The sequence below is a fragment of the Eumetopias jubatus genome, unplaced genomic scaffold (genome assembly GCF_037043125.1).
Source record: "Eumetopias jubatus isolate StellerSeaLion01/CBP00866 unplaced genomic scaffold, mEumJub1_p1.0 scaffold_9, whole genome shotgun sequence".
NCBI lineage: Eukaryota > Metazoa > Chordata > Mammalia > Carnivora > Otariidae > Eumetopias > Eumetopias jubatus.
This window is the reverse complement of record NW_028274815.1, coordinates 41,758,966-41,903,144: the sequence shown is the minus strand read 5'-3', so window position 1 is coordinate 41,903,144 and position 144,179 is coordinate 41,758,966. Positions and strand designations below refer to the sequence as shown.

At 35.8% G+C, this 144,179-nt stretch overlaps 1 pseudogene; it reads left to right on the top strand.

Annotated features, from left to right (window-relative positions):
- Positions 1-46,278: 46,278 nt before the first annotated feature.
- LOC114223481 (mitochondrial calcium uniporter regulator 1 pseudogene) lies at positions 46,279-47,426 on the top strand (annotated as a pseudogene).
- The last annotated feature ends 96,753 nt before the right edge of the window (positions 47,427-144,179 follow it).

The window sequence follows — 144,179 nt, the reverse complement described above, 5'->3', positions numbered from 1 at the left end:
TTGTTAGAGAAACCCTTTCTGGAGAAATAAAAGAACTAAAATCTAAACAAGTCAAAATCCAAAAGGCTATTAATGAGGTGCAATAAAAAATGGGGGCACTAACTGCTAGGATAAATGAGGCAGAAGAGAGAATCAGCGATACAGAAGACCAAATGATGGAAAATAAAGAGGCTGAGAAAAAGAGAGAGAAACAACTACAGGATCACGAGGGCAGAATTCAAGACATAAGCGATACGATAAGACGAAACAACATTAGAATAATTGGGATCCCAGAAGAAGAAGAACGAGAGAGAGGGGCAGAAGGTATATTAGAGCAAATAAGAGTGGAGAACTTCCCTAATGTGGGGAAGGAAACAGGCATCAAAATCCAGGAGGCACAGAGAACCCCTCTCAAAATCAATAAAAATAGGTCAACACCCCGACATCTAATAGTAAAACTTACGAGTCTCAGAGACAAAGAGAATATCCTGAAAGCAGCTCGGAGAAGAGATATGTAACCTACAATGGTAGAAACATTAGATTGGCAACAGACCTATTCACAGAGACCTGGCAGGCCAGAAAGGACTGGCATGATATCTTCAGAGCACTAAACGAGAAAAATATGCAGCCAAGAATACTATATCCAGCTAGGCTATCATTGAAAATAGAAGGAGAGATAAAAAGCTTCCAAGACAAACAAAAACTAAAGGAATTTGCAAACACAAAACCAGCCCTCCAAGAAATATTGAAAGAGGTCCTCTAAGCAAAGAGAGAGCCTAAAGGAAGCATAGATCAGAAAGGAACACAGACAATATACAGTCACAGTCACCTTACAGGCAATACAATGGCACTAAATTCATACCTTTCAATAATTACCCTGAATGTAAATGAGCTAAATGCCCCAATCAAGAGACACAGGCTCTCAGATTGGATTAAGAAACAAGACCCATCCAAATGCTGTCTGCAAGAGACTCATTTTAGACCCAAAGACACCCCCAGATTGAAAGTGAAGGGGTGGAAAACCATTTACCATGCTAATGGACACCAAAAGAAAGCAGGGGTGGCAATCCTTATATCAGACAAATTAGATTTTAAAACAAAGACTGTAATAAGAGATGAAGAAGGACACTATATCCTACTTAAAGGATCTATCCAACAAGATCTAACAATTGTAAATATCTATGCCCCTAACGTGGGAGCAGCCAATTATATAAGGCAATTAGTAACAAAAGCAAAGAAACACATTGACAACAATACAATAATAGTAGGGGACTTTAACACCCCCCCTAACTGAAATGGACAGATCATCTAAGCAAAAGATCAACAAGGCAATAAAGACTTTAAATGAAACACTGGACCAAATGGACTTCACAGACATATTCAGAACATTCCATCCCAAAGCAACGGAATACACATTCTTCTCGAGTGCCCATGGAACATTCTCCAGAATTGATCACATCCTAGGTCACAAATCAGGTCTCAACTGGTACCAAAAGATTGGGATTATTCCCTGCATATTTTCAGACCACAATGATTTGAAACTAGAACTCAATCACAAGAGGAAAGTTGGAAAGAACTCAAATACATGGAGGCTAAAGAGCATCCTACTAAAGAATGAATGGGTCAACCAGAAAATTAAAGAAGAATTAAAAAAATTCATGGAAACCAATGAAAATGAAAACACAACTGTTCAAAATCTTTGGGATACAGCAAAGGCAGTCCTGAGAGGAAAGTATATAGCAATACAAGCCTTTCTCAAGAAACAAGAAAGGTGTCAAATACACAACCTAACCCTACACCTAACGGAGCTGGAGAAAAAACAGCAAATAAAGCCTAAACCCAGCAGGAGAAGAGAAATAATAAAGATCAGAGCAGAAATCAATGAAATAGAAACCAAAAGAACAGTAGAACCGATCAACGAAACTGGGAGCTGGTTCTTTGGAAGAATTAACAAGATTGAAAAACCCCTGGCCAGACTTATCAAAAAGAAAAGAGAAATGACCCAAATCAACAAAATCATGAAGAAAAGAGAGATCACAACCAACACCAAAGAAATACAAACAATTATAAGAACATATTATGAGCAACTCTATGCCAGCAAATTAGATAACCTGGAAGAAATGGGTGCATTCCTAGAGATGTATCAACTACCAAAATTGAACCAGGAAGAAATAGAAAACCTGAACAGACCTATAACCACTAAGGAATTGAGCAGTCATCAAAAATCTCCCAACAAACAAAAGCCCAGGGCCAGATGGTTTCCCAGGGGAATTCTATCAGACATTTAAAGAGGAATTAATACCTATTCTCCTGAAACTGTTCCAAAAAATAGAAATGGAAGGAAAATTTCCAAACTCATTTTATGAGGCCACCATTACCTTGATCCCAAAACCAGACAAAGACCCCATCAAAAAGGAGAATTACAGACCAAAATCCTTGATGAACATGGATGCAAAAATTCTCACCAAAATACTAGCCAATAGGATCCAACAGTACATTAAAAGGATTATTCACCATGACCAAGTGGGATTTATCCCTGGGCTGCAAGGCTGGTTCAACATCCACAAATCAATCAATGTGATACAATACATTAACAAAAGAAAGAACAAGAATCATATGACCCTCTCAATAGATGGAGAAAAAGCATTTGACAAAGTACAGCATCCTTTCTTGATCAAAACTCTTTGAGTATAGGGATAGAGGGCACATAGCTCAATATCATAAAAGCCATCTATGAAAAACCTACAGCCAATGTCATTTTCATTGACAAAAGCTCTCAGCTTTTCCCCTAAGGTAAGGAACGCGGCAGGGATGTCCACTATCACCACTGCTATTCAACATAGTATTAGAGAAGTCCTAGCCACAGCAATCAGACAACAAAAAGAAATCAAAGGCATCCAAATCGGCAAAGAGGAAGTCAAACTCTCACTCTTTGCAGATGATATGATACTGTATGTGGAAAACCCAAAAGACTCCACCCCAAAACTGCTAGAACTCATACAGGAATTCAGTCAAGTAGCAGGATATAAAATCAATGCACAGAAATCAGTGGCATTCCTATACACCAACAACAAGACAGAAGAGAGACAAATCAAGGAGTCGATCCCATTTACAATTGCACCCAAAACCATAAGATCCCTAGGAATAAATTTAACCAAAGAGGCAAAGGATCTGTACTCAGAAAACTATAAAATACTCATGAAAGAAATTGAAGAAGACACAAAGAAATGGAAAAACGTTCCATGCTCATCAATTAGAAGGACAAACATTGTGAAGATGTCAGTGCTACCTAGAGCAATCTACGCATTCAGTGCAATCCCCATCAAAATACCATCCAGTTTTTTCAAAGAAATGGAACAAATAATCCTAAAATTTGTATGGAACCAGAAGAGACCCCGAATAGCCAGAGGAATATTGAAAAAGAAAAGCAAAGCTGGCGGCATCACAATTCCTGACTTCTAGCTCTATTACAAAGCTGTAATCATCAAGACAGTATGGTACTGGCACAAAAACAGACACATAGATCAATGGAACAGAATCGAGAGCCCAGAAATGGACCCTCAACTCTATGGTCAACTCATCTTTGACAAAGCAGGAAAGAATGTCCAAAGGGAAAAAGACAGTCTCTTCAACAAATGGTGTTGGGAAAATGGGACAGCCACATGCAGAAGAATGAAACTGGACCATTTCCTTGCACCACACACACAAATAGACTCAAAATGGTTGAAAGACCTAAACGTGAGACAGGAGTCCATCAAAATCCTAAAGGAGAACACAGGCAGCAACCTCTTCGACCTCAGCTGCAGCAACTTTTTCCTAGAAACATTGCCAAAGGCAAGGGAAGCCAGGGCAAAAATGAATTACTGGGATTTCATCAAGACAAAAAGCTTTTGCACAGCAAAAGAAACAGTCCACAAAAACCAAAAGACAACCGACAGAATGGGAGAAAATATTTGCAAATGACATATCAGATAAAGGGCTAGGATCCAAAATCTATAAAGAACTTACCAAACTCAACACCCAAAGAACAAATAATCCAATCAAGAAATAGGCAGAAGACATGAACAGACATTTTTCCAAAGAAGACATCCAAATGGCCAACAGACACATGAAAAAGTGCTCTACATCGCTCAGCATCAGGGAAATCCAAATCAAAACCTCAATGAGATACCACCTCACACCCGTCAGAATGGCTAAAATTAACAAGTCAGGGAACGACAGATGTTGGCAGGGATGTGGAGAAAGGGGAACCCTCCTACACTGTTGGTGGGAATGCAAGCTGGTGCAGCCACTCTGGAAAACAGTATGGAGGTTCCTCAAACAGTTGAAAATAGAGCTACCGTACGATCCAGCAATTGCACCACTGGGTATTTACCACAAAGATACAAATGTAGAGATTCGAAGGGGTACGTGCACCCCAATGTTTATAGCAGCAATGTCCACAATAGCCAAACTGTGGAAAGAGCCAAGATGTCCATCGACAGATGAATGGATAAAGAAGATGTGGTGTATATACACAATGGAATATTATGCAGCCATCAAAAGGAATGAGATCTTGCCATTTGCAACGACGTGGACGGAACTGGAGGGTGTTATGCTGAGTGAAGTAAGTTAGTCAGAGAAAGACATGTATCATATGACCTCACTGATATGAGGAATTCTTAATCTCAGGAAACAAACTGAGGGTTGCTGGAGTGGTGGGGGGTGGAAGGGATTGGGTGGCTGGGTGATAGACATTGGGGAGGGTATGTGCTATGATGAGCGCCGTGAATTGTACAAGACTGATGAATCACGGATCTGTACTTCTGAAACAAATAATGCAATATATGTTCAGAAAAAAAAAAGAAGAGGATAGCAGGAGGGGAAGAATGAAGGGGAGTAAAGTCGGAGGGGGAGATGAACCATGAGAGACGATGGACTCTGAAAAACAAACTGAGGGTTCTAGAGGGGAGGGGGGTGGGGGGATGGGTTAGCCTGGTGATGGGTATTAAAGAGGGCACATTCTGCGTGGAGCACTGGGTGTTATTCACAAACAATGAATCATGGAACACTACATCAAAAACTAATGATGTAATGTATGGTGATTAACATAACAATAAAAAATTATTTTAAAAAAACTAAAATTAAAAATGACTGCTCTGTAAAAGACACCGTCAAGAGAACAAAAAGTCATAAACTAGGATAAAATAGTTGTTAAGAGACCATCTGATAAAAGATTGTTATCCAAAACTTACAAAGACCTCTTAAAACTCAAGAATAGGTATATAGACAACCTGATTAAAATGAAAAACCCAATTAAAAATGGGCAAAAGATCTCAACAAATATCTTGCCAAAGAAGATATATGAATCACAAATAAGCATATTAAAAGTTGTTATGCATCATTGTCATTAGGCAATTACAAATCAAAACAACAGTAAGATACCACTACACCTGAATTATCAAAGTTCAAACACTGACAACTCCAAATGCTAGCAAGAGTGCAGAACAAAAGGAACTCCCATTTATTGTTGATAGGAATGCAAAATGTTACACTTTGGAAAAGAGTTTGGCAGTTTCTTGCAAAACTAAACACATTCTTACCATATAATCTAGAGTTGTGCTTCTTGGTATGGGACGCCTGGGTTGCTCAGTCTGCCTTCAGCTCAGGTCATGATCCCAGGGTCCTGGGATCGAGTTCCGCATTGGGCTCCTTGCTCAGTGGGGAGCCTGCTTCTCCCTCTGCCTTCAGATTCCCCTGCTTGTGATCTCTCTCTCTCTGTCTCACAAATAAATAAATAAAATCTTTTTAAAAAATGGATTTCCTACAATATAGAGAGCTTTTTCACTGTGGCTTCTTTTGCTCACATTACTGCATTTGGGATCCATCCATGGTGTTGCTTCTATGAATGCTTTGTTCTTATTGGTGATAGCATTTCAGTGTATAGATGCACCATAAACTTCTCTATTATGTACTGAAGAATCATTTGTGTTGTTTCCTTTTATGTGTTTACAGATTAGTTTCTGTGAGCATTTGTGTACAGATTTTTGTATAAACTTTTCATCTCTCTGTATCATTCTAGTTAAAATGAGTTTCTTGTAAACTACATATAGCTTTGTCTTGCTTTCTTTTTAATCTGATCATAAAATCTCTTTTAATTGGTGTGTTTAGACAAAATTACACTGAATGTAGTTTATTTTGATTTAAGTCTACCATTTATTATTTTCTTATTTGACTTATCTGATTTTTATCCCTCCCCTTTCGATTTTAATTTCCTACTTTCATTATTTGAACATATTTTAGTATTCTAATTTAACTATTGGATTTTTTTTGTCCGTTTGTTTTTTGCTGTATCCCAATATATTATCTCTTTCATGGTTATTCTGACTTTTCTCATTCTACTTAAAGTAGCTATTTTACCAATTCAAGTAAAATATTGAAACATTACAATGATACAGATTTCTTGACTCCTCTTTATATTTTTTCCTTTTATTTATTTTTTATTTAAATCCAGTAGAGTTAACATATAGTGTTATATTAGTTTCAGGTGTCAAACTCCCCTTTATATTTTAGTTATCTTATGAATTACACATATATGTATTTTATATATATATATACACACACACACATATATAAATAAGGATTATACACACACACACACACACACACATATATATAATAAGGTTTAAATGTTTGCATACATGTTTTAAAAAACTTTATAACTTTGGTGGAGAAAATTAATCTGTTCCACTTAACTAGATATTTAGTTTTTACTTCTCTGCTGAGAACTTCTATTTTTCCTTTTATTTCAAGCATATTTACTTTTATCTCATGGAGGATGGTAATAGTAACTGTTTTAAAGTCTTTGATAATTCTAACATCTGGGTCATCTCTGGGTTGGCAAATATTGACTTATCTTTTCCCTTTTGAATTGGTCAGATTTCCTGGTTTGGGGGGTTGTATACTATATAATTTGAATATTATGCTTTGAAATTCTCTTTCTGTTACAATTTTCTGGAAAATGTTGATTTTTTTGTTTGCTTATTTTAAGAAGCAATCAATCTGTTAAATTTCATTCTGTAAATTCTGTCTAATCTACTGTGGATGACAGATTACAATGTCAGTTCAGTTTTCAAATCTTTTGCTATGATCTTTGCATCTGCCTTCTACCCCTTTGTGCCATTTTTGTGTTCATCCTTGGACTTGGATAGCGGCTTATATTGTAATTCAATTATCAGAGCCTTTAGTAAGCTCTTCTGGGTATAAACTGCTCATGCAAAGCTTAGAGGGATTATGTTGTTTCCTCCACAGGGTTAAGAGATTGATTTAGTCAGCTATTTCCTCTCTGTTCCCACGGTTCCTTTCCTGGTTCCTCTGGCTACACTGGTGGGTTGTCTCAGTTTCAGCCACAGACAGAGCTGTACAGTGGCTGGGCTCTCAGGCTAAGATGGCTAGACAAAAGAAAAACAGAAAAAAGGATGGGGATTCTCACACTCTTCATGTAAAAGTTGCTTTTGTTGCTCACCATGACAGCAGTGATTTTGTGTTTCATTTAACTGGAGCAGAGGCATGAAAGAAAAAAAATGGAAAAAAGAAAACACCAAGATAAAATGATGATGCCATACTCTTAAGCTGCAGATGTTCCTTCCCCAGTCCTCTGTCCAGAAAGTTAGACTATTCTTGGAAATTTTAATGTCCATGCTTGCTACACAGTTCCCTAATTCTACCCACTTGAGTCCAAGTTGGGGTAAAAGGAGGAAGAAAAAGAAAATCTCACTATTATTGCATTGGTGGTTTAAGTTTGACTTCCCTCACTCATAGCAGGTGATTGGTGGATCACCTGTTGCTATTTAGTTTTCAGTGTTCTGGTGGCTTATTTGATTTTTTTTAAAGATTTATTTATTTATTTTTGAGAGGGAGAGAGAGAGAGCGTGCATACATGCGGGGCGGGGAGGGGCAGAGGGGGAGAGAGTCTCAAGGAGACTCTGCATTGAGCACTGAGCACAGAGCCTAAGTCAGGGCTTGATCTCATGACCCTGAGATCAAGACCTGAGCCGAAACCAAGAGTTGGTCACTTAGCTGGCTATGCCACTCAGGCACCCTTGGTGGTTTATTTTTTAAATCTGCCCACAGATTTGAATTGCAATTAGAAAAAAACTTGAAAAGAATTTCTCCATCTTGACTGGTTCTTAAATTCTCTAACTTTAACTTTTAATATTCAAAGCAAATGACACTTTTATAAAACACTCACATTTTATTCCCTTCTGATTGAAAAGATTGATGCTAGTGTTGGAAAACTGTAGTACTATCTCTAAGAGGGAAATAAGGACTTTATAAAATTGGATAACACTATATTATATTTCAAAGCATTTTCTACCTCTTGTATAATTTAATACTTGAATTCTTGAAACAAAGTTTCAAGGATCTTGACTATCCAAAATGAGCAGAGGAATAAAAGACATTAACATTAAGGTGGGCTATGCTGGTAAAAATGTAATGGGCAGAGGACTTTGCAGTCATTCTGGTTTCCTATACTTTATTTTGTTCAACTTACTGGTGTTTTTCTCTAGGATACATTTCTTTGAACTTGGCATTCCTTTTAACTTAGATTCATTATAGTATCCTTTATTAATAGAATATAGATAGAGATGTATATTTATACCTTTCTCCTATTTCTTCTGACAGTTGTATGTTATATTTAGAATCTTTTATCAATAATATTTTATGTCATCAAGTAATGGCACCACTGAGATGTGAAAAGTAAAATTGTTTTCCCAGTATGGGTACAAATTGCTATGGTGAATGGAATGGTGATTGAATGTATTTCCTACTTAGAAGGTATTTTGTAATTTGACAAAATAGAATTCAGAAAGATATTTGTTGTTTGCTGGATAACTGAGGGGGTTTTATATTTCAAATGTGTTCATCCCCAGCAGTCTTTGTTTTCCTTAAGATGCTCAAGGGAAATCCAAGAGAATGCATATTATTTGCCCTGAACATGAACACAGAACTAGAGTGTAGTTGCCCTGCAGGGTAACTTCCTTTGCATAGCCTAGGCATCTTTACCTCACCACCTTCCCCAGAGGGCTGAATCCAAATCACATAGTTTACCAATATATTTTTAGGCATAACCAAACCAGAGAAACTTCCACAAGTAGCGAACTTAATAACGTCCAACAAAGAGTTTATCTCAGTCCCTGGAAAGAAGGTTCCTAAGACTGCAGTTGTGAGAAGTGACTCACTGAGCAATTGGGAAAAGAGTATAGAAAATGGGACTGTGCCCAAATGTGCCTTGATGTGTGCCACATTGAACCCTTTACCAACGTTGGTCAAAGGCCTGATCAGTGCCCTTGTATTTGACCGATCTGGATGAATTCTACTGCGTAGAAGTGGGGTATGAAGAAAGGGTAATATCTCTTGGCAAGAAAGAAAAATACAAACATACTCACTCCAGGGAAGAAACACAACTAGGAAGTGCAAAGAAAGAAGTGTCAAATTATGAGGCTAGTTAAAATATGATAATATTTGAGCAATTAAGGATGAAAATAGAGTATATGTTAGACTTTGATGTTTTGGACACCTTAGAAGCTACAAGTTTAATAATTCAGAATCCTGTATCTTCTCCACAGAACCAATCGTCTTAACAGTGACTAAAATTTTTACAGTTACATATTTTAATGAGATTTATAAATATTTTGTGTACTTAATATAGAAAGAAAAAGAAAACTGTATTAAATCACATTCTTATTTTACATCTCAGAAAGTGTACATTAGCTTTAAGTTGATAAATCAAGGACTAGGCATATAAGTATAATATTTGTTATAGTATGGTATTATAAGTGAATAACTGCAAATGAAAGAAAAATGGAAATACATTTCCCTTCTTTGCCAACTTCAGATAGTGTGACTAAAATTTGAAGAAACTGTGCCATTTCACTTCATTTTCTTGTACTTATTTAAAATGTCTTGCCCTGTTCATGTATTCTTTTTCTTACAATGAACAAAATAAATATACATGCATGTTTCCACAAAAAAGTAGTAATAAAGAGCTGTGTAACAGAAGGATAAAAATATTTTCCTTTTTGTTATTTTTCCTGGGTATCTATGAGAACGATTAGCAAAACATCTTATAACAAAAAGCAGTCATCTTTTAATCATGTTTTGAATAATTAAATTACTTTTTCAAGTTTTATATAAGTTTTGAGGGAAATGACTTATATGAAACTTTTGTAAGATAACTTAAGTACGTGACCATTTAAGATTAATCAACTCAAGATTTATTAAATTCCTAAAAAAGCCAATCATTATACCAGTTAATAGAAACACAAGGATGGAAGAAGCCACAGTCTTTGCACTTGACAAGTATTCAAACAGCAAGAGGAGAATAATAGCTGACTTTTTCGAAATGTGAAATTTTATTCTAGAGAAAAAAATAATGTGCTATGTTGCCACAAAGGAACTGATAATTGGAGCAGGGATAGATGATGGCTTGAAAAGGAGGCCCTTGAAGGATAAGTAGGATCTCAAAATATCAAGGACAGTCTAGGGGGTGGGTAACAAAGTTCAAGTATTGGCGTTGTATGTGGACTATTGGATGAGATGAAAATAGTGAAATAAGCAGAGGTTGGTCAGTTCACGAGAAAATATTTCAATCCAAAAAACAGGTTTGGCTTTATCCTATTTACACTAAGTATTTATTAAATTATTTTAGTCATAGAATTAATGTACTCCAAATACCATTTTAGAAGGATTATTTGCAAAGCCATATGGAGGATGATTAAGGGAGAGACCAGAGGCAGAGGAGAAAGTTATTAAGGTATTATATCACTTTAGGGCCTGCAATTTGTGGTTTACCGGGGAGATGAAGAAGAGTGGATGGAATCTTAGAAAACAAAGAAATTAAAGTCAGCAATTTTGCTTGTTTAGCTGCTTACTTCGTTTTTGTTTTTATCTCCGTCTTATATAGGGAGCGAAATGACCTTGTTCAATGAAGAACAGTGGTATATCTTTTCATAAGCAAAAACTAATGAGTATATCATTGTGTTTATTGCTTATTTTGGTCAATATCACTGATAGTCGAATCCCCACCAACATCTACAAAATTTTTAACAGTAATTTAATTTAAAATATCAGATTTTGGGTTCTGTGATTTTTTTTCAAAAACTTTATCCAAACATTACAAAAGGTAACCCTACTTTTCTAAATAAATCATGTTAATAAAAACTTGTTTAAATATCAACCTTAACATCAAAATATCTCAATTAGGTAGATCTTTCAATAATAAAAAATGTTAGGGCAATAAAACCAATAGAACATGTGTTTGTTGTACATTATTTTAAAAGTAAGTAACAGTGTTATCGTCAACGTGCAGTGTGTGTCATAATACTGCATGCTGTTTATGGCAGGTGATAGACCAGCCTCTGCCTTTTTTTCTTCTGCTAGTTGAGAACCTTCAAAATCAGGCACAGAAGATAGAGAATTTCCATGTATTAAGGTCATTTGACTGATACTGCATCTTGATTAAAGATACTATCATCTTACTTTTGATATTGCTTTTTTTTGAAATCCCAAAACATCCCAATTTCATTCATATTTGGTGCTCCCAAATTTATATATACTGGAGAAAGTTGAAATAAAAAATGAGCCATATGTAGGAGATTTTGATTCTTCGTTTGCTATGTTAATCGTCTACTTCAAATGTCTCGAAAATTAGAAAAGACACTGAATGTGAACCCCCAAAAGCCTCATTTAAAAACAATTTGAATTGCTGTGATTATCATAAATCACTCTAATAGAGTAATTTTCTATCAGTTTTGACACCATCACATTTGAGTTCATTGGGGCTTTTCTAAATAAAACATAACCTTTCATTCTGAGATAATGCCATGTGCCTCTTCTGCATTTTGACTCAAATGGGTATCAACTTATAATTCTAAACTGAATGAATAAAACACTTCATAATTATTTCCTAATTAAGTTCATAGTTAGCTATCAAAATAATCTTCAGCATATTATTAAATCTATCATTATGTTATGACTAATCAGATGTTGTAGCCATGTTATGGTGAGAACTTTAGGGTACCTCTGAGGTAGATTTTATTTCTACGTTAGTTAACCTGGATGGTTACTGAAGCAAGTGCAAAATTAAGATTTCTGGAGATTAAATAGTTTTGCTTCATTTTGCAAGTTAACCACTAAATACATCTTTAAAAGTATCTGCCCTTAAAACAACCCTGTCTTTATTTAACTCAAACTCCTAAACTCAAAAAGGAAGACCCTCCCTAACTGGAGGTCCAAAATCTAGTTAAAATGATAGTACATTCTGAACATAAACACTACCTTCCCATACTTTACCATAAATGGAAAATTAATTCCTTTTAGTTGTTAGCAAAGTGCCAGATAACCTTAAGCGTTTCCGAGACCCTGTAGCTTATCTAGATTCAGAACTGCCTCAGTCCCCATACACACATCTTCCTCAAGCAGTAAGTTCTTATATTTAAAACACTCCTGGAAAGTTCACTTTTACCTCATTTGTACCCCCAGACTATTTATTATTGATAAATAGGAACTGAAGGCAATGCTAGGTAAATGAAAATGAAACGGAACAAAGTAAAACCACGAGTGTGGGGTAGAAAATGTAAATTCTCATTGGAACAATGAGATCCAAGCAAGACAAAGTATTGGCATTAGCTCAGAAAGAGGTGTTTTGGCAAAAATTTATAATGCAACCCCCTATTTCTCTCCTTAGCAGGAACAACCTGGAGGTTGCCCTGTCACTATAAATGACATGCTTCAAATGAACCCTATTAGGATCATGTCCTGTTTCACCTCCCTGTTGGATGATTTGGTGACCTGTTACATTGTCCTTATCACAGGTTTTCTTTGCTAACTTTTGAGGTTACTTAGAGGCATCTAAACCTTGAAGGAATAGGAATTAAGAATGAAATTTAGAAACAATAATATAATCCTCTTTATACTCCTGTATTTTGAGTTTGGATCTGAATGAGAGCCCCAAAGAGTCCTGACTCTCAGGCCAGTGCCTGAATATTCATGAATGGCTTATCCTTACAGGAAGATGATAGAATATTCCAGTATCATCTGAAGGCATCCAAAATGACCCTGAATCCAAAAGCAATCTGAGCACAATTGTTAAAGAGTGTGGGGTGATGATTTTAACTAAGTTCAAATTCCAGTTCAACCATTCAACCATAATTTTGCTACATGGGCTACATAATATTCTCTTAGAGCCTCAGTTTTCCATTTATAGAATGATTATGTTAACAATAATAATAATATAAATTTTATATATAGCAAATGATAGAAAATGTGTGAAATTTCTAACTAGAAAAAGAACTATAATAATATTATCAGTAGTAGTAGTACTGTTAGTAACAAAAATAGGAAGAAAGAAATTCAAGATTTTTGTTCTGAAAGGAGGCTATTCAAAGCTAAGTTTTGTTTAACCTAGTATTGTCAGTTCAATGCCTCTTGCTCTAATTTCACCTAGGATTTACATCATTTTAATTACTTCTGCTCCTCCCATGGACATCCAGTGGACATGATCCTTTTAACTGGATCTTCTTTGCCCAGTGGCTCCATCTTTGCACTGATGCCTTTCTGTTCTAGTTTTACTTCTGGGAGGTTTGCCTCTTCTCCACACAACTGATAGGACTAGCCTAAATCCTGCATTTTGCAGAATTACTAAATAGCTCTCCTTGTCTTTCTATCTAAAATTGCAAAAGTCATTTTAGTATTTTCTTCAGTCTCATTCTCTGTATCCAATCTTTTGACAGCTTTCATTTCTAACTCAGAAAGTCTATTTCCTCTATCTCTTACCAGTGCTTGAGTTCCTTCTCATGTCAACCCCTGGATTACTAAGCCAGTTTTATTAAGTAATGCTGTTGCTCCTTCTCACCTCTCTACTTCATATTCCTCAATTCCAAAATATTTGTTTTTAAAATGCAAATTTAGGGGCACCTGGGTGGCTCAAGTCATGATCTCAGAGTCCTGGGATTGAGTCCTGCATTAGGCTCCCTGCTCAGCAGGGAGTCTGCTTGTTCCTCTCCCTCTGGCCCTCCCCCTCGCTCACTTGTGCCCTCATGCTCTCTCTCTCTTTCTCTCAAAATAAATGAAATCTTAAAAAAATAAAATGCAAATTTAATGACAGCCTTTGTTTGATTTTTTTTGGTTGAGTATACACTTGCTTCAGAATATATTTTTGAATGCCTTTAGTTTTGCTGTTACTGTTATTATTATTGTAAATTCCAATCAAGCCACTTAAATGCATAAAACACTAAAGTAAAAGCCAAGGGAAAAGTCCTCCTCACAATTTGCATTACTGATCAAACTCCTTAAAGGTAATCACTCTTAAGAGTTTTCCATGAATCTCTCTAAAGAGATTCTAAGCATTAGTTGGTCAAGTGAAACTCACTAGAATCAGATATCTTATCCAGTATAAAACATTTCAAATAATTTCAAAATGCTGGTAATTCTGAGGCACAAGTGAAGCCTAAAGAAGCTAGGACTGCCAAAGTTGCTCCAAATCGGGTTTTTATACCACATTTTCTGTGGTCTAGTTCCTTTATAATATATGTAGACACATTACCCAAAAGGCAACTGTTTTAGTTATGAAGCATCACCAGTTTATTCTCTGACAGTTATATAACTTATTGCATTTTTCAGTGTTAATACACAATACATGCTATTTTCCAATTTGCATTTTAATTAAAATTACTATACATGTCTTATTTGTATCTAATTATTATTTATGCATTCCCAATATTTTTAAAAGAACATACTCTAATTTGTTTCTCTTCCAACACTGATGGATTTTTAGTTGTGTTTTGATACTACAATAATACTTAAATTTGTTGGACTTTGACATACTTTTTCACATTTATAAAAATACATCTGAAGAAATATTCTTTTTTTGAAGAAATAATTTTTAAGAGGATTGTTACATTTTAATTTTGACAGGTACAGTAAAATTCAAATTGAAAACATATATTTCAAATTATTCTGTCATTGTGTGAGTGCATATTTCACTTTAACAGTTGACATTATTATTTTTAATCTTTGTTAATTCTGAGTAAAAAGCACTATTTTTTAATTAAAGTATAATTCATATACAATGTTATATTAGTTTCAAGGTTCGATATGATTCAGTAATTCTGTACATTTCTCAGTGCTCATCAAGACAAGTGTACTCTTAATTCCCTTACACCTAGTTCACTCATCCCCCACTCACCTCCCCTCTGGCAACCACCAGGTTGTTCTCTGTATTTAAGGGTCTGGGTTTTTTTTTTCTTTTTTCTTAATTCATTCATTAACTTTTTAAAATTTTTTTATTGTTATGTTAATCAGCATACATTACATCATTAGTTTTTGATGTAGTGTTCCATGATTCATTGTTTGTGCATAACACCCAGTGCTCCATGCAGAATGTGCCGTCTTTAATACCCATCACCAGGCTAACCCATCCCCCCACCCTCCTCCCCTCTAGAACCCTCAGTTTGTTTTTCAGAGTCCATCGTCTCTCATGGTTCGTCTCCCCCTCCGACTTTACTCCCCTTCATTCTTCCCCTCCTGCTATCTTCTTCTTTTTCTTTTTTCTTAACATATGTTGTATTATTTGTTTCAGAAGTACAGATCTGTGATTCAACAGTCTTGCACAATTCACAGCACTCACCATAGCACATACCCTACCCAATGTCTATCACCCAGCCACCCCATCCCTCCCACCCCCCAAGGGTCTGATTTTTTGTCTCTTTTTTAATTTGCTTGTTCATTTGTTTTGTTTCTTAAATTCCACTTATGAGTGAAATCATATGGTATTTGCCTTTCTCTGACTGACTTATTTCACTCAGCATTATGCCCTCTAGATCTATCCATGTTGTTGCAGATAGCAAGATTCCATTTTCTGATGGCTGAGTAATATTACATTGTGTGTGTGTATGTGTGTGTGTGTACTACTTCTTCTTTATCCATTTGGTATGGGTGGACACTTCGGTTTTTTCCATATCTTGGCTATTGTAAATAATGCTGCAATAAACATATGGGTGCATATATCTTTTTAAATTAGTGTTTTCATTTTCTTTGGGTAAATACCCCATAGCAGAATTACTGGATCATAAGGTAATTCTACTGTTAATTTTTTGAGGAACGTCCACTCTGTCTGCACCAGTTTGCATTCCCACCAACAGTGCACAAAGTTTCCTTTTTCTTCACACCCTCGCCAACACTTGTTATGTCTTGTGTTTTTAATTTTAGCCATTCTGACAGGCATATAGTGATATCTCATTGTGATTTTAATTTGTGTTTCCCTGATGATGAGTGATGTAGAGCATCTTTTCATGGGTCTATTAGCTATCTGTATGTTGTCTTTGGAAAAATGACTACTCATGTCATCTGCTCATTTTTTAATCAGATTATTTGTTTTAAAGTATTATTTCATAATTTCTATATGTGTTTTATTCATTCAACAAACATTTTTGGAGTACTTAAAAGTTGCTAGGCATCATTTTTGTGGTTGTGGTACAGTGGTAATCAAAATATTAAATCCTATTGAAGACAATAAATAAATACAATGAAATAGAATGGAAACTAGTGATAAGTTCTCTATAAATGTTCCAAAGGGAAAAATAAAGCAGTTTAGATGGAAAGAAGGTTGTGGCATGGTACTTTCAAATGGATTGAGGAGAACCTCTCTGAGCAGGTAATATTTAAGCAAAAACCTTAAAAGTTTTAATCTTGAGGTATATTTGAATGACCACTAAGATTTTGCATTGCTTTAATTATGTTTAGGATTTAGTACATTTCAACACATTTCTTCACATTTGGTTTTCTGTGAAATGCTTGTTCATAACATTGATTATTCTTCTGTTGAGTGATATATTTTATTATAGATTTTATTACTCTTTTATCAGAATTCACTACGTCATTTTATATAGTCTAAAAGGTATATAAAGATCTTTGAATCCCCAGATTTTGTCTCATTCCTGCCAAACTCTGTCATGTGTATTATACAAAAATTACATGGAACTTCTAACTCTATACTTCTGTCATTTTTTCTCCATATATAGCACACATAGACATCCCTTAACACATAGTCTATTTATCTCCTCAGCTACGAGGCCATCCTTAACTTGGCAAGACAGGGATGGCTCCCTTCCCCTCTGATCTCTCAGTATCTTATCCTTATCTCTATTGTATTTATCACACTAAATTGTAATCCTGTGCTCATTTCTAGATAAAAACTCTCTTGTGACTTCCTATTCATTTTCTTGCCAAGATCTATCACAATGTCCAATGCTTAGTAGGTTTTCAGTAAATATATTTTAAAAGAATAGATAAGTAACTGAATAAATGCAGCATTTATCTCTAGAAGGCAGAGCAACCATAGCTAAAATATTCACTTGAAGCATGTAAATTCATCACTTTGTGTCTTCCACATATAAGAAACACACTATAGTCAGATGCAGGGAACTGCTTTTAGTCCTCTTCAATTTGTACTGGCCTCTAAGCTACTAAACAAAATCATTCACATTTATCTGATTGTGTTGATCTGACGCATTTATTACTATGTCAGTTTTGTTCCTTATTCCACCTTTTAATTCCTTCTCTTTCTCTTGTGTTCTGTTATTTGCTGGAAATTTAATTAGCATTATTTCTACTACCTTTGTACATTGTTTCTGAATGCAGTAAAAGAAAGAGAAGTTGGAAAAAGTCCCTGGGGTTTTTGTCTAGATAACATTTCTAGATTAGCTCCTACACATTTCCTAATTATTCCACTGTTTGTGCTCTTGAGTTATGTCTAAAGATGCTATCCTTGGTATGCTTTCAATCCGAGATGATAGACTTGCAGCATCAGCATAATGAGAGCTGCTGCTTGCAAGCATGCTTTGAGGTGACCACCTTCCATAGACGTGTGCCCTAGAGTTAGAAGCTGATTTGAATCTCAACCAAACTCTTTAAGTTTGGACGTGAAAGCATCAGAGGGCCTCCAGCCATCTCGGACCAGGAAAGTTGGGTCTTTTAAGTGCTCAGGACTGAATTTCAGTCACTGACAGAAAGCTTGTCATACAAATACTAGTTTGTAGAAAGCTGGTTAGGAAATCACCATATACTTTGTGCATCATTTGTAATGATAGGCATTAGCCTATTCCAAACATATTTTTGGTTCACAGAGATTTTCCACAGATAGTCGTTTAGTAAACAAATGACTGGATACATGGAGGATAGAAGCAAATCAGGGTATCTGACAGATTGAGGCAGTAAGACGACATGAAGTAGACAAGTTGGTAATCATAGTGAGACTTCAGTGAGATGGAGATTGCAAAACCAGACTAAATGACTAGGATATTCAAAGGTCCAACTAAAAAGAGATTAGTATGTATGTAACTGCTGTTATACTTACAGTCAACAAACTACAGTTACAACTCACCAGATGTCTGATCTTTGGATGAGAATACAAGTGTGTAGCCATCAAAAAACCAGCAAAATGAGATTGTATTGGGGACAGGGACAAACAGCCTTTAGCTAGCAAGATATCCTGGTAGAAATGGGCAAATAGTTTGTATAAAGCAGTCAAATGGAGTGTCAGTAGTAGTATAATACCTAAGAGAGGTACAAGGTCTCCAACAAACACTCTTCCTAATATGCTGTTCTGCGCAGGAAAGTTCTTTGAGATGTCTCCCGTTTTCAGAAATGTTGAAACTGGGCCAAAGTATGTTATTAAATATTTAAACTTCAAACCATTTCAGAGTGCTTTGCAATTCATATCAATCAGTAAATCTCTCAGTCAGATTGAATGTGACATATTTGTTGAAGGTTTTCAGGCTTTTTATTGCGAAAGGTGACCATTCACTTATTTAGGATCACCTCCCACTCCTCTGTTTTTGGAATGTGTAATATATACAGGAAAATTTATGCAAATTTATTGAAGTTCTCCATGTTGAAAGAAAAATTCATTTAGATAATGTAAAGTAAGATGCAGATGGTGGCTGTGGATGTAAGTCAGTTGTTCATTTAAAAGGTTATTGCTAATAAAGTTAATAGTAATTGCCATGTAATTTATTATTTAATAAGGGTTTGGCATAGTACTTAAGGCCAGAAATAAGGAAATAAAATATCATAAATTTTTTAAAGGAAGATCTTTACATTTATGTCTTCAGGGTTAGATCAGTTTCTAAATACATTGCATGTCAAATCATTAATTTATATACCATTCTGCTTTAAACAATCTTGTCTGAAAATCCACACTGATAAAAGAAGGGAAAGGATCCATCTATAAAGAATTCATTTCAAAATGACTTATTCATTTTAAAGAAGATTCAGTGTGTTACTGCCCTCAGCATAAATTCTGGAGAATGGGAGAGGCTGGTCATTATCAAGTTCTTTAAATGGGAGAAAATATGGAGTGAGGTATATTGTTGCACCAAAGAAAAGGACCCAATCTATAACATACAGCAAAATTTAACAAGGTGGAAAATTTACCAATGTTATACTGTAAGACAAGACATTTTGGATATTGTTATTCTGGAATGTGAAAGAATTAGTACAGCCTAAGACTTATATCCCTGTGTTTTAAAGTATTATTTTAAAATCTAAGTTTTTTCTTAAGTATTAAGATTTGTAGAGGTAGGCATTTAAGGGTTGAGAGATTTGGGTTGATTTTCCCTCTCTTTTTCTCCATCATTTGATTTAGGTTATAGCTTTTACATTACATTAAAAAATAATAAAGCATTGAGGTGTTTCAGAGATTAGAATGAGGTCAAGTTGTGGGTATAGAGAATATGTTCATATGGCTGCCTCCAAGATCCGGGTGTAGAAGAGAGGTAGATAAGGAGAACACACATTTTTTATTTCCTTAGATTTCTTCCTCAAGTCTAGCAAAGGGACAAAGAAGAAGATTCATGGCAAGTTCTTAAAGAATAAAGACAGTAATTTTTGGCTACATCTTCCTTCGGACACAGATCTTCTCAGCAACCTGAATGTGGTGAGTAAAAAAATAGGTAAAATGCAAATGGTGAGGGAATCCAAAATTTAAAATATATCTTTAAAAATGTTGACCCCCAAATCTCTTTTAAATATGATTTATTGTTTTGAGCTTTATTTTAAACACAACTTTTGGTGTATCAGAGATTGATTACGAGTGTCATTGGCATGTCGTTGCTCCTTAATATCAAGGGAATCACAAGTCCATCCCACCAAATTGCAATTATTTTGTCGTCATGATGATGATTCCAGAATATTTGGAAAAGGCAGTGGATTGGGGAACCTGGGGCATGCAGTCAGTAAGCATCCAACTCTTGATTTCAGCTCAGATTCTCATCTCAGAGTGGTGAGATTGAGCCCCATGTTGGGCTCCACACTGGGCATGGAGCCTGCTTGGCATTGTCTCTCTTTCTCCCTCTGCCCCGCCCTCTCGTGCATGCATGCTCTCTCACTCTCTCTCTTTCTAAAATAAATAAATCTTAAAGAGAGTGGATAAAAAAACGAAAGCACACTTAAGAGATATACACTCATATTTGCTCCTGGGTGACTCTCACTATCCCTCATTATATTCTTTTCACCTATGAAAGAAACATACCTTTTGAGAAATTTTGAAAACATTTTGGAAAATAAGTTGTCTGTATAAGTGAGGGTATATTTTAATGACTTTCCTCACATACAATCGAAGGGATGAATTATTCTTGGCCTTAAAACCCAGACTACAATTTTTAAAAACTCCTAAACCTGTAGCTTCAAATCCTCTTGAACACTTTCCCTGTGATAAAATATCGGATGCTTCTGGAAAATAATGTTTCACAAAGCACATTTTTACTGGAACCTTATCTGAAGAATCAAAAAGTCTAAAATAAAGCTTAAAAAAAAAGTATAGGTTTAACAACAACAGCTGCTACATACCAAGACATTTAAAGCAGGAGTGCATAGAAAATGAGTCAGACAAGGCTTGACAATTGGAACCCGTATAAAAATAGTTTTAGAGAGCAACAGTTTTTGTTTTATCCTGATTGCTAGAGGCAGAGAATACTTGAGACACTGCAACAGAGAGCTTAGTTCTGTTTACTTTTACTGACTACTTTATTTGAAATTTCTCCAATTTTATTTTTAAAAGTAACATTGAACGCATTGAGCAAGTATGTTCAATAGAACATTTGTTGCTTTATCCTAATTCTGTCTCTCACTTTCTGTTGCAATTACCCTGAGAGAAATTAACGGACTTGAGATTTAGAAGAATTAAAGGTTACTGACAAATTGTCAAAGAAACCTGAAAAGTCATGTTGCAAGATTGATTCTAACTCTTTAAAAATAGGCATTCATCATACAATGACAAGGTTTTCTAGGTCAGAACTTAAATAATTACAAATATTGTTTTGTTGATGGGTTAATAAATATATGTTCATTTTGGACAGTTAATGTTTAATAATTTAATATAGATTAAATAATTGGATATTGGCATGAGGGAGATTTTTCTTGTGTCCAGGTAAAAAGATTTTTTTTTAAAGATTTTATTTATTTGAGAGAGAGAGAGCGAGCACAAGCAGGGGGAGGGGCAAAGGGAGAGGGAGAAGCGGACTCCCCATTGAGCAGAGAACCCCCATGTGGGGCTCAATCCTTGGACCCTGAGACGACTTGAACCTAAGGCAGATGCTTAGCCAGCTGAGCCACCCAGAGGCCCCTAAAGAGATTTTTTGAAAGATTTTATTTATTTGTTTACTTTAGAGAGAGACAGAGAGTGAGAGCAGCGGGAGGGGCAGAAGGCGAGAGAGAGTATCTCAAGCAGACTCCTGGCAGAGCACAGAGCTCAATGCTGGGCTCCACATGGAGCTCGATCTCACAACCCTGAGATCCTGACCTGAGCCAAAACCAAGAGTCAGAGACTCAACAGACTGAGCCACCCAGACACCCCATATAAAGAGATTTTTAAGATCAATATTAAATTCAGGTTCTTTCATGAATTCAAGAGAATTTCCTTATGTAGCGTAAGCCCAGAACTTCTACTTCTGGCACTTTGTCTAAGGAGGTACTATTCTTGATGCTTTGGCAGTTTGCAACTTTTATTCTCTTGAAGTAAACTTCAAAAAATTAAGACAGGACTTTCATTGAATATAGACTAAACATGTGTTGGTGATGTTACTCAACACATTAATTAATGAGGGAACCAGTAAGAGAATATAACTAGCTTAAGGAAACATTTGAGGAATAGAGATTTATATAGTCAGTCACGTAAAGAAATTCTGAAGTGAATTTGCTAATAGATAACAAATTTTTTTTTCCTATTTCATAGGACCAAAAGTCTGTAAACTTTGTAGTTATCTTTTTTATTAGGTAGAAACTTACAGATTAACATGTAACTTTTTACTTTAGGGTTCTAACAGAAAAAATTGAAATGCAGGATCAAAATCACATGTATTTCCTGAATGATTAAGTATTCTTGAGTGATAATGTTAAAAAATGATATTAAAAGAACATGCAGGTATTCTTCTGCTTTGTTTCTAAGTTTTAGATTGCATAAATATCTAAGGTAGTCAAATGGTCATATGGAGATATGAACACACTTCTGTCCACTTTTAAAATCATTTGGACCATGCAAAAGTGACAGTATATAGAAAGTGGAATGGTGCTTTAGAGACAGACGTAACCTTTGTTAGGCAAAGAAATGTCATCAGATGCTGCCAGGCTGGGAAAGAAAAGTTTTCTCAGTCCCTTAAAGATTTTTGGTGGAGTCAGGGGATTTGAGGGGATTAGAAGGAAATTTCATGTATATCCTCCAGTAGTTCAGGAAATTAATGATTAAAACAGAGACCAGGGACAGTGGTTCTCAAAAGTTTCGTGTTTATGACATACTCCAAACCTTGTCTTACAAACTGCCTGATTAAACACTTTTTTTAATGTATACCTAATGAGCTGTCCAAAAAGAAATCTAGTGTTAAATGTTAGTGGTGAACATTTTAATAATACATTTAATAATAGATTAACATGAACACTTTTGAGAACTTTTTAAAATACAGAATCAGAAGATTTAGTGATTAAACATATAGAGAAGTAATGGAGAAATTAGGGATAATTCTGCTGCTGGCTGGATGAGACAGTATCAACTGAAAAGATGGTTTTGTGTATATTTTAGTAATGGTAGATTTTCATTTATAATAAAGCATCCCTGATATGAGTTCCATATCAAAACTTTTCACTGATTATTAAACAAATGAAAATGGCCTTTTTAAACAAACTGCATGCAACGTTTTGTCCATCTGTCTGTCTATTTATTCCAAATGATGTGAAGAAACAAATCAGCTTAATAGAATACAGTGAACTCAACTGAATAATGCATAATAGCGTCATATGTGAATCAGTCCGTCAAACAAACTGAAATAGTGATAACATTTAAAATAACTATACATTCTGAAAGATATAACAAAGTACGGTGAACTATAATTAAATATTTGGTGAAAAATGACAGAATCTACACATCACAAAACCATCAACAAATGTACAAAATTTCATGTGTTAAGTAAAAAAATTTAAAAATCATAACAAAAAGGCTTGCAGGAAAAGGCTTACTCTTGCATATTACACTTACTCTTGGTCTAACAGTAATAACTTAATGTACACCAGACATTGATATATATACCCCTAGGTAACTGGTGGGTGACTCATTTCCTTAAAATTTTTACTCTTATGAAGCAAGAAAAGGCCAATAACACATGTAAAAAAGGCATTTCACAGATTCTAATTACACTACCTCCTTACTTTCTCATTAAAGTCATCCTGAAAAACTTTGAGAAAAATAAATAGATTGAGATATTTTCTTTCAGAAAACTATTTTAATCTTATGTGAAATATTGAGAGATTTGAGGAAAGCTAGTAATCATACACAATTCAGTTCAAGTGCCTGAATTGTTCATGGTCTAAATGGCAAGGCTATTTTTGTAATCAGGCATCTAAAGGAATATTCATGCCATTAGGAATCTTCTTGCATGATGCTTTTTCAAAAATACAATTTTGATCTGGACATTTAGATTGATTTCTAAACAGAGCTTGCTTGCCTGTAGACAAATACCTCTTCTTCAGATTTTTTTCTAATGTTTTAAAAATGCAACCACTGTTGGTATTTTGCTGCAAATCAGCTTCCCACTACAAAACAGCTTTAAAATCTTTCTTGACATAGAAAGAAATTATATGTGGTTTCTGTTTTGTTGGATTCCCCCCAAGTATGAAATGCTTGCAGTTGTTTATTTAACACATGCCAAAAGATAACAGGAGGAAGAAAACATACTAACAGAAGCTTATGGGGAATAGACAGGGATTAGAATAATAGTTATTTTTGAGTTAAAGCTTGACAGTTCCTGAAATGAAGTCAACTTCCTTCTGGAGATACATTCTGTAATTCAAAATAAGTGACGTTTCAAATATTATACTTTATGATGAAATGACTTTAAAATGCCAATATATTGAGAAAAAGTGGGTAATGTATTATATATCTATGCAATTGTTTGTTTGACAGGGGTATCAATAAAATTTATTGTGCTTCTATTTGGTTGAACAGCATTCAGTAAACCATGTCAGTAAACAAGTGTATAAAATAAATAGGTCCCATCTTTATGGATTGATACTGCATGTCAAGACTTTAGTGTTGAAACTAAATTTTAATTTATTCCTTCAAACTATTCAAAAGGTAAAAGTATATTTGAAACTATTCAAAAGGTAAAAGTACATTGAAACAAAAGGTAGAAATATATTTGAAAAGTATATTTCTTTATCCATTCATCCATTGATGGACATTCAAAAAAAGATAAAAGTATATTTGAAACTATAGGTTTGAGAAGCACTGGAAAACTTTTATTTTCTAGTGATACAGAACAACAGCTGAAGGGATTATCTTCAGGCTTTCATTAGTTATTGGGCCCAACTTGGCTCCAACTCATTTTTTTTTAATTATGTTCAGTTAGCCAACATTTAAGTACATCATTAGTTTTTCATGGAGCGTTCAACGATTCATTTTCATTTTTTGCATTTTCTTGCCTGAGCCATAATGCTGATAGATTTTTTTTCTTCCATATCCTCTCCTTGAACAACTGGGAAGGCGATGTTTTATTATTTTTATTTTTTATTTATTTTTCCAGTTTCATTGAGGTATAACTGACAAAAATTTTACACTTAAGACATACAACTTGATGTTTTACACCACAATCAAGCTAATTAATATATCCATGTTAATTATCCACATAGTTACCATTTCCTTTTTTGTTTCTTTTTATTCTGTGTGGTGAGAACTCTTAATATCTACTCTCTTAACAAATTTCAAATATACAGTATAATATTGCTAAGTCTGTCACATTGCTGTACATTACATCTCCAGGATTTATTCAACTTGCATAACTGAAATTTTGTATCCCTTTTAACTAACATATTTGCCCTGTCCCCAGCTACTGGCAACCACCATTCTACCCTCTGCATTTGTGAGTTGGACTATTTTGGATTCCACATATAAATGATAGGAGGCACTATTTGTCTTTGTGTGGCTTATTTCTCTTAGCATAATGTCCTCCAGGTACATTCATATTGTCACAAGTGACAGGATTTCCTTTTTTTAAAGGTTGAATAATATTTCATTGTATATGTGTGTATATCTATCTATACACAAACACACACACATATCACCTTTTCTTTATCCATTCATCCATCGATGGACATTTAGGTTGTTTCCAAATCCTGGCTAGTATGAATGGTAGCCATTTTAATTATATCACAGGTACTTGTTATCAACATGATTTATCACTGTGGATGTTGGCCTTGATCACCTGTCTGGAATGGTATTTGTTAGGTTTATCCACTGTCCTGTACTCTTTGGAAGTAAGTCACTTTGCACAACTCCCACTTAAGCAGTCAGGATTTATGTTCCCCCCTCCTTGAGAACAGACTAGCTACATAAATTATTTGGAATTCTTCTGCATAATATATTTGTCTTGCCTCCCAATTAATTATCTTACTTAATCATTTATTTGTATCAGTATGGACTCATGGATATTTATTTTATACTTTGGGTTATAATCCAATACTATTTTATTTTGACATTCAAATTTGTCAAACTGTGGATACCGAAGGCTCTTACACTTGGCTCCTTTGTCTCTGACATACCACAATGGATGTGTTTGTTTGTTTTACCACTTTCATACTTTCTGGTGCTACAAAATGTAAAGATTTCCCCATCTTAGAATCAGCCATTTTTTAGGAGTCTTAGTTCCATTATTGGAGAATAGTATTAGAAACCAAGACATGGGTTCTAAGTGTGCCCATAAGTACAGGTGTGTAGATGCTTCTAGACCTCCTTAGCTGACAGAGCAAGGGAATATGTGTGTATATACTAACTTCTGTGTGTATACTGTTATCTATAAATATTTCTATATGTAACTGCAAATTAAACATAAGTTCATACCAGTGTCTTTAACACTAATCTATTAACACATGGATCTTTCTAACCTGCTTCCTTTGCTTATCTGTAGCCTCCCACTCCATTTGTAAGAAGTCTAGCTCCCACCAGCTGTCATCTCTTTACCTAAATATTCAGTACCAGTATGTATGTGTAGCAGCATCATAATTATACACTCTGGGAAACAACTTTATCACCTGGATTCAAGTGCTCAGGTGCAGTTTCTTTCACCTTTAATCTTATAGATGTCACTGACTTCCAAAGTTAATTAGATCAACAGCTTTTCCCACTATCTACTTCAGTGAGGTTGTTTTATCTGTAATACAGTTAAATTCTTTTGTCAGAATCTTCATACCATCCTGAGATTCCCAATCTGCTAAATGATGTCGTTTTCACTAGAATACACTAAGGTTCACCCTTTATGCTGCAAATTCTATGGGGTTTTGATAAATGCATAGTGTCATGTATACAACAGAATATCATGCCGAATAGTTTCATTGCCCTTAAAAGTCTCCTATGTTGAGGTGCCTGGGTGGCTCAGTCAATAAAGTGTCCAACTTTTGATTCCAGCTCAGGTCATGATCTCAGTGTGGTGAGATCGAGCCCCACATTGGTCTCTGCACTGGGTGTGGAGCCTTCTTGAGGAGAAAAGAAGTCTCCTGTGTTTTACCTTTTCAATCCTCCTCTCTTCCTCCAAACCCCTGATGATAACTGAAAAATTTACTCTCTCTCCAGTTTTGCCTTTTCCAGAATGCCATATAATTGAAATGATGCAGTATATAGCCTTTTCAGCCTGACTCCTTTCATATAGTGTCTGAGTCTAAATCTAAGGCAGAAGACTGCTATCCCTGCTCAGAGGTAGGCAGAGAGGACAGATTCTCCTTCATTCAGTCTTTCTGCCCTATTCACGTCTTCAGTGGATTAGATGAGGCTCCCCCACACTGGAGAAGACAATCTGCTTTACCCAATCTACCCATCCCATGTCAGTCTCCTCCAGAAACACCCTCATGAGCACACCCAGGATAGTTAAACCAAGTATTCAGGTACCCCGTGGCCCAGTTAAATTGACACATAAAATTAAGCTCCCTGGATCTCTGATTTGTTACTTATCATTAATTGTGAAAAATTCTCAACTGTTATTTTACATGCATATTCTGTTTCATTCCCACTTTTGCTATTTCAATTACATGTATGGAACATCTTTTCAAAATTGTCTCTCAGTACTTCAATGTTCTGTTCTGTTTTTCATACTTTTTTTTCCTCTTTATTTCATTTTGGGAAGTTTCTGTTGACATATTTAAGCTCACTGATTCTTTCCTTGATCAGTCTACTAATGAGCACATCAAAGGCATTCTTTTATTTCTTTTACAACAGTGTTTCTGACTTTTATTATTTCTTTTTGATTCTTAATTTCTGTCTCACTGCTTATATTATCCATGTGTTTTTCTATGCTGTGTTCTTCTCCATTAGAGCTCTTAACATATTAATAGTGTTTATCTTAAATTTCCTGATAGCTCATATTTAAGGGTCCCTAACATTTTATTGCTTCAGCAGTTTCTGTTCCATTTAAGTAGGTCTCCACTGTGATTCTCTGGATTCACCCATCTCCTCTGATTTGGGGTTGGTGGTTTGCAGTGTGAACTCTTCTCTGAAAGTTCAAGAAAAGTCATTAGTTTCTAGTTTGTTCTGTGTGTTTCTTGTTGTAAAGATGAGATTATCAAGTTCTGAACTCTTGTCACACCTAAACCCAGAAGTGTTCTCAGATGTTTGCTGGTTTTTACCCTGTGTTAAAACAACTAACTCAGGATGTTTCTTCAGGGTTCTTACCTAGAGACTTGGTTGAAAATAACACAACATTCTGTATCTCTACTATGGATATCCTTTTTAAGAAAAGCATAACAAATGCCTGCAAGAGATTTTCCCAACAGAATTTCCAAACTTTAATGGTCCTACCTCTACCAAAAAGAGACAAATAAGTCCCCACAATTCTCCTAAGTCATACTACCCATCCAACATTATTTTATACCACTTACCTTCCAGTAATGTCCTATGCACTAAAAAATTAAACAACTCACAGTTCTGTAGACTTGCTGTGAATTTTAACTGCCGCTCGTCTTTGATCATGGTTGCTCAATAGAACATAACTTACCATCCTTTCTTTTTCTTGTCAAAATCCTTCTCTACTATGTTTAGTCTAAATGCTATGTCCTCTCATCTTCCCATTGTTATCACTTTTTCCCCACACTCCAATAGGATCTGTATTTCCTTATGCTTCCAGATGCAAATGCTTGTGTATCCTCTCATTATAATTAGTATCTATGGGGCTTGAGAGCTATACCTGCTGTTTTGTTTAGAAGAATGTTGGGCAAGGCAGGCACTCGGTAAATGCTTATTAAGTGAAGAAATGAACAATATTATATATGAATAAAGAGTGTAATAAAATGAATAATCTGATAGTGGGCAAACACTGCATAAATTTAGATAATTCAGTTACTTGGAGTATGGTGATGTGGGCTAGGTGAAATCCTTCTTCTGGTTCCTAGGGGTATTACCCTTAGAAAGTAAATACCCACACTTTGCAGTGGTAATGCCATTTAATGCTCCTTTCTTCCCTAAACACCTAGATAGAAAAATACTTTAAGCCTAGTATTTATCTTAGGGTACTTGAATCTATCTTTAAAACTATTCTTTTAAAATACTATTTTGAAGGGACAGGTATGGTATCAGTCAGTCTATGCCAGAGTAACATACCCCATACTTAACTGTCTTACGAGAAGCAAGGTCTGTTATTCCTCCCTAATATGGGCCTATTCTGGTGCTGCCTAGAAATTTTGCTCACACATTATCGTCCTCACTCCAGGAATCCTAACTGACAGAGCACCCACTAGCTAGAACATTGTGGTGGCCGAGCGAAAAGAAGATATGGAGAGAGACACACACCAACTCTTAAAGAGTACTGTCTAGAGGCACAAATATCTCTTGTCATTTTGAGACTCAGCCAAGAAAAGTCACATAGTTACCTAATTGGAACTGCGTAGAAGGGAATCAAACATTTTCCCAAAGTAATACAATCTAACATGGGTAAATAAAAAATCGGGGGGGAAATGTACATGCCTTTTATAATAAAAGTAAACCAAATGGATGATTTCCTCAAGAGGGTGTTTCTACATCAAAGGCAAATAAATATAAATGTCTGTATTAAAAAGGCACGACACCTTTTGTCAGTTCTTTATAATAACAAATGAATGCCAACTAGGACATGTTTTTATTTTGTAAAACAGATGATGTTTTGTAAAGTTGCATTCTTATTACACAAATGATAGTTTCTGATAAAAAGACCGTGATTGCTATTAGGACAAGGAATGGAATGCAGAAAAAGAAAGTTTTGCAGTCTTTCCTGGTTTGCCCTATGCAGTGCCAAATCGGTGTAGATAGCAGCATTTTGTTTGCTTTTTCATCTGATTAGTCATAACTGTAAACCTGACTTATAATATAGAACTGTTTATATTTGCCTGTAACACAACAACAACAAAACCCCACATTTTAGTCAATAGAACTCTTAATTGTTAGATTTTAGTGTGTTTACATTATTGATGAAAGAGCTTCTTAAATTGCTTACAGGAGAAAAATAGCTATTGAAGAAAAAGGAAAAACATATTTGAGGACTTGTAGGTTAGAATCTATTTTGCTTATCAAGGCAATCTGAATTATTACCTCATTGCCTTATCTCCAGTATGTTCTTGCTTTTATTTCCTTCTCATACTTCCTTACATGACACAGGAAAATCTACTACATACCATACTTGTTCTACAAATATACAATGGTTTTATACTCTGCCAAGCTGCGGAATTTCAGTCCTGGCTTTATTGTTTGCTGCCAATTGCATGCTCTCTACTACCTATCCATAGCCTTCCAATTCAGTTTGACTAGGTGATATCTAAAGTTCCTGGGAATGAAACATAAAAGTTGGGATTATGTCTTTAAAAAAAAGGTATGTGGAGGGGTGCCTGGGTGGCTCATTCAGTTAAGCGGCTGGCTCCTGATTTTAGCTCAGGTCATGATCTCAGGGTCATGAGATCAAGCACCGCATTGGGCTCCGTGCTCAGCAGGGACTCTGCTTGAGGATTCTCTCTCTCCCTCTCCTTCTGCCCCTCCCCCCACTCTCGCTCTTTCTCTCACTCTCTAAAATAAGTAAATGAATCTTTTTTTTTAAAGTAGGGATTATGTGAGCATCCTCACAATGGTTGAGTGCAACAACTCTGCTTTGATTATATTCTTGGTGCCTCTCACAAAGTAGGCATTTGTCCAAGGTAGCGATTTTCTCTTTGGAAACTCAATTTTTTTATATGTAAGTATACCCATTCTCAGGGACAAAATCCTAATACTCCTTTCATGTTATTGTTATAGGAGGGGATGGAAAAACAAGTAGGGAGCTAATGGAATAAGTAGGGAATGTAGTGAAATGGATCTCCAACTGGGCAACAAATATTTGGAAAACATATCTCCAAAATTGTGTCGTAAGGATGTTTAGGGGAATCTCTAAGTCTTTTTTTTTATTAGAAAAATATCAAATCAAAATAATACAAAATAATCAATATATCAAATATCAAATATCAAATCAAAATAATACACCAAACAAATAGTAAAGGCTTTTATAAACATTTCTGTTGATGGAAGGTTACAAGTGCGTAAGACTAGTGAACTAAGCATGTGTGTATTAGAAACTAATGCCTTTTTCTCCCAGTGATCCATGCTTGTAAATGGTATTTTTTCATGATAAAAAGATAATACTCTTTGTTTTAAAAATACAGATTTTTTTTAAATTCAGGTATGGTGAGGTCAACAGATCAAGAAAGGATTGCCATTAAAAAGATAGGATAGTTTATTACTTACAATTCCCAAGAGGAGAGGGGCACACAAAGACCGGCCATACAAGAGAACACCCAGAGAGATCAAAGGCATAGAGAAGGAGGTGTACTTTAGAAAAGCCATTATTATGGTTTTCACAGGCAGACTATGCAGGTTTAGGATTGGTTAGGAGAAATAATTTTAGTGCTCTCCTATATGTAGGGGTTGCCCTTAGTTGCCTGATGCCTGCCTGGTCCGGCCCATGGTGATGTGGATGGGGAATACTGTTCTGGAGTCTAAGAGTCCAATACAGCAGGCAGACAGGTAGGGGTATGGGCTCTGCATAGGTTAGTTTGCCTGTGAAAGGCTCACTCCTAGGTGAGTCATTTTCTATATGTAAAAATCAGCTAATCCTGGGAGAGACCGTCCCTCCCTAGTCAGCAAGTCCCCAGATTTCAAACATCAGATACAGAAACTAGAAACTATGGTTAATATACTTCTACAAATATGAAATGAACACATATCAGAGATTCTATTCATTGTAGTATTGAAACAGAGAACTAGTAAGATGGTAAAGCTGGTTCCAAGAACATTTTAAGAACAGGGTTTATGTAACCCATCAAAGAAGGCATAAAAATAAGAATATGAGAATGAGAATACTAAGTTAAGTATAAAACTGGCCAATGTTCCAAAAACAATAAAATAAAATCTTGAGAATTATTTATTCTAAAAGGAAGAATTCTACATGTTAATATGGAACTTTATATTGACAAATCAAAGACTATATAGTAAAGTCAAACTCTGTTACATTCCTCCAGATAACTAAAGTATTTTTAGATCACACCAAAAGTGTCAAAGCTTAACTTTGAAGGACACCAAATGTTTTCATTACTTCCAATTTTGAATAAGTTTTCTTACTCCATTTGTTTTATTGACATGCTTACTTAATAGTTTTTAGTGTCCAAGGACAGAAATTATAAAGTCTTTATTGACTCATCTGTTTCTTTCAGACTTTAAACCTACTTATCATTAAATTCTTTGTCATTTATTGTTTTAAAAATGGCTCTCACCCTTTTCTCCACTGTCAGTGTCATTATTCTAGATTAGGCTGTTTTCATTTCAGGGTTTATATTCAGTATAAAGCTACCTTGCTTCTCCTTCCCTCCCATTTCCTCCTGTTTCTATTTTACCGTTTGTATTATTTCCAAACTTAGCATTTTCCTTGAGAGGGTGCATTGATGGAGTATCAGCTGGAAGAAATAATTTAAGATGGCCTTCTATTGTCAACCATTTCAAATCCCATCTTTGCCCTACATCTTTAAATTCCCTGTCACTTATGCATCCTTACTTAACACAAGCGTTTTTTTTTTTATTGTCATCTTTGTTTACTTTTAAGAATGGTGCTTCCTGACAACTGGAAAGTTTTAATTTGTGAAATAAAATAAATAAACAAAAATGCAGACCCTTCCTTCTCAGTGTAACAATTTTGGCATTTTAAAGTCATGTGGTATAGACTTACCACACTTTTTGATACCCCTTCCCTCCAGAGTTGGGTTTAGGTCCCTTCCTCCTTGAATCTAAGAGGGCTTGTGATTGTTTTGACAAATAGAATATGTCAGGAATGAGGCTGAATCAGAACTCTTAACAGGCTCTGCCTTGTTCTCCCGGAATGCTCAGTACCTTGGATGCTTTCTCTTGAGTCATTCTCCCATGAAACCTAATTGATATAGAGAATCCATGTGCATGCACTCTAGCAGAGATTTCTATGAGCCCAATCTATGTGTCACCCCAGCTCAGGTACCAGACATAGGAGTGAAAAAACCTCCAGGTGATTCATACCATTAGCCATTTTAGTTTTCTCAGTTGAGGACTCAGGCATTGTGGAACATAGTCCTGTCCAAAAACCACGAGCAAAAAAAAAATTGTATTGTTTTCACCATCACAAATTTTGGGATGATTTGTTATGTCACAAAAGATCCATGGAACAGTGGGCAACCTAATTGTGTGGTTGAGGCAGTACTTTATAAAAAGGAAAAATTGGGGTTCTGAGGACATTAGAAAGCTAGAAAGATAAAAGGAGCCAGTGATGCTGGTTGAAAGAAAAAGAGCAAAGAAAATGTAACCTCCGTTGATGAAGGGGTCGGCTACAGAGTTTTGCAAGAAAAGTCATATTGAAGATGGTTGCATATAGCTATGTGTTTTGGAGTACATAATATAAAACCAACTTTTATATCTCTTGCAAAATATTCCAATACCCTTTCACTATTTTTTTTTTTTTGGAGACGATGATTTCTGTGAATAGTGAAATGTTGGCTGATTAATAATTAATAATGGCTGTATTTGCTACTTTTTTGAAGAATTAAGATCCTTAAGAATCCTTACCATAACAAAGAGTTGCAGTCATTGGACCTCTTTGTTATTGTTTGATACAAAGGGGTGGTAGAAATGGAATGCTAAGCCATCTTTTTCCAAGACCTGGGAACCACTAACTAATCTTCATCTTGTCGCACACTTTATATTTCTGGCTTTCTTTCCTTTATGTCATAGACGTCTAAAGTACCTGTAACATATAAAGCCTTTGCCAACTACCAAAAAGCAGGACTAGTCTCATCTTCAAACTGAGCTTTCTGCTACTAAATAAAGTTTTTTTAAACCTATTTTCTTGAGGTTTTTACTCTAGATAGAATCAATAATATTTGAGTAGTAAACAATTATCTGCCAATCAAAATAACCCATATTTTTCAACTGCTACAAAATTCTTAATTCCCTGAATGTCCTTTAGTTAATATGAAAAATATGGGAATTTTTTTTGACTGAACTTGTTACCTACCATCACAGTGGGTAGAGCGTGGATGTAATTCAGTGCTTATCAAGATACCTAAATTGTCCAGAAGTTGGTCATGCTGCTAATTACAGATAAAACTCTTGAGAAATCTGTGAAGGAAATGGTACTTTAGTTTTGATGTTTGTTATTGCTGGCTTTCATGGGTATTACAGCCTCTGTCACTTTTTCCCCAAAATCTCTTTGTGGCCTTTGCTATTTTAAGAAAACAGAGATTCCCTTTCCTGTGGCTGCTGAATTGCATTTATTTATAGTCATGTCATGCTCATTTGCCACTTTGTCAACTGCATGCATGATAAAAATTTTAAATTTAAATGAGGAGGAAGGATTTGATGATTGTTATATCTTTCATTTAAGTCTTGAGAATTCCCATAGGATAACTTTATCAAGGAAATGAACAAAGAAAAAACAAAAAGCAAAATGGATATTTAACAAGCCCATTTGAGCTTTATTTCCCAAGTAATGATGTTGCTAAGATAGGCAAGAAACCCTCTCAGGAAGTTTAGTAAATACATATGAGAAAACTTCTATTTCCCCACAAGGAAATGAGACATTTTGCTTGTAAAATCAAAATCGTAATACCTTATAATGAACTATTACACAGGTGTAATTCCTTATGAAAACAAAATTATAATTATAGGCAAACAGCTGGGTGCATTCTGACTTGGCTCATTGTTTTCACCTAAGGAATGTTTTAAGGAATAAAGGGGAAAATATGACTTTCTTTTTTCCTTTAGCATCTTGCGTGTTTTTTTAAATCTCTTTGATTTTGTTTTCATGATCTTCTCTTCCTTTATTCTTTTTTTTAAAACCTATAATACTCAAAAATACATATAACAATGGGCATTTTTGCTAAAAGAAAATTAATTGAACAAGAGAAACTACAAACCAGACTTTATCAAGTAGTAAGGAAAAGAAGAAAAACATAACAACTCACCACCTTGTTTAAAGCCAAATTATCTTATTTTTCAAGTTCAGGAGGAAATATGAGACCGTATTTTATAAAATTATTTTTGAGGCAGAGTAAAAAAATTATTAATTTGATTATCCAACATACTTTTATGACTAAATGGAGACTCTGATTTTCATAAAGAACTTTGTTGGTGCTCTGGACTGAATTTTACCCTTCCCCCCCAAATTCCCATGTGAATTTGAAGCCCTTACCCTCCACATGACTGTACAGGAATTAGAGTCTTTTAGGAGGTGATTGAGGTTAAATGAGGTTATTTAGAGTAGGGTCCTAAGCCGATAGAGGCAGCCTTATAAGAAGAGGAAAAGAGAGGGATCTCTCTCTGTTCATGCACATGCAACTAGGAAAGACCATATGAGGATTGGGTGAGAAGGCAGCTGTCTGCAAGCCAGAAAACAAGCTCTCCCCAGAACCTGACCACCATGGCCCCCTGATCGTGGACTTCTGTCTAGCCTCCAGAACTGTGAGAAAATAAATTTCTATTTTTAAAACCACCCAGTCTGTAGTATTTTTTTAATGGCAGCCCAAGTTGATACAGTGGGATTAATCAAAGTTTATGGGATTATTGAAATACTTGACCTATTTAAATTCCCTGTCAGGTTAATGGATGGATACTGCCTCATTTCTTATCATCTCAGGCCTGATACATACTCTTTTTCCAAGACAAAACTGCCTAAAAATGTTTTTACAATAGCACTTTTCCCACATTGCAAGAAGATGCCATACTATTCTTTCCCCAGAAATCTCACCATGGTCATTTGCCCCAGGATTTAAAAACGTACAGGACTATGAAACCTTTTAAGATTTAGTAAGTGTACTATAATAATTGCTTCACCCACCACAGACTATGTATCAGGCAGGGATACATAGTCTGTGGTGGGTGAAGCAATTTGTGGATTTTTGTAATCTGATAAGAGGTAGAATGAGGTGATAGGAGTGGGTACTGCATTTAGACTCCAGCTAGGGAGACCCTTCTCATAGGTAGTCTTCTTGCTTTAGAGAAGATTTCTTAGATTTGAGTGTGAATACAGATCACCTAGGCATCTTGTTAAAATAGAAATTCTGATTTATTAGATCTGCCCTTAAATTCTACATTTGTATTGAGCTCCCAGGGAAGCAGATGTATCTAGTCTGCGGAGCACACTTTGAACAGAAAGGAATTAGGGTGTTTTGCTTATAACAAGTAGCTAAACATAAAGCACATTTCCCTCTGGGAAATCAGAGAAAGAGTTGCTTTTGTTTAGAGTCATGTGCTCCAAATCACCCAAAGTGGAGATCTAGACAGACCAGCTTCCTCAAACAACTGTACCTTTTTGTTCTTTGATTTGGGTGATATAGATTTGAGAAGTGGTTAAAACTGTGTGGAAATCCTGAGTTACTAAGGTAAGACCTGGAGAAGGGAGCCTACTTGCTCTGGATCCCTGGTAGCTAGATGAGTTAATCCCCATCCTAGGTCTAGAAAGATTCAGTCATGACCCAAGAGTCATGGATGCAAGCCCAGTTTCTGTCCTCTCCTAGAAGATCTCCGCTACTCCTCAGGTAGATCGACTACATGATATTTTAGAGGAAAGCCAGTATGCTTGAATCTCTGGGTCAGGTCAGGAACCCCTGGAAGGAGACTGGGAGATGCTCTATGGGAGGTGGGTGGGTAATGGATGTGGCTCAATTGATAACATTTAACTTTTGAGACAAATGATATATGAGCCTCCATTTCAATTTTTGTTCTAGCCCACACAGATTTTAGGGCCAGGCTCTTGGAGTTTTTGGCTATATACTTCTCCAAAATACCAGAAAATCAGATCTAAGTTTGGTTTATTTATAGCAGTGTGGAAGAACAAAATTCAGGAGAGGACATTTATAAAACTTTAAGGATGATTTTAAGATAGTTCCTGAGAGCAGGGAACTGGTTGTGATTTGGTAGAATTTATGACAGTATAATAATAGCTTTGGATTGGTGGGTGTTGCAAGGCGAGTCTTGGAGTAAGTCTTGTTAAGCAAGCTATTAGTTTTAATAAGTAAATTATGATAGTTGGCCTATAGGAATAGTTCTCAATCAGGGAGTTGCCACTCTGCTGGTGGCTAACCTGGACATCCAGCCTACATCTTGCCAGTCACAAGGCCTTGCAATGTCAGGATGCAAATGATGAGGATGCTCAGAACACAGAAGCAGCCTATCTTTCCAGAACAGTGGTCACATAAAGTGATCAGCTACTGTGTAGGAAGCCACAGTTTACTAAGCCCCTACATTTCCACTATCCAATTCAGTCTTATCAGCTAACATTAGCACACTCTCATTTAATATATGAGCAAAACCTGAGGTCGTGGGAGGTGGTTAAGTTGCCCCAAGTTGCACAGAGGGAGGGAGCAATGACTCAAAGGCCTAAGCTAATGTAGAGCCTATGCTGTTTCTGCCACCTCACTGACTTCCTGGCACAGGGCAAAGCCATTGTGACTTACGGTTCTTGGGCAGATTGGCAGCTCTCCCCAAAGTGTTTGAACTCATGGTCCTAAAGGTGTAGCTCTAGCTTTCCAGGGCATCTGTCTCATCCATAGTCTGCTGCCTTTTCTTTCTGCGCTTGCAGAAGCCTCTAGAGGCAGCCCTGGCTGGTATGGGGAGGAGAGTGGGCCAAAGTCTGGAGAGGCAGCACATAAAGAAACGAAAAGAAGCAAAAGCACAAGAATGAAATGAGGACAAGCAAAATGATTACTCTTCGTGGCTGGTTAGCACATGAGGCCTGAGTCTGGATCTGAGATGGAGTAAACAAGTTACTGTGAGGAGTTTCACACAAAGCTCAGGGCTGAGATGTCCTAGCCAAACCAGCCTAAAGCTGTGTCATGTACAGAGTTTGATCTGCCAGTTGTCACAACTGAGGAAGGGGGTATGATAACCTGTCACTGGCAGAGGTCATGAATGCTGGCAAATATCTGGCCATGAACAGTCTCCACAACAAAGAATAATATAGCCCAAAGGTCAATAGTACTAAGGTTGAGAAACCATGTTCTGCAGTCTTGGCCTGATTATTTGTACTTACTCTCAATATTGTTCATCATGGAGACGGGATTTCAGTATTATTTAGCACAAGGGCAGGAGCATATATTGGCTTCAGTTTTTAGGTCCAGACTAAACCATCCTAAGTGTCAAATTTTTCTCGTTGTTTGTTTGGGCAGAACAGCAGTTGCACAGACTGGATATTACACGTATGAGTGCCACAAGCCACACAAATACTAAGAGAAAGATTATAGTCAAAGTGTATAGTTCACTCTTAAGCTAAAATCCAGAGTAGCCCAAATTAAACCAAGAGACCCAATGTGAAGCATGCACAGAACTAGACATAAGGGTATTAGCCAAATCATCCTAATTTCATGATTTGTTTCCTCTTTATTTCTGGAGCATAAAATGTCCCAGAGAGTTTTGTGGCAACATTTTTCTTCTATGCCAGCAAAAATTCCTCTTTGAGGGTCCAGCATTATATCTAAAGCAAGTCTAGTTTGACTTGAACTAAGACTTGTCCATGTTGTCATGAATCTCTCAGGCAAGAAGTGTCTAAGGCCTTAGTTGTATGGCCTTAGTGTTCCTACTCAGCTAGGAACTAGAACAATTATAGCTCTCCCCACTGTGGGTGTCTCTTCTAAAATATGTAATGAAGAGATATGGGGGTAGAAGAGAACTGTCAAAAATTCTCCTTCAGTTGTAAAAGCTTTTGAACAAATTGAGACAGTTTTCTTCCTCTTAGAATTAACTTTCCCAATGATCCAGTGATCTCTCTATAGGAAAATGATAGGCCAAAATATACCTTAGAAATAAAAGGAACTGTAATGAAGGCAGGCAAAAATTTAGTGAAAGAACAGAACCCTATATAATTTGCCTGTAGTAGTAAATGTAGGCTTTTGTATTTCAAACATATTAGATGTTAGGGGCCACCAAATGATCTAGCTTTTCTTTTTCAGCATTATTGAGATATAATTGACATACGACATTGTGTAAGTTTAAGATGTTCAATGTGATAATTCAACACACATATATCAAAATGTTTATTTACCACAATAAGGTTAAAGACATCCTTTACCTCACTTAATTACCATTTTGTTGTTATGGTAAGAACACTGAAGCTCTACTCTCATAGCAGTTTTAAAGTAATACGGCATTATTAACTATAGTCATCATGCAGTACATTAGATTCCTGGAGCTTATGCATCTTACAACTGAAAGTTTGTATCCTTTCACAAACATCTCTCCAGATCCCTCACTCCTCAGACTCTGGCAACCACTACTCTGCTTTCGATTTCTATGAACTCAGTATTTTTAGATTCCACATATAAGCGAGATCATACAATATTTGTCTTTATTTGTCTGACTTATTTCATTTAGCAAAATAGCCCAAAGGTCCATTCATGTCACAAGTGGGAGTACAGATATCTCTTTGAGATAGTGATTTCATCTTCTGTATGTGTGTGGTGTGTGTGTGTGTGTTTGTGAGTGTGTGTGTCTGTATCCTGCAGTGGGATTGAGTGGGATTGTTGGATTTTATGGTAGTTCTATTTTTAAATTTTTGGGGAGCCTCCATACTACTTTCCATAGTGGCTGCACCAATTTACATTGCCACCAACAGTGTACCAACTTCCTCTTTCTCCACATTCTCACCAACATTTGATAGCTCTTATCTTTTTGATAATAGCCATTCTGACAGGTATGAGATGATATATCTCGTGGTAGTTTTGATTTGAATTTCCCTGATTATTAGTGACATTAATCATTTTTACACATACATATTAGACATGGTTATGTCTTCTTTGGAAAAATGTCTATCCAAATCCTCTCCTCATTTTAAAGTCCGATTTTATTTGTTTTTTTGCTTTTAAGTTGTGTGAATTCATTATATTTTTTGGATATTAGACCCTTCTCAGATGCATAGTTTGAAATAATTTTTGCCTTTCCCTAAGTTGCCTTGTTGCCTTTTTATTTTGGTGATGGTTTCCTTTCTGGTACATCACCTATGAAACCATTCCAGCTCAGGGCTTTGATTTGCCAGGAAGTTTTCATTACGGATTTGATCTCTTTGTTATTTGTCTGGTCAGATTTTCTATTTCTTTATGATTCAGACTTGTGAGGTTGTATGTGTCCAAGAATTTTCTTCATTTATTCTAGGTTGTATGATTTGTTCTGTGTAATTGTTCATAGTAGTCTTTTGTGATTTTTTTGTATTTTTGTGGTACCAGTGATAATGTCTCCCCTTCCATTTTTATTTATTTCAGTCCTTTCTTTTTTTCTGGGTAAGTCTAGCTAACATTTTGTCAACTTTGTTTCTTCTCCTGTTATACATTTGTTGGTATTCTTGACATAGCTTTATAGGTCTCTGAGTCTCTGCTTGTTATTCTTCAATTTGTTTTTCTCTCAATTCTTTCAACTGGTTAATTTCTGTTGGTCTCTGTTAAGATTTATTGATTCTTCACTCATCTTAAATATGCTATTAGGCTGAATATTTTATTTAGTTATTGTATCTTCTAACTAAAAGTTTCCCATTTTTATAGTTTCTTTTTATCTAGTGGAGTCCTCTGTTGGCTGAGTTATTGTCATTATATGTTTGGCAGCCAAACCTGTGAGACTTCTACCCTCTATTGAAAGATGTTTGTATAAGTTTTTGGGACACTTTACCAAACCTCGAATTTTGAGTTAGTCCTCAATTCTTCCTTGCCTTTCATTTTTCACTGGGATGTTTCAACTCTCCCTATTTGACCAGACATATGTTTGTATTTTCCCCCAAACTTTTTCTTTACAGTATCTGTGGGATCTTTATCAAGAGGCCTTTTCTCTGGTGTTTTAATGAACTGGACAGAAGTATCTAATTGTTTTATATTGCTATAAATCCATTAGTTTAGAAGATTTTATTCTGATTTGTTCTAACTCTCATTTAAAGTGTTCATCAAAAATGATGTTTTGTTGTAGTGGGTTGAATTGTGTCCCAATTCAGTATCCAAAAAGATATGTTCAATGCCTAAGTCCCAGCACCTGTGTATGTATGTGAACTTATTCAGGAATAGGATCTTTACAGATATACTCAAGCTAAGACAAGGTCATACTGGATTAGGGTAGGCCCAAAAGCGAATGGCTGGGATTTTTATAAGAAGAGAGCACATAGAGATACATACACTCCAAGGGAAGAAGGCCATGTAAAGATGGAGGAAGATATTGTAGTGATGTAGCTATAAGCCAAGGAATGCCAAGGATTGAAGAGAGCCACCAAAGTCTAGGAAGAACAAGGAAACATCCTCCCTTAGAGCCTTCAGGGGGGGAATATGGCTGTGCCAGCACCTTGATTTAGGGCTTCTTGCTTTCAGAACTGTGAGGGAAGAAATTTCTTTTTTAAGCCACCCAACTTGTTGTACTTTGCTCTGGCAGTTTTAGGAAACAAAAACATCTATCAAGGAGTCTATATCCTATTCCATTTTTTGCTTGTGCATTAAATCCACTTTTTCCGGCTCAAGGCTATACCAAAAAAAGTGAGGAAAGAATTATGGTCAGATCAGATTTGCAATATACTTCAGAATACTGTCTAAAGGTGATAACTAGACTATCTCTGAAGTATCAAATAGACTTTTATTTGACTGTAGAACTGAATTAAAATCTCCACTATTTTTACACAAAATAAATTTAGAAAGAACAAGTCTTCAAAATACTTTGTCCAATATTTACAGCCTTGCTAGTCTCTAGAAATGATTTTTGAGGAAGGAGTGCAGGGTCTCTTAGGGTATTCTCTCATTCTTTTCAAGTGCTCCTTTCCATTCAGTATTTTATATTATGCCATTAAAAAAACAAAATAAAACAAACAATAAAACATGCACATGAGTTAGAGTGAGTACATGTAACAAGCAACAGTCTGTCCTGAAAGGCCGTGGACATAGAGTGAGAAAAAAATGTGAGTATTTTGCAATGGTCAGTCAGCTGTGATACGTCATATCAGTCATGTAATAGTTGGCCTTCTCCAGTGAAAGATCCAACAAATGGAAATTTCCAGAAACAGAAGGTCTAGATTTAGTCCAGAGTTACCACATTATTAGATTTTGCAAGGCTTTTTGTGTAGAATACACCCATATAAAAGCCATGGTATTTTCTCTTAAATAATTTTAAGCCAATTAAAGAACAACCGTTACTAGAATGTCAATATAAGTTATTGTTCAAGATGACAAACTTTAAGAATGAAATGGTGTACTATTAATTACTATTAAAAGGCAATAGTAGACAAAACCAGGACGATGAGTAAGCCAGCAGATATATCCATACAGAGTAAAGGCTCATCCATGGCAGCCTGGTGATCTTGCATGCCTTCAAGTGGCCATTTAAGCACGACTTGACTGCAGTCTTTGAAATACTGGTGAAACACCCTATAGACCTCCCTAGAACATGGCAAGGGAAACAATCTGGTGAAGAGATATTTGAAGGCCTTTTTACATGTCCCTCCATGTCATGTGGGAGGCTGCCATGAATCAGTTTCTCGTCATCTCCCTGGATCTACTGAGGCATGGATCTGTCCATGTCTCCCCATATAGGTACAGCTGCAGACTATAAAACTGTTTGTCCATAGTTTAGAGTTAGCTCTTCCTTGACAGAGCATGTAGCCTATAGCTTGCCATCTGGCTCCTTTGGTTTAGTGTCTTCCTGTAAGACTAGTGCACAGGGTGCTAATACACACTGATTTTTCTTGGTTCTGTATGTGCAAGTAATAAGCTACTTGCATTCATCTGGGGTCATTGTCCTCTTACTGCCTGAATCTGTAGAAGTGTAGCACGCCAAGCTAATAGCTGCCACCAACCTGCTGCTTAGGAAATGTTTGGCCATTTGATAGTATGCATACCCTAATTAGTAGCCACTCAAGAAAACGAAATAATAGTACAAGAAAATGATTAACTAGATACAAAATAAATTATAGAACTATGGATACTATTTTTGAGCTAGAAGGAACAAAGGGTTTGCCTAGAAACAAACAAACAAAAAAGGCCATTAGGAAAAGTGGAGAATTGAACAGTAGTGGGACCAGGAAGGGTTTTAATACCGTGTAGATTTTGAATGACAGAGATTTCCTGGCATTATCTAGATTACATATAGCATGTCTTTCAGTGGAGGGAGTGAACACTGAATAGGAAGGTGGAAAATACAGGATGGATGGTTGAAGAGGCAAGCTTGGATGGAATGTAGGAGACTTGACAACTTGTTGAGGGGACACCTGGGTGGCTCACTCACTTAAACATCTGCCTTCGGCTCAGGTCATAATTTCAGGGTCCTGGGATGGAGTCAGCAGTGAGTCTGCTTCTCCCTCTTTCTCTGAACTTACCCTGCTTGTGCACTCTCTCTCTCTCTCAAATAAATAAATAAAATCTTTAAAAAAAAAAAGAACTTTTTGAAAATATGTTATGGAGAGGAGCCTGAATGTCAGCCTAAGTAGTTTAGGTAAACTACCTAATGTTCAAATACAAAGGTAGCTTCTATAGTGGTGTGCATTTCCTAGGGGTTCTACTCAAATATAGTGGGAAAGACATAGTGAAGGAATCCGTATTGCCACAAATAATGTAAGTATCAAAGCAGGAAATAAATCTGTCATTCTTTACCCTGACTTGTGTATGTATTTTTTTTCTGAATCTAGTTTAAAAGGTTTAATATAAATGTTTGCATGGAAGCTTTTTTGTTTGTTTTACATTAAATTACACTGAAGTTTTTTACTAAAAAATACTTTGTGCCAAAATTAAATATAGTCATTATATGTGACAATTAACAATCTAATTTTATGAGATCTCTTGGGTAAAAATTTTGATCTTGATGAAAACAGATTGTTAATTAAAAATGTGCAAAGTTTTTTTTTTCTTTTAATCCTGGTGACAATTACTTTGATTTCTCATAATTGCATAGACAATTAAAACAAAATTGACTTTATCACCTTCAGGCTGCTTTCTTTTAGTGCTGGAATATAGGAAGGAAAAAAATGGTGACAAAAGGCCCAATGTTCATAGCCTCATGCCAGGAACAAATAAAAATTGCAAATAATTATGAGAATTTGAAAGCATTATACAAATATAAAGGATCATTTTACAGGACTTCTTCTTTGCTTTTATTTAATTAAAGTTATTTAAACCAGTAATACATAATCAATGCATAAGAAAAAATACAGTAATGATGCATTTAAAAATTTAAATCACCTCAAATCATACAAATTATAAATTTATCACCAGGTCACTATTAATGTACTTCTAACATCATTTCCTGTTTCTTAGTTTAAATTATATGACCATACCATATTTTAATAAGACAAATTCCTAGTGTTGGCTGTTTAAGTAATTCAGAATTTCAAGTATTACAAACTACTGTGATCAGTGAAGTTACAATTACCCAAATTTTACAGGATTCCAAACCCTTCAAATATTTGCTTCTTTTGCTGGCACACCTGTTCCTTGTCCAAGTGCCCACCTTTATTAGTCAGGGTTCTCAAGAGAAACAGAACCCACAGGAGGTGTATGTATATGTGTGTGTATGTAGGCTCACATGATTATAGAATCTGGCAAATCCAAAATCTGCAGGGAGGGCCAGCAGATTGGAGACCCAGGAAAAGACCACTCTGCAGTACAAGTCCAAAAGCTGTCTGCTGATAGAATTTTCTCTCATTTGGAGGATATCAGTCTTTTGTTCTATTCAGGCCTTCAGTTGATTGGATGAGGCTCACTCACATTATGGAGGGCAATATACTTTACTCAAAGTCCATCAATTTGCATGTCAATCTTATCCAAAAATCCTCACAGAAAAACATCCAGAACAGTGTTTAACCACATCTGGGCACTGTCGCCCAGCCAAGTTGACACAAAATATTAATCTTGACAAGTCCACACTTTGTCAACTTCACACCCATACATGTCTCTTAAATCATATAATGCAAAATCACATAATTTGCACCTACCACTACTATAAAAAAATTATAATTATGGAGTAACAAGTCAATTAAACAGTACTACTTTACATGTAGATATTCTGCTCACATTGATCTGACACCTTTGTGCTTAAGGTACTTAAATCCACATTTTCTAAGATTACTTTATTGATAACAATGAGAACCATTTCAGAAAGTCTGCCTCTGAGATTTTCGAAAAATGATTATGCTTACAGCTAGGGTTCCTGACAATCTATTATTTTCAGTCTCAAGTAGAGAAAAGATGTGAAATCAAACTTCAGAGTAAGATATGCTTTACATAAGATATGATTGGAATATTCAGTATTGCTGGTGCCAACTCATATGTCTGCAGGGTATATACTGCTTAAGCGCTTTGAAGAATATTGACTTGGGTTATCTTCATTGTCAACAATAGTACATTTGCAGAGGTCATTGAAGAGCTTGTCAATTTTATTGACAGGACCAATCCCATACATTAAGGAGCTACAAAATATTTTAATCACACCATGGGAACCTGCAACTGATCTACCCAGCCTGTTCAAAATTAACTTTATTATTGCCTAATTGTTAAAGACATATGTAGACTGTTAAATTTGATTAAAAGCAAATTGATATCCATGAGTAATTCTCTTCCTAAATTGTATAGTTTGGATTGAAGATATTTTTCTCATTTTTTTTCTCTCCCTTGAAATCAACACACATTTCACAGTCTGGCTAACATACTACATCATGATCAACTGGATTCATACAAAGGCTGCTTAAGACATGACATCCAAAGGCCAGATTTTTTGCTGGCGTACCAACTAGTTTTGTTGTGAGAATCCTAGGTGAGATCAGGGGCTAAGATTATATATAAATTTCTCACTCTATTTTAGAGGATCTAAAACCTTTTTAACCAGTTTGGTTTCTAGTTTGTAGATCAAGGATAGATAATGCTTTGGTGGGAAAGAGGAAGATACAATGGCCATCAAAAATTAATTTCAGTGTCCTTTCCACTGAATGTGTGAATTGTTTTATAGGCTAAATGGAATCAATATTCTGGTAATGGATGACATCACACTTCACTTATTATAAGCCTTTACTCATCATTCAAGAAAATCGTATAACATACTGCATAGATGCCTTGTCCAAACTTCAGGCACTCTCAGAAATGGCTAGAGAAGGCAGACAAATTTGACAAATCTTTAACATATGGATAGTAATGTACTTTTTTAAAATCCTATAGAGGGCGGGCCCGGCGCCACCGCCCACGCTCGCTCCTGTCGTCGGACTCGGGCTGGCGCGGCGCGCGAGCAGCATGAGCGCGCGCTCGGGCCGGTGACCGCCGTGGCGATGGACCGCGGCTTCGTCGCGGGCGGGAGGCTGAAGAGTCCGCCGGGCCGCCGGCGGCTTCTGCTCTTCCTGCCGTCAGGCAGCTGCGGAAGTCCGGGCGGCCGCGGCGTCTCGGCGCGCCACTGCCTGTCAGCGCTGTCCGTGGGTCTCGGGGCGCTGCGGTCTCGTGGTCCGGCGGCCCGCGGCGGCGCGTCACGTGCCTCCCCGCTGCTCCTCCTCCTGCTCGTGCCCTCCCCGCGCCTGGCCGCCGTCGCCCCGCGCCGGCCCCTCGCGGACCCGGAGCGCTCGCGCCCGAGGCCCTGCGTCCCCGCGGCCGGCCGTGGCGGCGCGGGAGGTACCTGCGGGGCCTGGCCCCAGGCATCGCCTGGGCCGCCGGCGCCCTCCACCTGTGCCGCGGCCGAATGGCCGCCCTCACTTCGTCCAGGAGAGAGCTGAGCCTCTCTGCTGGGAGCCTGCAGCTGGAGCGCAGGAGAGATCTGGAGCACAAAAGGAGAGATTTCACCTCTTGTGGGAACAAGAAGCTCTACTTTGACACCCATGCCTTAGTGTGTTTACTGGAAGAAAATGGGTTCTCCACCCAGCAAGCAGAAATCACTGTCTCTGCATTGGTCAAGATCACGGACGCCAACATGGATATTGTCTACAAGGATATGGTCACCAAGATGCAGCAGGAGATCACCGTACAGCAAATAATGTCTCAGATTGCCAATGTGAAAAAAGATATGATTATTTTGGAGAAGAGCGAATTTTCAGCCCTCAGAGCAGAAAATGAGAAGATAAACGTGGAACTACATCGGTTAAAACAACAAATAATGGATGAAGTGGTCAAAGTCCGAACATACCAAGTTAGACTTCAATCTAGAAAAGAGCAGAGTGAAGGAATTGTACTCGTTGAATGAAAGGAAGCTGCTGGAAATGAGGACAGAAATGGTGGCATTGCATGCCCAGCAAGATGGTGCTGTCACCCAGACAGACAGGAAGATAGACACTGAGGTCGCTGGCCTCAAAACCATGCTGGAGTCACACAAGCTCGATAACATTAAATATTTAGCAGGATCTGTATTTATGTGCCTAACAGTAGCTCTGGGATTTTATCGCCTGTGGATATAATAAAGTGTCTATTTAAAGAGAAAAAAGTAAATAAATAAAATAAAATCCTATAAAATGTCAGTATTTCCTGTCCACCCCAGCCTCATGTCTGGCCCTCTCTAAACACCCTGATTGGTTCCACTGGATTGCTGTAGAAACAGATAAATTTTATACTCATGACTCACCTCTAAGAGCTTTCCAAGACATTATGTATTCTCTATATTAGACACCACTTTATTGACTTGCAAAGCCTGCCAAATTTCCAAGCCTCTCTTATGATTCATAGTGAAGGTCCTCATAATTAATCTTCAAGTATATCAGCAAATCAGTCTCACAACTCTCTGGGTAGTTGTAGTCTAAAGGCATCTTAGTTTCTTCGCAATGCCAATTCAATTTTTTTCTCATGTCTCATACCAGTCAGTTGCAAAACAGCTAATTCTAACCCTGGCTCTTGATCCTACTTTGTAACTCAGATTCAGGCACATGAAGATAATAAATACCCCAACTTTATGATGAGTTATCCAAATAGTCAATTTCCCTGCCCTGTAATGCAGAGGCTGCCTGTCTTCCCCAACCTGCTAATTAGGGGACTCTAATCTAGTTTCAAACCTGTCTCTCCCCCTCATGTACCTCCTTTTCTCTGACTATATTTGGCACTAAATACCAGTGTGGTGTGACTGAGCTTCTATGTATTCACTCTTTGGTTTCCCTATCTCCATTGTCTAAGAATCCCTGAGCCTCTAACATGACTACAATCTTTTGTTAATACTCTTCACATGTTCTCTTGTCTTATAAACTGATTATGGGAATTAAAAGCTAATTTTGCACTCATGGTCCCATGCCTGGGATAGAATTTTCAACTCCTAATATAGACCCGATCTCCTAATATATAAACCTAACTTGAAACTTTGCAACACCTAGATTTTTAGTCCTATGAACTGATCCAACACCCATTGCTTACCCATTTTTCTTATCCAGTCTTAATAAATCTGTTGTTTTTAAAGGGGCTCTGCACATTTAAAAGAGTTAACAAAGTTTCAATCATAAAAATGATCTCAATTTCCCACTATTAAAAAATTGCGACAGTACAACTTCATTAAATTGGAAAACCCAAGATGTATTACAAATTCAAATCACTGGATTTAATATCCTTAATTACTCATATCCCTATCAAATGTCTTTCAATTCTCATATCACTTATTGATTTTATCACTCTTATAAAAGTAGTATATATAATTTTCTATTGTTACTCGATGTTGCATATGTCATGTTAGAAGTTACTAACAACTTTTATGCTTATATTATGACTCTCATTTATGATCCCTACCATGTTGTAGAAACATAGGATGTATTCAGTAGATATATATTTAATGCACACCAGTTCTTTTAATTGCTGGACAATGTAAAGAAACTGGAAAAACCAGATAGCTTCTTAAGTATATTAGATTGAATTTCAAGAAATACTTTAAATTATAAAATAGATTAAGCATATTTAAATTATTTCAATCTATGAGCAAAGACATATGCAGCAATTCAAACATTAAGGTTAATTCTCCAAATGAACTCAATCACTAACAATAAACCTATAGCTTCATAAATATATTAAATAACAAAAAATGCAGATTGTATCACAAATTTAATTTTAGTCCAATCTTTACTGAAGTGGTAAAACCTACGATTTGGTATTTGCTATGTAAGTTACATAAGTCTATATAAATAAGAAACTCTCTTGAGTTTCTCTATAACCATTTTACATTTGGGGAGACTATGCATGTTACTAAAATATGGCAGAGACAAAACCATTCCTTTGAAATATGAGATTTTTTTTTGTCTAGTTTATAAATGTTTTGACTATCTGTTGTTCCAGAAACTATGCTGAGCTCTGGTGATAAATTAATTTTAAAAAGTTACAGTATAATCAAAGAGACATATATAAAACCAAATAATCTATAAATAAAATTTGTCAAGTATGACAATAAACATATTTGCAATTCAATACGGACTTAGTAGAAAATGTAACTGATTTTTACTGGATGAATCAAGTTAAGTTCAGACAGATGCTATGAGTTTTGAGTAATAAATAGAAGTCTTCCATGAATAGAATTATTTTAGAATGGACTTTAAAACAGAGGAAAGAGCATGTGCAGAAGCATGGAGTCATGAAAGGGTATGACATTTCAAGAACATTCCTCATGGTGAGAAAACTTACATCCCTAACCTCTTAAATGGTAGGAAGTAAGATTAAGGTGATAGGATGAAATCGAATTGTGAGAAAATTATATATTGAAGCAGTGAGTTCCCCTATCACACTGTTACTCATCGAGAGCCAAATTACAGGTTTAAATAGGGAATGTGGTTCTCAGATTAGTTTTGTGGTGTGTGTGTGAGTGTGTGCTGTGTGTGTGTGATTTAATTTGCACATGTGCAACAGATTTTTACTGAATGAGGGAAATAATTATAGCAGAATAAATGTAGTGGAACATGTCATCGTTTTTTTCCCACTACCATATTGTGGGAAAAGGGGTTGGGGTATTGATCTCATTCCCAGCAATAGGTCAGTCTCTTGTCTGATTCCCTTAGAATCGTCCAATTGCTCATACCTTGGTAATTAGTTTGGTAACTTATTTAAAAATAGCCCACAAAATTCCTTTGATTAAAATGATTGGTTAATGAATTGTCCCATGCTCCCATTTATATTAATAGGCCTGAGATCAGGATTTCTGTGGAATTCTCAGAAGGAAGGTCCTTTGTTCTTCTGAGAGGTCTACCAGAAAATAGCCTCCATTAATGTATATATATAGTTTGTACCTATTGTTCTGCTCTTACACGCTGTGTTTCAATGAATGTACCTGAACTTGGAATATTACTACAAGTATAAAACTATGGGTAAACTTATTTTACTATGTGAAGTGATCTAACAGTTGGTGTTAATTAATTAAATTATTCCAGTCTGTGGTCTAGTGTATAATAACATGATACATTTTATTTAGATTTCTTATTTATCCTTGATCTTTTAATTAAAACTGACTGTAAGGTCAAAGTTAAGAAAAAGACAATGATGGCTAAAATAATTACATTTCTTATGAAAATAACTTATGAGAGACTGAAACGATTGGCAGAAAAAGTTACTCAATACATTCTATTTTTTCAATATTCCTATAAAAATATTCCCTCAAATAGAACATCATTGCTATTAAAAAAAACTGCTAGCTGGGCTCCTGGGTGGTTCAGTTGGTTGAGTGTCTGCCTTGGGCTCGGGTCGTGATCCCAGGGTCCTGGGATCGAGTCCCGCGACAGGCTCCCTGCTCAGCGGAGAGCCTGCTTCTCCTTCTCCCTCAGCCTGCCTCTCTGCCTACTTGTGCTCTCTATCTCTCTGTCAAATAAATAAATAAAATCTTAAAAAAAACCCTGCTAGCTAACTACCAATGATACTTGTTAACATTACTGATACTTTTATTAGAGGCAAAGGCATGATGTGTAATCAATCATTCAGTCCCCCATAAAGATGCTGTTATCCTTAGTCAAATTGGAAATATTGGGAACATAGAATGAAATAATTCCAGAAAGTAGTTTAACAATTCCTTTATGCAATTTCAAATAAAGATTATTTTATTATAATTTTGATATTCAAATGTTATTTAATCATGGACTGAACCAAGTAGGTTTATGCACAAAAAGCATCTGAGTAGATGTCTTTGAAAACAAGAAATCAGTTCTCCTTCTTCTACCTGTTCATGACCCATATGTGAACTTGGCAGTCCTAGAAGCAGATGAGCAGATGGTCCATTCCCAAAGTGCTGAACAGCATTTAATAGAAAATAAACACACTCAAAAACTATTTTGATCAGGATGTTAGGAGGGGGATACACATGAGATTGTGGTAGACAGGAAATATTAATACTTCATAGGACTTAAAATTTTTATGTAACAACACTTAGAAAATATTGGCAGTAAAGAGAATTAGTGGGCAATAAATATCATAACTGCAAAATACACTTTGATAGGGCTTCTTTAAAAATTGGTAGATTCTAGAAAAAAATTGGTAGTCTATATCCCATTTCCAGTATTATGCAAAAAAATCAACAGTGAATAGCAGAAGACAAATATGCAAAAGAGATCATTGGAGAGGCCTCTGAAAGGTTAAATTGGAAAATATTAAGAAATAATAAATATTTCTTAATATTTTCCATAATTAATGTTAATATTTACTTTTCAATGTTCTTTATAGATTGTAACAATGTTCTTAGAGTAGACTACAGCAAAATCAAGGATTTCCACTTAGCTCAATTTCTAATCAAAAGAGGCTAGCAGTGTTGGCCTTGATCTAGTTTTGTTATTCTTTATAGAAGAACTGAGAGAAAGCATTCAAATAATGTGTCAGCAAATTGGAGACATTGACAGTCCATGGAGGAAAAACTTAAAAACTACTACTGCGTTAGTGTGTTAACTTTTTGTCTAGCCTAATCTATTTGCTGATAACCAGTGTCATCTAAATAATTGGCAGGAGCCAGTGCAAAGTGAAAACATGGGACCCCTTGTTCAACAAGCACAAAAAAATGTTTGATTAAAAGTTCTAAAATCTAATGCATTTTCCTTTGTTCCACAGTCTCTTTCTTGGTTTCTAATATTTTTAATTTGCTATTTGATATCATTCTAAGAAAAGTCAAAATAAAAATTTTAATTGTTAGTGAACTTTAATTTCATCTTTATATTGTGCAGTGTTGGATTTCAATGCAAATATGAGCAGATTTGACTCACATGAGGATTCACTAAAATTATATCATTTATATTTCATAGTTTACACATGCATATGTTTTTCATTTTTCCAGAATACTGAAAATGCACACAAAACTAATTCAGTTGTTTTCATTTCACTTCTTGATACACACACATTCTACCAACCCTCTCCACTTTCAGCTGGTTGAGAAGTAAGGATGAACTGAAAGTAGAAGGAAATACGGGTTGCCCTAATTTTCTCTTTCCTTTTATGTCGTCATTCCCTGTATAAGTAGTTGGCTAAAATGGGAAAGTAACAGGTGTTCAAGAGAAGATACATTAGGATTTCTTGATCAATTATTTATCTTAGAATGCCTTGCCTTCTTTATGTGTTTGAATAAGGTTTCAGTTGGAATGGAAAGCATGAAATGTTACATGTTTATCTTGTGCTTGCTCTGAGTCTTACTGAACTTCCATGCATTGTGGGATCCAACAGAATTCTGTGTTAATAGAGCACCATAAATGTCATTGCACCTTGTTTTTTTGTCAGTATGTTGCTTTTGAGATTTATTCTTATAGATATTTATGGGACTAGATCATTAATTTTGAGTGTTATAATTTTGGAATCCTATTACATTAGTGTACTACTGTGTATATTCATTACTATATTATACATAATGGGTTCCATTTCTTTACCTTGCTACTGCTATTAGGGCTTCAATAAAGGGCTTTAAGCATGTTTCCTTTTAGACCCTTCTGTCATAGTTTTGTTAGGTTAAGTATACCTAAAAATGGAATTGCACTGTCATAGGTACAGGTGTTCATTCAATCTAATATATATTGAAAAATTACTTTAGAAATTATAGCAATTTATACTTGAAGGCATGAGAGTTTCCATTTCACATTCTTGCCAAAATATCTATATATCAGATTTTTAATTTTCATTGTCAGCCTGATGATGATCAATGGTAACACAGTTTAATGTGCAGTTCTCTACTTATTAGTTAGGATGGACATTTCTTCAGAGATTTATTGGCCATCTATTTCTTTGAAGGCCCTTCATGTCAGTTATTTAGTTTCCTTTTCAGTTCTTTGCTTTTTATTGATGACATAGAAATTCCATATGTGTTCTAGTTACTAATCCTCCGTCAGTGATGATTGAAGACTTTGACTTATCTTTTATCTTTGTTTACACCATTATCCTACAAAGAGTTTGGTTGTTGTTCATGTAATCAAATCTTCACTCTTTTTTGAAAAATGTGATTAACTTTTTAGTCATTAACTTTTTTACAGTTCAGTCATTCTTAAATTTATTAAAATGTTAACTCATTTCTTATTTCAGCATTGCTTCGGGTATCCCGTTTTTTTTTTTTTCTATATTCAGTAAACTCCCTACTGAAATCTAGGCACTAATGATTTTTTCAATTTGATATTCGAGTACTATAATTCTTAATATTTATTTCTAATTAAAATTGTTCTAATTAATTCCGAAGTTGAATATATTCCTTATTAGCATCTATATTGTTGATGATATACCTGCTGTTCATACAGTTTTAAGCCTATCTAGGTAATCTTTCTCTTTCTTGCTAATTAGATTTCCCTTTGTCTCTGATGCCACATAATTTTTCTGTGATGTCCCTGAATACAAGTTGTTTTATTTTCTTATCTTGCAGTGGAGTCTTTTGGTTTTTCAAGACAAAAAACACATTTTCCTGTTCTATTTCTTATAATAATAGTTTCATCTTTGAATGTTAACTATTTCTCCTTCTCTTTTATTTTCTTCTTTTCTGAAACTCCTTTTAGATTTGTCATGTGTCTTCTCAATCTGAACTCCATATATTTTAAATTCTCTTTCACACTTTATGTCTTTATACAGCTCTGAGTAGAATTCCATGTAATTGCCTGAAATCCATGACCTCTCCTCAGCTGTTCATTCTACTCTTTCCTCCTATATTCAATTATTAATCTTAATGACTTTTTTCTTCATCATACAAATTCAATTAGCTCTTTGAGTAATCTTCCAGTTATTTTCCTAATGATTTACAGTTAGAATAATGCTTCAGGGAAAGAAACCTACAACAGTAACACATTTGAAGTATATTAAATGTATTTGGTGCCCTGCTTACCCTGAGCACGACTCTTCCAATCTCTCCTTAGAGTCTGTGGCCTCTTTCCACTTAGAGAGCTACCATGGACAACACTGTGAAACTCCACCCAAACCCATTTTTTACAAGAAGTTCCCTAAGGTTCTAGGAGAGGCAGAGGGGGAATGGGGAGAAGAAGATGCATCTGAATCACTATAGTAATCAGCATCTCTGGAGTTTAGCATTTGTTTTGCCACTATGTTGATATCTACTTTGGATTTGGTGATCTTGAAGACCTCTCCTATCATTATTAATTCTGTAACAGAAAATTATTATTTCATAGCTCAAATTCTGTCAAATTTCACCTTTCCTATACCCTCATTCTTTCAAGGTGGTTAGCAGGTCCAGATTCATTGGTGTGTAATAAGTGCTGTTGCACCAGGCCCTCTGATCAGAAGGCCCCACATTAGGTTTAACACTATAATTGTATCCTAGAAGTTGTGTTGTTAAATGAAGCCTAGTGGCACAGTGCAGCATGTGCATACAGCAATATGTATGCCCATCATTCTTTGTGATCCAGTCGTATTGGAGGACTGTTTTGTTTGTTTAAAAAATATTTGAAAAGTTAACAGAATAAAATAATTTTAAAATTATCCAAAAATTAACTGGCATCAGACAGACTGGAAATAGAAGAAGTCTTAGGCACTTGAAGAGTGATAGCTAGAGAAAGAAAAAGAAGATTCTGGTGTGCTATAACATTGCCCATAAGCAACAGTCCCATATGAGTGCCACTGAGGAAAGATACTGCATGACAAAAATGCTAAAATTTTTCACTTAAAAAAATGTTATATATTGAAGGTGACCTTTGTAAGACCAAGGGATACATTTTGAAATAAAGCCTGTCTGTGCTGTATAATGAGTAAGGCTGACTGGACTTGTTATTTGCCCAGGCATACTGATGAGTGGGTATTATAAGCCAAATTTCATGGGATGGAAAATACCCTGTTTTTGCAGAATGCTTTTCGTGCCAGGAATTTAACTGAATAAAGAAGAAGAGAAAACTGAAAATTTCCTTCAATTTAAATGTCCATATATCATAGGAAGATCACATGTACATTGTCTACAAAATTCTATGGAAATGAAATGTATGAAAATACGAAGAAAAAAATTAATTCCCCTTAAGCAGCATCCAAGTATAAGAGCAACTATTCTACATCATCCTTTCTTGAAAAATTAACCTTTTCCATAAAATTCAGGAAACTAATAGAATAACTGAAATCGATTTTAAAAGAAAAAAAAAATCCAGGAATGGAGAAGTTATGATAAAATTATTGTTAATGAGAATAAATGTCATATAATTATAGCAACTAGATTCAACAATTTAAGGAATTATGATTAGAAAAGAAAATATAAATGTTCTTTTCTTTAACATTTCTTTATTTATTTTAGAGAGAGATGGAGAGCATGAGCAGGGAGAGGGATAGAAGGAGAGGAAGAGAGAGAGAATCCCAAGGAGACTCTGCACTGAGTGTGCAACCGACATGAGGCTTGATCCCAGGACCCTGAGACCAGGACCTGAGCTGACATCAAGAGTCTGACACTGAACCAACTGAGCCACTCAAAAGCCCCAAAAATATAAACGTTCTAAACCGTGGCCCAGCAAAAATCATAGTATAAAAGTTTGGAATTTTAAGAATTCTAAAAACTTTGCTTATTTAAGAAAAGCAGTCCATTTTGTTTAGCAGTTTGGACAAAAAAATTTTAAATGATGACTTAAAAAGCTTAATGAGGGACGCCTGGGTGGCTCAGTCGTTAAGCGTCTGCCTTCGGCTCAGGTCATGATCCCAGGGTCCTGGGCTCGAGCCCGGCATTGGGCTCCCTGCTCGGCAGGAAGCCTGCTTCTCCCTCTCCCACTGCCCCTGCTTGTGTTCCCTCTCTCGCTGTGTCTCTCTCTGTCAAATAAATAAATAAAATCTTAAAAAAAAATAAATAAAGCTTAATGATTTTCTGAAGCTCTTTTCTTAACTCCAGTGTTTCAGGTAGCATTTCTCTCATCATGAATAAATAGTAATCTGATTTTTTACTAATTCTTCCATTTCTCTTTTAAAACATCCAAACAATAATTAATTTAGTGCCTTTGTTATAAAATTATTTGCTTTAAAAACTCTATCAATACAGCTGTCTATCCATTTTCATTTTTGCAAAAGCTTTGTGAGATTTCTGAAGAGATGTTCAACACAGTGTTTATGTACACAGTGGTGTGCTAGAGGTGGATTATATCAGCTCAAATGAACTAATTGCTAAATTTTCAGGAATTTTGTGAGCTAGTTGTTAAACTATTGAGAACTCGGAAGCAGCCATGTTGGTAGTATCTGTACCACAGAAATTGAAAAACATTACAGAGTAAGTCCTACCTCCCCCAAAACCAGTTTGCTAAGATACCACTGAACAGGATGATAGGGAATGAAGTTATTTGTTATTTCTTTGAACTTGTTTCTTCTGATTGTGTTTACTAATGAGAATATATCATGTTGCTAAAAACGGGAAAGGTATTTCTTAAAGGAAGAAACCAAAACTGTATTTCTAATATTTTGTGAAGACTTTTCTTTTATGAGGCTCACCCATTGTGATTGGTTATCTTTAAGATCACTCAAAACAAGATTCTTTCCTCACATATATGACAGCATTTCTTTGTTTGGAGGAAAAATTTCATCTGCTTACTTAAGCCATTTTATATACTATAATTCCCAGATTTTATAGGAAAAAAAAGGGCAATTCTAATATTCAGAAAATCCAAGTAAAAGAAGTCTTTGAATAAATTACTCATTTCTTAGCTACACTTGAGAAAGAAAAAAAAGACTTCTAAAAGACTGGAGAATATATGTGTGTTGGTGTTGGGGAGGAGATTAACTCTTGGAATATCTAATTTTCCTTAACAAAATAGTAGCACTAATGCATATCTTATACATTCTTCTGTCTTAAACGAGTCTCCTGTGTCTTAACGTGTCTTCATTAACCATAGCAAAATTCTCCAGCACTGTTTTTCTTTACCTGTATTGAATTGTTCTTTATTTTTCAATTCTAATTCCTCCCTGACATTCTTAAATAGATCTACTGGTTTCTAATATCTGTGAAATGTGAACTAGAAGTTCTGTACTTTGAGCTGTCTAAAGTCATTTGTTCTTCTTTTGTTATCAGTTCTTTATAAATTGTTTTATTCACCAAATAGAACTACTTGTTTTGTTCTAATCAATATGTATTTTCTCTGAATGCCTTTCACGTTATTGGATGCAGTCTTCTCAAATTTAATACCACACCAATTTAATAATGTATTCAATATTTGTGACAAACGAAACAAAATTTAGGATTGATTGATTTATACCCTAAGTTCACAAGAACTTCACATGTTAGTACTTTATGGATTTTATCTGACAAAATGGCAAGTAGCATTGTTAAGAGTTTGTAGGGAAAACGTTAAGAAGATATCACACTAGTCCTGCACAAAGAACACGTCAAAGTGCCAAACCAAATTCATTTTTTTTAAAGATTTTATTTATTTATTTGAGACAGAGAGAATGAGGGAGAGCACATGAGAGGGGGGAGGGTCAGAGGGAGAAGCAGACTCCCCGCCGAGCAGGGGGCCCGATGCGGGACTCGATCCCGGGACTCCGGGATCATGACCTGAGCCGGAGGCAGTCGCTTAACCGACTGAGCCACCCAGGCGCCCTCAAATTCATTTTGTGATCCTAGTCTGTGAACTATCCTATCCCCTCCCATAACACCCAATCTCTCTCCTCAAGACAGTGCCACACAGCTGAGACTCAGCTCTTGTTCTCTCGAGTCAACAGGATGCTGCTGTGGGAAGGACAGAGTCTCTTTTGAATGATGACTTTTTAAACCTCTAGGTATTGGTAACCTCGATAATTACTCCAGAAGTGTGTAGATTTCAATTTCCAGATTTGTTGGTGGCCTTTGTGTTCCTTACTGAGAAGGAATTCTCTTTCCTTAAGTACCTGCTATATGGTTGAATACTTGATCTGACCGTAACTTTGCTACAAGCAAGAATTGAAGCACCAAGCTTCACTCAACCACCATGTCCCACCTCCACATGTTCTACCACCTGGCTGATATACTTGAAACTGTTTTACCTTTTTCCCCTCAAAGACAATTTTTTCTGTAAGATTGACTTGGATGACTCTAAAAGCCTAGAGTTACTTTACACAGTTAGCATAATAAATGCTACAAAATAAGACCAAGTGAAAACCGCAGATCACAGTCGTATTAATCATATCATACAATTCCTTTACTCAAAAATGCTTACTGCTCCTTGTATCACATGGGGAATATATAATTCCAGGTCCTCATCAGATCTTATTATATCTATTAGTGCTGCCATTTTATAAGAACACAAGTGTTGAACTTCTGCATGGAAGTGTGGAATCACTATTTTGTACACCTGACAGACACTAATTAAAAAGAAAAAGAGCACAAGTGTTGCCCTTCAAACAAGTTGTTGTAAGGTATAGAAAAATCTTTAAGATGAAATAGGTGGAAAGAGAATAATCTGCACTTTCTCTTCCCCCCTCCCGTGCATATTCTCCTCCCTCTCCAATAATCTTCTCACATCTGTTCTCCATTCAGACAAACCCATAGGACACAGATGCCTGGCGTTGCCTGCATGGCTACTCAGTAAAAACATCCCAGACAGACATGCATCAACTTTAGTTTCAGTAAAGACAACTTCTTACATCTATAATGCACTTCAGTAGGTCAGCACTGCTAAGGTACTTATTCATCATTCTATTGCAGTCTTTTCTTTTTTCCTTTTTTTTTTTTTTTTTTTTACCCTGGATTTGTATCTGACTTTCCAACTTTCTTGTTACCAGATTCCTTTTGGAGGGAAGGTGACCTGGAAATTCTCCTAATCATCAGTTGGTCCCGTGCTTCACTAGCAGCCCGTATCCTCCTACCCAAGTCTGTGGCTCCACTTATCACCCACCCACCTACTTACCCTTAATTGACATCAAGGCAATTTCATTGCTGTCCCCCCTCCCATGACTTTCTTCTCTGCCTGCCTGTAAGCATTTAGAACTATAACATTCTCAGAGTGGGGCATAAGGTCACAGGCAAAACTGTTCAAAAACAGGAGACAAATCCTAAAAAGGAACTAGGCTACTGTATTTGGAACTGAAATTCTCAGGGGGATTTTTCAAGTGCTTGGAGGCTGGTCTTAGAACAAGAACAGTTTGAGATTGTGTTCCAGTCCTACAAATTGCCCTCGGTCTCAGCAGGAAACAACTGTAGTATGTTCTGCAGCTTTTAGGAAATACACATTTAACAACTGGGAAACACCAAATCCAGTCCTATTACTAATAGAAAGCAAGGATGCAAATCAAAGATATGGTGAGGCTATTTTTCTGCATTCATAGGAAAAACAAATATGAATCGGAGATATTTTCTGAATATGACTTTCTGTTTATTTAGAGAGTAAAATACTAATCTCTGGAAAGGAATATTCCACATTTGCATTCAAAAGGTTTATACGTGGGAATCAATCATATGTGAGAAATTGATTTTTTTCATGCAGTTGCTGGGTGAGAGGCATACTTCATGAAAGTAAATGAAGTTCTGTCTTGAGATAATGAGAATACAGTTGCCAAGAGAAGCCGTGAAATATTCCCTATAGATCTTTTTTCCCCACTTGATCTTATATTATGTAATTATTTTTGGAAAGCTTTCAGAGTGGTGATGATTTCAATGCTGTAAAGTGAATAAAGGGAAGTGCAACAGTTCTCAATTAAGATTGGAAGACTAATAAGAATGTAAAGAATATGAAGGCCCTGCCAGCTCCATATTATGGTTTAAGAAACAAGTACTGAAACTTTTTCTTTCAAATGCTAGCAGTTATCTATGGCTCCCATATGTAGTTGCCTTTTTTAAAATCTTAAAATAGAAAAATTTTTAAATACATGTACAGTGGACTAAGATAAAGCCTACTCTTCACATCACTGTCTACATCCCTTCTCCACAAAGTATCTCCCAAGACATTTTCATGGTCTGATTGTCTTCCCTCTGGATGAATGTGTCTAAGTAGTAGATACTGTGATAGTGATTTGTTTTTGAAGACTGAGCATGGATATTTGTAGTCATGCACCCACTGGCTCTGGGTTTCTTGTCTTTTGTTTCTTTGTTTGTTTGGTTTGTTTGTTTGTTTGTTTTTAAAGACTTCATTTTTCCCAGACCAGCTTAAGGCTAAGCAAAATTGGGAGGAAGGTGCAGAGATTTAGCATATACCCCCCCCCACTAGAGTTGTTTTTAGTTTTTAGGAATTTTTTTTTCATTTTTGGTTTGCTTGATCTAGAACTCTCTGCAGTCATAATATAAGGTAGTCCCTTCTTAGACTTCAGTCTTCTCTTATCTTTCTTAACACCATAGGATATACTTTCACATTTACCTTTCTGGACACATCTGTGTATCTTTTACTAACTTCTATACTTTCCCTCATTTCTTAGATGTGGAGATATCCAAAGGTTCAGTCCTCAATTCTGTGCTATCTTTTATTCATGGTCATTACCTAGTCTCAAAACATCATAAATTCTCTATGTGTTTGGGTCCCAAACTTCATCTTCAATCACTCAACTTGTTTGAATTTCTCTTGGATGTCATTACTTCTTTAGGGTTTATTACTAGTTGTTTCTTTCCAAAGAAGCTTTCCTGGACCTTCCTGTTGTGAAAGAATACTTTGTGTGCAGCATTTTATGGCATATTCACACTATATTACATCCATTTCGTTGCAAGGCCTTACATGTGAAGAATGTGCATATGTGTATAGTGGTATGTCATCTTGGACCTGCTAACTGGGCACTCATACATGTACACAAAGAAAAAAAACACACCTGTACGTGACCATCATGTTTTAAGGTCCAGCACTTAGTATTATGCTTAGACAATCTGATTTTAGTACAGTGTGAGTTGGTTGCCCCCCACCCCACGGTGTGCTTCAGTCTTATAAAACTGATAAAAGGTAGAAATACAAAGACCAAAAATTAGTTTATAATAGCTAAATATAACCTTTAAGAGACGAAATATGTATCTTTACTGACTGATTAAGGCATTCTTTTTTGATGCAGTTAAGTACAGTCGGAAGGTCAACTTACAATCAGAAATCTGATAAATAGTATAGAATTTCTACATCAAAACACATATGACTGCCCCTAACCATTAAGATCTCTGACAGTGTCTGGGTATTTTATGTAACCTATTCTTATGTTCCCACTGGAATAGCACATTTCCATTGTATTTATTGATACCTTAAATAAGATTAATGCCAAATATTATCCTGGGATGTATTCTGCCTTTAAAAAGAGCTTTGAATATGGATGATCTGCTCTTTCTAATAGCTATTTTATAGGTTAATAAGAAAATACTTTCTTATTTTGAAATGCAGCAGGAAGAGATGGCGAGAGGGGGGAGAATTGGATTCCATACACTTTCCCCGCGGCTATTTTGTCTTACGTATCCCAGGTAGTTCTTGATCATCTGGTATAATGCCTTGGTAAAAACATAGTAGAAAATCAACAAATAAGGTTGGAAAAAATAATAAAGAAAATGAAGACCTGAATGAATTGCTTCTTTTTCTGTTAAACATGAAACCCTGGGGAATTGCAACTATGAAAATTACTGGAAAATACTCTAATGGCATAGATTATGGTTCCATTTCTACCACTTTATAGGGATAATCATGTTCATATTATGTATTTGAAAATTGGTAATTGTTTTCTTATTATTTTTATGCTCACATGGGGAGAAATGAAACAGGACCTGTAACCTGAAGATGACAAGTTTTCTTGGAAATGTGTTTTTCTCAGGCAGGGAGAGTGGGGGGAGTGAGCCATAAAGTATAGGGAGCAACATCTCAAACATTTTCTTTTGAATCCGGAATTTAAATGAATATAACTTAATCAAGCAGTGGGAAGTCCTCTAATTTTGTCCACATTTTGTATTTTATTCGTATGCTTATTTTAGAGGGAGCAGTAAGGACAGTGTGTATTAAGAGATATGATTTTATAGTGTTCTTTCCTGATCTCAGTCTTTTGGTCTGTCTTGACCCATAAGTGTTGATAGGATTTCAGAGAGTGAAAGAATCCTAGTGGAGCTCAAATACTCTGCCAAGATCTTATCGACTTAATTACCTGTGAGACTAGTTCGCTTAGGTCTTGTTTCAATAACACAGGCCATTCAGGCAATAGGACAACTGAATGTCTTATTCTGAGCGTCCCCTTGATCCAGCAACTATTTAGCACTATTCCCTAAATCGAAGCATCTCTCAGACATCATTAAACCTATGTTCAAGCCACCAAACACGTATTGCCATAATTGGCCTTCATTCGGAGGTCCATCACAGAAGGTAAATAAACATCGCTTTAGTTTGTTCTATTCTAAACCTGTTCCTTTTGGCCTCAGCAATGTCCCAGCACACAGTACAACTTCTCTGTGTCCACAAGAAATTTGACCCTTTTGATTGTCTTGAGCAATTAACTCTTGAATCCCTCTGAACTCCCACCCTAATAAAAAATAAATAAATAAAACAATAACAACAACAGTTCTCTTGAGGCCATTCCTTTAACATCCTATTCCAGTTATCAATATTTGGTCCCTTGGATCCGCAACATCACTGTTACCTCTAAACTCATTAAAATGCAAATTCTCTGGTTCCTTTTCTGACCTAATGAATAGAAATAGTGGCATATGGCCCAGCCATTTATGTTCCAACAAGACCCTTAAGTGATTCTGATGCATACAAAATTTTTGAGAATTATTGCTCTATCCTATGTTACATCAGGTTGGACAACCTGTCAGCAATATGTAAATACCAGCAGATGATATAGTAGTGTTGTTATCCATTATGTCATATATCAGACTTCCACATATTAGTAAATTCAAAGACCTAGTTCTGCACAGACAAGAAAGCCCATCATTTGAGTTAATTAAAGTAATTTCCAAACAATAAAAAGCTGAAGTAAGTTCATACTTCACATTTCATATTTTGACTAAGATCAAATGTGATGCTAGAAAACAAATCCAATAGAAATTGATAGCTTTTTATTTAGAATGTTGAGAATCCACCAATAAACTTTTTAAAAAATAAAACCTGAAACAACACGTTTTTAAACGGCAGTGGTTATAATATTTTAAGGTAGAATTTAAAAAAGCACTTATACTAGTAAAATGCCATTCATTTTTTAAATTGTTTCACATTAAATGTCGTTTAATAAAGGGGTTCTACATTTTTTAGGTTAAAAGTATAATTTTATATAAACAAGGCTCAATAGAACTAGCTGTTGAAGATTTTAAGACTGTTTTAGTCTTATAAAACAACCTGGGCATTTTTAAAATAACTTTTATAAAATCCTTTTCTTGTTAGAAGATGAACTACTGGAGTAATCTTCATTGTTGAGTATCTTACTAAATAAAAAGAAAATGCCCTGCCACCATAAAACCTTTCTTATCCAGATATACGAACTGTTAATATATTTATGTATACCCATCTGGTTTTTTGAAATGTTTATGTATGCTTATGTTTTTTCCAAATTTTTTGTATAGTCTGTGTATGATCTGACCTGATACTAAACACTTCATAAATATTTTTCCGTTATAATAAAACTTTTTCCTGAATTTTAAAAAATAATAAAATAAATAAAATAAAAAATAAAGGGCAGTGGTGTGGGATTTGAAATTGAGAATTCCTGCATTCAAAACCTGCTTAAGATATGGAGATCTTTGGACAAGTTAAGAGATTTATAATATTGTTTTAGGAGTGGCATATGAAAACCTGTAAAATTTTCTAGCAGAGATCCTGAAACTGAATAAATACTCAATATATACTTCCAGAATCTAAATTTTAAATGTTTTCTTTCCTTTGCTGGCATGAACCTAGATTAATTTTTGAGACCTTATTTCCCCAGCTTTCTACCTCAGTCTGCAGGGAATCCACAGCCATTTTACTGAAAAGTAAAACAATCCTTTCTTGCATATTTACACTTATATTCTCAAGAGACATATGCAAATGCACAGGATGCCCTTGAGGATTTTGCATCTGGATCTGTGATTAAGATAAAATGAACCAAACACCTATTTGCATGGCAGTACCCTTGTGGCAAACATCTGAAGATACTCAAGAATTGTCATTGTCATTATTTTCCTGGACACTGCCACTGCATTTCTTTTACTAAAGAGCCTTAAAAACTGCCTGCTACAGATACAAGTATATAAATACATTCTCATTTACTTATGCAACTATATCATGGAGTTTTCTAAAAGTAGGAGATGATGGAAGATCTGAAGCTCAGAAAAGAATATGAACTTTGCCTTCCATATGTATGTATGATAAATATTATGAGATAGGATATTAAAATACACATAAGATTGGGTGAGTGGTCATTATCTCTTCACAAAGAGCCAAGTGATTTTAACCAACTATTTTTTCTTAGTTTTGTGGGTGTATGCGTATGTCAGGAGCAATATTGAGACGTTGTCATGGGAAATCTATCTAACTAAGAAAAAGAGACAGAGGGAGCCTCACAGAGATATGAAACACTGTCAAAAGGGTCTGATACTTTTGTTTGATCTTAGGTTGGTAGAAAGATAAAGAAGAAATCTAAAATAATAAAATTATACTTCGAAAGGATGTGAACAGCTACAAGGAGTTCAACGGTTTCAATCAGAAATCTTGAGGAAGTCAGAATTATAGCACATAAATAGGTTGAATAGAAGTCAAATATCACAAGGAAGGTCTGCCAGGTGGGACAACTAAAAATAAGACCTAGAAACCAAGTCATCGGCCTAAGTATCGTTTAAGGTTCCAGTCCAACGTTATTTAAGCTCTTTTATGGAGGAGGACACTAAGGTTAAGGGAGATAGTGTTACTTGGTCAGGGTCTTACAGCTAGTTAGAAGCAAAGGAAATTAAATCTAGTACTTCTTAACGCCAATAAGAATGTTTTTATCTCCTTTGCACGTTGTCTCAGAACTTAGGAAGAAGGCAGGAATAGGTAATGTGCCTGTTCTAAAAGAGGATTGAGATATTAATGACTTGGTGGCAATAAGGACCCCCGTGGGTGGTCAGTTAGTGGTCTAATTGGAATGAAGCAGGTTCTAAGTATCCGTGACTAAGCCCCTGATCTTGGTTCAAAGTGCATCCCTTCCCTCTATTTCCCAAGAGATGATGTAGGTTCCTCCAGGAATCTGTAGAGAAGAATACTAAGGATTATAAAAATAAGATAAAATGTAGGAAAATGTGCTATCAAAATTGTTATTCTTTTCATATATAGGATAGGGGAGAATTAAATCCTACATACCATATATATTTTCTTGACATGATTTATATCACTCTCTATTCTTATATGTTATAGCTGACCTCCCTGCAGCTCTAAACTACTGTAGAAGAGGAAAAATTGTCTTCCCTCTACTCATCTTAGGTTTATTGGCTGGGGTCCTATAAATTAGAGTAACAAAATAGATTAACAAGAAAAAAACAAACAGAAGTCCATTAATATGTGCCTCTTGCACACACACCGGAGCACCCAGTGATGAGTAAAGCAAGGGAATGGTTAGAATTTGGGCTTATATACCATCTTAACAAAAGAACAATATATTTTGGGGCACCTGGGTGGTTCAGTTGATTAAGCACCTGCCTTCAGCTCAGGTTATGATCCCAGGGGCCTGGGATGGAGTCCTGCGTCTGACTCCGTGCTCTGCAGGGAGTCTCATTCTCCCTCTGCCTCTCTCCCCACTCTCATTCTCTCTCTCAAATAAATAAACAAAATCTTTTTTAATTAAAAAAAAAAAAAAGAAAAGAAAAAAATGAAGGAAAAGGACTTTGAGCTTCCAGGTGGGAAAACTCTGGGAAGACAAATATATAGGGAAACTAATGGTGGATAAGGGCTAGTTTTAGCAGGGTTTATTATGTAGATTATTCTGGTGCTGTCCCTGGGCTGATGAGGATCTAGATGAGGAGATTAACTTCTGTCCTTCCTGTTAGGGAAGAGGAGACACTTTCACAAATTAATGTCCTGCCATTAGACAAATAGGGGGAGAGCTGAGAGGTTTCCTTGTATTTGCTTCTCAAATGCCTTCAGCTCAAAATAATCCATATGACGAAGTAGTATATTGTGGGGTGACATTTTATACTACCCTTCACTATCCTCATCTTTGCCTTGCCAACTCAACATTATTTTATGTTAATTATTTTAGAAATATTAAAGCAGTTTCTACAAAATGTTTTTTGAAGTACATCTATTATATACTACTACTAATTTGTTCTGAGAACAAATTCCTTGAAGTATTATGCTACATTATCACACTCTTACTAGGATTATTAGGATTTTATTCATTAATACCAATACTTTTAGGAGATTTTTTTTCCTGAATTTGTCACTATGAGCCATAATATTTGAGTTAAAGTAAAAGGAAATTCCAAAAGCCTGGGAAAGAAGATTGACAATCATTTGACAATAAAAGAAGATGAAGTACACTTTAGTAGAGTCATAGGTTCACATGGTCTGTTGAAACACAGAAACCAGCTTCATTCAGATCTTTTACCTATGTTTTTCAATGGCCTTACATAATATCTAGCCTTCCCCTTAAAAGATTTATACTCTAGTAGTAAAGACAAGAGCTACAAACATGAAAGCATTAGAATGAAGGTAATTTCAGAAAGATCTCCAGAACGGTATCCATAGAAAATGGCACAGAATGAAAAAATTTAGTAAGAAGCAGTTTTCTAATCACCCAGCATGAAAAAATCTGATGGACATTAGAATGTCCATTTGAACATTTGAAACATACAAAACATTATAATGAATAATATGACAAATATCCATGTATACATAGACCAAATTGAAAAACAAAAAATTGTCAACATATTTGAAAGTCTGTCAGACCCACTCCCCATATTCTCTTCCTTCTGTCTCAGGGGTCATTATTCTTAGTTTAGTGATTTTTATCCCCAAGAGCCACTTTTTATCTTTTTAAACAACTTCTCAGATACAATTCACCTATCATATACTCCCCAAATTTGGAGTATGTAATTCAGTGGCTTTTAGTATATTAGTGTAAGTTGTGTATCCATCACCACAGTCAATCTTAGAACACTTTTGTTACCCTAGCAAGAAACTCACACTCTTCAACCATAACTCCCAAGTCTCCATTATCCCCTCACCCCAAGCAACCACAAATCTACTTGTGGTCTTTAAGGATTTGTGGACATTTCATATAAGTGGATTCATACCATATGTGGTTATATGAGACTAACTTGTTTCATTTAGTATGTTTTTCAGGGTTCATTAATGTTCTAACATGTATCAGTACTTCATTTCTTTGTATTGCAGTATTTCAGTGTATGGATATATCATACCTTATTCATTCATCAGTTCATGGACATTTGGGGTTGTTTCTACTTTTTAGCTATTGTGAATATTGCTGTTATGAGATTCATGAACAGTTTTTTGCATGGACCTATTTTCATTGTTCTTGGGTATATATTGGGAATGGAACTGTTGGATCATATGATAACTCCACAGTTAGCCATTTGAGGAACTTCTAGATTATTTTCCAGTGCAGTTACATAATTTTACATTCCTGCCAGCAGTGCATGAGAATTCCGTTTTCTTCATATCTCTGTCAACACTTGTTGTTTTCTATCTTTTTGAGAAGAACCATCTTAGTTTGTGTGAAGTGATATCTCATCGTGGTTTTTATTTTCACTTTCCTAATGGTTAATAATTATTTATACACTTATTGCATATTTTAGAATCATTAAACAACACAGTATTCTTTTACAATTTTAAAAATGTGTAGATTTTATCTAATTGCTACATTGTCTCTAATGTGTTTTTTTTGTTTTTGTTTTTTAACATATAATGTATTATTCATTTCGGAGGTACAGGTCTGTGATTCAACAGTCTCTAATGTTTTTATTCAATATTTTATTTTTAAAATTCAATGGGTTTTTATATATGACTGTCATTTGTATTTTTGCTCCTCTATATTATTTCATTTTATGAACATAACTATATTATACATTCTTATTTTTATTAATGAATGTTAAAGTTGTTAACATTGGTTAATTATCCACAGTGGACACACATATTCATGCTTTCTTGTGCTCATATACGACAATTCTCACAACTCTTAGGGAAGTCAACTTGTCCCACTTTTCTTTCTTTTTTTAGCACTGAAAATCTCATACCTGGGAAACCCCTTAGTCCCAAGTGAACGAGGACAGTTAGTCATTCTATCTCTGTCATATAATTAAATACAGAATTATGAGACCTTGAGCTTTATGAGATATAGTTACATTCTTCTCCAATATGGTTTTACCAATTTACATTCCCACCAGTGGGATATAAGTGTTACAGTTTCTCCACATCCTCATTGATTTTGGTATTGTCCATTTGGTGATTTTAGTGATATGGTAAAACCCCAGAATAAAACATTCCTTGATAACTTTAGGACAGATATAACTGGATTGATAATTAGCTCCTCTTCTCTGCCTCCTCTGGTTCTCAGTGACCTGAAGTCTTATATTATGGTTGGGATGGGAGGGATAGTTGATAGGCCACCCTAACTCCTAAGATGAATAGAGATATAGGCTGGGTCTCCACATCATTCATATTCTCCAGGTCTAATTTTCCCAGCTTGTGCAGATGAAAATAATCTAGAATCTCAGGCAGCTACAGACCCTAGAAATGTTGGTTTTCATAAGTGCACATAAATATGTATATATATGAGTATATATAATCCTATATTTACTTTTTATTAAGAGAAAATGGTCTATAGAGAATATTATATTTTTGGCTTGGTGTTGTATTCTTTTAAACATGTAAGAATATGTTATACAAAATATATTTCCTTATTTGCTAACTCCACACCATCCTGTACATTCCCTTGTCTTCATTCTTGCTTTTACTGTCATGACCAATATGCTTTCTTACCTGCACTAATATACTCAAACTCAACTCTGTTACAGTTTCTATACCACACACACACATCTCTATTACAAACTATTCTGAACTTTGCTGCCAAGGTAACTTGGTGAAATGTAAAATTTAATATGGAAAATTATCACATACCTGCACTTGCTAACCAGGCTGACCACTGTGTAATTTTGAAATAAGATTAAAGCAGGTATGTTCACAGAAGTATGGTTTTATTATGGGTCTTAAGTTCTCAAACTAGATCATTACCATGGAAAGAAAAGGGTGATGCCGTTCAATGTGCCATCTTAAAAGACTTGTTTTCAGTGATTATAAACCATTTGGTGTGTATGTGGGGGGGTGTCACTCTACATATGACTGTAACTGTGAGCTATTTTTAAAAATTGTTCAGATTTGCAAATAATTATATTTCAAACCTAAATATCTTCTAACTACATTGTGCACAAAAAGGAGAAAAGCCTCATTCCAACTACTATTGTGAGAGTGAACATCCAGTTAGCAGACATAATAGCCCCACCTGGAGAAAAACAAAAAAAAAAAGAGTCCCAGATTCTGGGATACATACTCCCGTTCCCACAACATGACCTTGCTCTGTGACTAAAAATTTTCTTAGCACTTTGAACATGTGAAGAATCCCATTGGCCCTTGCATAAAAATAATTGCATACTGTGAATTAAAATTAATATTAGTATCAATTTATTGTCAAACACTTCAATTTGAATGGGAAAATGTACAAGCCCTTCTTACCCTTTGGATTGCCAAGGAAGTGAACATTTAGAAAAATGAGCTTTGGGTGACTATATTCCATACAATTCAAAGAACTGATGAGAAGTCAAGTGTGGTCAGACTATCGTTATTAATTCTGCTGGAATTCAAAGTAGAAATACTATGGTAGATGGAAAACGGAGGAGAATGTATAAGATATAGATAATATATATTTATAATTAGTAAACAATAATGCAGAACAGCACTGTAGTTAAATATCAAATGGTGTTAGTTGACAGATGGATATATGGTAAAACTGCAGTGTATTCCAAAATAAAAGCTCTAGTTTTCTGAAGGTAAGAATTCACTGTGGATCCACTGGTTATTTTTCAAAAGGGGGTGACTATTGTTACTTTGACAGTGAGCCAAACAGAGTAGCAGAAGTCTGACAAATCACTCATTCAAGATATTTGCAAAATTTGTGACATAATTTGTGAGACTCTTAATTTATGATTACATTTTCTTGTTGGTTCAGCGCTGCAAAGGAAAGTCTGAGTAGAAATTACAAAGGGTAATAAGCTAATAAATATTATAATTTGAAAATATGAGATTGATTTACTTAAATACCCACTGCCTATCTTCTAATTATAATATCCTTCCTCCAGTTGTACTTCTGTTAATTATACTGTCTGTTCTATTCTATTGATTACAGTCTTTTACAAATATACAGGGAATTTATAGACATTATCTCATCTGATGATTTTCCCAACAAACCAGTAAAATAGATACAGTAAAAATTAATATTCCTATTTTCTAAGAGAAATACAGGTATTAATTTTCTTATAGTTAGGTTAGCCATTGCTATGGGGTTCTGTCAGGTTAAAATATCAATGCAGGGACATTTTTACTGGTTCATAATGGGGTGCTATGTTTTAGTTCCTGTAGACTGCAAGGTTTGGTTTTGAAGTAGCAATTCAAAGTAATTGATGCCCTTTCCAAATAGTATTAGTGACTTTAAACTCCTAAATTATCATTTGAGGTATGTGTAAATGTAACTACTGAATAATTTACTAAATAAGTATTTGATTAATTTCTACAGATTAATCAAGGATCATAGAATCTTATAGGTGAAAGGAAATTCAGATTCCACTGGCCCATCTCTTATTCCAAAATAAGGTTTTCAAAATTATATTTAAATTGCTGTGTATTGAGGCACCTGGGTGGCTCAGTCAGTTAAGTGTCTGCCTTCGGCTCAGATCATGATCCCAGAGTCCTGGGATTGAGCCCCGTATTGGGCTCCCTGCTCAGCAGGGAGCCTCCTTCTCCCTCTCCTTCTGCCACTCCCCCTGCTTGTGCTCTCTCTCTCTCTCTCTCTGTCAAATAAATAAATATAATCTTTAAGAAAACTGCTATTTATATTGTATTTATGTATTTACTACATATTACAGCATTATGTATATAATAATATATATATATATATACTCTTTCACAGATGAGTCGTAGCTTTTTTATAACCTTTCTAATCAAAGTCATGATCAAAAATCCCAGATTCAAGGGGCGGAAAAAGACTGAGATTAAAGTTCTAGGATGAGGAAAACAGAACAAAAACACATAAATTCAAGTCAAGTAAATCAGTCATAATGACTCTGCAGCCAATACAAGATTAACTGTTAAGAAAGAGGAATAAACTGGAGTGCTGTTATTCCCTTAAGTCTGGAGCTTTACTTGGATTCATATTTTTACAATCAACAGTAAGTCATATTTTAATTGGCACTGTTTTGTTTCCTTTTTATTAGTGGTATGAGTTAATGGTTTGTTTTGCCAAGTGGTATCTTTAGTTCTATGAAATAAGATATCATGATCCCTATTTCATAGATAAAGAAACTGAAGCCAAAGAGGCCAAGTAAACTTACTGTAGGTGCAAGTTATATATATTTAGAAGTACTGGGGCTTAGGTAATATAACTGGCCAGTCCGTATTATACTCTCTCCCTTTGGAACATAAGGATAAGCCACTACTCATTGGGTGTTCAAACTCATCAATGACCCTCAACCTTAATGTGATAATGATACTGTAAGAAATACAATAACAAGGGATGCCTGGGTGGCTCAGTCTGTTAAGCATCCAGTTCTTGGTTTTGGCTCAGGTCCTGATCTCAGGGTCATGAGCTCAAGCTCTGTGTCTGGCTCCATGCTCAACGTGGAATCTGCTTGAGATTCTCCCTCTCCCTCTCCCTCTGCCCCTCCTGTTTGTACACACACACACACTCTCTCTCTCTCAAATAAATCTTGAAAAAAAAGAAATACATTAACTAAACCAATAGATCAACATGTTACCAAAGAGAGTATTTATAGTTTATTCAACTATACAGGATACATTTTGTGAATAAATCCATCAAAAATTATGCTTTATTCCCTTGGATGCTTAATACATTAAAATACAAACTTAAAATTTTGAATGAATCAGAAAATCAAGATCCATTCATTTTAACACCTACACCAAAGGGGTACATTTTTTAAAATCCTGTATTTAATTTAATAAAATATCTAGGTGTCTGGCACAGCAGTGATATTCACAGAAAGAATGAACCTCTGGAATCTTCTGTCCACTAAGTGTTTTAAAGATCACCAGTAAAATGCTAATGAAGAGCCATCAATTACACGGTATTTCATGTAAAAGGTTTGGCACCGTAACAGGCTCTTTTATGAGGCTCCTCCTTAAAAACTAATCAAAGGTAGTATATTTCCTTTTAGGTTCAAAATGTTGGGAGAAGGAAATTGGTGTAAAGGAAGGTGAGTCGGCAGGCAGACTGCGTGTCTCCTTAGGAAGCTGGCCTTGTTCTGGTGCATTCCTAAATCGTGCTTTGTCTGAGAGCTCTCAGCCTCACTCCCCAGGGCTGTAGCCATTCTTCTCCCATCAGCTTCAGCAGCGCTCACTGTGCTCACATTATTGGGCAGTGACGTTCATTATAGGGGAAAGGAAGAGGCAAAAGGCAAATATCAATCAGCCATGAAGCTTGCCTTCAAAGACCTTATAGTTTGGGAAGTGAGATAAGACAAGTATGTCAATCTTTGGGATATAAAAATTACAGGAAGAAGAGATGATATCTATATGAGAGGAGAGTGGGAAAAGCCAGTTTCATTTGGGCAGCATTTTAAAAAATAAATATAATTTGGATTTCAAGATAGTGTGCTTGCTGGGTCGGCAGTTTTAATAAATCCTTCCCCACCTTTAACCTCCCGGAAAGCCTAAAAATAACAGCTTCAGCTGAGTTCTGAAACTTCAAGGATTTGTCCAGGCATTTCTTCCTATCCACTCCTTTAAGATTGCTTACTTTCTTCTTATTTTCCATTTTTTTAAAAATCTATTTGTCTATTAATTGATCTATCTATACTTAGCTCATTTCGATAAATATAGTTGAATAGTCTGCTTTGTCTTAATTTATTTAATTAAACATTTAATTAAACATTTAAATTTAATTAAATAAACATTTAATTAAATGTAAGATGAGTAGTAATTCACTGGAATAGGAACTCAGGTAAGAGACAAAAGAAACATAGTCCCTTTCTTCATGGGGTTCCCATCCTCTGACATAAACATGTTACAAGATGTCTTTCATTTTTATGTCTACTCATACTATTATCTCTAAAATTGCTTCACTTACCTCCAGACTCAAAAACCCAGGTGAAATTCTGTCACACACAGCCCTGAACTCCAGCTTGTGTTCAGTTGTGAAATATAGCCAGGATAGAACAGAACTCTCAGCATGCAGGAAAGCACAGAGTGGATGTGGCCCACACAGGGGTAAAGGAACATTGGTTGTTATTTGGAGTATGTGAACTTAAGCAGTGGAAAGAAACTCAGGACACAGATCACTGATTGCCATAATACAATGCCAGGTTAAGTGATTAAGGAAAAGCTTTAAACCTTTCAGGCTATTAGGGAAGAACAAGCAAAAGAGATTTAAAGCAAAATAGGAAATATTTCAGTGGAATATTTGCATGAAGATTGGGAGTCTCAAGGGCAAAAGATAAATTTTTTCAAGTGAATCATGCTAAAGGGACTTTATAAAATGAATGAAATCTCAGCTTCAGTGAGGATTTTAGGCCAAGACACTTGAAAGCCAAGTCTCACTGCAGTCAAGGCCTCTAATAGTCCTGGGATAATAATTGAGCCATTGACCTTTGTGTCCTATCCAATTAGCTAAAATCTTTTCAAAAAGCTGGGCTCTGGAGTCATCTGTGTATGTGAAGGCAGATGTCATGTGTGACAATTTGGATAAGTAGGAAAGATTGCTAAAGGGAATTAGGGAGAAAAGGTCTGAAGATGTCAGGCAACAAACAATGTGCTCTTATAAAATGACTTGAGAGTCGGAAGAGAGGCCTTGAGTGGTATAGAGGGTTTAGGACTCATTGTTTCTTCATATTTGTCCAAATTTCCAGCTCAAATATTGCTTTTCTACCAAAAGTTCAATCCAGCTCAAACTAGGTGAAACTAAAGTCTTTTGTCTATATTGCATCATATTTTTGCATTATATTGCACTATACTGCATTTTATTTTTCTACGTATATGTCTTTATCTTTCTCCTGAGCATGGCACTGAGTGTGTATGGAGAGATAACTTATTCCATAACCTGCTTAGCACTTAGAACAAGACAAAGCTCCAAATACACAAAGGGTGAGACTTAGTGATTTATAAGTTTGTGATCAGGTCTGTAACTAACTCTTGCAAAGTCCCTTTTGTGCTGGGACCCTCAAAAGGGTGGAACTCCCAGCAGGAGCAGAAGTGGAGCCAGAAGCCTACAGCACTTCGAATCCAGCAATAGCAACTTACCAGCTGCCACAGGACTGACAAACTGTGATGTTGGTCTGGGGCCAAGGGGAAAAAGCTGCTAGTCAAGGAGGAATGTGTTTCCTCTATCCCTTCCTGAACACCTGCACTGGCCTAATTTAATATGATTTATTCAGCAGTGTAGGGCCACTTAGCAGGCCACAGCCCTGGCCAGCATCCAGTATCCATGACCCCATTAAACCCTAATCAAGTAGGAAGAAATAGGAGGAAAGAGATGGTGTCATATTTTTCTTTCTTTCTAGGCTCCCAGGGTCCAAAGAAAGTACATATTTGGGGAAAAAACACAAATAGAGGTCAAATTACGTATACAAATGAAACACATAGCCTTGTGACAACCTACTTAATTTTATTTCTAATTTCTGGCAGCCTCAAAGCTCTGGAAGAGAGCCAGCTACATGAAAGGGGAGAAGAGACAAACCTGACATCTGTGTAGCTTACTGTAGTTTATGGATCACTGTCACATACCTTGTGTTCCTTGAGAGTCACAACAGTAATAGGAAGCTATTCGATTGTCACCACATGCTTTCTCCTCAAGAGAAAGCTAAGGCAAATATAATCACTGGGATAATAATACCAGCTACTATTTAGCAAATTCTATAGCCACTCTATCAAACCATGTAAGTGACAGGGCTGCAATTCAAACCGGCATCTTTCAATCTAAACTTAAATTATCTTGTAAGGACGTGACCGCTTATAATGCCCAAGATTCGAGTCTGTGTATTCTAAAAGTATGCTTCTGAGAAAACTAATTCTATGGTCAAGTAGGATAGAAGATTACAGCAAAGAAATTGTTCATTTGGTCTATTTATTCTAGGGCTTGTAAACATTTCAAGACTTCTCCTCAAACTTTAACATACTAAAATAATGAAAAGATAAGATAAAGGTGATTGATACAAGTAAGACACTAGAAGCAATAAAAAGCCATAGCTGTAAGTGAGGAAGGGGAAATTAAGAGATCATATGCTTGTGCACCCACGCACATAAATGTATATACTATAAAGAGGAGATACTATGTCTTTTTAGGTTGTAAACAAGCTATTTTACATACTGTAATAATATATGCCTATTGTCTCACCATACATTGAATATACCTTGTTCAAAATGATGACCCCAAGGCACTGATAAAACTTGAAATTGAATTTGCAACATTCCACCTAAAAAAGCAGGTAATTGTATTACAGAATTGAGATTTTCATCTGAGTTAGAACAGCAATAACACAACAGCTAAATAGTTACACTTTTGATGGGATGATCTCCATTGGGGAAAGTACTAATATGACACGTGAATTCTGTGCAGTTCATTTTAAATTAATGTTTTAAGAGACAGCAAAATGAATTACAAACATATATTGAAATGATAGCTTATCAATTTTCTGTAAAAATAATGAACCTTAGGGACATAACGAAGATGTCACCTCTGCTGACAGAGTAGTATGAGCAATCCATAAAGTTCCCATTGAAAGCTGCACAACTTAGCTCCCCAGACCGTCCAGCTGGAAGAAAAGAACACTCCCATGCCAGGTCCCAGCAATCCAGCGGCCCCCTCTGTTAGGATGTTCTCTTTCAGGAGGAAAGGCTGCCACTTTTGTCACGTATGATTGATTTTGCCTATCCCTCTGAGTTTGTGGACCCAAACTGTGTGTCATTTGGTCATGCAAATATGTTTCAAGTGACTAATGTATACTGAGGGACGTCGCAGGTGCAATGTGATAAAAAGATAAATAAGATTTGAAGCTAGACATTTAGGTAAGTCTCCTGCATACAGTGCAAATGTACTCCTTTAAACCTACTGAAACCACTCCTATAATTAACAAGCTTGAAATATGTGAAGAAAGATGACATTGTTTTCTATTATGAACCTTATAAAATAAAATCAAAATAATAATAATAACAATAAAATACCTGAATAGACAATCTTCGGTGATTTTGTAACAGGTATATTATGTAACACTGGATGAAAGAACAGGGCCAGCACCACTCTCTGGATAGCCCCAGAAGGATGAGAGCAATGAGAAATGGAACAGACGAGGGATACATGTTAGCAAAAAGAGAGGAGTAGAAGGTCTCAAAGATACACTCTGTGGGCTTCCTTTATTTTAAGGCAACTTAAGCTCTGGATTAATGTACACCTGTGACTTAATTGTTTCACACTTGACTAGAAATGCAAGAAATTTTGAAGATAGGGGCACTGTCTTTCTATGTATGTATCAACTTTAGAGGCTTCATAGAATATTAGAATATTGGAAAGAGCATAAACTCAGGAGACAAACCTGAAATTAAATCTTGGCTGTTCTATTTTCTAACCTGGTAGAGTACTTTCTTCTCATTTCAAGACTTAGCTACATCATGCCAGGGATAACCGCTATCATTCATGGAAGTTTATGACATGCCAGACACTGTTCTAAGCACTTTACACATATCAATTCATTCTTTTCTGTAGTAACTCTACCGAGTAAGTACTATCATTAACTCTATTTTAAAATAAGGAAACTGAGTCACAGTGTTGTAAGGAACTCATTGAAGATCATACCACTAGGAAGTATCAGAGATTAAATGTAATACTAGTAATCCTGGCTACTTTAAAGCCCATGTTTTTAACCACTTCAGTAAAAAAAAATCTACCCCAACACTAACGAGATACATGTATTAGAATGGCTAAAATCCAAAACACTTAACACCACCAAATGTTGACAAGGATGTGAAGCAACAAGAACTGTCATTCATTAAGGCAAATGCAAAATGGTACAGCCACTATGGAAGACAGTAGTTTGGCAGTTTCTTACAAAGCTAGTTGCCAAAGACTGAAAGAAATTAAAATAGCCTTCAATGAGTGAAGGGATAAACAAACTGTGATACATCCATTCGATGAAATACTCTTCAGTGATAAAAGGAATTGAGCTATCGAACCATGAAAAAACAGAGAGGAAGTTGAAATAGATGATGTTAAGAAGAAGCCAGAAGAAAAGGCTACATACTGTATGACTCCAACTATGTGATCATACTGAAAAAAGCAAAACTATGGAGAAAGTGGAAAGATCAGAGGTTGTTTGGGGTTTGAGGGGACAGGTTAAGAGATGAATTGGCAGAGCACAGCATTTTTAGAGTAAAATTATTTTGTATGATACTGTAATGGTGGACAAATGACATTATGCTTTTGTCAAAACCCATAGAATGTACAACACAAAGTTTTAACCCTAATGAAAACTATGGACTTTACTTAATAATAATGTATTAACGGTGATTCATCAAATTATGGCAAATGTACCACACTAATGCAAGTTGTTAATAATAGGAGGAACTTTGAAGGTACCATAAAGAGGAAATGTCTGGGAATTCTCTGTACTTACAATGCAATTTTTCTATAAACCCAAAATTACTGAAAAATAAAACAGTAATTTTTAATTATAAAAATAAGTCTACTGTGTAGTTTTTTGAGAAATAAATGAAATAAATTTGTGTAAAATACTGAATCTGATGCCCTGTAACTATTTCAGGGAAGGAAGCCTACAAAAAATCATTCTAAGGTAATCTCTGACTTTGAAAATCTTTCTAAAATGCAGTAACCCAGTGCCTACAACTCCATGAAGCTGTGTTTCTTCTACCTCTAAAAGAAAATGAAAGGCAATCCCTCCAAGGCATCCTGATCATTAGATAGAAAGCATACTTCAAATACTAAAGCTGAAAGCTGAGACTTCTTTCTCTTCAGGTCAAATTTATCTTCATGATCCACTCTCACTAATTGTTTCCTCAACAGCCCAGCTGTGTTTACTCAGGCTGTCTGGATGGTGATCTTTTCTAGAGCTAACAGTACTTTATGCAAAACAAAACAAAACAAAACAAAACAAAAAAACAACTAAGTTTATTTTGCACTTAGCAAGATCTTATTCCCAACAATAGTGTAATCCTTAAGAGGAAAGCATTCAACAGAGTCCTCAACCGAATTCCCTTCTTTTCAAATATGATTGCACACAAATTGAACACAAACATTATGTGTCAATTATATCTTGACAGTATTATGATGGTCACCAAAGTTATCCACTTTCAGAGCTTTGTAGCATTGGTAAGATCTGTTGAAAAGATAGTGAAATCAGACTCTTTAGTAAAACAAATAAACATGTAACTCAATACTGCATATAGTATATACTTAACAAAGCCTTTTACGGATATGGGACTATATTATAATTTCTGACTGAAATTGTAAAGTTAATTTTCCATTACTTGTTCATATACTACCAGGATTTCTTTAAAAAGTAAAAAGAAAGAAAACTGTTCTTCAAATACTGAAGTCTGAAGAGTTCAGTGGGAGGAAAACAGTTGGAAGCTTTAAAACTGCTTCTCTTTTTCTCCTCTCTGAGGAGCTTGCTGTTTAATGAATCTCTTCTTAGGATCACTCTGTCTGGGATGCTAAGTATGGGAATACTTTAATGTTACAGGTAGAATTAGCTAACCTGTGGGCCTTAGAACCCATTCTGTCATTTAGCAGGGAGTTCCCACTTATACAGTTATGAATAGAAGCAACTTCAAGGGCGCCTGGGTGGCTCAGTGGTTGGGCGTCTGCCTTCGGCTCAGGTCATGATCCCAGGGTCCTGGGATCGAGTCCCACATCAGGCTCCCTGCTCACAGGAGACCTGCTTCTCCCTCTTCCACTCCCCCTGCTTGTGTTCCTGCTCTCGCTGTGTCTCTCTCTGTCAAATAAATAAATAAAAAATCTTAAAAAAAAGACCATTTCTCATAAGAAAGATATATTTAAAAAAAAAAGAAGCAACTTCAAAAATGATTACTGGAGATGAGGGTAACTCACTATCATCAGTCTTTCTCATGTGTCAACTCTGATCTTCTACACCAGTTTTATATCTAGGGATGAGCTCTCTTCTTTACAGGGAGTCCTCTCTGAATGCTGAAACTAAAACAAAAATAATCATTTGAAAAATGTATAATACTCTAAAAGAATAAACAAGTCAGATCCTCAGGAGGACCAAGAAATAGCACAATTCCTAACACTCAAAACAGAGAGAAAATTTCCACAGCAACTCCAATAAGAATGTACATTATTTAATTGAGTGAAAATCATCATTATTAAACAAGGCACAAAAAAATTCATAGAGTTGCTTCTTTATAGCATCAAAGTCAAAGCAAAATTCAGTCTAAGCAAGGATATAGAGAATCAGAATTATATGATCATGGTGCAGTTTTCACATGATCTAGCTTAATCCATACTTGGATTTTAGAATTAAGAGTATCTCAAATAGCAGTTTCCCTTTTTTTTTTCTTCCTTTATTGCTTCTGGTTTGGGGTTTTTTGGGGGGACAGGTAGGGGACAAGAGTAGTGGGGACTCTTGGACATTTTAGCACTTAATGAAAAATGTGGACCCGCTTGTCTCTTCCTATCTATATGAATATAAATATTTATTATATATAAGTATATATTATATATAATTAATATATAACATAATATAAAATACATCTCATCATATGTATAAAACTCATATAAAACAAAGATGTTTTTTAATACAATTTAAGGGAATGCAGAAAGATGTGAAATTTATCTGTAAAACTCAAGGAGGCCATAAACCCAAATAAATGTATGTATAGCATATTCTTCAGATATTTTTATCTACCGTCTTTTAGTTGGGGTTGTGGAAGTACTGGTTTTCAGAGGGTTCTAGATTACTCTCTGTCACAAATACCAAGTCTGTCATGAATGCTTAATATGTTGTCTACTTCAGCCCATGATCTGAATATGAATGTGCAGCCTCATGCATCGGCCGTTAGTCAAGGCTGTGGGAGGCCCTAATGAAAAAGGTAGGGCCTGGAAAGAAATAGAAGGTAAACTGTTATCTCAAGAATATGAACTACATGATGACTTAGTTCTCTTCAATTAAAAAAAGGAGCTCCTCCATGGGCTTATTGGAGCATTTCTCATTCCTCACACAGTTGAGGAAATGTCAAAGTTGTCAAAATCTGTTCACTTGCAGGATGTGCCAATTATTTCTCTTCAGTCTCCTCAGACTACAGTCTATGGATACATTTTTCTACTTGGTAGTTTGGGAACCAGCCAAAGTGCCTCTCAAACAGCCTGCAAGTTAGAATTACCTGAAAAGCTTTAACAAATGGATCCTCCTCTTAAAGGACCTAATGTAATTGGACTGGGGCCTAGGCATGGGGGTCAGTAAAATTCCATAGGTACTGTCACTCCTATTGTCTCAAGTATGTGTTCCATCCAAGGAGGCATGTAAAATTCCAAGGCCCATTCCATTAACATTAACGGTCTTTTTTGGCTTTGTTAGGAGTTACAGCATATTTTTGGTCTGAAGTTTTGTGGTTTTGTTGTTGTTGGCACATGATTTATAACACATATCCAGAGCCCAGAACCTAGAGGTAAAGACAACATTTGTGATATGCAAACACAGTTGAGAAGACAAAAGCTTTCCATATCCTAGGGTATATTATCAAAGCAGTAGCCTTTGCTTAATTTTTAGAACCCACCTAGGAAAGAGTAAGAGAAAGTTACAATTCATTAATTTCCATATATTAGCAAATATTTTTGGTAGTAATAAGCATAGTAATCCAAAATTAACCACAAGAATTGTTTTCATTTAAAATTCTCAGGATATCTGAAATAAAAGTATTAATAATTATTGAGTAAATACTTGTATTCAATAAGAAGTTGATGTTCTAGTCAAAGTGATGGATGCCTAGTACTTTCTTGCTTCTGTACCAGGGTTGGGACACAGCCTTCTGTTTTGGTATGGCTCACCAGATGAGATTTTTACATTTTTCATGTAAAAATAAATCAAAAGAAGACTATTTCATGACATATGAAAACTATATGAAATTCAAATCCCATTGTCCATAAATGAAGTTTTATTAGGACCCAGTCATGCTCATATATTATCTATGGCTACTTTCACACTATATGATACTTATAATAGAGAACACATGGACCACAAAGTCTAAAATATTTATTATCTAGGCATTTACAGGAAAAGTTTGCTGACCCCTATTCTATATCCACCTTTGCTAATCCATTTCTCTTTGCCTAAAGGTCTTTTCATTTGCCACAATCCTCAAATCTATTCTACTCGAGAATTCTTTTTGTATTTTACTTTGTCTTCTTTCTCTTTTCTCCCTTCCTTTCTTTTTCTTCATTCTTCTTGTTATTTTTTGGGGGGGCTGGGCACCTCAGATGCTGATGGATATGTTAATCATACACCTTATTCAGTAGATCATGCTAATGTGTTTAATGTATATCCTTTCTATGTGTTCTTCTAAAATACATGTTATTTTGTTTGTATTTTTATATTGTGTAAATGATAACTTTTGGCAATAAGTTTTCACATAGCAGTTTGTTTTTTAATCAGTTTTTGTTGTCCTGTTTACATCTAGAAGAATAATGTTCTTATTTTCTTCATGTTTTTCTCATGTTAGACAATTTAATCTATGCATTTTCACACTAGATGGGCGCCAGCGTAGACTGTTTCTAGCTCCCAGCCACACAGATAGCCCTGCAAAGATGCAAGGAACATGCCCTTTATGGATTAAAGTAAGAACTTATTTGGTTTATGTCCTCAAAGCAGAAATTTCATTATTATAGAATATGCCTATGCTAAATTTGTTCAGGTACCACCAAATTAGTCTCAGCAATAACTACACTGGTGTACACTCCCATCAGCAGTGTATGAAGATCCCAAGAACCTAAGGATTTACTTTCTAGGGTAAACATGAAGCACTCATTATATTGCTTAGTGTTGAGGATAGCCATAGTTCACGGTTAAGATCTCACTTTACAGTTTTTACAAACTTGCAGTTTGTTCTCTTTAAAAAAAAAAAATTAATCACTAGTGTGTGGTACATGGTCTATTTAATATGTGAATAAATTAACGCCATCAGACCTTTCCAGTATGTAAATTGAAGCTGTGTTTTGTTACTTACTAAGAGTTTTAAGTTTGATAAACAATGTAACAGGCAGAATAATAGCTCCCCAAAGATGTCCATGTCATAGCTCTAGGAACCTATAAATATGTTACATTATATAACAAGGGAGAATTAAAGTTGCAGATGGAATTAAGGTTGTTAGTCAACTGATGTTAAATCATGGATAGTATTGTAGATTATCTGGGTGGCCCAGTAAAATCACAAGGGTACTTAAACATGGAAGACGTAGGCAGAAGAGTCAGAGTGAAAGACGGTGATGTGATGATGGGGTCTATGTCAGAGTGATGCCATGTAAGAACAATTTGACTGGCCATTGATGACTTTGAAGAGAGTGTGTCATAAACCTAGGAATAAAATCAGGTTCTGGGAGCCTGAAAAGTCAGGAAAACTTATTCCCTGTTGTAGGCTGAACGCTGGCCCCCCTCAAATATTCATGTCTAATCCCTGGAATCTATGAATATGTTACCTTTCATGGTAAAAAGAACTTTGCAGATGTGATTAGAGTAAGCATTTTGAGATGAGGAGATTATCCTGGATTATCTGAGTGGGCATAGCATAAACACAAGAGTCTTTAACAAAGAGGGGCAGAAGGATAAGGGCAGTAGTAGGAGATGTGATGATGAAAGCAAGATTTGGGGTGATATGAGGAGGGAGTCATGAACTGAAGAATGTAAGTAGACTCTGGAAGGTGAAAAAGGCAAAAACATAGATTCTCCTTTGGAGCCTCCTGTAAGAACCAGCCCTGACACATTGACCTTAGTCAAAAGACTGATTTTGGACCTCCAGAAGTGTAAGGTATTAGATCTGTGTGATTTTAAGTAAAAACCTTGATGGCTCTTTGTTAATGGCAGAAATAGGAAACTGCTATTGTGGAACTTGGAAGTATAATGATGCTGTAACAAATACCTAAAAATGTGGAACTGGATAACGAGTAGAATCTAGTGGAAAAGAGAGCACAGTAGGGAAAATCTATATTATCTTTGAGAATATCTGCATCATAAACTGTGGATAGAAGTATGAATGATTAGAGTACCACTGGCGAGGGATCAAAAGGAAAGGAGTAACATGTTATTGGAGACTTGGAGGGAAGATGATCCTGGTTACATAATGGCAGAATATGTAGCTAGATTGTGTTTTTTACCATGTGGGGGGAAAAAAACTTAAGCAATAAAATTGGATATTTAATTGAGGAAATTTCTAAGTAAGTGTTGAAAGTAAGATCTGATTTTCTTCTTGCGGTTTCTAGTAAAATGCAAGAGGAAAGATATAGATTGAAGGTAGAATTGTTAAGCAAGACAGAACCAGGATTTGATAATTTGTGGAATTCTCAGCCTATCTGGATAGCAGAAGACACTAAAATTAGGAGATTCATTGTCAAGAAAGTGTGCTCTGGAGAAAATGCCAAGGCTGTAACTGGATAACCTTTTGCTAATGCCTCAGAAGGAAAAAAAAAATCACAGTCATACAGAGGGCTTAATCTTTTGAAGAGATTAGACTTACAACTCTTGGATCCCCTTAGCCATTTTAGCAGAAGCCAAGATAGACATGGAATTATTTAGGAAAGACCAATTGAGGAGCCTTTTGACTAATGGAGGAAATCCTCATAACATACACAGAAGACTCACAATGTTTTGATAATGTTACACCAACAGGAACACTGGCAGCTTGGATTGAAAGGGTAGGAGAGAGAAGGTAATGAGAGAAGGCTGTTGACTCCCCAGATTTTACAGGCAGGAAACAGGCTGATAAAACTACTCAGCCTAAAACACACACTCTTTATATCTCTTGAAAAATAAAGGATTCGCAAGAGGTCAGAGCCACAGAACAGAACTTTGGACCCAGAAAGTGGAGTCTTGAGTCACAGGGAATTTTTTCCCAAGCCTTGAAACATAATAGAGTTTGCCCCATTGGATTTAAGAAATTGCTTGCAATTGGCAACAACTTTTCCTTCCTTTTACTGCCTTTTGAATGGGAATGTCTGTAACTCATATCCTATGTCAGTTACATTTTTATTTTTGGTATTGATAATTTTGTTTCTAGATGGAAAGGAATTTTGACCCAGGATGGCTCATACCCTGAGTCTCATCCCAACCTGATGTAGATTACTTAGATGATGAGATTTGGGCATTTTGAGCTGATGATATTAAAATGAGATTTTTTATTTGGAGTTGGTGCTACAGTGGGATAAGACTTTCAGGATGTGGTAAAGATATTTTGCATGAGAGATGGATGTGAATCTTTGTGGACTGGACGGCAAACTGTGCTAGGCTGATTAATGGCTAACCCAAAATTCCCTTGTCCTCATTTCCGGATCCTGTGAGTGTATTACCATACTTAGGAAAATGGACTTTGAAGATATGATTAAGAATTTTGAAATGGGAAATTATTTTGGATTAACTGGGTGGACCCATTATAATTAAAAGTGTCCTGGGGCGCCTGGGTGGCTCAGTCAGTTAAGCATCTGCCTTCAGCTCAGGTCACTATCTCGGGGTCCTGGGATCAAGCTCCACATTGGGCTCCTTGCTCAGGAGGGAGTCTGCTTCTCCCTCTCCCTTTGCCCCTACCTGCCCCCCTCTCCCGCTCATGCTTGCTCTCTTGCTATCTCTCAAATAAATAAAATCTTTAAAAAAATAAAAATAAATAAATAAAATTAAAAGAGTCTTTATTAGAGGGAGACAAAATGATCAGAGTAGTAATAGATGTGTTGTTGAAAGCATGAGGCTGGAGTAATACCAGGAAGAGACTATGAACCAAGGAATGTAAGCAACCTCAGCAACCAAAAAAAGGCAAGTAAATGGACTCTTCCCTCAGGTCCTCCAGAAAAGAACATAACCCTGTTGATACCTTGACTAAAGCCCAGTGAGACCTATTTTGGACTTATAACTTATAGAATTATAAGATGTACAGAATAGAATATAAGATGTATAGTATAGAATTATAGATGTAACAATACAAATAAATTTGTATTGTTCTAATCCACCAAACTGATAGTAATTTGTTACAGCAACAATAGCAAACTAATACAAGCAATTATATTGTGTTTTGTGTTGTGACAGGTTTTGTGGTTGTTATTTCTTTGGTGTTATAAAGATTCTTGGATTTCCCAGAATCTCTGAATGAACAGTTTAAAATGGGTGATTATTTTGGGATATCTTTCTTTTTCAGCTGAGCTATAGAACAGGATCAAATCCAAGTTTAGCAATCATAGAGCTTGTCTGAGTTGATACATGTTTCCAACACTGTGCTGTAAAAAGTAAGTGAAAGCTGGCAGAGATACCTTAGCATCTGGGAAATGCTACAAATTGTGATAATCTGATAAAAGGGATAGATGGTAAATTCTGAAGAAATGGAAACATAATCTTATAATCTTAAGAGTCCAGCATCTGAAAGAGTTCCTGGCATCTGACGGTCAAAAAATATTTATTGAATAAATGTGTGATTAAATCACCTGCTCTTCCCAGAAATATGTTGTTTCTTATCTTTAAGTACTTTCTCATCCTGTATCCTCTGTCAGAAATGGCGTCCATTCCCCACTCAATGAGTCTCCATTCTTTCCCTGGCATACTTACAAACATCCTTTAAATTATATCAGATGTTTCTTCCCTGGAATCTTTTTCCACTGCCCTGTCTGTAATCCTAACATTTGATGTGTATTTTTGTTCTAATATTAACAGTAGTTTTATTAATTATCCATTCCCATGTTTGTCTCCTATGGTGCAAGGTGGTTTTCTCTGAGTGAGCCATCTGCTATATTGAGGTCTATATCCCTAGTATCTGTGTGCAGTGGGAAGAACTCAGAGCTTATAATGCATATAAAAAATTAACTAATTATTATGTCAATGAAAGCATGATGGATAAACATATTAATAATTATATATATAAGGGAAAGCAGTTTCTAGGTTCTTCCCCTAATGATTTGTTTTCTGTTTACTGTCGTAGATACTTAAATGGTTCTAATGACCAATCCCCTTTTTTTTATTGAGATATAATTGACACATCACATTGTGTAAGTTTAAGGTATACCACCTATGTCTTGATATGTTTGTTTACTTCAATATGATTACCACCATAACTTAATTGGCTAACATTTTCATCATGTCATATACATTTCTATCACATCACATAATTATCATTTCTTTTCTATGATGGGAACACTTAAGATCTAGTGTCGTGGGATCTTTGAGATATAAGACAGTACTGTTAACCTCAATCACGGTGCTGCACATTAGCTTTCCAGAACCTGTTTATCTTCTGTGTATCCGCTCACCTACTCCCTCGTAGATAGAATGGCCTCAGGAAGCCAGAAAAGTTGGTTCTAACTCTTCCTTTGGAAAAATTCATCTCATCTACTAAAACATGCATTTTCTAATATGAAAAAAATTAAAATCAGGTTTTGAATGGGTGATGTTTAAATGCTATTCTAGATTTTGTGCTCTAGTTCTTGATTTGTGTAAGTCATGGCCCCTAGAACTAATCCTGGAATCGTGATTAGCCCACAGCCTTGATGATTGAAGTTTACGGAAACTAATAAGAATTCTGTGTTTGCACACTTAAAAGATGAGCTAACCAGTGATGTTGTTGCCTCTTAATATTGGGCACTAGAGACCCTAAACACAGATTCCTAGTAAGATATGTGTGAAAAAAGATGATTACTCAGCATCCATGTCCAACACCACAGTATAATGACTCTAAGTTTCGTCAAAAGGTGTTTAGAACATATATAGTCAGAAACTCCACAAATACCCCTGGATAGCCCTTATCCAGTTTCCCAACCCCCATCTTTTCTCTTTCTCATTATACCCAAATCCATTATTCTTTACTATAGACTATTGCATTGTCACACAAATTATTTTGTGTAAATAGTGATATCTTACTAGAATGTGATATTCTAAAGCAAAAAGTTGTTTTGTTTTGTTTTTGCTGCATTTTGTAAAAACAATGGGTATTATTTTAGATGTTTAAAAGATTTCTTAAATTCCTGAAGTGATATTTTGAACTTGGTAAAATATCCAAGTTCTCTATTTAATCTTTTTGTCCAAATCTGGGAGAAATGATAGAGGCAAAGATCCAACACCTTTCCTTCATGCCCCAGCCTAGGATTCAGACTTCCAAGAAGGTTGTATGTTATTCTGTTTTTTAAATCCTGCAGCATTTAAGACAAATTGGTTACTCAACATGTACTATCTAATATCATCTTCATCCTCATTATTATTATTATATTGAATGTCCAAAGCATTTTGAAGGAAGAATAATTACCTTATTTTATCTTCACAACATGAAAATACAGTAGGCATTATCACTGATGATATTTAAAATATTTAACATTGGTAACCACATGGCACCAACTGATCAGTAAAGGCCAGATGACTGAGAGTGTTGCAACTTATAGACCTACTGGTTCACTGCAGCTGAGGATCGATCCTGTTATCCACTTCCATTTTATAGATGAGGAAAGGAAGGATAGAAGTATCGTGACTTGAGACCCCCAGTCAGATTCTTCTGATCCAAAGTCCACAGTCCTTTCCACTAAATACAGTCACATATAAGATGTTTGCCTTTGAAAATAATATGTACTGTTATTTTTTATCAGATCTAAAAACTTGTATATGTATAGAAATGCATATAGAAATAGAAATAATAGAAAATATTGAAAAAATAGAAAAGTTTAAAAAGTAACTTATTTAAATTTTAGGGAAAAATGCTGCTGTCAATTTTTTATGTTGTTTTGAATCTTTTCATGAATTTTTATTGATTTCTACAATTGTTCACTTACAAATTGTTTTTTCTTTTTTGTTTAATACTGTAAATGTGTATATCTTGCCAATCACAGCAAAGTTTGAGCATTTTTTATATGTCAATTCTAATGGAGTCTTAATATCCAACATAGGAGACAACATAGTATATTTACCTTTTACTTTTCTTTTTGATTGGACAAATATGATTTTTTTTTAATTTATGGATAATACAAATGAATCTTCAATGAACATTCATGAACATGATCCTCTGTCTATACTTCAAATTATTTCCTAGGATTGTTTTTATAAGTCATAATAATAAGTTAAAGATTAGGAATATTTTAAGGTTCTTGCTGTACATTGCAAAATTGATCTATAAAGAATTTGAGTCGATTTATATGCCTTCTCACATTGTGTTGTTGTGCCTTATGTTATGCATTTTACATACTTAATAAATATGCTATAGATCACCTTGTTAATAGAATTAAATACAAACTACAAATGTGAGCCACGTGTATAATTTGAAAAAATTTATTAGCCATATTTAAAAAGTAAAGAGAAATAAGAAAAATTAATTTTAATGATATAATTTATTTAATCTAATATATACAAGTATTATTTCACCACCTAATTCATGTAAAATTGTGAATATTTTACATTATTTTCTCATAGTAGGTCTTCAAAATCAAGGAAGTACTCTATGCTTCCAGCACATCTGTTTGTACTTGCCACATTTCAACTGCTTAACACAGTTGCTATATGCAGCTCGTGGCTGACTATTGAACAGCACAGTTATAGATGTTTAAATGTTATAAACTAAAAGATCATTATGTCTCTGGAGTTTTCCCCCCCCCTTATAGTTGCTATCATTTTAAAACAGAAAATTTTTTCTTATTAAGTTTAAAAAACATGTGTGCATTTGTTTAAAAACATGGGGAATTTGAGGGGAGTAGTTGGTGATAGTTGTCCTCAGGATTCACAGGGGTTGATTCCAGAGACAAATTTTGTACTCAGAAGTTATCTGTGGAATGTATGCATTGATTAGAACTTCAAAGGTAACATTCCCCAAGCTCCCAAATAGCCCTGTCTTAGTTTGTTTGAGCTGCTATAAGAGCATGTCATAAACTGAGTGGCTTATAAGCAATAGAAATTTATTTCTCACTGTTCTGGAGGCTGGGAAGTCCAAGATCAAGGCATCAGTAGATACAGTGTCTGGTAAGGACCTACTTCCTGGTTCACAGATGAACATCTCACTATAATGTCACATAGCAGAAGTGGGGGCAAGGGAACTTTCTGGGGTCTATTTCATAAGGACACTAGTCCCATTCATGAGGGCACCTCCCTCATAACCTAAACACTTCCCAAAGGCCTTACCCCCCAGTTCCATAAAATTAAATATCAGGTTCTAACATACAAATTCTGCAGGGGGACACAGAAATTCAGTCTATGGCAAGCTCCTTGTTTATTTGTTTGTTTGTTTCTCTAAACTCTGAATTAGATAAAATCATGATTTAGAAATAAAAATATAGTTATAAAGTGGAAAAGATCAGAATGGTCAATGATGGCTGGAGAGCAAAGAATTCATGAAATGAAAAAGAACAGTAGTAACCAGAAACATGAATCTTGGAGCCACTACCACAAGCAAACAACTTTGTTTCCATAGGAATCTTTCTAACATTATTTACACAGTTGCCAACATTTCAACTGCCCTTTGAGCCAGCCTTTCCATCTTACTCGTCCCTTCAAAATAATCAGTTTACTAAAATATTTAACATGTATTTATCTTATGTATTTGAGTGCCAATTTTTTAACTTTTTCAAAAATTATACTTTAGCAAAGGCAGTGTAGGGTGACCTACATTAGGATTTTTTTTTAATCAAAAATAATTTAGCAGTTGAAGTGAATTTATCATGACTCCAAAATCTTAAAAAGATATTTTACTTCTGTGGGTTCGAGTCTTTTCTTTTATAGTGTGAAGAGGCTGGCTCAGAGAAACAGAGGCTCCTGTGATTTTAGCAAGCCATGACTCGGGTTGGCTTTTATCCAGGGAAAATACTTCCGGCTTTCTGTCTGCCAGAGGGCACACATTGTTGGTCTGCCATCATGTTGGGGGCCTGAATCACAAAGTGAACAAGGATTACATTACCATCTCTCATGCTTCTTATATGTATTCTCGTTAGTATCTAAATTTTTGTGTCTCTCTAAATGATGGAACTTCACCAAGAATGATTTGGGTCTTCAGTGGTCACTCTAGGGGACATCTGACTTGAGCAAAATTATTCATTTGAGAGCTAACTTGGAAAAGAAATGGAATAAGATTTCTCAAACACAATGAACAGCATTTTTTTTCTGTTTGGTATGCAGAAGCCTCCAAACCAAATTCTGAATAAAAAATTGCTTCACTAAAAGAGTCTTTGTCCAGGGATGCCTGAGTGGCTCAGTCGGTTAAGAGGCTGCCTTCAGCTCAGGTCATGATCCCAGGGTCCTGAGATCGAGTCCCACATCATGCTCCTTGCTCAGCAGGGAGACTGCTTCTCCCTCTGCCTCCGCCTGCCACTCCCCCTGCTTGTGCTCTCTCTCTCTCTCCCTCTCTCTCTGACAAATAAATGAATAAAATACTAAAAAAAAAGTCTTTGTCCAAAGCTAATGAGCAATTTGACAGAATTAAGCAACAACAAACTTGACCCATCTACCTAGTAAATCCTTCCTCTTTTCAGCCTCCAGTTACCTCCTTATACAGACTTCTCCTTCTTCCCCGTCCTTCCAATCTCTCTCCTTCTGCGTGTCCTCCCATTTCTCCCTCCTCTTCCCTTTCTCCAGAACCCCTACATTCACTCAGATATTTTAATACCTCCAAATGTCAGTTGCTTCTAAATATTCATATGACTCGGTGTGCAGGCAACTAAACCCCAAACCTGAGGTGAATTAAGTGCTATATACTTGAGGAATTCTGTAAATCCAGGCAAGACCAGCACAGAAGAATTTGTAATCCTTTTGAATGCAAAGGACCCAGGGTTACCTGCCTTATTCCAATTTAGGCATGTGGTTGGAAACTCAGCTGCTAAATTCAGGATAGCAAAAGCTGACTGGACTGACACTGAAAGGGACATAATTACTCTTTCCAAAAGTGTCAAAATATGCCACAAATGAAGGGCAAATTCTCCTCAAAGATAAACCTGAAAGATTCCCCCCCAAAAGTGATTAGATCATAAATTACTCATGCAAACATAGAAAACATGAAACTATGGGAAATTTGGGGATAGGCTAGAAAATGCCTTCAACATTTGGAAGTTAAAGAAGGTGCTGATATAAAAACGAATGTACCACAGAGGTTTTCTCGATCTCCCATCCCTTAAATGTAATCTTTGCACACTTCCTGAAAAAAAAAAAAAAAAACTTTTTCTGCTTTGATACCTATGCACATTTAATAGGAAGAGACTTACTCTGCAAATGGAATGTTAATATTAGATGTTCATCAGATGAACTATTTCTTGAGGTTCCGGAGGACTCCTTTATTCCTAATCAAGTGGTATCTTCTCTGGATATACTTTTGCCTTCTCCACTGTATTTGATTCATACCTCTGATAAAGGACACTCTATACTCTAAAAATTCCCCTGACATAAGAATAGTAATTGGAGCAGAATCAGAGAAAGTCAAATATGCCATCCAAACCAATCCCATAAAATGCCAACAGCCTCAAAATCAGAACATACCTGAAGATTTACCTTAATTTCCTTGTAAAGTTTTCCCACCCCATCACGTGCCTCTGAGTCTCTGCCAAATGCAAGTGATGTTGCCTAAATCTTTTGCCATAGAAAGCTCTAAATAAATAGCTTCTGCTTATTCTCATTTGAGTGGCTTTTGTTTATTTCAACATTACTGAAGGTGAGAAGTGTGGAAAGGCATCTTCAGCGAGGAGCAGTAATTAGAAGACTTAGTCCAAAGCCTTCAGAAGGAAAGCTGGGAGGAATGTACAGTCCATATTCCTGCTAAACTGGGTGGACAGAAGAGTTGTTATAAATGACCAATATTGTGGAAATCCCAAGGTTTTTCTGTAAAAAACAACAACAACAACAACAACAACAAGGAGCTAGTGTAAGGAATGGTCAGGAGAAAAGTGGAAGGAGTCTACTTGCAAGCCCATGGCAATATATTTAAGGAACTCATTCTCTAAAATGATGCTTTCACATTTAAATAGCTTATGCAAACTTAAGAATGTCAGAGTCAAAGATGGGAAAACTGGGTAGACACTACCTACAACACAGGGAATAAGTAGTCAGAATACTTCTAGAATTTATAGGGTGAGCTTCAGATGTTTCATAATTTTTGTAATTTTAGACAGCCACATCCCTACTCTGGACCCAGGTTTTGTATTTGTAAAATGGGGAGACTTAACTAGATTGCTATGGGCACTTTCTCCATATGGAAATCTACAATAAAGTGTGTATGGTATTCTGTTCCTTCAAAGTAGTAAGAACCCATAGTGTCTCCATTGCATGGTATGTGATAAGATACAAGAGTTTCTGTAGATACTGTTCTTTCAGGGATATATCTATGACCTTTAGCAAAGTCAGTTTGTGACTATATTTTGCTTTAAGGGAATGCACATATTAGATAGAAAAAAATAGTGAAATTATTGTATTGTTCCTCTTCTAACTGGGAAAGAAAAGTAATTGGCAGTCCAAGTATTTTAATATTGAAAGTTGAGTTGACATACAAAACCCTCACTAGAACTTCTAAATTCATTGGAGCTCAACTTGATTCTCCAGCCCCTACTCCCCAGCTTAGCGGTGGGTGTTTTGTTGTTGTTGTTTTTCCTCTCTGAATTCTCTATTCAAATGTCAAGTACAACAATCAAGTCAGATAAAGCACCGAGAATACAGTCTTAAAGAATCCAGTTTTCCCTAAATGTGAAGCTACATACTGATAATGCTGCCTGAAGTGCAATATAGGAAGCATAAATTTGCTAGATATATTTACCATTTTCAAATATAACTCACATTCGGGGCGGGCTCTTTGGTGTAGGAGTTTCTGTATTTGAATCCTTCCTTTACAGGACCATTCTGAATAAAGTGCCAGTTTCTTCAGTTCCATATGGAAATATTACACAATAGATTTAGAACGGTTTAGTTTGTTTATTTTTTATTAGCAACATATTGCAAAACTGATGATCTTCAGTTTGGAATGCAGAATTCCTTTTTATACAAATTCAGGACAACGGGACGAGAATAGGTCTTCCAACTGCAAAGAAAACATTTCATCTCTGTGAATGTTACTGTGCAGCCCTGGACTTCCCAATTTGATTTTATTTCTTAGCTCTTCTCTTCTAGTTCCCTCAGGCGCAGTCTTAAAATTGTTTACCAACTGCTGCTTACAATTACAATCACTGTATATTTTAATAACATAATGAAGAAACAAAAGAGACACTCCCCAAGGTTTGTATTTACATCAGAAGGTGCCAGAAGGTTCACATTTCACTGGGATTCAGTGAAAGAATTCAGTGGCAGGATTCAGTTTCTTAATTGTTTCTCTGTTCTCTTCCTCTCTTCTAAACATGCCCTGAATCAACTAATGAAATCCAAGTGCAGAAATGTGCCTAGGCCCTTGGGTGGGGTGTCAGGTTGAGGAGATCATGCTGTTACAGGAAAGGAAAAGAATTAAGTGACTTAGTCAAAATCAAATCCAGCACACTCTTCTTTTATTGAATAAATATTTATGTCCAAATATATAAGAGTAAATATATATATAAATATATTTACATATACATATATAATATATATGTATCACATATATATATTTACTCCTGTGTATGTAATACATACATGTGTGTATATATAGTCATTCTAGACAGTAACCATCCAATTGGTCTGCTTAAGTGTACAACAAAATTTTGTGGAGTCATTGGTACCCTCTATTTTCATTTCCTTTTCTCCCCATTCTAATCAGACTCTTATCCTAGATGCTCCTAATGTACTTATCAGTTTTACCAATGACTTCCACATTGCCAAATCCAATGAGTTCTTCTCACATTTTCACCTTACTCAATGTATTAGTAGCATTTGACCAATTTATTATTTTCTTTTCCTTTAAATATATTGTTTACTTGGACATCAGGATCAGTTGATCTATGTATTGATTGGTTGCTCTGTCTATCCATCTATCATCTAGCTACCTCTTTCTTCCCCCTTTTCTGTTCTCATTCCTCCCTGGATACCTTTTCATAGTGCCTTTTGCTGCTTCCTTCTCCACTTGCCTCATCTCTAAACATCAGAGTGCCCCAGGACTCTGTCCTTGGACGACATTCATTCTATGGTCATGTCTCATGAGATCTTATCCAGCACCATTGTTAAATACAATGTGCAGAGGATACACAAAATGTTAGATTCACATCTGACCACTCTACTAAAGTAGATCTAAGAAGTATCTCAAGCTAAACATGCCTACAACCAAAGGTGAGTTCCATTTCCCATATCCAGACCTTCCCAAAATAACAATAATAAAAGCTGCTACTTCCTGTCTCCCTCAGCTCAGCAAATGCAGCATCAATCAACTGGTGTCTTGTGGCATGCATCTAATTTATTTAGAGAATCCCATCGGTGCTGCTTCAGTATAAATCCATAATCTGACCCCTTCTCCTCTACCATCTTTGTTCAATCCACAGTTGTAGCCTACTTGTAGCCTACTGTGTTTGCCCTGCGAGAGAGTCTCCCTGGTTGTTCCCTTTACCCTCTTTCTGATCCTTTCAGGTCATGATTCATATATGATCTTCTCAGGAAGATCCTTACTCATCATGCGACATATTGTGACAAAAGACTACTGTCACCAACCATCACCCTCTACTTTTTTTTTTCCCACCTCCTCCTCTGAGGGAATTTCTAAGAAACACAATGCATGGTACCTTTAACCAAATACATATTCATTATACCTGACTTGTCTCCTATTCTCAAACTCTCTTTAAGATGTATCCTGTTGATGTGAGCTTGAGAGATAAGGAACTTCAAGGACTTCCCTTTCGTTCTTTCAATTCCAGAAACAGTACTAAATCAGGTTCTCATTTCTTTTCCCCAGCTTACACTCTGTCTATTCTCAGGGGTCTGGTACCGAAAACAAAAACAAAAACAAAAACAAAAATCAGAAGTAAAAGACACATCCGACACTAGGCCTTCAGACCCCAGAGAGATAAGGTAAGACAGGAAAGAGTAAAAGGGAATTTTATAATTTCTTCAATCCTCTCAAAATTTAGTTCTTATCCTGACTTTTGTACATTATTGATGATCAGAAGACTCTAACCCTGGATTTGTTTGCAGGAGAAGCAAAAGGAATTGCATGTGCATCAGGGAAATTGTCTGACTATCTATCAAGGTTTTGTGATAGAGATGTACAAGATGTTGGAAATATAATTGCTCTTAGGTATGAGGATTTGCTTAGTTAGTATCCCGAAGCTAAGCCCATATATAGTTAAGGGATCTCTTATATTCAAAAATAAGTGCAACATATTTGAAAGCATTTTATACCCATCCCCAACACCTTCCAACTATACATCACGGGAGAGCTCTCAGCTCGTTTATAAATATAACTATAACCATAGCTATAATTATAACTACAACTTTATAGCTATAACTTATGAGTGGACAGATTAAATCTATTTAAGTTGAAAACAAATGTTGAAAAGACAAGTGGATATTGATCTATACTTACTCTTAACAAAACTATTCTATAGGTTAGTCTAATCTATCATTTTCACTTTAGACTATGAGAAGGACCTTCAGAATCAGACAAATTAAGCTTAAAAATTGGAAGAACTTCAAAGAGCATCCAATACAACTATTGAAATCTTGTCGTTGAAGATTTTATACTATTTTCCTTACATATATTGTTTTTGTAATGGGATTAATCTGTCAATTGGATGGCTGTAAGTGATACTAGGGAAGAAAGATGAAGACGCACACACACTCTCATTATCTAATGATTACTTTTGAGATTAGTGCTTTTACACTTTTATCCTCTTATTTTCTATCCAAATGCTTGGACATATGGAAAATGTTACATGTGCCACACCTAATTTCAGAGCTCCAAACTTGACAGCTTTTGAAAGTTCTCCTTAAATGTTTTTATGCAGTGATAAATGAGGATACAAAAAAAAGAACTGAAATTAATAAGACTGATTGAATGTATAGTTTACAATAAATTCACAGACAGAATCATTCCCACACGCAGGAACTGCCAACCCCAGTAGGAGGTTATCAGTTTGTTGATTTGTTGACTTGACTTTACAGCAGAAAAGGATTTGTTTTTCTTTCTTTCATTTTAACACAAAGATCAGATTCCCCAATCTGTTCATTTTGGTGTAGGTATTTTGCTTACTTTTAAACCTCCTATTTTAAACAGTAAAATTATTCTTCTAGTAAGCACTAGCATCTAATTAAGGCCTCCAAATGTTACACAGCTTTATGATTCAAGAAATCAACTGGGGCATGAATAATGGGTTATATGCAACCTGGGATTTTAGTCTAATGGAAACATATGTAAGACAGTGATAAGGGAAATTCAGATCACTCAGTTAGACTTGACAGTAGTTAGCATGGAACCTATGTCTAACGCTGATCTATCTTGTCACTTAAACATTCAAATATTTGAACACTAATTACCAAAAAATTATCTGGGCCAAATTTGGTTTCAGAGTTCTAAATGTAATCGCTTTTGACAGCTTTCCTTAAATGTTTTCAAGCAGTATAGATGAGGGTATAGAAGTACTTCAATCAATAGGCTGGTTGAATCTGTTGTTCACAATGAGTTCTCAGAGTCATTGTCAAAAGTAGAATTATTTGGTAAGTGTGCATTGTAGAAGATTCAGGTAAACCTTATTCAAATGTTGATTGCTAACGTATTGCCTTTGTTTTTTTCATTGAGGAGTCATAAGCCTCCTTAAAGAGGGTACTCTCTTCTTTAATGGTGGTATCCCGGACCCGTCATTAATTAGTGTTTATGGTTATACATAAGAAATAGTGAACTTGTCAGTTAAAACTGATTTTTGGTAATAATGTAAGGAAAAATTTTTTACAAACCTCAACTATGTCTTAGAATTCACTCTGTGTTCTAAAAATATTATGGAAGGATAGAAACTCGAGTTTGAAAAAGCAATATATTCTATAATAAGGACAGTTTTTAGAATCTAACAGCCCTATGTTCATGTGTTGGCTTGAACTCTTCAAGTCTATGTGACCATGGAAACATTACTTCTAAACCATAGGACCTAATTTGTCTCACAGATAACACAGGAATTATAATATCAACTTTCAACAGTTATGATGAGGAGTAAAATACGATCATATACGTGAAGTTCCTAGCAAGTACCTCTTACAAAGCAAACACTCCAAACTTGTTTTGTTGTCATTGTTACTGTACTTTATTGTTCCTTTCATTCACTCTCCTTGTGAAAGGCTTCAGTTGTAACATAGGACAGCCCTGCAGCCAGTCATCTCTGTAACATTCCCCCTCCCCACCCCACCCCTGCCCCGAAGTGGTCTTCAGCATCTGTTACAATTTTGCCAATATGAGTGAATTTATCCAGACCATGGAAATTGTATTGAAATTGGATATAGTTTTTTTTTTTAAAGATTTATTTATTTATTTGAAAGAGAGAATGAGAGAGAGAGAGCACACATGAAATTGGATATAGTAAAACTTGGGCCAAAATACACATTATTTAGACCAGAGTGTGGAGAGTAACCTAAAAATGTGCCAGCATTTCCTGATCTTTAACAAATAATTCACTTCACATTTTCAGAATTGGACAGAGGAAGACAAGTCAGCCTTGAGAGGAAGTCCTTGCATCTAAATGAGTTCATAAAATACTGAGAGCGGGAGTATTTTCTTGATCATATATCAGGGCTTTGTAAAAAATAACAAAATGGTCCATATGCAAATATAACAACATATACTTTGTTCTACATAATGGCTGACCGTTGCCTTCCAAATAAAAAATAAATGCCTCTTGGACAAGTTTCAGTTTTGTCCCTTTACACTTGGAGCATATACATTTCTCTTTACTGACAATTTCTCAAAAGTTCAGAGTAGAGATATTGACTTTCATTGAATGGAATGCTAATCATTACCCATTTTTGGAGTAAATCCAAGGCTATAAATTAGAGTAGGCTATCAACTGTGGTTGACTTTAAAAACCCGCATGCAAAAATAACCTTGAATCTATTGGCTAGGAAATAAACCTGGAAATCAAATGAAGGGACCTCAGAGTCTAAAGCCTGATTAAGAAAGTGATAAAGAGACGGCTAATGAAGGGAAAGAAAAGCTTGATTAAAAAAAAAAGTTCTGCAAAGCAGTTACATAGAATTGTTATTTTTATATTTATTTCTCAAATATTCCATGTCATGGGCACTATATAAATATATATATAAACATTAAAAAATTACCACTTTCTCAAAAAAAATGAAGCTTGTGAAGGAAACACATATAAGTGAAGACCACAATTAAATACATTAATTGCTATAAATTAGATATGAGGAAGCTGATACACAAAATAACATGACACAATTAAATCAGTTATGGTTTTATAAAAGATAAGGAATTAGAAATGAATATTAAAAGGGTACATCATATACAAAGCAGGGAAGAAATCATTTCAGGATGAGAAAAGAGCATATGCAAATGTTTAAGAGTGTACTCAGTGAGCAATTTCTATGACCAGGATACAGAGTGCCTGCAGAATAGGGAAGCCTTGACAGGACAAGAGGGTTGGAACATGATCCGGAAGAATGTCATGTGTCATGTTATGTAAGTTGCAAGTAAATAAAAGATTGAAGAAAAGTGCATTGATCGGGATATTTGAGGAAACGTCTAAAAAATGAAATGGTAGAGTATCTTGATTTTGGGAGTCCTATCAAGTCTTTTAAAGATGTAGATGTGCTACTTATTTGTCAGTAGGTACGTGGGCAGGTAAATAAATTATAAAGACCTAGCCAAGCATGAAAGCAAGGAAAGGTTACGTCCAAGTGGCAAAAATAGAAAAGGAACCTGTAACTTAAAAGTGGGAGTGTTCATGCCCTCCTAGGACAGAAATGGAGGTTGCAGGTGCTGGCTTGGAATTTGACACTCTGCCTGAACTTGGAACCTGGGAAATAATAGTTTGCATCTGAATTATTTGCATCTGAAAAAGTGTACAACAGCATGTAGGAGGCACAGGGGGCAGTGTGGTATAGGATGGGATGAGTCAGGAAACCAAGCCAAGAGATCAGAGTCTCAGTTATAGAACATAAAATTGTACATTTTGAATTTTTATAGGACTTAGAAAAACAGGAATTCTTAGATTGTTATTCAAGTAAAGTTCAAACTGCTAACAGAACAGTGAATATCATAGAGCCCAGAAAAGTCAGAAACTTGAGTACTACCCTCCCAACATCCCTTGCGTTACCTCTACAACCCAGGGATCACACAGGACTATTGAATGCAGCCATTTATGTAAGTCAATAGATAAGCACCCAAATAAATGTCAGAGAATAAACACAACAAACTAGTATGTGTCCCAAACAATAAAAATAATTCAGCAACAAACTTTATGAACTACACCACAGGAACTAAGATACTGATAAATTAATGTAAGATTGAGTTAACATTTGTGCAAATCTAGATGAAGTAGACAATTACAGTGAAAAGAATGACTTTAAGAAGAAATGGAAAACTGGAAATTATAAAAATGATTAAAATATATAAAATTTATAGCAAAACCATCTTCCTTCAGGAGTACCTGGCTGGCTCAGTCAGTGGAGCATGTGACTCTTGATCTCAGAGTTGTAAGTTTGAGCCGCACGTTGGGTGTAGGTTTGCTTTAAAAATTTTAAAAGTCTTCCTTCAGAATAGATAGTAGGCCCAGAAAGTTAGAGGCAAGTTACATAAAACTTTTAAGGTATAGATCAGTTGTAATTTATACAATCCAGAGAAATCAAAAGAAGCAACACTACCCAAATCATTCTATAAGACTACTCTAATCATGATAGTAAAATAGAAATAAGATAATAAAAGATAAGTTAAATAAAGGCTAATCTCACTAATACAAAGACATGCATGAATGGGTTCTATGAAAATATATTAATTTTACCTAGAAATACATTAAAAACCAAGGCAAGTTAGGGTTCATCTCGGAAATACAAAGAAACTGGGAAATATAAGGAGTTACCCAGGAGATGTCAATAATTATCAAGGTTTAAAAATTTAGAGAACATAGAATCTTTTGAAAAAGAGAACTAGAAAAATGCAACATAACACTGACCCAGAAACACACATGCATAGATGTAAACTGATTTGTGAAGAACTTTTCCAAAATCCATAAAGTTGGGTGTATATTTATTCTATCATATTTCAATGATACATCAAATTAAATATTAATTTGTATAATTCCTGCTCACACAGGCAGGGTTCTTCTTTTCACCATTGCTTATAATAACAATAATCTAAATTCTATTCATAAGAAAAGAAAAACACACTGTGATATTTCACATTGTGGCAGATCTTAGAGCAGTTAAAAGCAGTGAACTTTAAATACTATGATAAATCTTGAAAACTTGCATTGACAAAAAACTAAGTTGTAAAGTCGTGCATTTTGTGTTTTAACTGCTAATGCTTTTTTTTAAATTCCCAAGACCCTAATATTTTCATAATGGTTTCATATTTGTGCTAAATATATAAATATATAGATTAGAACTATATGCAAAATATTCATACATGGCCTGTGTAGGGAGGAATGGAAAAGGAACTGAAGAGGTTTATAAAAAGGAATTCAATCTTAACCACCTTTCTTTACAAAAATTAGGCAAAACGTAAAACAATCTTATTCTGGATGGTGCTCCCACAGCCTTTCACTATAATTTTCCCTGTAAATTTGGTAGCTTAATTTTCTTAAAACAAAAACAAAATAGGAAACAGAACCCTGAATATGAAGTGCAGGTAGAAACTGATGGAAGTGACTCCATGTTGGGAGTGGTGGCAATGATGTAGGTGAGGACCTGAACTAACCAAATGGTTTGGGATACATAACTAGGGGGATGACTGGAAAACACTTTGTCAGTATAAATAAGAGAGTGTAGTGACTGATGGGATGCGGAGGTTCAGGGGGAATAAGGCAATTAGATACATGGTGAGAAAATTGAAGAAGGGTTAAGTGAAAGTCCTACTATTACTTGCAGGTCAGATGTTGGCTTTAGGCACAAATTACAAAATCCCAGAGTCTCAGAGTAGAAAAGAACCTTAGGAAAGAATTACCTCAAATCCTATAGAATATGTGATAGACAAATATTTTAATGTAGATGGGGTTCAGGAAGAGGAACAGCAGGTGTATGGAGGAAAGCCATGCATCTAATATATGAAAAATCTGGTTTGTGTGTGTATATATAACTGTGAGTATCTAATAGTCCTTATTCAAGTGAAATGCACATAACAGAATTAATCATTTTAAAGTATGAAATTCAGTAGCATTTACTACATTCACAATGTTGTATAGCCATCACCTCTATCAAGTTCCGAAATATTTTCATTATCCCAAAGGAAACCTGCATGCGTATTAAGCAGTCACACCCTATTCTCCACTCCCCATCACCAGCAATCACCAATCTGCTTTCTGTCCCTATGGATTTACCTAATCTAGATATTTCATATAAATGTAATTATACTGTGTGTGACCTTACATGTCTGGCATCTTTCACTTAGCATACTCTTTTTGAGTTTCATCCAAGTTGGTCCATGCCTCAGTATTTCATTCCTTTTATGCTTGAATAGTGTTCCATCGTGTGGATATGCCAAATTTTGTTTATCCATTCATCAGATGACAGACATTTTGATTGTTTCTATCTTTTCACTATTGTAAATAGTTCTGCTCCAAACATTTGTGTACAAGGTTTTCAATTCTTCTGAGTATATATCTGGAAAGGAGACAGGTGGCCTGTTCTTATTTCCTAACTTCCTGGGAAATCAATGATATTTAAGAGAAACACACTTTGTCTATTGGATTTCCTTAGCACCATGTCTTGGGCAAAAGTTTCACTTAGAGTAAATTAACCTAAAATCTATGAATGTTTTTTGAAACGCGCTAGAGTCTGGAATTCTTTCTTCAGGCTGGCCTTTGAATTATGCAAACTGCATATAGATTTTTTCACTGCGCTTAACAAAATTGAGGCCTTTCTTTAGTTCCCCCTTGTCTCTTTCATGCAACATACACACACACACACACGCACACACATTACACCCTTTAACTCAAAAGTAATGGAGTTTGTTCTCCTGTTAATGTAACTAAGAATCCATTCCCAAAACAAAATAAAACAAAATCTGATTAAAAGTGAAACTTTCTCTGGAAGTTCTGAAATCACAAACAGGTTATCTCTCTAAATTATTTAATTTTGCCTAGGAGGCACTTCATTATATTTTCAATGTCTGTAAATACCCCATCAGTGTAAGTACCTCTGAAGGTGAAATGAATATCGGTTATTCTTTTAATGTTTTAGTCATAAGGTGCCAAAAATATTACTTAAATAGAAGAAATGTTGATTAATGATTTATTAAATGAATAATAACTTTTGAAGCATTAGTGCAATGTAATCATCTCAGAACTAACACCAATTTTCAGTAATAAAGCCCTCAGAGTAAAACCCCAAACTCTGACTGACTGACTGCCAGAATCATCTTAAAAGAGAAATAGTAAAAAAAACAGTTTAAAGTCAGACTTCTTTTTGTAGAAGTGACAGATAATCCATGCCAAAAAAAGCTCTTTATAATATCATTTTAAGGTTCCTTACTTTCCCTGACTTTTTTGTACAGGTTTTACTGTAGACCCAGGACCCTATCCTTTCCAGTTTCATGCTTGAAGTTAATTGATCACGCCGTTTCCTGTTCAACTCAATTTCCTCCTTTGCCAGTCAAGAATGTTAATATTTTTCAAAATAACTTTTCACACACATACACACAAATAAATAAAGGAAGAAAAATAACCCTATCAGAAATGGATGCTTTTTTTGGTTTGTTTTTTGGGTGTTTTTTTGTTTTTTGTTTTTTGTTTTTTTGGTGGCAGTGGTACTTTTATTTTTTTTTTATTTTTTATTTTTTGGCACTTTTATTTCATACATAGTGTCCTACAGAATCTTCGCAGCACGTTGCTGAGGTAGGTTTATTACCAGCTACCAGTTACCGACTCCCTACCACATAGATGGAGAAGAAGGGCAGTGAGTGACTTGTGTAAGCTCCTCAAAAGACAAAGCCACGCCAAAACACAAAACTCAACCCGTGGCCTCTGCATTCACTTCAGTGATACAATAATCATGGTTCCGAGTGAGAGAACCTGTTGAAATTTCCCATCTTCCTCAATTCCTCCGGGAGAAAAATCTCCCTAACCTCTCCCTGAGGCAGCAGGTATTGGAGGCTTCTCTGTAGAGCTGCCGAGAGACAGGAAAAGCTGCACATTTTCTTTTGCCCTCCTCACTTTAGAATTTGGATTCCTTTTTCAATTTAGGCCCCAGATCAGGGCTGATATAGAATTCCGGGGTTTTTAAGAACCCATTAAAGCCAACTGGACCAGCCCCAGCCTCAAGGCCAGACTGCCTTCTGGTTGTCTTAGTCTATTCTGGCTGCTGTAACAAAAATACCAGACTGTGTGCTTTCAAAGAGGGTGGGTAATGCAGGTTTGAGAGGCTTAGAAATTAAGTGCACAAGACCCAAGTTGTTTATTTTCTTCATGTAGCATTTACCATGCTCAAAATTTTAATTATGCTTTTTTAGATTTTCTAATTGTGAATGCCCTTGGGATCATTTCTTGGCCCAGGAGACTCATTTACTCCAATAACTGCTTTCAAGTTTGATGTAGGCTTTTTTTTTTTAAGATTTTGTTTATTTATTTTGAGAGAGACCATGGATGGAGGCAGAGGCAGAGGGAGAGAGAGAATCTCAAGCAGACTACACGCTGAGCTCTGCACAGAGCCTGACATGGGGCTTGATCTCATGACCCTGAGATCACGACCTGAGCTGAAATCAAGAGTCGTCCACTTAACCAACTGAGCCACCCAGGTGTCCCAAGTTTGATGTATTCTTATCTGCTCCTGGAAATCACTACCTAGAAGGGATCTCTCTCTCCAGTTCCTTCTGATAGTTGGCTGGAAACACTCATATGTTAAGGATAACATCACCTTTGTGGATTCTGCCTTCACTCAACCTTAGATGAGGTGGTATTCTCCTTCAACCAGTTTCTTCCCATGGATTTCCATCAGTGCAGATCTTTTTGCTTGTATTTCTTTGGTCTCATCTCCGTCAGACAGGACATTTTTTATTTTTCACCTATCCATATTTCCTATAGCATTTTTTTGTCATGACCTGTTTTTAACCCTCCAAAAAAACCATCCAAACTCTACCTTTAAGATGCACAAGGAAATTCTTTCTCTATAGTCCCTCTCGTTTCTGTGTGAAGTTAGTGACTCTCTTCCCTATTCCTTTTAATTTGGCTTAAGTTGAGGTAAGTTGTGCTGTAGAACTGTCCTCTCCTTATTTCCCCTTCCTATAATCTTGATAAGTGGTGACCATATTTCTGTTTGAGGGGCATGCCTGTTGCAGAGAGTGCTTGCTTCTACAGATGGGATTATAACGGTGCCCCTGCAACCTGAAACCATGTCAAGAAATTCTAATAATCAATGAGAAAATTACAATTGCTCCATGACATTTAATTTTTTGTCATAATATTAAAAACTCTCTTACTGTTAATTATAAATATATAGGGCAATAAAAATAGTAAAATTAATTTAGTATACCACAGTATATATTTTAAAACAGTATACCAGACCATATTTAGTATATCCTAGTAGAGTATACCATAATTTAAAGCATTAGAAACATTGACAACAGAAATGTTTTATTTCTTTTTAAAAAAAATGTGTCAAGGATAGTTTGAACAGTGCTGGTTCTGTTCTTCTCATAGTATAACTTAAGGGATGAAAAGAATACTTTTTAATGCCTTGGTGAGTTGTTCTATTCCTTTCTAAGATTGGCTCAGCTTCCAACATTTTATCCTTTGCACTTTTAATTTCGAGAGTTCCTTTAGTGGGAAGATTTTTTGCTGGTGTCATTTCTTCTGGGACATCTTTATCTTTTCATTACTAACACTTTCTTCATTTAAGTTGATAAGTTTACCTTCACTAAATTACCCTGCTGCCTATGTAGAGTCTCCCCAGTGGCAGTGGTGTCAACGTTCCCATGATCATTTTGTTATAACTCCACTTATATTCTATTTGAATTTCACCTCTGGTGCTATCACTTTTTGTTTCTTTGCTGATTTTCATTTTTGTTAGCCAATCCTCTCTTTTAATTATCCAATTTTTGTGATATGTATGAGAGTTTGTCACTGAAAGACAAGGAGGTAACACAAATATATCCTTCACTACTTGTGCATAAATTGAATAACAGATAAACCGTGACTGATCGATTGCCAACAGACTGAAAGAAGTGATGTCGTTGGTTACTGATCATGATACCCATTTGTTATTTACACAGTGACTTGTGTGATGAAAAGGAAACAAGAGAATTTGTACTTCATGTATTCATAATTGATATACCATGGAAACTGAAATTTGAGCCATAATGTTGGGGAGCTGGTGTTATTTTACTAAATAGTAGTAACTGTAATTTGTGCATATCTGAACTAAACCCAGAAAGGACTGCCTGTATTTATTTCTTGGTTAAAGCAACTAATGATGGAGGTGAGACTACAGCGATTAACTTATTCTAACTAGGATGCACCCTCAAACCTAGTTCCCAGGTCCTGAACCACATAGCTGCTACATATCCTCAGAAAGGTGCCGAGGACCACCCTTCCCACCATCCTGTTTTCATACCTGGTTGTGAAGTGCTTGGAAAGCCAAAACACTTGGCCGGTATAGGAAACCAAAAGCTAGCAACAACTGAAACTTTAAAAGAACTTGAGGCATGTGATGTATGTCTCTGATGTATCAGAAACAATAAATTAAGTATTATTAAAAGTATAAGGAATCATTTAAGTCATGAATTTCACTAAAACTTTTGTTTTTAATTCTGTGCTTTAGTGACCTCTCTTTCCACATTCTTTAGGATTTTTGTGGTGAGCATGTAATATTTGTGGCTTCCTACCATTTTCTGAAACTCTCCACATTTTGAAAATACCAGCCATTGTCAATCTGCTTCCCATGTGGAAGGAAACACACGCATACACACACACACACACACACCTTTGCAGCTCGGGTGCTACCTGTGACATGACAGCTATTTATTTTGTATTGGTGGAGTGGGGGAAGAGGCAGCATGGTGGTTTGGGGGCTGGTAGTGGGTCTGAGTTTTATAGCAGCAGCTTTTGGATCATGGCAGATTTACTATGGTTTGAAGATGAATGGAAGCAGGAGCTTCCTTATCTGGCGCATTCACTAGTATGTTGCTGATGATTGCTCATATAAGCTCAGATGTAACTAGTTTCTCCATCACTCCAGATGAATGTTTGGCTTACCTAATATTCTTTAATAAATTCCTTTTTACTGAACTAGGTAGTGCCATCTCTCTATTTTACAATTAAATGCCCAAACCTAGCTTGACCAGCTAGCACTTTCCTTGGATATTTCAATACCTACCAACACTTTGACCTAGATTTAACGTACTTTTAAGTCATCCTGAAGACTGGTCTCTCCTTTTATGAAACTATCCACCTCATTAAAATATTGCTGTATTTCCACCCTTTGTTTCCACTATACAGTTTTCCCCCTACTGTCCTTACTTCTGAAACTGATCTGAAAAAAATTACCAATGATATATAAATGATCCACTTAAAGGAACACTTCATAGCTCTTGCTCTAATTTTTACTGTAAATTACAGACTATCCTTTCTTTCTCCAAAATGTCTTAGTTTACCAGTCCAACTTGGCTGCCCTCGCTCATCTCTGACTTTTTCTGTCTCCTTCATGCTCTATTTTTTCTTTCTATTCATGAAGTCTTCTTCTTAAAAACTCTCTCTGTTCCTGGATAGCTGATCTTGTGTTAAGCACACTCCAGTTTCCACATTTTAATACTGCCATATAGTAATACCTACACAGAAGGATGATAATAAAGATTGGGAATATTATCATTAACATTGTACATCCATGACACATCATACATGCTTAATAAGTGATGAATCTATCACATTTCAACTCATCTTCCTCCCTTCCTCTTTCTTTCTTCTTCTCCCTGATGTTATAATATTTAGCAGTATATTTAGCTTTGTTGTTTTATAACAGATAAATTGCTGATCTAAAGTAATAAAAATTCAGCTTAAACGTGTTTAAGACTAATAGAGCTTTTATTTTCATCCACGTAATTGGAAACACAGTGTTCCATTAGGTTTCAAGTCATTGGCTCCGTATGTCTGCCCGTCTCTGTATGTTGATGCTCTCCATGGTTTCTCTTGTAGTTGTAAGATGACTGCCAGTAAACATAATGGGAGTGTTTCCGTGGTCATGTCTGGGGACATATCTTGTATGGGGAGAGAAAAAACAAGTCTCCTCTGACTTTTTATTTTTTACCTCAGAGCAAAACATGTTTATTTTTAGATGCTTCTGGTCAAACTCTTCTCATGTCTCAGTGGCTCCCATTAACTTTACTTTTACTGATAATGAGGAAGAGAACACAATGAGTAGCTAAGTATGATTAGGACCCACTTCTGGAGCTGGTTTCAGATAAGTAAGCTGCTGATTCCACTGGTCCCCAAATCCCAACAAATCTGCCATCATCTGAGGGCTGCTGCTGTAAATGTCAAAACCATCCATAGCCATCCTTCCAACCCTGCAGCCAGATTGCCTGTTTCCACCATCCCCTGACCCACGTGGCAGTACACGTGAAACAGGGATAGACTGGCTCTTGGTGAGCCATCCATCATGTCCATTCTGTCCTGCTTCTGAAGTTTAAATTATTTCCCAATATATTACCATAGAAGCACAAAAGGAAGTTCTCAAACTGCTCAGAATGAAGTCTACCCACATATGCATATACCTAATAATCTCCTTTCTCTCTAGTATGATATGAATAGTAATATAATAATAATAATAATTATAATAAGACTGGAGGAATGAAGTATTTCACCTTTATCTGTGTTTACATGTTCATCTGTCATTCACCCTTCGTAATACTCATACACAAACACACACACACACACACACATACACACACACTTGCTCACTCACTCACTCCTTCAGTTATGTGTTAAGATTAGTAGCATAATACAATATTAGAAAATCATTGACTTAAAGAAATTGTACTTTCTGCACCTTTCAGAGCAGTGAAATCACTAAAGAATTACGAAGCAAGAATACCTTTTCTATTTTGGTACAGGTTTAATCTTGTACAAAAAAATTATAATTATCTAGTAGGGAAAAGACACACTGTTAAAAGCTTGTTGCAACTACCATTCATTCCTGTTCATCTTTCTCTTGTTTAACTCTAAGTCTTGGCCTTTGTTAGTTGTGATAATAAAATCAATTTGGATCAACAATAAGTCAAAGAAAGCTTAAATATTTTTAAAAAGGTTAGTCTAAAGTAACACTCAGAAAACAATTCCTTGCCTACTGTAATTTCTTGCTTGGCTGCACAACAATTTCCTGCCAACAACTGAACTGGTGGGAGCTAAAATATTTCTGGGGTGGGTCATACACCTAAATTCATCTTTTTCTTAAAGTTACTTTTACATTATCCATGGAATTGTTATTTTCCTTTCTTAATAGGTATTCTTACAGACATTTTACTTTCTCTAGGTAGTAAATTAAAAAAAAATCCACAAAGCAGAGAGGAGCCCACATATTTTTTTTTCCTTTTAAAAAGTATTTTTCTCCACTGTAGACAACGAAGTGAATAATATCCCTCAGCTCACAATACATTATCATAACCGGCACATGTAAGATTTCTCCCTTGGTCCATTTTGTTCTTTTCATTCTCTACCCTCCTTCATCTACCTCCCTCCTGCAGGCACTCATTCTAATATTTTTAACCATTCCTTCTTCGCTTCATCACTTCTTTCACACTACATGATATATTTCATGCTCTGAAAATATACTTAGTTCCTGGCTTCTCTTTGTTGTGGAGCATCCCATGGAACTCATCACTGCATCTTATATCCCCTGCCCGCCTAAAAACGGAAGCATAGGCTGCCTTTACCTCCCCACTTCCACAACCAACGCCCCATGGACATCTTCTTAATTATCTATGTGGAAATATATACAGGATCACTTTGCATGACTTAACATATTTAATTGCACTAAGTATGGCTAAATTGCTTTCTGGAATGCTGGCATCGGTGTGCTCCAAAATGCAAGCCTCTCTCAAGCCAACGTTTGCTATTATGTTCTTCTCTACTTTTGCCTTTTTAGTGAGTATAAACTGCAGAAACATGCACTGTTTAAGCGTTGTTTGAAACATATCTAATGACGCATCATCTTATGAATTCCATATTGACTTTCAATAGTGTGTGTCAATGCTTTCGACCATGTGAAACTGAAAAGCAGAGACTTAACACTGAGCTTTCAAAAGGGCAAGGGAGAAGAGTTCAGTGAAGGGAGAAAAATGCTAAAGCTATAAATATCCATCCCCTTTGTCTCTCCCAATTATTTTATATGGGAATTGCCAATTTTATGCTTAGAATCAGGCATCAGTTCCCACATCTAAGGATACGGAGGGGGCCAGTGTTGAAGTTGTCAACCACATCACCCCTGCCAATGTTCCTGGCAGAAACATGACTTGTGAATACCAACCAGGGCGATGGCCTGTGCGTCTGGCACTGTTGCAAGCATGGGCTGTAACAATAGTGTTACACTATTGTAACACTGTAACACTGTACCACTGTAACAATAGTGCTCATCACCAGTGCTCCTGCTGTCAAAGCAATGTGACCACCAGTATCGATCCCACCGCCTACACCCGGCTGCGCGGGACTCGTGCCTGCCTCTGGGGCCCATGCTCTCTCTATTCACTGGTCACCTAATCCCCATAAAACCTAACGCTTCCCAGAATTCATATGAAAATATTTTACCTTAGTTTCTAAATTTACGTTTTAATTGTATTTCCCAAGCTAAGAGGCTGTTTGAGTATACATTTATAATGTATTCAAAATTAATTTGCTCTTGAAATAAACTTGTTTTCCAAGTTCCTTGAGTCCCCCAGGATAAGAGAATTCCCACCAGGCTCCCTGTTTTGTAATATAACTAATTCTGGAGCTGATAAATGCCAAAGTGGACCTTGTTAACAGAGCAAACAGAACTGTTTCTCGGGCCAGGGTCTTTGCTAGAGAAGGTGGTAAAAATTAATAAGTAGTATAGAAGAGGTACAGATAAAATTCTTCTTCAGGAGGCATAGAGTTTTAAATTTTTTTTTTGTTTTTAGAAAGTAGCAAAATTTTAATATCTCATAGTTGAAGTGAAAACAGCAGTGACTTTTATATAAAATATTAACAATAATATACCAAGTAAGTCATAAAAATTTAAAGCAGTGTGACTAATGTTATATTTTTATCTGGAATATTAGCTGAGGGATTAAATAGAAATTGAAAAGGTGATAAAAACAGAATTAAATAGAACACAGTAGACAGAAATTTCCAGCTATACTCTTGCCCACTGATCTCTGGCAGGGGACATATTTGATCTTTCAGAGTTCTGATGCTGTTGAAGCATTTAAGTTTGGAAATAAAGATGTTGGTCTAAGATGTTGTTTCTCTAGTTTGATTTAATATATAAAACCCTATTAAAAGGGAAATAATATCAGTCTTCCATTGTTGAGTTAAATTATTTTGATTACAATGTTACTTAAATATGTATAAACATCAAGCGAAGTGTAAACTCCTAATGTTATTGCTTTTACACAACCATAAAGCTGAAACAAATGTATATATTAAATACAAGAAAAAAACTATAAAACCAATAAAAATCAAATTAACAACATTTATTTAAAATGTCAGTTGAGGGTTTCTCTGAACTAAATTGCCACTCACTGTAGGAATATGCTATTGATGACCACAGTACAGATTCTTTTGTGTCAGTATTTTCTACTTTCCTGGGCCCTTTGAGGACTCAATTTCCCACCACATTTCTCTATTCAGGGGACTGGAAACTTTATTTGTAAAGCATGCTGTGAATCAATTGGCTTTCACTTGGCACAAAGTCATCTTTTACTTATTAAGTTTACTTCTTTTCTTCTCTAATTATCCTAAGACAATTAAAGTCATACTTTTGGCGCCAGCATCATCTTAAACACAAACAGAAATGCTGATTCTGAAAGAGTATGGAGTTGCTTGGTTATAAATTGGACATCCAAATAATCTGAGTATGCTTAGGTTTGTTTATGTCATTGAAATGAACACACATACACACACACACACACAGCCCTAGTTAAGTCTCAAGAGTACTTCATTTTGATTTAGGTAAGAGGCGGAAGGATATACAAAATCTTAACATGCACAAAAAGCTAGGGCACTAGTGAGTGAACACAGGAGAGAGGATACATTTTAACATAGGAAGCTAGAAAAGTTTTATTGAAGAGATCCCATTGTTTTCTGTTCATTACAAAAAATGTTTATTGAGCATCAATCCTTTATTTGCATGTAGTCCTGGAGAAATTGGCATATAAAAAATGATTCATTTTGTGTACACTCAAGAAAACTAAACCGAGGTAAGACAGTGGCACAAAATACTAAGTATCATATAAGAGGGTGATGACTCTAGTAGTGGTATGCATGAGCTACATTCAGAATTTAGAACGGGGGCTTTGGTAAATAATACTTGATGTGTAGATTTGCTGTAACATATCCCTGACTCATTGAAACTACTCTTTGGGAAAACATGTTAAGCCTATACCCTAATTTTACATTTGAAACAGCAAGGGAAAATTTAAGAGCATCTCAGCCTCCAACATTCCACTGGTCTATTGCACTTAGAAGTATTTTCAACATTGTGTCAATTAGAATACTTTGGACATAAGCAACAGAAACCAATTCTAGAGAATGCTAGCTAAAAGAAATTGATAGGAAAGGCATTATAGAGTTCACAAAATCAAAGATAATGGAGAATAATTCAGCCATCACACAGGACAAAAATCAAAGGATCTCTGACTGTACAGAAAGGACTAACGCATCCCTAACTCTAGTCAATTCCAATTATCTTCTGTCCTTGCCTTGCCTTACTTAATATTTACCATTCTGGGAGAGTTAGTCCCAATTTCCTAATTTGAATCTTAATTCCTCATCTCCACCTGCAATTCTGTTATCATAAACTGTTTATCTGTTTTATATCTGAATCCCACATTAGAATGTAAGTGCAACAGGGAGGCATCTTCTGTTGAGTTCACTACTGGATCTCCAGTGCCTAGATGTGGAATATAGTTTCAACTTAGTAAGGATTGGCCTAGTAAACTAATAAACAATGCTCCATCCTCTTAACTAGGAAAAGAGTGCCTTGACCGGCAGTCTTATAAACACTGAGAACAAGAAGGGAATTATTCTCCAGGGTAAAATTGGGGGGTTGAGACCAGAGATAAGGAAAATTGATGGGGTAAAGACAACAAAAGGAGGGGGGATAATGTTTTTTAAAAACAACTACAGAGGGCGCCTGGGTGGCTCAGTCAGTTAAGTGTCTGCCTTCCGCTCAGATCATGATCCCAGGGTCCTGGGATCGAGTCCCAGCCCTTCTCCCTCTCCAGCTCCCCCTGCTTGTGCTTGCGCAGTCTCTGTCAAATAAATTTTAAAAATCTTCAAAACAAAACAGAACAACTACAGATTGATGTAGAGGAAAATGACTTTTTTGAGAATATCTACTACTGGCTTTTTAAGCATATTTTTTCCTTTTCCTCAGCATTAAAGCTAATATTAAAACAGATGAAAGACCTCAAGTCAATAATATTGTCTTCCATTTTCAAGAAGTTAGAAAATTGGAAACAGAAGAACATTTTTTTAAAAGCATGTAAAGAAAATAATAGAGCATACACAAATAAAAATAAAAATAGAAAAAAAAAACATAGAGAAAATCAGTGCAAAGAAAATCTGGCTCTTCAAAAAGCCAGTGAAATGGGTATATCTCTGTCTGGTGGTTAGATCAATGGAACCAAATAGAGTGCCCAGAAATAAACCCACACAAATATAGTTAACTGATCTTTGACACAGGAGCAAAGACAATTAATTCAAAGGAGGAAAAATAGTCTTTCAACGAAGGTGACATAACAATTGGACACCACATGTCAAGAAATAATTTTAGACACAGAAATTATACTTTAAAAATTAAATCAAAATGGATCTTAGACCTAAGTGTAAAATGCAGACTTATAGAACTTCTGGAAGATAGGACAGGAGATAAAGTAGGTGACCATTGGTTTGGTGATGAGTTTTTTGATAAAATACCAAAAGCATAATTTATGAAAGAAAAAACTGAGAAGTTGAATTCCATTAAAATAAAAGCTTTTGCTCTGTAAAAGTTGCTGTTGAGAGAATGAAGGCAAGACTCAAACTGAGGAAAAACATTCACATAATATGTAGAACCCCTAAACTCAATAATAGGAAAACAACCGAATTTAAAATGGGGAAAAGATCATCAAAGATACTCAAAGGACAAAATAACATAGAAAGATGCTCAATATCATATAATATTAGAAAATTGCAAACTAAAACAACAGTGAGATACTACTCCACACCTTTTAGAATGATGGAAATCCCAAACTGATAATATCAAGTCCTGGTGTGAATGTTGAGCAACAGTGACTCTTATGTATTGGTGGTAAAAATGAAAAAAGATCCAGCCACTTTGGACAGTTCAGTATTCTGTTAAAAGCTAAACATGGTCATAGCATATGATTCGGCAATTGCATCCTCCTTAAAATTAGTTGAGAATTATGTCCACACGAAAACCTGCACACAAATGTTTGTAACAGATTTTTATATTACTCCCCAAACTTTAAGGAACCACAGTGTCCTTCAGTAGGTGAATGAATAAAAACAGGTGGGGGGTGGGAGGGATGGGGTGGCTGGGTGATAGACATTGGGGAGGGTATGTGCTATGGTGAGCGCTGTGAATTGTGTAAGACTGTTGAATCACACACCTGTACTTCTGAAACTAATAATACATTATATGTTTAAAAAAAAAAGAAGAAGAAGATAGTAGGAAGGGAAAAATGAAGGGGGGGAAATCGGAGGGGGAGACGAACCATGAGAGACTATGGACTCTGAGAAACAAACTGAGGGTTCTAGAGGGGAGGGCGGTAGGGGGATGGGTCAGCCCGGTGATGGGTATTAAAGAGGGCATGTATTGAATGAATGGAGCACTGGGTGTCATACACAAACAATGAATCATGGAACACTACATCAAAAACTAATGATGTAATGTATGGTGATTAACATAACATAAAAAAAAACTATGGCAATACCATAAAAAAATACAATAAAATGTTAAGGAAAAAGAGTATTAGAGAATTATATCATATAGTTAATGCAAATGTGTTATTTTCTGGACTTTATGATTTTAATAGCTTAATTAAATGTGTGACTGGTTATCATTGTCTTCGTCCTAAATAAATCTTCTGTTTCTTCCAAAAACAAACAAACAAAAAAAAAAAACAAAACAACTGTGGTACATCCCTATAATGGCATATTATTTGGCAACAAAAAGAAATGAGCTAGGGCTACATAAAGAAGAGGAACCCTAAATTCATATTGCTAAGTGAAGGAGGCCAGTTTGAAAAAGTTACATACCATATGAGCCCAAGTATGTTACATAATGGAAAACATAAAACTATAAGAGAGAGTAAATCATTTAGTGGTAGCCAGAGATTTTGGTGGGGTTGGGGATGAATAGGTAGAGCACAGGACCTTTTTAGGGTAGTGAGACTATTTCTGCATGACACTGTAATGATAGATAAATTACATTATGTATTTGTCACAACCCATGAAACTATAACACAGGGTAAACCAGAATGTTAACTATAGACTTTAGTTAATAATAATGTATCAGTATTGGTCTGTTGATTGTAATAAATCTCCCACACTAATGCAAGACATTAATTCAAGATGTATAGGGAAAGCAGGTATATGGGAACGCTATACTTCCTGCTCAATTGTTTTGTGAACTTAAACTTTTTTTAAGATAAAGTATATTAATTTTTAAAAATATTCTCTGACTGATATTAATATTCTGAAAGAGACTAAAGAAACTAAAGTTACATGGCACTTGGTTAGATACATTAATTTTAATGCTTCCACATGAATTAGAATATTCGATGAATATCATAGTACTAGAGATTTCAGAATTTTGGTCCAAAACTCACTCAGTCTGTTTTTTAAATATTTGATGACATTTTGTTCTTTATAGTAACCTATCCTATGTAAGGAATGCTAGATCTTAGTATATCTGACTTAGTTCAATACATTCTTCTCCTCCCTTTGCCACTTTCTGTGAATAGATACACCATATAGCATGCAGGAATCACTTCAACATAAGGTATGTTATCACCTGTCTTAAAAATTTATTGCGATAGTTGAGCTTTCTTTATTTGTAGAGTCTTATCAAGGTTTGAAATTTCATGATTGTTTACTTTAAGAAAAAATATTCTAAGGGAGAGATACATTATCAGGCTTGATAACATCACCCACCTAATTATAGAAGTTTCTCTGGTGCCTTACCTACACTGGTACTTTAATTACTTCAAGGAAAGATAATCCCATGTTCTATTCCTACAGATCCATTAATGATATGCTACAACAGAATCAGGTATCTATTAAAGAGTCCCAGTAGGTAAAGAAGTGATTCCCTGTAATTTTTCAACAATAAATCTAATGCTAAGCACTCTATCTACCAAAGGTAATTTCTCATATAAATTTCCTACTCAGTTTCAGTGCACCTAGGAAAAAGAAAGTTGGTCATTCTTGGCAAAATCATGACCCCTGCCTCACTGACCCTTTTCCAACACTTACTTTAGTATGAGCACCTACATTCTCAGGAGGTGATAAGTATCACACCCATCAGAGTTGGGTGACTGATATCACATTGGGGTTGCCATCGTTTGGTCTTGGTTTTAAAGTTTCTGTCACCTCTGATGTGGGTCAGGCAATTTTCAAACTGACGATGTTTCTGTTTCTCTTTTTCCCTTTGTTCTCTCTCTAAAAGAAGCATGCTTTCACATTTTTTTTCAGCAAACTTCTTGAGTTTAACCTACATACGATTTTCCTTGAAAGGTCTTCATTTAATTAGTTGAAAATCAGACAACTGATCACACTTTTATTTCTTGGGTTCCCAAATCTGTTTCAGGTTGTTAAAGGATATGCAGGAAACAAAATTAATTACCTGTGCAACCAGCTTGCATCTTGAAAAACAACTGCAGTCTGAGGCCTCAACTGAAGTTGGATAAACTTAATTTAACTGCTAGGGATTGGATCTCTTTCAGTCTTTGTACATCATCATCAATAGTAATAAGGCCATTTTATTAGATTAGAAAACCGAGATTCAGAGAACATAGTGAATTGTTTCTGTGTCTTCCTTTGTTTTGAAGAGAAGAGAGTATGTGTCCGAAGGACAAAAGAGAAGCCGTCTCAGGAGTAATAAGAATGTTTCTACACTGTAGTCATCCTCAGAATATTTTCTCTTCCCCAGTGTCACAAAAATCAGTGAAGCCTCTCTCAGAATTTGGAAACTATTAGCTATTGCTATTCTTGGTTGTGGAGACTAAGCTTTTAATCAGTAGACATTGCAAGTGTTCCAAGACATTTGAACAGAGGAACATCCCTCTTATGTATTTCATGTGAGGGATCAATAGCAAGAGAAAGAGAAATTAGGAAAACAGCAAGCAAGAAACTAGACATACAGTTGGGCTTCATAATTTGTTAGAAAACTCAACTTCAAGACCATCTACATTATGCACACACATGTACACAGACACACACATATATATCCACACATATATGCATACGTGTGTGTGTGTGTGTGTGTGTGTGTGTGTGTGGTGTGTCCTGTGTGTGAAAGACACAGTGCTGGTCCCCGGAGGATGAAGAGCAAAAAAATGACATAAGCTCTGTTTTCAAGGAGGTAAGAATTTATAAAGGGACATGTGCAATTAAACTAAAATTACAACCAAATGCCTAATTAAGTCCTTATGACTAGGTTGAAAAGTAGCATTAAATGATGAATTCTGCCTGAGGTCAAGGAAAGGATCAGTAAAAGGAGACACATACATTGGACTGAATATCAAAAAGCATTCTTAAATGGAGTACATAGTGACAACAGGGTGTTGTGAGTAGAAAGTTCTGTGAGTTCTTCTAGTGGATTATCAAACATGAGGGGTATCATGGAAGCCCCCAGATTTGTGGCCAGTTAATCAGAAGTGCAGGGAGACTAAGGAGCCCACATATAGCTGATGTCTGAAGTAGGAGCAGTCTTGTTGGAGGCCATGCCCTTACACTTGTGGATTCTAACACTAGCTCCAGGTGGTTAGCATCAGAGTTGAATGTATTTTAGTACAAGGGTGGCTGTCAGAATATAGATTCTCTTTTATTTGATGGTATATTGTGAGGATCTGAGAAAAAATTTGAGTGGACTCCAAGATGTCAGGAATACTACTGGCTTATACTTTTTGTTGGGAGTTTATTATTTTAATTGTCATTGGACTGGGTATTTATTGTCTTTCCCTAAAATTAGCACCTTCCTTAAAGAATGAAAATTACTAATTGATGTGGTCTTAAAATTTAAGACAAAGTAGAAGTATGAAACATATAAGAAGTATAGCTCAATCGAAATTGGGAAGATAAACTACAGGGAGGTAGGGATGTTTGTCAGGGGAAATAATCATTACATTATAAGGCTTAAATAAAATTATGCAAATCATTACCACAAGTGCAAACAATAAATGCAAATTGAAACCACAATGGGATGTCCAGGAGGAACCGAAGCTCACCTTGTTCCACCAATAACAACTAGATAACATCCACATCAGAGTAAATAACCCAGAAAACTAGCAGAAGACTGCCAGATCAGATTCTCCACAACTAACTGTAGAGCAGAGGCCACATCAAAGAGGGTTGGAAGGGCAGAGAAGCAGTCTGAGCTAAACAACCTTCAGGACTGTCCATAGGAGGGAGAAATGCCTTGTGCATGAAGACAGAGATCCTCACAGAAGGCACCCCAGGCATGGGAGACCCACACTGGCATACTTTTGCCAGCTCGTACAATTGACAAGGCTTAACACAAGGAACTTTAAAAATCAGTGGGCTTGGTTCTGGGTGAGCCTTGAGCCTTGAGGGCAAGAGGAAAGAGCCTTGAGGGCAAGCCTTGACCTAGTCCTTAAAGAGACGCACAACAAACAACCCTGTGAAGATGGAGCGTCAAAGCAGCAGTTTGAAAAAATGCATGGGGTATACTGGAGGGAGGTTTGCTTACTAATCTCAGAAGACTGTGCTGGAGGGACAGGAATCAGTGGAAGACTCCTCCAAGAATAAAAGAGCCTACAAGACGCCATTTTCCATCCCGCCCCACAGCCTATATACACTGATGCCTGCGGAAACCAGCATAGCCCTGACACCCTCCACCTAGCTTGCTAACAGCTCGCCCAGGCCCCCTTCCAGCCAGGCCCAGCTCCAGGTCTCCCACGACAGACCTGTGCAAACTTAACTTCCAGTTCTTTTTGGTCTGCTAGATTTGCTCATTCTGATCTCAAGATGGGTAGTTTCATGGCTACTGTTGGAAATTTCATGACTTTTGAAGTGCAAATCCCAGTGTTTTTAATTTGTTAGTGAATTCTGAATTTCAGTGCATTTTAAAATAAAATTATTTTATTTATTTTAGATATTACTTAAATTTGAATTTTAAAAGCTGACCAAATTAGATAAATTTCACTGAATACCACCACCATTCATCTGATCAACTTAATATTTGGCATTAAGTCCCATTCGGGTCCCCCCCCCCCCCATTTCAAGTGCTATTTTTTTGTCTCCACTGATCATACCACCTGATTTCAGTTGGCTTTGAATTCTTTGGAGTCCATCTTCTGGGAACTACTTGGCTGAAAGTGGTTATTTTCAGTTTAGCCTATTTCCACACAAGAGCCTCCTGTTACTATAATTGAAAAGTTGAAGGAACCCAGGGGATGGTAACTTAATTCTTTAATCTGGTATCACCATACTCTATTGACTTTTCTCCTGGAGAAAACTACTTATAACACCCATTTAATCCAACAGGGAGCTCTTGGCTCACACTGTCCTCTCCCATAGCTATAAAGAATGTATATTATAGAGAGTATGTTTAATTGTTCTTTCCTTCTCTGAACCTCTGGAGAACTCTGGTCTGTGACACATACTTGATGCTTAGCACTGGTACTTATTTTGGTATTCATTATTTCATGTAAATGCACTTTTTTTTAGTTGACTGAGATTATTCAGAAATAAGCCTTAGTATCATCATTGCATGGTAGATTCCTGGATAGATTGATGTTTAAGAAACACTGAGTAGTGATGACAATTGGAAAACCTCCAGGTGCCTACCTAGGGCAGTGCAGAAAGCTCAGGAAGTGTGCAATAACATCTTTGCATCTTCCAAAACTTTGTAAGTGAAACAAAATCAGAATCACCATTTATAGTTGTAATATTGTAGTTTAGTGCCACAAAATGTGGTTGAATGGATGACACTTAATAGCTACTTTTTCTTAATCCTGTATTTATTTTTCAAATAATTTTTATTTTAATGAGATTAAATAGTCACAGTTTTCCAAATGTCCTAAAGACACTAGCATTGGGTTACACAAATTCTGATCATGATTTTCAGGGGACAGACATTCCTACTGCCCTGAGGCTAGGGCACAATCTAGATTCAGCTACCATAAAAATTCATCATCTGTATTGACTACCTGAAGATTTCCCTATTGATTTTTAAAATGTATTTTTAGCTGTTGGTGTTTACATTGTTAGGATTTTGCATGCTAAGGGGAGGCACCCATGGGCTCTAGTTTGCTCTTCTTGCTGTCTACTTTTACCCCTTACTCTAGGGTTAATAGCATGGAAACCATTTCTGTTTTTAAAGTTTAACATATGAGAAATCACAGACACTACATTACAAATACCACAAAATAGCTTTGCAAAGGAAAAATTCCAAAGGCTCAAATGTCTCTTGGAGTATTATTTGCTAAAGTGCTCATTTAGAGAGGATGGAAGGAAGTCCTAAGTCACAAATACCATTCCAAAAATACTGGCAATTTTTATTCGTTGTTTCTGAGGAAGATTTGAGTAGTTCATTTCAAAATCAGGTTAATAGTACAAAATTTTTTAAAGGAGCAGTATATTTAGCAATGAAAATAAGTCATAAGAACCATGAATTGAAATTAAAATAACAGGGGCACCTGGGTGGCTCTGTCGTTAAGCGTCTGCCTTCGGGCTTGGGTCATGGTCCCGGGGTCCTGGGATCGAGCCCCGCGGCGGGCTCCCCGCTCCGCAGGAAGCCTGCTTCTCCCTCTCCCACTCCCCCTGCTTGTGTTCCCCCTCTTGCTGTGTCTCTCTCTGTCAAATAAATAAGTAAAATCTTTTTTAAAAAATTAATAATTATTTCATAAAAAGTTTGCCACGTATTTCCACCGTGTTACCCCAGGCATACCCTCAAATGTGCAACCAGTATTTAATCTTTGGGAATAATCTTAGAATAGAATGGACTCAAGTGTTGCTCATTTGTTATTATATGGCTAATAATCACGTATCTTATGGGTTGTAAGAGGTGGATCTATCCCTTTAGTAATTAAATATAGACAAATAATGGAACATATTAGTCCCATGATTTTTTATATATATATTTAAAATATTTTATTTATTTGAGAGAGAGAGGAAAAGCATGAGTGGGGAGAGTGAGAGGGAGAAGCAGATCCCCCACTGAGCAGAGAGACTGATGCAGGGCTTGATCCCAGGACCCTGGGATCATGACCTGAGCCAAAGGCAGGTGCTTAACCAACTGGGGCACCCAGGTGCCCCAGTCCCATGATTTCTTCTCTGTAAAATGAGGAAAATACATGGGCTAGGGTGAACTTTCTACAATTTCTTAATAGGTATGATTAAATTGATATAGCAACATATGCATTGATACCTGGCTTCCTGCTGCTCTTTCTAGTATAATTTCTTTAATAGGGTATCTGTGTTAACATGCATTTCTGAAAGATGCAGCACAAGGGAGCTTCTGAGGACATTCTTTAGTTGGGATAAAAGTTATTTCCTAAATTTACCCTTTCTCCTTCCTACCTCCTGAGCTGTACTGGGTGTGTGTTGCTGTAAGCAGAGCAATAGTAAAAATCCCACTCCCTGACCCCTCTATGCTGGGACCCAATACATTATTTCTCAGTGAACACACCATTGGCACTTTGGGTGAGATAAAATTCTTCATTGTTCAGGATGCGTAGCTAGCCTCACCCCAGCCAGGAAATGTTAGGAGTGATACAACCAAAAACACCCTTACCCTCTTCTAAATGACCTTGAGCAGGAACAACACCATTCCTAGTTTTAAATAATTGTATCCGAAAGTCACAGGAATATGACAGGCCTGAGATTTGCAAGATACCCCACAGGCCCCAAATCTTTTAAAGGCCAGGCAGGGCCTATACCTAAAATTAGCTTTACTTCACTCTCATTTGAATTTCTGTATTTTTCGCTTTGAAATTTCATAGTGTGTGTGACCCAGCAGAGGGGACACAAGTAGAGTGACCTTTGCCCTCTGTCTTCCTCAAGTGTAAGGTTATCCCAAGAATTCTCAGTCTTTTCTCACCTGCAATCGATAACATGTCATGTTTCCATGTGGCTTCTTCCCCTTCTGATATTTCCATGGAGTATTATTCTTGGTGCCTAATAGGAAATTTTCTTGTGGGCACTGTGCTCAAGGGTTTAATGAGAGAAAGAAGTGAGTAGTCATATTTCTTATAAAATGATGGTGAGCGTTCTTTGACTTTTTTCTCTTTACTAAAAAAATGAAGAAAGAAATCAATAAATAAATTAGAAAATACCTATCTAAAATGAAATTTGTTGAACTTTTTATAAATATAATACAATTAGGCAATGGAAATTAAAATTCCATGCCCTTTCTCTTCTCCTGAAGAATATACATACATAATTGATATATATTTATATATACATATTTAATACATATTTATATAAATTTATATAATTTATACATATATAAATAAATAAATCTTCTGACTGACATCCTAAAATAGAGCATTTTTATTTTATTTTATTTTTTTAAAAGATTTTATTTATTTATTTGAGAGAGAGAGAGAATGAGAGATAGAGAACACGAGAGGGAAGAGGGTCAGAGGGAGAAGCAGACTCCCTACTGAGCAGGGAACCCAATGTGGGACTCGATCATGGGACTCCAGGATCATGACCTGAGCTGAAGGCAGTCGCTTAACCAACTGAGCCACCCAGGCGCCCAGTAGAGCATTTTTATATCAAAAGCATAGAGCATAGGGGTGCCTGGACGGCTCAGTTGGTTAAGTGTCTGCCTTTGGTTCAGATCATGATCTCAGGGTCCTGGGATAGAGCCCCACATTGGACTCCTTGCTTCTGCCTCTGCCTGCCATTCCCCCTGCTTGTACTCACTCTCTCTCTCTCTCTCTTTGTCAAATAAATAAATAAAATCTTAAAAACAAAAAAGCATAGAGCATAAACTCACAAACCTCTCATCTAAAATACCAATAAGTCACTTCTGCTGCTGAATTTTAAAACTTAAGTCATGAAGTCATCAGTTATAGAGTCTTCCTTACCTTCTCCAATATTTGGGCTTATTTCTCAGATATGCTTATTCATGATCATCATTGTTCATTCTGAAAAGTAGAAATTTCTAGACTAGCTGCCTTTATATACTTAAAAGCTTTTATTCCAGCTACCTTTATGCACTAAGAACTTTTTTCATTTAAATTCTGACATATTTATGGAACATCTAGGATAGTGAGCTATATACAGGGATTCAAACTTCAATATTCTTTGTACTTAAGGATCTTTCAATACAGATAGGATTGATTCTCATGCTTTGTTGTAAGTGAAATGTAGTATGTATATTGTCTAATGAGGATTCAGCTAGCAACAGGTGACTGCATCAGCAAGATCTGGGAACTGAGACTAGACTCAAAACACAATAGGACTAATTTATGTATAAATATGTAATTTCTTTCTTTATTTCTATTCATATCTATATATAGAGAGAGAGAATTTACTTTTTTATTGTATGGAGTCTGTGTGTGTGTGTCTGTATATATGTAGTTTACTTTTTTATTGTGTTTCCACAAGTAACTTATATGGTCCACCATGGCAGGATCCTTATATTTCCTCTTCAATTATTAATATATCTAAGGCATATTAGAGTCCAAGGCACTGTCAGGCACTCAGTGTACACTTGTTCAGTAAGTTCACATCCAGGTTCACTGCACTTCTCTGTACTTCAGTTATCTTCATCTCTCTGTTTACTAAAATGAGTTCTGGGTTACTATATGGCTCTCACATTACTAAACGTCTTTCATGTTTGTTTGTATGGATGCCCTGGTTTTGTAATGGGCACCAGGTGCCCATAAAGAAGAGAAAATGAAGTGAGTTTCCAAACATACAGAGTTCTTCTGAGAAAGTGTTTTGAAGATTAATTTTGTTGAAGGCTAGTTCTGTGACATTTTCCTAATAATATTCAGGCTATAGCCATTAGGGGAGCACACTGCAGTCTTTCACTGTATTCACATGTAGCCTGAATAAAAGTAAGTGCACGTTCAGGGCTTAACTTCTGCAGTCTGGCTGTCAGTACAAAAATGCCTCGAGTTAAGATGACTTTTTGTCTCTTATAAAGTGAGCAGAGCTTAGTTAGGGTACAGGCACTGTTTTCTAGTGGCATGCCCACAGGCCCACCTTGCTCTTAATTTGTAGCTTCCACTGAATTGTGACACAGGCCATCACTCTCAATGACAGTGGCTGGGTAAGTAGTCTGCTTTGCTGTGAAAAAGTAAAGGGGCTGAAGTTACAAGGACTGATGAGCAAGGTAGATGAGCTAAGAAAGTTAAGGTGTGGAACTCATAGCTACAGCTCTTGGAATGGGTTTACTCTCTCCCATCTGTGTTGCTTCCTTTCTTCCAGTTCTCTACATTTCACCACTGTCTTCTTTTTTTTCTTTTCTTGCTCCCTTTCCTCTCCCATTTACCTTTGCCTTTGTGCTTTGATTAGAAGTCTGTGAAGAAAGCTTAGCCAAACTGGGGGCATCTTAATAAGTTCTGCTTATGGAAGATTTGTTAAACAATATACAAAAGTTATAATTGACATAAGAAAAGTTTAGTGAATATAATTTACATTAAAATTTAATTTCACCAAACGGCAAATGATACCATGAAGTATTCATAAAATTTGAAAAAAGGACAGGAAAAATTTTTCTGCATAGAAATGACAAAAGATTTGTGTCCAGAATATATAAAGAAATCTTTAAGACCTATTAGAAAAGTACATAAAAGACATCAGTGGTATTTCTCAGAAAAGATAAATGGCCAATAAAATATAACAATGAAAAAAAACTGCATCACTTTAGAAGGTCTATCAGATAGCTTTAAAATTTTTCTGCAGTCAAACTGTCTTTGAAAGATCCCTGACATTTGCTCAGATACATAGCTTATAAGAAATCAGAACGTCTTCTGGTAAGAGGACAAGAAAGTCATCATATCTTTGAAAACTAGAAAAAAATGGAAGTTTCAAAAAGAACTTTTTTACTAGAAAATTTGAATTTGCTATAATAATAATAAAATAAAGAGCAATTTAAAAATTTAAAAAACACTAGCTTTCCACTTTTCATCTTCTGGTGAAATCACAGGTGACATTGACTTATTAAAACAATATTCTGTGTAACCTGAAGCTATCCATTCCCCTTCTATACAATTTTGCTCTACACTATTGTTCCATTAACCTAGCTTTTTTTTCTAATTTGACTAGCATGAAGTTTAATCCTCTTGGTTTGTTTTCTACTTGCCTAAGAATAAAATCCTAGCTTGGAATCTATTCTTAGAATCTTAACCTCATAACATTCTGGCGGGACCTAGACGCCCTCAGCCATTCTTGACAGCCAAGCCTTTTCTCTTTAATACACTCAACTTCTCACTCTTCTCCAAACCCGCCAGACTCCTTGACTCCCCTTGGCATATCTTATTATCTTTGGAAATATACACTATTTTGCCTTTGTCAGACAATCCCTTATTTCGTGTAAATTTCAATTTATCGGTCGTCTTCCCTCTTGGATCCGCTCTCATATATAATAAAATTAGCTTGTTGACAAAACAACTTATCAAATGACAATAAAAATTAAAATATCTGAAATAAGAGTATAAAATGTTTGAAATTCTGGAGTGCAAGTACATAGGTGCTTATTGTGATATACTTTATTTTTCTGTACCTTTGATGTTTTTTTAAAAAAATGTAAGCCAAGTAAAAGACCTGTAGTAAAAGTTCATAGTGACACTTATTGCCCAAAATAACCACTGATAAGTTTGGGTATTTTTTTTTTCCATTAGATATCTTTGAATTACTTGTTTTATTCCTAAGAAAATTGATCCTGATGGCTTCTAATGTTTTTCCTAATGCTGCCATTGACCAAATAAAAGGATAACTTGTGCAGGAAAAAAAAAAGTGTTTCATATGATTGCAAAGAAAATCTATGAAAATTAAGAGTGTTTAACGTAAAAAATGATTTAACTCTTAGAATGCAGACCTATCCCCAGGATAACCAGTGCAGGAACCTAAAATTATCCTCTTTTTAGGGATTCTTATATCTTTGAAATTATAGCTCAAAAGTGCCCTGATTATAATGTTTGATTGATAAGCACAAATTCACACATTATCTCCTTCCTTTGACATTCAAACTAATAAACATCTGTATACCTGTCTATAAATGTGTTTTCGAATCATATAATTAAAATCATTAAGCTAGCAGAGGACTTAAATGAGATCTTTGGGCATTTTACAGCAACTTTTATTGTGTACCTAATTTTGTATTATTATTTTCAAATTGAGGATGGACTTATCTCAGGTACATATTCAGCGGAGATTAATCATAAAAGGATTTGGAATGAACATATTTTTGTCCCCTAGAGGAAATGTTTATAAAAGCAATAGGAGGGAATATAACTATTCCATAATATCTTATATGAAAATAAATGGAGACCACAAGCCTAAGTATAAAAGTAAAAGATGTCACCATATATTTTCAAAATGTAATTCTACTTATTAACATAAAGAGTTCCTCTTGCCACACAATCATAAACACTGTGGAGATAAAGTTTATTTGCATAAAGTCCACATGCAGATTTTGTTTTTCAGTTTATTATTACATTGTGCTGTGAAACTTATATATGAAAATTTAAGTCCTCAGCTGGTCATCTCAAATTCCATAAACTCTGCTATCATGACGTTTTGTCAGTAGATATAGCTCAATAGATCCTTCCAGTATAAGTGTTTTTTGTAAATTAAAATTACAAAAATCGTTAACCACTATTTCCCTGATCAGATTAGTCTTTCTTAAGACCATGTAAGTTATAAAATCAGTTATTAGTGTATGTAATTATGTAATGTCCTTTAGGAAAGTTTTATCAATTCAAAATAAAAATCAGGACTAGTAAGTACCAATATTTGAAACCCTCACTTAACTATTGATTATTACAAATCCCTTCAGTAGTTGTTAAACTGAGACTGAAAGTTCTGTTATCTATTTTTAGTGAGTGACTCTTCAGTAACTGAAAATACTAATGGAAAATCATACAATCCAGCCTCTCAGCAGTGATTCAGATATCCTGTTTCCCTAGTTAGTATTCTCCCCTTTCTGATAAATCCCATCTTCTCACTCTTTGCTGAGGCCACGTTCAAGGACTTGCCTCCTAATTCAATGAGAAAATGGGAGCAGACAGAAAAATCCTTTTTTTTTTTTTTTTTTAACACTACACCCACCAATCTACTTCATCTTTCACCATATTTTTCTCATCTCTTCTGAATTGATGAAAAGCTTCTGTATCAGGGTGTGATTGAGAAGCAGAACAACTACAAGTGGTAAATAAGGAATTTATTAACGAGATTAGGCCTTATGCAATTAGTAGATCTGGTGGAGAAGACTGCAGCTGTTTTCTTGTGTTTGGTATTTAGACTAACATCACTTCAGGTCAATGAGATGAACAGCTGGGAAGGAAAGCTTTATATGGACAAGAGCAAGGACAGAGAATACTTGAGGACCACTGGGACCCATGCAGACAAACCTTAACTCCCAGATGACTCTCACCTCCTCCAGTCTCAGTGCTCAGACTTTCAGGAGACACTGGTGCCCTTTAGAGATTAACACCCAGGATTCAGTGGAGCTGAAGGAGGAAATATAGCCAGAACCATCTCAATAAATGATACAACCTTCCACCTAATTGCTTAGGAAACAGAAGAAGTCTTAACTTTGATTTCCTGTCTTCTCTCTAACTATATCTAACTGCTCATCAAGTTCTGTTATTACTACTCTTATAATATATTTTTGAATCTTTCTCTCCCTAGCTCCATAGCTAGCACCTGATTCCAAATTGTGATCATATTTCAACTTTGGACATGTCTTTTTATCTAAATGTTGAGTCATCCTACCCATTCCATCCCATCAGCACGATGGATTCCACACAGCACCCTTACCCCAGCCTCAAATCCATCAGTGGTTTTCCGTAACACTTAGAATGAAATCCAGAGTCCTTCCCTGAGCTCCAAATTGTTGTCCCCAACCCCTTAATCTAAGTCTGTGTACTCAACCCTACTTCCTTCCACCTTTTTTCTCACTTTACTTCCTCTCTGGCACATTGGTCTCCTTTCTGGTTTTGAATCATTCTAAAGTCTTTATCATATTCTGGTTGTTTTTACTCTAAGCCAGATTATTTTTCCTCTAGCTCTTTATAGACTCCTTATCCTTCTTTAAGAAAAAGATTATTTAGTTTAGAGAGAGAGAGCACATGTGCAGGGGGTTGCGGGAGGGGCAGAGAGAAAAGAATCTTAAGCAGACTCCGTACTGAGTGCTGAGCCTGACGTGGGGCTCCATCTCACGACCCTGAGATCATGATCTAAGCCGAAACCAAGAGTCGGTCGCTTAACCAACTGTGCCACCCAGCCGCCCCCAGACTCCTTATCTTTCAAGTTTCATTTCAAATGTCATGTCCCTGAAAATGATTTTTCTAATTATCATACTTGAAGTAAATGTTCCTCAGTTCTCACCTTTCCATACACACACACACACACACACACACACACACACACACACACACAATTACTGTCTAATATATTTTCTTAACTTCTTCCTGCCCCTTATAATAATGAAACCTCTATTTGCAGAAACAAGTCTCAAAACAGAAAAGCAGAATTTGGCACAGTACAGGTGAAAAATATTTGTAGAAAGACAAATTATCATTGTCATTTGTATTCATTTTATTAATCAAAATACTGAACATCATTTTAAATGTTCATTTGCAGTTGGCAGATCTTCTGTATGTGAACAGCCAAGTTATACCATTTTTTTTCTCTTGCCTTTGTCTTATTCATAGAGTCTTATTTATTGTTGAAGGCTAATTACATATTAGGAATGTTTAGTTTTCATCTCTCACATGTGTGACAGAGTTTTCACTTGATTTTTCTAATTTAATTGTTTGTCATACAGATATTTTATGTCTTTTGTATAAACTATCTTCAACTTCGACTTTTCTGACCTAAGTATGCAAATGAAATTATTTTTCACCACAATGTTAGAAAAACTGACTAAAATTTTTACCTAAGTAGCATACAATTTTATACTTTAAATTTACATTATTGATCCACGTGTGATATATTTTGTTGTATAACATGATGTAGAGGGTCTACCTTATGTGAGGACCTTAAGGTTTTAGTAAGTATATCTTCAAAATGAATTCCCACATGTGCAACTTCTTTTCCCAGAACTTTTCAGATCAGTGTCTTATTTATGCTTCTAAGTGTTAGTGAATTACTTAGACACTTGATTTTGCTTTTTGTTTGTTTTACTGTGGATTTGGGGTGAAATGTAATTTTGTTATCTTGTGAAGCATTTTAGTTTTATTATCACCTACCAAACTGTGTAAATAACTCTTCCTACATATTTCTTCAAGTGACAATATTGGGAAAGGTTTGTGACCAAAGCTATTTCCATATGTTTCAGTTCAGATTCATATTTTTATTTTCTAGATAAGGTGCTCATCATAAACTTGAAACAGAACTAAAATAAATTTAACCTAAGAACAGCCATATAATCTAACATTAATATTTTTCATTTTTTTATTAAATGATTCCAAATAATGTAGGGGTGTTCTAATCACAACTACCAGGTAAAGTCACCTCTTACAGTGTTATTATACCTGTTTTCTCTCTTTTATAGCATTATGAAACATAAGTAACTCATTTTCTATTTACTATCTAGATCTTCCATTATCCTAATTATTATCAGTGAGTAGGACTAGTTCTCCTCTGTATCATTTAGAGCTGCATACAGAATACTGATCCTGACACATAGTAAGTCCTCAATAAATATCTGCTGAATATGTCAGCTCATGCTTAAGATGAAATGTTTCTGAATGAAAATTAGGTACTCCAGAAGCTTCACGCAAATGTAGTTTAATATTTACCAAAGGGATTCTTTTTCTAGAAACTAAAGGTATCTTTTAATCCTTGCATTATATGGAACAACACAGAGATACGAAAACACATTTATAGATAATTCATGTTTATTTAAAACATGTTATAGTTTCTTCCATATGAGTATAAAGGAGTCTGAAATTATCCCTAAAATATATTCTTAAGTACAAATTGGTAGAAAAAGAGAAAGCATCAACAATTAGGTCTTTTCTACTTTTTTCCTTCATCACTGACATTTTGCATTTTGAAAGAAATTGCATGAAAACCAATTAAATAAACATTTTTTAATATTTTGAATCTTATCAAAGCTGGTCCTACAACACTTACAAGTTATAAAACTCTGTAGATATAGGTATTTTGAAATGCACTAGGAAGGAATATGTGAAAGCATCAAATAAATGAATTAATTTGATAATTATCTTGGAGACTGTTCAGGTGTGTAGTTGGAGAGTCATTTTCCAAATTAGCCTAATTCTGTTTCTAAGCTCATCTTCCTCCTACAAAGATACAATTAATTGTGTGGAAAATTTCGATATTCAATGATCAAACATTTTTTCCAGGCATTTATCAACCGTTTATATAGAATATTTGATTCAATTGGCCATTACAATACTTGCACTAACAGGATGAAATAATAGCCTGTGTCAGATTAGCTCTTCAAATGGTCAAATGAAACAAAATCAATAAATAAGGATTTTTGAGAGCCACTTTGTCGGGTTTTTTTTTTTCCCTCAGAAATGAAATAAACCATTATAATTCAATTTTCCTTAATTATCCTTGACCTTGATTTTCTTTTTTTATTTAATCAATATTCAGCTAAATCATTCTTTTGGCCCCAAAGTTAGCTTTTAGATCAGCTTATCAATACAACGTTTGTAAAAGTTAAAATGTATAAATGTCCTATTTTTAAGTTTTTATTTTACTTAGTTATTATTTTATTTCAATTCCAAACTATTTTTATTTTTAGTAGTAGATATTTGTGAGTTCATTTGTAACCAAACAAGTAGGATGTTTTTTCTAAACCTATTTAGTATGTATGAGGCTCAGAAAAAGTAATTCCTGCCCCAGATTGAACTTGGGCTTCCCTCAGTTCACGATCTCAAATGGCTTACCATCCGTATCGATCTCTCTCTCTCCTGAGCTAGCTAATCAAATCTCTTCATCCTGGCCCAGCAGCCCTCTGGCCAGTGCTCATTATACTTCATGCTCTTTTATTGCTTTGTCTCTTTGAAAGTCTTCTTGCTATTTCTTCCTTTACTTTCCAGTGCCACTTCAAAGTTTTGACCATTTCCCCCTCTACAAGAAAACATCATCCCATTGCAATTATTTGATTAAAAAGGCTAACAGACAAGGAGTCCAAATACTTGAGATCTGGGGCTGAATATGCCATTTAAACAGCAATGCTGACTCTATCAAGAAAATGCTCTGACTCTGTCTCTTTTCTGCCTAGTGAGAATACATGTAACAATTCTCCTAGCTCCTCAGGATTCTTGGGAAGAAAGATACCATAGAGTAGCAGAAAAACTGTGGGATTTTGAACCAGATAATCCAAGTTTCAAAGCCCTGTTCTATTGTGCAAAATTTGTTTGTTCAGAAAGGTATTTTTCAATTATAACGGTCATACAGATATAAAAGTGAACATAATTTACAGATGTTATTCTTCTTATTAATGAGGAAACCAGGAAGATTGTTGTATATAGGTAGTGTGTGTGTGTGTGTACCAGAAATATTGAAATGATTATGTAAATGGAAGCAAAGCTGGCTTTTCCAAAGGATAGGAAGGAAGAAAATTATTGCTTTATAGGACAAGAAGACTTGAAGTAACATCTATTAGTTACCTACAACTTACAAAGCACTGTATGGGACCTCAAAGACAATGAAAGGCGAATATCAGATAACCTGGACAGTTGTCCTCTAAATTATAAAGTTTTCCACTGAAATGCATTTTTTTTCCTGAAAGTAACTTAAAGCAAGTTACTTTACCTATTTGTGCCTCTCCTTCCTCATCTACAAATTGTGGATTTCTCAAGTGAACTTTATATTGAGGTAATGCATAGGTAGTGACTGCTACATAGCTGAAACTCAATAGGAAATTCCTTCTCTTTCCTAATATATATGACAACATAACTGAAATTGCATATTACTATTCAAATCAAATATTTCATTACCCCTTAAGGTATGCCCAGGAAACAGTACTGCAGAATTATTGTGTGTAATGGCGAAGTTCAAGATTACTTAACTTTTTCTTTTCTCACTTTCAGAAGAAATTTTTGAGGTCTGCAAGAATTAAAGTGATGTGACTGGATCTTTTGTTCACTGATAGTTGAACTTCAAGCTGTGGTCTATATATCTGATATGCATTACATTTAGCATGATGAGGCCTTAACCATTATTTATAACCAGGATCATTTGTACCACTCATTACTCTTTATTATTTTTTTTGTACTTTCAAATTTTGACAGTTATTAAGAAATGAATGATTTCTTAGTGGCATAGGTTATGCTAGAAGGTGGGTTTCTATATATCCAATTGTAATTTGCCATTGCTGAAATTAATTTTGTTATTTTTGACAATGCATTCAGGTCTTAAGGTCAAGGGACTTCATTTTTTTATTTTAATTTTTTATTTTATTTTTTAATTTAATTTAATTTTATTATGTTATGTTAGTCACCATGCAATACATCATTAGTTTTTTGATGTAGTGATCCACAATTCATTGTTTTTGTATAACACTTCATTTTTAATAACTGAATTTGAATATAGAAGGTAAAGGCTTAAGTGAAATATTACTGTATTCACTTCCAATTTTCCTACACAATGTTTCATCAATATTATAATGGTTTTTGCTGTTCTCACAACAACTTACCATTTTCTTTGGTCTGTGTTCTTAGAGGATGTTTTGAAATTCTCAATTTCACCCACCTATAGCTACCTTAAGAATAATATGCCTGGTTGCATATTTTTAGCATATATTTTAGAAACTAGAAACCATTAAGGTAATGTTTAGCAGGAAAAATAGTTGCACTAATTTAGGTACTCTGTCTAATTAATACATCACTGGCAGTGCTAAATACCATATGTACTTGTTATAAAAACTCCATTATCAACAAATTACATGTAGGCAACATTCACAGCAAGTGTTCGTCTTATTAACTACAGTTTGACAGTATTCCCCCAAAGACTACCAGTACTGTTTCAGAGATACCAGTCTCTGGCATGTAGATGCGCAATTGGATGAATAAAATATATCTGACAATGTTTAACTTTACTGGAGCCATATGATCCTAGGAAACAGTCAAGATTAAGAAATCCTCCACTCTCTGATTTTCCAGAAATGACTTATTTCAGAGAAACATCCTTCCCCATAGGACTTTGATAAGATTCATTGATACCTCCCTTGTCTACCTATTACAAAGCTAGACACAAACCCTTCAAATTCCTGTTTCTTGTGTCACCAATGATTAGTTGAAATACTTGTCCCCTCTGATCAAAAGGAATAAAATGCTTGTTAACCAAATTTGGTTAAGATTCTCTCCTTTTCCCAGGCCCCTGAATTTTGACCCTTCCTCAGCCTGAGCCATCATATAGTCTCTCTTGAAAATAGGAGGACCTTGGGGTACCTAGGTGACTCAGTTGGTTAAGCGTTTGACTCTTGATTTTGGCTCAGGTCATGATCTCAGGGTTGTGAGATAGAGCCCCATGTTCAGCTGCATGCTGCACCTAGAGCCTGCTTAAGATTCTCTCCCTCTTCCTCTGCCCCTCCCCCCTACTCGTGCTCTCTCTCTCCCCCCTCAAAAAAAATAAATAAATAAAAGTAATTTAAAAAAAAGAAAATAGGATGGCCTCAAGATAAAACTTTTTCTGATCAACTGTCTGACCCTGCTATACTTTCATCCCATTTCTATACATCTGATTCTTTGTATTCTTGTTTATTCCTCCATATAAGAGAAAACCCTGGGGTTATTTGTTTGTTTTTTTAAGATTTTATTTATTTATTTGAAAGCGCGCAAGAGAGAGAGAGAGCACAAGCAGGGGGAGCGGCTGAGGGAGAGAGAGAAGCAGGCTCCCCGTTTGGCAGGGAGCCCGATGTGGGGCTTGATCCCAGGACCGTGGGATCATGACCTGAGCTGAAGGCAGACATTTAACCAACCAGGTGCCCTGAGAAAACCCTGTTTTGTCTAATGAGTAAAATGCTTGCAGATCTAATGGTCAGAGCATTTTCCCTATAACAATAGTCCCTTTTACCCTCTTTATAATAATTCTTTTGAATTAAATATCTCCTTAGTAAGTCCAGATTTGTTTTTCTTTGTTTATTTGACATATCACAGACTATTACATACCTAGAGGATAAATTTGGTTTGGTCTCCCATTATATCTGCCACCCCTGTGTTCTACTCATTCTAGGTTCCCATCTCAGGTGACATGATTTCTGGATATTGTTCAGTTCCTGAGATTTCATTATGTCAAAAAGAATAAAATGCCTAGGAATATTTTTTTTTTTTTTTAAGAGAGAGGGAATGAGAGTGTGTGAGCTGGGTTGGAGGGCAAAAGAAGAGGGAGAAAGAGAATCTCAAGAAGGCTCCACACCCAGTGCAGAGCCTGACACAGGGCTTGATCTCATGACCCTGAGATCATGACCTTAGCCGAAATCAAGAGTCCGATGCTTAACCAGCTGAGCCACCCAGGCACCCCTAAAATGTCTAGGAGTAACTTTTACTAAGGAAGTGAAAGACATGTATATTGTAAACTATATGGCATTATTGAAAGAAATTGAAGGAGACACAAATAAATGGAAAGATAACCCATTCTAATTGATTGGAAGAATTAATATTGTGAAAACGTCCATACTACCCAAAGCCATCTACAAATTCATTGCAATTCCTATCAAAATTCCAACAGCAATTTTTCACAGAAATAGAACAAACAATCCTAAGATTTGTATGGAACCATAAAAGACCCTGATTAGTCAAAACAATCTTGAGAAATAAGAACAAAGCTACAGGCATCATGCGCCCTGATTTCGAACTGTACTACAAAGTTATTAAACAGCATGGTACTGCCATAAAAACAGACACATAGATCGGTGGGACAGAATAGAGAGCCCAGAAATAAACCCACACATATATGGTCAATTAATTTCTGACAGAGGAGCCAAGAATATGCAATGGGGTAAGGAGAGTCCCTTTAATAAATGGTGTGGGGTAAATTGGACAGCCACATGCAAAAGAATGGAAATGGACCACTATCTTATGCCATATACAAAAATTACCTCAAAATGGATTAAAGACTTAAATAAAGACCCGAAACCATAAAACTCCTAGAAGAGAACATAGGTGTTGAGTTCCTTGAGAGTGATTTTTTTAATCTGACACCAAAAGCAAAAATAACAAAGCACACAAATGATGAATCATGTAACACTACATACATCAAAAACTAATGATGTAATGTATGGTGATTAACATAACAATAAAAAAATTTAAAAAATAACAAAGCAAAAATACAGGAGGACTACATAAACCCAAAAAGCATATGAAAGCTTTTGCACAGCATAGAAAACCATTAACAAAATGAAAAGGCAACTTACTGAAGGGAAGAAAATATTTGCAAATTATACTGATAAGGGGCTAATATCCAAAATATATAAAGAACTCATATAACTCAATAGAAAAAAAAAAAAGATGAAAAAATGGGCAGAAGATCTGAATAGACATTTTTCCAAAACATACAGATGGCCAACAGGAGCATGAAAAGATGTTCTACATCATTAATCATCAGGGAAATTAAAATTAAAACCACAATGATATATCACCTCACACCTGTTAGAATGTCTGTTGTCAGGACGCTTGGCTGGCTCAGTCATTAAACAACTGCCTTCAGCTCAGATCATGATCCCAGGGTCCTGGGATCGAGCCCCGCATCGGGCTCCCTGCTCCGCGGGAAGCCTGCTTCTCCCTCTCCCACTCCTCCTGCTTGTGTTCCCTCTCTCACTCTCTCTCTGTGTCAAATAAATAAATAAAATCTTAAAAAAAAAGAATGTTGTCAAAAAGACTAAATTATTATCCAAATCATTACCACAAATGTAAAAACTAAATGCAAAAAAAAAAAAAAAAAAACCCACAATGAGATGTCACTGTCAGAATGGCTAAAAGACAAGAAATAACAAGTGTTGGTGAGGGTGTGGACAAAAGGGAGCCATTGTGTATGGGAACGTACATGTTGTGGGAATGTACATTGGTGGAGCCACTATGGAAAATAGTATGAAGTTCCTCAAAAAGCTAAAATAGAACTCCAATATGATCCAGAAATTCCACTTCTGAATTTTTACTCAAAGAAAACAAAGACACTAACTGAAAAAGATGTATGCATGCATCCCCATGTTCACGTCGTCATTATTTATGATCGCTAAGATAAGGAAACAATCTAAATGTCCACTGTTGCATGAATGCACGAAGAAATCATTTTATCTATATAATGGAATATTATTCAACTATAAAAAAGAATGAAATCTTGCCATTTGTGACAACATGGATGGAACTTGAGAGCATTATTCTAAATAAAATAAGTCAAACAGAGAAAAGCAAATAACCTATAATCTCTCTTATATATAGAACACAAAAAGAAAACTCAACCAAAAAAAAAAAAAAAAGCTCATAGATATAACAGTTTGGTGGTTGCCAAAGTCAAAGGGTGGGGGTGAGAAAATGGGTAAATTTTTTTATTGTTCTTTTTGAGGGGTTTTTAGCTTAAGTAAACTGAATTTTTTTTATTAAAGAGAAACCATGGGCAATAACCACCTCTACTCCTCCAAACACACAACAAAAGAAAAGAAAAGAAACGAGAAAAGGAAAGAAAGAAAAAAGAAAGGAAGGAAGGGAACCTAGAATTAAAATTTTGGAGTAGATATGTATACACACAAACATACTTATTTAATATCGTGGATCACCCATTATCACTGGATATTTTAATAAGTGGTCAATGTAAAGAAAAATTTTGCTACAATACTTTACCACACAATTCTCAGACCACATAAATACTGCTAAGTCATTTGCTCCCGTGGCCTTAGTCATAAAACATTAGAATAGCAGTTAATATCTGGCCTACATGGATCAGTTAGAATCTCTTCTTAGTGAAATTCCAATTGTAGTTAAGAAACTCTGGTACAGCCTGGGTGGCTTAGCCGTTAGGCATCTGCCTTCGGCTTGGGTCGTATCCCAGGGTCCTGGGATCGAGCCCCACATCGGGCTCCCTGCTCGGCGGGAAGCCTGCTTCTCCCTCTCCCACTTATCCTGCTTGTGTTCTCTCTCTGGCTGTCTCTCTCTGTCAAATAAATAAATAAAATCTTTAAAAAAAAAAGAAAGAAACCAGATAGGTAACTGACCTCCATGGAAAGGCAAGAAGGGGCAGTGAGAATAGTGGCAAATTAGAGAGTTTGTATCTAGTGGTACCTGCTACTCAGCTTCTATGTATAGTTGCTCTCTGAAGACCGTGTCAAGTTCTTCCATATTTTCTAATCTAATTATTAAAGAAGCTAGATGTCAAATTTCCTTAGGAATTCTCCTAATTTTTAATTGTTAACTGAAATGTTTTAAAACCACTCTCTATAACCAAGAAAGAAAATTGGTACTTGTTTCCCTGGACACAGTTTCTACTTTGCAGCCTTAGCTCTCCTTGGCCTTGTGTTGCCTTATTTCTACGCATGATAATTTTATAGTATATTTTTGCGAATTGTGTGACAAACTAGCCAGTCAATGAACATTGCTTGATTAAAAGTCTTAATCTTTGATTGAGTGCAATAGCTATTGAATTATGGCTTCTAGACAGTAAGATTATATTTTAAAATTAAACTCTTCATACATTAGCCCAAGGGAGTAAATAATAGGAGTAAATATAGGTGTTATAAGAGGATGGTAGGTAGAGTCCTTAGTGTGTGCGAGAGGAAGGTTTTCAGCTCCTCTAAATAATAATTAGCATCTGCATAATGATATACAGTTAATATTCCATGCCACAAATTAATGAAATTGATGCACAGAATAATCCATGGAAGGCAGCTCCTAATGTGTTCATTTAACAAATTTTTAAAATGCAACCAAAGACTTGATAAAGAGATTTTTAAGTAAGCACTAGACCAAAATACTGTTGAGCTGATTTCAAGTTTCAGATTTCATCCATTGTGCAAGGCTGTTTGTATTTGAAACATTATATCTGCATATCCATTGTTATAAGCCTGCCCAAGGGGCTGAGCTAAACAATGTACTGACACAATGATTTTGAAACAGAATTATACTTTACCTGATTTTAGTGTGTCTGATAGCACCTACAGGTGAAGGAATCCAGGATATTATCATCTCCGAACACTTCAGTACTCAGGGGAGTTCTAAGTAAGGGAACCACCCAGAGTGGCCTGACAATTGCCCCTAGCTTTTTGGTTAAGAACAGTACTAAATAAAAAATTGCATCCTGTGCTTACAACTGTGTGCTATCTTGACATCCAAAAATAATGATGACCAAGAGCAGTTTCTTTATTGTATAGCATATGTGAATGTGATTATAGAACTTCTCCAGGACAGAATATAAATAGGACACTTTTTAAATTTTTTTTTACAGAATTTGTCAGATATTTTAAAAACTTACCCAAAGAAAACATGAAATTATTTTTGTTCCTGAATTGATCATGATTTGATTTTTGTTTACCATACCCTCCAAACTAATGGTCTGAAAGAGGTATTCGACTTTCCAAATTCCCCCAGTCTTTATTCATAGATTTCAAATCAAGTAGAAAGTTGGAGAATTTTCTAGTTCTGTTGGCCTAAGGTCATATCTGTTGGCCTTTAGGGAAAACATAAACTTGTTCTGTTTTCTGTCTCCAACCATTGCAGGGGAAAAAACTCGAACGTTTTACTTCCTGGTAAGGGTATGACTTTACTAAGGGGTAAAATTGTTCATTCTAATACTGATTGACACATACCTGTAGATCCTCCAGCATTAAAGACTTATTTTTCCCAGTGAGTGTTTGTTAAAGATTTGCCAAGGACCTCCTTCTTTTCGGGGTAGGCCTGAAGCTTAAGAAATCCAGGCAAAAATTTAGGTAAGCCCCAGAGGAAGTATACATGGAGTGAATGGCTTAGCTTCTACTTTATATGAGGCTGTGATGAATTTGTAAAATTAACATTTGTTAAGCAGAGCACAGGCTGATGGAAGATGAGCCTTGGTTCAACAAAAGACCACAAGAGAAGTTGAATAAAGAAATTTATTACTCACAGGTCCCAGGAGAAGTACATGGCATACTTCAAGGGTGCACAAGGGTAGGTAAAGTTAGGGTTACAGGCAGAGAGAGATGTGGGACCATGAGATATAAGGGTGTACTGTTTTGGGGTTCCCAGGCTAAGGCCCAAATGGTTAATTGTAAACCAAAAGAGTGGGGTTTTGGTAAACTCCATTTACCAGGGTCTTACCTCAGGAGAGGGCCCCAGGGAGGTAGGGGAGATTGTTGATCTGGCTGCTAGGGAAGTCATATTAGGAACTTGGCATTTACTTGTGACTTTGTAGGCTGTTATCTAGGGCATGTGTTTGCACGAGGGGCTACTGTCAGTTCAGGGACCCTGCCAGCCTCTAGGCCAAACAAAATGGATGTGAAAGCAGCAACATGGAGTAGGTAAGCTAAACTCTTCAAGGAGTAAATATCTTTACTTTTTTCTACTATTCCTTAGCCTCATCTTTGTCTCTTTTCAGTATAATATTATCAAGCTTTTAAGAGCCATGTAAATAGAGTATGGGCCTATAGGAGAATTAACAAGAGTATAAGATTCAGTATTTAGTCAGAGGGTTCCAAATAGGTTTGGACATCAAACAGGAGTTATGATTTGCAGATAGGAGTTTGGAATAAAATAATATAATAATTTACAGAGTTAGCAAATGAGAAATGTATGGATTTGCAAACTAGGGTGAGACATGTAAAAAGTCTTGCGTTTTTTAAGGTAAGCTTACTCCCCAAAAGGTTGTCATAGTTGCATTTACTATGGGCAAAATCCCATGCAAAATCTTAGTCTGAAAAAATAAAAATAAATAATCCTTAAAAAAAATAAAATAAAATAAAAATAAAAATAAAAAATCTAAGTTTTAAAAGGAGGATGTTCAGTTTCAGAGTTAAAGTGGACTTGTATGAAATCTCAAATTGCAATGGCAGCCACACTTCTCATGGGCAAATTTATGCTTTGAGAAAGGGTATTGAATTTTGTATCTAAGGTAATTAGTTTTTGCTAGAAATGGGGATCCTTTTTTGGAGATGCATTTGCTGTGCTGATGGGTAGAATTTATATGAAGCATAGTACTATATCAATATATTAAAGTTATTTTAATGTTCATATTTAGTGATAGACTTGGAGAGGAGGTGACTTGTTTTCTAAAATGTAGATGTTTGAGACTGGTATTATCATATTCATACAAACATTATTAACTCTCTAGAAGCTAGAAATAGGGATCATTCTATCTTCAAATTATTTAAATACAAGATTCAGTCTAAGGATTCTGAAAAGATATCTGTTGCCAAAAATCCTCCATCAATAATTAGAATAATAATTCCATTAGATTTTTTTTCTGTTAAAACAATAGAGAATGATTTTTCCTAGAATGTTCCTTTTTTGCTTCTGCCTTGAGAATCAGCTTCAACAATAGGGGTCAGATCAAGAATTCAGAGGGTCAAATCTGGTCCTCTCTTTGCGTTCCTTCCAATCTCAGATAAATAACATAGCCATACCCATTGTGCAGCTACTACCAGTTCTAATCACAAGAAAAATCTTAACCCTCTATTTTGAGGAATCCTCAACTCTCTCTCAGCTCTGCTGCCTATACAGAGATGTCAGCATAAATCAGAAAGATTCTCTGTTCCCCATGGAGCCAGATTCCTGAGATACCTTGATCAAGGTCAGAGATGACATTGGAGTTGCCACGTTTAAGAATAAGAATATTGCCTAGCCTGGGTTGGAACTGTTTAATGCAAAGTGAAAGCAAAAACTTGAAGGTATGTCAGAGAGAAAATGCATCACAAAAAGTTATACAGACACCAATGAGTCTTTTAAAGAAGAAAACTGAAAATAGAGGAAATGAAGAGGTAAAGTTTGTGTTCAGGTAGATAGTCCATGGGTATTGAGCAGGTTGATGTCACTTCTTTGATCTATTCACCACCACTGACAGGGTGATTGAGAGGCAGACGTGGACTTCAGAAAATTTGGGAGTAGGGTTATTTGTATGTATCTATGGGTCATTTGGAAGAAAGAGTTGTCCATATGTTATTTATGAATTTTTTGGTCTGGTTTTATTATAACATTGCTCCTACATAATTGATTTCCATGGCAGAATAGAAAGAGCAATAGTAAAAATATATTTAACAAACAAACAAGCAAACAAATAAGTGCCCCTTTGTTTCAATAGAGTTTCTATGCCTAAAAGGGGCAGGGAAGTTGTGGATGTCACTGTGCCATTAATAGGTCTCTTGCCTAATCAGCAGGGTTATGAAGCTGTTGTTCCACTGTTTTTCTTTATACTATCTTGACATTTGGTTTTTGAAAAGAAAGGTTTATTTAATTCTGTTATCATTTGACTATAATTGACAACTGTAATTTTGTCACTTATGAAGCTTAGAGTGGTGGGTGTTACTGGTTTTATTAATGATGAAATCGTATCTCTGAAACATACAGAAACTTGCCAAGAGCCAGGTGGATCTGATTCCAAAGTCCATGCTCTTTCCATGGGACCATGGCATGGTCTTGGCATCTTGAAGCCTCTTTTACCTGCAGAGTTCCTTTCACTCTGGGTGATTACCAACTTAAATGATCTGGTCAAGCCTCCTTGAGAAGACCACATAACTTTGAAGTTCAGTGGCACCAAAACCCCATCCAATGGAAGAATAACATCTTTATTTTACCTGAAGAATGTTCTTTCATTTTTTATCTAAGCTTGCCACATAACAGGAAGTACAATATTTCAAAAGAAAGCATTGTACTAAGCAGAAATCATTATTTTGTTAACTATCACCCTCTTTCCCTGGTTCTGCTTTGTGGCACTATTTAGAAAAAAAAAATCAATCCTTCTTGTACATAACCTGTAAAACATTAAGCAGTGCCTAAATCGTTTCTTTTCTGTGTTAAACATCTTTAATCTCTCAAGCCACTCCTGTGCCAGGAGAATACTAGGGAATCTTCTGTTCAGACTAGAGGGTGTATTAGTCATTTGCCAAGTAACAATCTTTCCTTTGCCTCGAAAACAGGAGTTTTATCAAATATTATAAAAGTAATTTATCAAAATTAAGACAAAGAGGGAAGGAAATAGAAGCATGTCATGTTCTGCCAGGACCTTTATCAAGGTCCAAAATTAAGAAAGATATAAATGCATATCATTCTTATTCATCTGGACCAGGTCATCTAAGTCTTGAGGAAATAGCGGGAGGTCATATCCATAGATCCTGGCTCTAGATTAGTCAGAATCTGCTCTCTCTGGTATATAAAGAGAACCAATTAATTAGGACTTGGCCCTGGGCCAAAATACCCTAAAATAGTGACTATAGAACATAATGTCCAAACCTTTGTCATCTGGTCCTAGATTTCTGAAAATTCTCTCTTTTGTTGTTTGTTCTGTTTCTTGCTATCTTTTTGCTAACAGAAAATCCATCTAGCATAAACTATCTCTGAGCCTCTTAGAATATAACTCTATGAATTAAAAGAAAAAACTTCATTCTTCATGCAGACCAGAGATACTTCCATGGATTTCTTTGTACTAGAATTTCCCTTCTGTGGTGGAAAGGCTGAGGGACAAGTCATGATTCTGAGGCAATTTCAGGATAGTGGCAGAATGGGTAAATGAGTTTTACTCTCCAAGAAAAAGGGAACAATTAGATGTAAGAATGAAATGCAGATTTAAGGGGGATTAGCCAGAGAAGGGTCTAGTTATGGCAATACAACTCAGGATCAAGCCCAGAGATGGAGTTTGGAGGTGAATCCAGTGCTCAGAGCGACAGGGTATATAGGACTTCAGTAGCACTAGGTCAGAGTAGCAAGAGAGCCATCCTAGGCAAAACTACGTGTAGGATTAAGGTGCTGTCTATGGTTGGGGTATTCTCTAGTGTGTGTTGCTGGAGATAGCTGGACACTTTGGATTCTGTATATTTGAGAAATTCAGGCTAAGAAAAGATTTCTGATTGAACTAATTCTTTGAACTCTTCTTCACATGGAGACTCTAGAAGAGATGTTTTAACTACATACATAACTATGTACATACGTGCACACATACATACTTGCATATACATACAAGCAGAGGAGATATATCTAAGTGTGTGTGTGTGTGTGTATTTAACTTCTGAGGTAATCTAGATTGTGTGAAACTATTATGTGAGCCCTCAATCATTTACTGTTCTTAATGTCTACTTAACGATATTTTAAAACTTTTGTTTCCTTTAAGGATTATATGTGTGAATATATTTCCAAAGTCCTACTGAAAGTATTACCAAGTATGGAAGGCCATGTCTATTATGCCTTTGGACCTAATTTATATCATTTTTACAAAGAATGAAAACAAAATAACACAACAACATCACAACTTTTTTGATCAGATTAGTCTCCTAAGATTTTCATAACAAAATATCACAGATTGGGTAGCTTAAAACAATCGAATTTTTTTCTGGAGGCCAAAAGTCTAAAATCAAGGTATTACCCAGCCTATGATCCATCTAAAACCCATTGCGGAGAATACTTCTTTGCTTCTTTCTCGTTTCTGGTGATGTTTTTTGGCAGTCCCTGATGTTGCTTAGCTTGCATTTGCAATAATTCAGCCTCTGCGTCTGTCATTGAAGTGGGAGAACGGGATTCTTGTCTCAAGGAATCAAAGAATGAATCTTGTGGACAAAGGAAATGAGTAAAGCAATAGAGTTTTATTAAGCAAGGTTACAGAAAAAGCTCTCAAGAATGAGATGGGTTCAGACAGGGCTGCCACTAAGGGCATTTTAGGGTTGGTCTTTTATTGAGGGCCAACCAGGGAACTTAAATCCTTTTAACATCTCTATTGATATCACCATTGAGTACACCTTCAATGGT